The 122,525-nt window shown below is 38.7% G+C and overlaps 4 protein-coding genes across 4 annotated transcripts in view; 1 reads left to right on the top strand and 3 right to left on the bottom strand.

Moving 5' to 3' along the window:
- The window catches only part of vgll4b (vestigial-like family member 4b), a 22,328-nt gene extending 13,117 nt beyond the window's left edge, over nucleotides 1-9,211 (bottom strand). Inside the window, exons 1-2 of the mRNA XM_062415800.1 lie at nucleotides 8,825-9,211; nucleotides 1,608-1,842 (exon numbers count right to left, since the gene is read on the bottom strand). Coding sequence (XP_062271784.1) covers nucleotides 1,608-1,842; nucleotides 8,825-8,906 — 317 coding nt within the window. The 5' untranslated portion in view covers nucleotides 8,907-9,211. The remainder of the gene's footprint in view (nucleotides 1-1,607; nucleotides 1,843-8,824) is intronic.
- A 19,372-nt stretch (nucleotides 9,212-28,583) lies between these two features.
- tamm41 (TAM41 mitochondrial translocator assembly and maintenance homolog) lies at nucleotides 28,584-35,558 on the bottom strand. Its single transcript, XM_062416636.1, has 8 exons — nucleotides 35,187-35,558; nucleotides 33,901-34,083; nucleotides 33,574-33,666; nucleotides 33,202-33,352; nucleotides 32,312-32,457; nucleotides 30,484-30,649; nucleotides 29,823-29,885; nucleotides 28,584-29,567 (listed from the first exon to the last, which is right to left on the bottom strand). Exons 1-8 carry the CDS (start codon nucleotides 35,322-35,324, stop codon nucleotides 29,476-29,478), a joined length of 1,032 nt encoding a protein of 343 aa, XP_062272620.1. The 5' UTR covers nucleotides 35,325-35,558; the 3' UTR covers nucleotides 28,584-29,475.
- Nucleotides 35,559-44,876: 9,318 nt separating this feature from the next.
- Nucleotides 44,877-121,479, top strand: syn2b (synapsin IIb). The gene is made up of 13 exons (XM_062416426.1): nucleotides 44,877-45,331; nucleotides 87,573-87,630; nucleotides 91,407-91,498; nucleotides 96,946-97,102; nucleotides 97,401-97,490; nucleotides 109,879-109,941; nucleotides 111,440-111,582; nucleotides 111,936-112,010; nucleotides 113,073-113,175; nucleotides 116,195-116,371; nucleotides 116,985-117,051; nucleotides 119,909-120,872; nucleotides 121,326-121,479. Exons 1-13 carry the CDS (start codon nucleotides 44,877-44,879, stop codon nucleotides 121,477-121,479), a joined length of 2,598 nt encoding a protein of 865 aa, XP_062272410.1.
- LOC133978083 (metalloproteinase inhibitor 4-like) lies at nucleotides 99,383-108,411 on the bottom strand. The gene is made up of 5 exons (XM_062416432.1): nucleotides 108,273-108,411; nucleotides 101,080-101,177; nucleotides 100,313-100,427; nucleotides 99,817-99,941; nucleotides 99,383-99,580 (listed from the first exon to the last, which is right to left on the bottom strand). The coding sequence occupies exons 1-5, from the start codon at nucleotides 108,409-108,411 to the stop codon at nucleotides 99,383-99,385; spliced, it is 675 nt and encodes a 224-aa protein (XP_062272416.1).
- Nucleotides 121,480-122,525: the final 1,046 nt, after the last annotated feature.

Genomic DNA, 122,525 nt, shown 5'->3' with positions numbered 1-122,525 from the left:
AAAATAAATTAATTTAAAAAAAAGCCCCATTGTACTTTGGCAGAGCGACTGACGAAAGAAAGTCCAACTTGTAAAACAGGAGTAGAATTATTCGCTTATCAATGTATGCAGAAGAAAACCACACGGTGCATGAAAACTGTCTCAGTAAAAAACAAGAACAATACACAGAGTGGGAAGCTGGATTTACTGTCCAGTTTCCCTGAGAAGTATAATGTTAATTCTCCCACCATTGACACATCCATAAGAGAAAACAAGATGACTCTGCACAAATGTCAAGTCGCACAAGCTAATCCTTTGTTATGCGAGCACAGTCACAAGATGAAGGGAGAAAGACCCTTTTCCCTTGTGCCACTGGAACCACTTGATTCAACGGTCACAGAATGCTACCTGTAACACAATCTGCACCGAAATAGCCCGGCCCTGCCACACAGGCAACTCAACATTTGTGCAAATTACTTCTGTCATGTGCAGACTCCCCAAGTAAAAACCATAAATCATTCTGGGGAAATAAAAGAACCTCTCAGATTTATAGGCAATATATTGATCTGAATGCTGCTCTGAATTTTTTACTGGTGTTTAGATACTTGTGTTATTTTTGCTGTGACCGGACTGGAAAACATATATATATATATATATATATATATATATATATATATATATATATATATATATATATATATATATATATATAATTGCTGTGAGTTTAAGCTGAGCTCAGCTAATGTCATCTCCAAATAATCATGCTGCCAACGACCATTAATTGTGAATACTACCTGTATTTTAAGTAGCAGGACATATTACTAAGAACTAGCATGCATGCAATAACTGCACAGCTCTACCCAACACCTCCCTGATGGTCTCTGCAATAAATAGCAATGGCTAAAGTCCCATGACTGACTCAGTCGAACTGAGAGAGAGAGAGAGAAAGAGAGAGAGAGAGAGAGAGAGAGAGAGAGAGAGAGAGAGAGAGAGAGAGAGAGAGAGAGAGAGAGAGAGAGAGAGAGAGAGAGAGAGAGAGAGAGAGAAATAGAGAAAGAGAGCTCTGACTCCACTGCCCCTGGCCCCAGCAGTCCTTCGCCACCAATCAGAGCTCAGGAATCTCTGGAATCTTTGGAAGTGCGAATGTGGGAACGTTGGAGATGTGAGTAATCTTTCTGTTGTGCAGTCCCTGTTTCCAAGCTTACAGAGATCTGTGGCTATAAGGAGAACACTGCGGACACAGCTAAACCTGGTGTAGCACCCTGGAGTCCAAACTGGGACATCTGAGAAAGCCTGCCTGTGCACAACTTCACCAAGAGAGGAGCCCGCAGACACACAGCCAACAGAAACACTTACACAAGTTTCTTTTAAAAACTGAGCTTTGTATGTGTGTATGTGTAGTTTCTAAGAAGAGAGGGGTCTTCTTCACTGGCTGCTGTGTGTTTGTGTGTGAGAGACAGAAGATCAGGGACAGAAAAAAAAGAAAAAGGTGATGCAATACAAAATTGAAGATCCTTAATTTTCACTTGCATTTTAAGGAAATGGACATCTAGAAAAACAACTCAATTGCAAGGTCTCCATAATGGATTTATTAGAATGTGTGTGAGTGTCTCAGTCGGTGTACTCACAGCTGTGCAGCAAACAGTCGGCTAATCTTTGCCACATGCTCGCTGTCGTCCATGTCGCTGTCCCCCTGGTCCCCGCTCAGCTTCCTCTTGGTGGGGCTGATGGGAGGAGGACCTGTCCTGTGGCTGGAGATGGAGGAGGAAGAGGAAGATGATGACGAAGAGGATGACGATGATGAGGAAGACGAGGATAGGGACAGGGACTGGAGTCTGGGGTCCCCCCTCAAAGCTGCTTCACCTGAGAAAAGGAGGGCAGATAGGAAGAAAAGGGAGAGAATGACTATTAGTAATTGTGAATCTTTGAGGAATAATTATGAAGTTCGAGAAAAGAAAAAAAAACCTTTAAAAAAACATTTTAGGATCATGAAACATGACAAACTGAACTGAGAGTTGTGCTGTGGCTGTCAGCTCATGTTCTTACTCTTCTAACAGAGTGCTTACTCATTAATATAAATACAGTAACAAGTTATAATCATGTTGTTTTCAAGCAGAAGGCAACTGTTTTATTGCCACTTTAAACAAGTTTACCACAAAAACTGCTTCATCACAGTGAATTTACTGTACCGGCAGTGTTTCAGCTCAAATTTTTGATTTTGTTGACTTATACGGTTTGCTGAGAGAGGCACAAACCTCTGGCATGAGCAGGGGAGTAGCTGGTTAGGAATGTTTTGGAAGAAATAGTTGTGGATGGGTTCTCCATACGTGTATGTATGTGTGTGTGTGTGTGTGTGTGTGTGTGTGTGTGTGTGTGTGTGTGTGTGTGTTTGTGTGTGTGGTGTGAACTATTTCTCCCTCTCTGTCTCTTGACTCTGCTTTCCTCCAGTCTTGTCCTGGTACAGAAGGCCTACAGAGTCTTCAGTGAGTGGGAGTAAGAGCAAAAGAGAATCAGGAAAACTACCACTGGCTCTGTCTCAGCACGGGGACTTTCCACTGCTCTGGCTTCATGTATCTGTCTGACTTTTCCCAAACAAAACATACAACCTAGACTAAGACTCCCTATTCCAAGTCACAGCTTTCACCATAACTACCGAAACAAATAACAATTACTCACTAATGCTGCAACTCCAATCTGCTGCAATGTAATACCAAGTGATTCTGTATAAAACCATATTAAATTTATCAGTATAAGGATTTATCAGCATTTATTTTGAATATCAAATACCGAGTGATAATCAGATTTTACTCAATTCAATAATATAAAAATCTATGTTAATATTGGATTTCAAATATGATTACCAATGCATTACTGCACTGTACTGTTTATTGTTAACATTTCTGGGTTCTGGTTCCTATGAACCACAGTCGTCTTGGATGAGATAACTTTTGGATGCATAAGGATATCAAACTTGGAGAAGTTTTCCAATTCAAACTGAGCTTAAAATAATATGATTCAACCATTTAGAGGGCAGCAGCATGCAGCCTCACATGGTGTAAGAGCTTTGTAATGTTCTAAAATGTTTGCTCTGTTCCACCAATGTTCCTCTATGTATGTTCAGTCTTAGCATGGCCTCCCAAACACAGCAGCACCCCCGCCCCCTCCCCCTCTCTCTCTCCCCCTCTCTCTGGCATGTTCCTGCTCGCCCCACTGTGTACCATGGCAACAAGGATGACATCATTATTTTTGGCAGGACAGAGGGATGGCAATAAAAGAAGAGCAACTGTGACACCGGACTGTCCAATCAGGATCCAGGGCACATAATAGCTTATCAGAGGTTCAGGAGTGAGGCGCTCAACAAGTGGTGGATCTGCGAGTGTTTCCCCTGCAAACAAGCAAGACATTTGACCGTATGGAGTCAAATACTGTTGACCTAACTGCTGCACCACAGTGAAACTAATTGAACAAACTGATACTCAGTTGACTTTACATTCATGTTGCAATAAGTCCGACATTAATGGAGGTGATAATGTTCTGTTTTTTGTTTGTCGAAACTGGTTTGGATAGGTTTTGATTCGGCTCCAGTTATTTTGGAGATTGTAGTATCATTTGTACATTATGACCTTTTGTGAAAGCTGGATTCATTTCAGGGTTGTTGGATTAGACTGCTTTAGTTTTAGCTACGCATACAAAACTGGCAACTGAGTGTATTTATTTCTTTTAACAGGGTTGTTTCTCAAGTGTTACAAATGTACTTACTTACAGTATTTGTCCAAACCAATAGAATGAAATACAGAAGTCAGCAGAAGGACTGAATAGAAGTGACCAAAAGGGAATCAGCTTTACCTTCAAATCAAGACAGATGGGAAAAAGCAATATTGGCAGGTACTCACACAATTTCTGATAAGACGACTTTCTATGCTACACACAATTAGCTGCTGTTAACGCATAATATAACTCACAATATAGTGGTTTATACATGTATCTACTCTACACACCAGTCTCTGTTCAGGACATACAGATCATTGTAATATTATGATTATTTTTCCCTTTAAACCAACAATGAGAGGAAGAGTTACACAGAAGTAAAACTCCACTCTATCCTTTCCCCTCTCCGCTCTCAGTTCATTAGGTCGACATGATCAAAGCCTATTTCTCTTGACACAACTTCAAACAGTTTGGAATCAGGATGAGATTGGATTACAAACAGAGGTGAACCTCTCTCTCTCTCTCTCTGTACTTCCTAGTCTCTCCCTCTCTCCTTTTCCCCTCCAGATACTTATAAAAGATGAGTCCAAGCTTGTCCTCTTCTCTCTCTGCAAAGCTGCAAAGTGATTATTTTTGGCTGAGTTTCTCAGTAACCTGAACTTGGCCCTCTAGGGTTGCTTTTATTTTTCAAGTCTATGGAGGTTTTTGTTCTTTAAATACTCAAAAGGACATGTTACTGTGAAAAAAAACCCAACTCTTCCACAGAACTTCTTGTCTTTGTGAACTGAACTTTTAAACCGGATGTTAGATTGGTTTGATCTCTGACAGAGAGAGGAAAGGAGAGCAAGACATGCAGACAAAGAGGGAGAGAGGTTGACAAAAGTATGCGGCTTTGAGGAGGTTTTCAACCTTGTTTATTTTCTACTGCTCAGCAGCAAAAAGGGACAGTCAGCATTCCCCTGAACCCCTCACTGCCAGGCGTACAACTGATAGCAGCATGACAGAGAGAGAGAAAGGGAGAACTGGAATGAGAGAAACAGACAGATGAACCAACGGACAGAGAGAGATCTAAAACACTGCTGGACGGTCATAAATATCTTCAAAATGAGTGTGAGCTCAAATCAATCACATAAATTTCCAAAAATATATTCAAAACCACTGTTTAATATTATTGGGAATATAAAATGATTTGAAAATGGGAGAAATCAGATGGTTTGACACTGCAGGAGATTGGAGTCTTTCTTTTCTTTTAAGTTCAACACTACACATGATTGGAGTAGTTGTTAAGTAAATCAATGGACTTCCATTGTCACTAACAGTGATGTTTATGTTATAATGTGATATTTAACTGGTCCCCCAAAGGCACACTGGGAACTCTGAGTTCGCCACAGAGGTGCAAAGTGGGAGAAGCTAATTCAGGCATTCCTGGTTCAAAGTCCCATTCATTTTTCCCACAGATGATGTTACGTGACTCACAGTTGGAGCGTTTCTACCGTTTGGATCGGCATGAAACTCTCCTGGTTGAATAAACAGTCCAAATGATTAGCAACTGCGCTAGAAAAGTACATTAAAGCTTAAATAGAGACTTTCACCACAACTCCTGGGTTGATTTCAGCACGAAACATCCAAACGCAGAGCTTAAAATGATGTTACATGCATCACTAGCGGCAAAAGGAAGCTAAAGGCTACAGTGTTGAGAAAACACAATACAAACTACAACTTAAAGCAATTCACTTTAAAATGATGTGTCAATTTTATATGAATTCAGTAGCTACAGCACCATAACCATTGTGCTTTTTAAGTCCCTACCCCTCTGATTTGCACTTCTAATTGGCTTCTTCTCCATGGCAACAGTGGCCATGCTTCATGAGTTTTGTAGTTTCAAGGCATTACTTTTCAGAGACTAAGTCAAATTTAAACTGATAGACATAAACCTATATGATCATTGTCCTGTGTTTTTATGTTAAGTCACTTTTAGGATATCATTTAAATGGGGATATACACCAGATGTAGGAGGGATACACTTTCATATTCTACACTTCAGCATGAAATAATGGTGTTTGAACACAGTCCTTCAGTCCAGACAGGTCACTGATGTCTTTAAGGCTAGCTATATAGTAAATGACTACTGAAATATGTCACTGATGGATATGGTTAGTTCAGCGTTTTTATACCCAAACCTGTTCACCTGAATTGAGATGAGTTTAGATGAGATGATGCAAACAAAAATATAGAGAAGGTGAATTGAGGAAGAAAGATTTGAAGCAACAGATATCACTTTTCACATGTTACATTAAACAAACTTTGTGAGGCAAATTAAGGACAGAATCAATGTGACCATAACCTGATTAATAGATCAGGAATTACTAACAACCTTTCAATTTACTACAGCACATAAAACACTTAGTTCTGACTCTAATTGTCAGGTAAATTGTCATTCATGCACCAAATAAGTCACAAAAGGAACTGGATCAAGATCTGTGTATTTACATTAAACTGTCAATGGAACCTCTCTATTAATCATCACACATCACTCCAGATATCTGATGACTTAAACAATGTCTTGATAATGCAAACTATTGAAACCCTTGATGTGCAAGATGTAAAAGATCCAGTCATTTTAAACTGGCCACATATTTACACACTTACAACTTGATCAGGGTGCGGGTTTACGTGTACTGCATGAGATACTGGTTAAATGTCCCACCTACATTTACTAGAAAACACTGGTGATAACATCAGTGGAGAAACTTTACTGAACTGAAGCTCTCACGGCAGTGCACCAGTATTAATGAGTATACACATGTGTGTTTGTGGGGGAATGTATTTGAGTATGTGCGTTCATGCAAACAATAACAAGCCAGCACCGACTCACAGTCTCACAAAGCTCCTCCAACCCCTTATTGGCTCAACATGTTGGAGCATGAATAGCTTTTCTTACACTCTTTTTACTTATTCTCCCCCCCCCCCCCCCCCCCTTATCATTCTTATCATGAGGCACATGATGGAGTCAGATTTGAGCTAAGTCAGCTAAAAACACACACACACACACACACACACACACACACACACACACACACACACACACACACACACACACACACACACACACACACACACACAGGTAAGACCAGAAAAACAAATAGATAGGACTAACCCTGCAGAGATGGGCCTCCACAGAGAGAGAAATAAGACATTGTGTTTGAAACATCATGTCAAAGAGGCACCCAGAGGATACAGTACAAGTATAAAAATACCACTAAAGAGTAGTCCCCTCCCCTCTTCACTCCTGTAATTTACTTCACTGAGTTCACTGGGTATGAAACCTGAGGAAGATGACACAGTAAAGCCTTGTGATTGGATTCAATCCCAGGCCAGTGGTACTTTAATCTGCTACACTATCTCTGCACAGAGTGAGCTTTGAGAAAAGTGTCACTGGAACTTTACAATAATGACATGTGTAACCAAACTCTGCAGCAAAACTTGAAAAGTCACATGCCAGAAAGCAATAATCTTACCTGCAGTCTGCCAAACAGAAGTTACAGCAGCACACTCAAAGCATTAGAAACAGACAAAATACAACTAGCACATGCTTTAATCACTACACAGAGTATCTTGTGCTTGTGCTGCTAATAGTACTTTCAGCAAAAGTCAGCCTCAACACAGCAACTCATCCCTGCATTTGTGATGTTTCCCTCTCCTTATTCGATAAATGGTGCTTGGCCATCTGCCAAACTACCTCTCTGACCCTCTCTGCCAATCTGCAAAATGGTTTTCAGTCACCACACACTTTTAATAGGAGTGTTAATACAAGTTCATTATATGCAGTCATGTAGAGAGGAGCTGCTAACTCTGGTACAGTAGCAGTGAAGAAAAGCAGGTTAATGCACAACATAGTGGGACAAAAAGAGATGAGAAGAAAGCCACATGATTCATTTATCACTCAAATGCTTTCCTGTTTTGTTGCTGCCATTATTTTCTATTTTGTGTATGTCAGTCACAACCCTGAACAACTCTTTCCTACTAATAATGTCTTCAGCCACAATCCTAATATTTCTTCTAGGCTATTTGGAGTATTCCTTGCTCATGTAAAAACCTGGATTTCTGCTGTACTGCTACACACTTGCTTGTGAATTAAGTAAAGAAATGGTTTCTTTCAGTGCTGGTGGGGTTATTTCTACATGATCCACAGAGAATCAGGGTAGTACAGAGGGAGAGAGCTTGTTTTTAATCACCAGAAAGACTGGATGGTATTGCACGGCCTGACATGAAAGCACTAACAACAGAGGCAGAAAACAGGCACTACTCCAAAGTCGGCCACTTTGCATAGATATTGAAGCTCCAGCTCTCTGCCTTCATAACATAACTTTAAAATTGTATGCTGCCAATGATAGAAATAGAAAATAACACTTCCACAGTGAAAAGAGTAGAGCTTATCAAACTGACACAGGCAGATATTGAAATGTTTTACAAATCACAGAAATCAGTGTCCTTCAGGGAGAATCTGATTCAACTAAAAAGGCAGACCAGAAAAAACAGAACAATAACCAGAAATATCTCAGTTAGTAATGCAAAAGGCTGATATGAATAATAAGAGAGCAGAAAGTCAAAATAACTGTACAACTAGTTAACTACACAGTATGAGTCAACCATAGGAGAGCTATGAAATTCACACATGGCTTACAGTCTGTTATTCAGCCTTTGATCTCAATCATTAGCCAGGGTCTTCCTTTTTTCAGGGGATCCGTCAATATCACAGACAAATGATAAAGAAAGAATTTTTTTAAATAAACTTCCACTTTTTTCAGATAACGAGCAAAGAGTCCAATGAAATGAGAAAATAAGCTATTTTAACCTTTGAAAAGTTACTAAGTGGTATAGGTTTGTATCAATAAATCGTGTAGACATTCAACATATCAATATGGATTCAAATGTAAAACTTTTCTCTTCTAGGTATGTGTTATATTTTCATAAAAGCTTCGACGGTATCAACAACGTCGCCAGCGTTACTTCACTCACACCGTCAAACGGGTAGGGGCCACTTCCAACTTTTACAAACAGTCGATAACAAACAGCCACAAAAAAGCCCCCCCCCCCCCCCCCCAAAAAAAAAAAAAAAAAAAAACCCTAATTTTACCTTCGTAGCAGAGAATGCCAATGTTGTTGTTCATTTTGTCCAGGTACTGGTAGTTCAACAGGTCCATTTTCGTGAGTAGCATTTATCGAGGTTTTTTTATTTTTTATAACAACAAAAAAAAAGACCAGCTTTTTTTCCCTCTCCTCTCAAGCGACGGTCAAAAGGCTAAAAAAAAAAAAAAAAAAAAAAAAAGGCCCAGCCTCCAACTTTTAGTTTTCTAGAAACCCTCTTTAATGACTAAAAAAACCCGCAGAGATAATCGAAACTCCTCCAGTTGCTCTAATGAGTTTAGTATGTCGTTTTTGTTTTAAAATGCAGGTATAAATGTGTCGCGGTGACAAAGAGCAAAGAAAAAAAAGAGTAGCGTCAGTTCTCCTCACAGCCAGCTGTAAGTCGACTGCACTGACACGCAGGCTATGCTTGGTATGACTCTGCTGCTGCACCACTGCTTTCCTCTCAGGCTCAGAGAGGCGCACTGGGCATGCTCGCTAAATCCCTGGAGCGCCTCAAATATCAAGGATGTTTTACGCGCAAGATCAGCCTCTCCAAACACATCCAGAGAGAGAGAGAGAGAGAGAGAGAGAGAGAGAGAGAGAGAGAGAGAGAGAGAGAGAGAGAGATAGAGAGAGAGAGGAAGGGGGGTATAGAGAGAGGGGGGAGACCACAGAAGCTGCAGAAACCCCGTATTCAATTTAAGTAGAATACACGTTTTAAAAAAGAAAGTATCACAAGTTATTATGAAACCGTTTTGCCAACATGCCCATGATTGTTGACGTAACACAGACGCACAGGGTCCTCTAGGAATATAGAGCGAATGATTAAAAGAGATTAAAAGTGCCATAAATAAATTCCTTATGGTCGCTAGGCTATATCATGGGGTGTGAGTCGCTGCAGGAATATCATAGAGCTATACAGTTTGATAAGCTACCATTGATCTTATGTGGAGTAAAGCAGTGATTGTTTATAGATACAGTATGGAGGTAGGTAAATGAGGCAAAGGAGAAGAGTGAAGGAAAACCTAAAAATTAATGGGAAGGACAAAGACACACAAAAAAAGATAAAGAACTTATTCATATGTTGTTTCTATTTCCCTGCCTGGCATCAATTGTGGTTTCCCATCAGTCTACCTTGTTCTCTATGTGTTAGGGTCCACACAACAGAACAGACATAATACAATATAATACACTTTAGACAATCAGACAAGCCCTCAGGTTTAGAATAGTCTATGTGAAATATGAGAAACAGGCTTGTAAATGCTTGAAGTAGTTTTACAAAAGGGAGGGAAACAAACTTTAGTGTGCTGCTGTTGATGAATATAGAAAATAACCTCTAGTGATGTGTTCTCAGTTTCAGAGTGGTTCTCTCCTGCCCCCTGGTGCACAAGATGGGTAATAAAAGGACTGGTGTGGGAAAAAAAGGCAGGAGGCAAATGAGATGAAAAGGTGGAAATGGGTGTGGATGATTTTGACTGTCATCACATTACATGGTTAGTGTTGACAGACTGGAGAACAGTTTCCTCAGGGTATTTGGCTGAGAACATAATGAGCAGGGTGCGGCTGTGCTTCAGAGGGTAAGTTGACACTCACACATTTGCCATGCGCAAGTGCATGTTTTTGTGTGATACATGCCCACAAACACACAGACCAGGAAATGAGCAACGCCATGAAAAGCTCAGAGACAATTACCTGTTCTCTCATTACAAACTAAAAAGATAAGGCTTGGTTTTTAATATATTTTCAAAGCAATAGAAACAACTGCTCAGAAAGACACAACGTGTGGATTGAATGAAAAACAGCCAAGCGAAAATCTCTGTAATAGTAATAGTAGTATGAAATAGCATTTTTTTAAAAGAAAAATCTTCATCTTTCCATCATAGTATAAGGTCATACTGCGCTGACCTAATACTGTAGAGGCAAGTAGGACAAGAACAAAGAAAAACACCAAGTGAGATGATTAATTGTGAGAAATGTCACGTAGGAGGACGTTTTCAGGCTGGTAGATTTACTTTCCTAGCCTCCATGCAGTTCAAAAGCACTCCAATATAGACGAAATTGCCAGCAGGCTGACCGTGGCTGTTTCAATCCCGAAAAGAGATGACTCTCTGACCTCTGCCTCGCTAAACAGGCCTCTCCCAACCTCTAACACTGTTCAACTGGATTAACAGACTAATACAGAGGGCCTTACCCCCTGTTTCTCTCCCCTTCTCTCACAAACACCCACACTCAGCCACAACCCCAAAACAAACAAACACAGTACGTATACATCTATACAAAAACACTCATACACCTACCCAACCCTGGTTCACAAACACACAACACATCTAAACACCCCCTCCTTTTCTTTTTTTGTACACACAAGCGCACACACAAAAGCCCCCCCCCCCCCCCCCCCCCCCCCCCCGCTCCTCCCCGTAGCCTCCCCCTCTCAAGGCAGCTCAGTTTTTGTCTTATTGGATAGCCATTGTTTCCAGTTTCACACATTGCAGGCCGAGTTCAAACAGAGAGTCCATTCGGTGCTACTGCTGCTGTAGGTTACAACTAACTCAGGCTCATGAGAGCATCTAAAAAGTGAGACACCTGAAGCTTGTTGCCTATTGTATTGTATTGTATTGTGTACATGTGTGTGACAACAAGCAAAAAGTGTTTGCAGGAAGTAAAAGTTAAATTGTTGAAGAATTTACAAATGTATGGACTGTGCATTGTTTCAACTTTTCAAGAAATTCTGCACTGTTGTAAACCACAGAGCTGTAAAAGGAAAGCCCAGCTGGTTCAGATGGAAAACACAGTACATCTATAAAGAAAAATTGTCACACCACAAGAACATTTTCACACATTTTTAGAAGTCATACATTTGAATGGGGAGTACATGACAGATAGTTAAACCCATTTGGTACAGATGATTTATACATTAGATATTCTCAAATGATCAAAAAGACAATGTTGTGTTGGTTTATAATGATGGTAAGTGACACAATTATAAACCAAACAATTATATAACTTCATGACATTATAAATACTGATCTAAGAAAGCCTTTATGTAATCAGGTTAAGTCCCCATTAGGTCACATATTTCATGTGAAACCAGGCCAATACAGCAGTGAAAGTAACAGACAGAATAATGAAGTATACTAGGAAAATTGAGGCATTTATAGCAGGTTCTGTAATAACTAGTCTTATTCCACAGAGTTGTAACTACGTACACAGTCAACAGGGTTTTTTACAAGTATTAGAGAGCAACTTTAAGTCTAGTCTACATTCAACATACAGTAAAAGCTGCAAAACTGCAAAATATCAAAAGTGGACTGTAGTTTACACAGGGCATCTGTGAGAGAAGATATACAAATATTAAAGTAGACCATTTGCATGACAATGAGTATTAATGCATGTGCATTCACATATGAAGTGGAAAAGAAAAGGCAACTAAACACAGAACCTCAGGGCACTCTATGAAGTGAGTAGAGTCTATTAAGTTTCACACAATTAGTCCTACCTCAGAGATAGTTTGGTTCAGACATTACTATTTTAATCAACATTGACTTAAAGCATGGCATGATCAACCCTGAAAGCTTTAAAATTGATCAACAAATAAAACATAAAAAAGTCTTCAATCACCATCAGTGCACCATAGAAGTGCCATGTTGTTCTATATACTTTGACAAAACAGTCTGTGGGCTGATACAGGCCATATAGGAATTTCATTAGAAAATAGGGTAATGCTACAAAAGTGAGGACAAAGTAAAAATGCTGCACCCACTGGCAGTAAGTTTGTGCCAGATTTAAACAGAGAGCTACAGTATACAAAATGTAAATAAATCCACGAAGCAGATCTGTCAGACACAGTAACTGAGACTTTGATAATGCAATGAGGCAGATCATTTAGCTTTTAACATGCAAAAAGAACAAATGGCTTTCCATGACCTTTGTGGACAATTAAGGCTGTAAAATATAGCTCAAATTGACTGCGTTGTGGTGCTTTAATTGTCTTTCCCACTTTAGCCCAGACTTTATATTTCACTTCAGGAAAGATGATCATAACCTTCTACCCTACATTCACAAAGGGCACGTTTATAAAAATACAAATAAAGCCATCATGAATAAAGTGCACCTTTCCCAATGAAAATCAAAACAACCATCTTAGGTTAGATTATTAGATGAATAGTTTGTTTGTGTGTGAGGGCTGTTTTTACCATAACATACACATTTGTCTTCATATTGACAGTAACACCTGACTTAAAATCAACCAATAAAGAGAATCAAGTTCCTTACCACAGTGTCTTTGTTCTCGCTGGGCCTGCTACAAGACTGTGTAAGTATACTAAGGAGATTAATGGTTATACAACAAGTTGGTAAAATTCCACCGCTTTCCTCCATAGGGACAAGTTGTTACACATAACCTATCCTACTGTGGAAATAACCTTTTCTCCTCACTGTTTCCCCAACCCGCCTTCTACACCGTGACTCACAAGTGTCAAAGTTAAGAGCTTCCTGTGGGGACTGATGACTTGCAGTGATGTCAGCTATAAGAAAATACAGGCTGCAACATTGCCTTCGTTGGAAAAACAATCCACTTAATAAATGAAAACATTTATGGAAAAGCATTACCGTCTGTCCACTAAACCTAATTTTACTAATTAATAATTCAACTACTGGAGGCATGAGCTGGATTATAAAGTGTATGTCCTTAAAAAACAAGTTCAACGCAGACCTAAATGACCAGATTTGAACTGCTCTCCGTAATAACTTAACTTAGTTTAATAAATTGATAGATGATCTATTAGTCCACCCTCTCATTTAGTGATGTGGGTACACACAATCACCTTTCAACTTCAGTGAAGCATTCCTGCTTTCCTGTCATTATCCCTTTACTTCCTACCTGTCTATTTATTTATCTAATCCTTAAGGACAAGGCTCTACCAAACCTATTTAATCTCATGCAGTGTTGTGTATCTCTCTGAACAGGTCTGGGCTTCTCCAGGGAGTGGGTGTGTCTGGATAACAACACTGCATAGGCCAGGTGGTGATTCACCTTAATGCTTTATTAACACACTTCAGTGTTGTAACCCAAACACTGGAAGAATAAAAGACTGTAGGATGATAGTAGAGAGTGTAAAAAAAAAGTTTTCCTTGCTTCTGCCGCTCTCACCTTTCTTGCTTCCCTCTTTAATTTCAGCCCTTCCAGTTATTCACTGATCCTACTACATGATCTGTACGTCTTGTTGAAAATGGATAAAGCTATTTGTTAAACCTGAGGGTGACGACAAGAAACACAATCTTTAAGTTTGGGTGTCCGAACAACTTTCACACTGGCAGAGATCAAAGGTCAAATCTTGATGACTTTTATGGCCGCCTCTGTTGAAATACCATCACACCACTGGCTTTGTTTACATGGTGACATAATGGATTGAAGACGTTTATCCTCTCTGAAATTCATTGTCTCAGCTTTTGTTATCAGGGCGGTTACTTAACTGTGACTTTTCTACAACTCCTGAGGCTGTAAAAGGTTAGATTACATGTACAATGTCTACAAACACCATAGCAAGGAACAGACAGACCTGTATTTCAAGTTGATGCTCTACATTTCTTAACCAACTACACATTAAATCTATCCTATATGGATGAATTCTAACTTAGATTACCTCTTTAAAAATCCCTGCCAGAAGTTTTGTTTTCTGTGAAACGTTTACATCATCTCACTAAGCACTGATAAGCAAAATTACACAGCTACAATAAGACACCAACGCAGAAGGTTCCTGCAGTGCTGAGATGAAAGGATCCTCAACATATACTCGCAGAAGAGGAAATATCAGGTTGCGATTCTGAAACAAAGATAACAACAGGTGATTGTGTGGAGGTGAAGCTATTTGTTCTTTTCCCACCTTTGTGATCTCTGTATGTGTGTGTGTGGCAGATGTTGAAAGTTGTAAACTCTGTCGGATGTAAGCAAAGCTTAGATTTAAAATTAAATACAAGTCCTGCATCTCACTTGCTGTGGGTGTGTTTCATTTTCATCATTATGTCATTTGATGTTTTGTTTTCTTCAAGATACAAGGCCAACCACAGTCAACTAGCAATTTTTTTAACCTCTATATACTCAATACTCAAGACTATGCAGGGAAGATGATTCTGGTTATGATACAAACAGTAGCCAGCAGGTAATATACCTTTCCGAATTTTACACCTGCTTTCCTTTTTGTTTTATCTCTTCTCATCATGTTATACTGTTACTATTGTTTTTAGGTTGTACAGATGATTTATATTGAGAGTTTGAGGTTTAAAAGAGGTCTCCATCTTTAAACTAGTTGTACACCATATGAGAGTTTGGTCTGCATTAGTGACACATCAAAACTTCTTTTCATTGCTAATGGCGCAGCTCCAAAATACCATGTATATGAGCATGGCGTGAAAGATGCCATCTATGAGACTTGTTCTGTTCATATCATAATATCATTCTTACATATATATATATACCAATACATGGATCAGCATAAAACAGCTTTCAGCCATGACCATCACATCCACACATGGCAACCAACTGGAATGTGAACCACGTGGACTGTGATGGTTCAGACTAAGAAGGTGCTGTACAACATGCATGGAAGATCATTTCTGAACTCAACTATCACATGGTACAGTAGTATTAGGAGCCCAGATCACCTGTTCACTATGATCATTACAATTTCTCAGTAACGTTATACAAACTGCAGTGACTTAAAACTAGATAATCCAGCTGTGGCTTGTGTAAAATGTTCTCTGAGAGCTAAGACATCCTAGTTGTCTGTGTGATACTCCTTCTTATCGCCAATCTGTCCTGATTCTCCTCTACTGTCTAAGCAAACTGTCTCCCTCTTTTCTAACTAACCTTCTGTCTATATGCTCTTTTTGTTGTCTCCTGTTTGAGTTTTCCCCTCTCATGCTATCTGCACTCCCTGCTCTATTGATCTAACAAAGCTGTTCTCTGATAATGCAATATCAGACCTTGGCAACCTTTGTTTAATGTCCATCTGAAACCTCTTCTTTGCTCCAAATCATTTTTTTTCCCCCTCACTCACTGTCTCTCACCATAAGTGCTTTTCCTCCCTCCCTACTTCTTTTCCTCTCCTTCAGCTTGTCTGCCAAATTTTGTTTATGACAACCAAAGCAGTCCTGAGACAGACAGCAGCAGCACTTCAACATTCTGCCAATGCAAGGTTGGATATTTATGCTATTACAAGTATACAACAGACTGGAACACAACTCAAATCTGATTGGAAGTCAAGTAAATCTTTTGTGAGCAGCAGGTTCAAACTCAGACATCTCAGATGTTGTGGATATCTTTTGCAGAAAAATAAGATCAGTTCACCTTTTTTTTTTTACATTGAACAGAACATTCACTCTTACAAAATGAATTTGGATAAAACATGTATCCATTAAAGTTGGTTACCTGCCGTTGTCTTACACTTGAAAAACACATTTTGAAGCTAGTCGGTATCTGTTCCGTTGCCAATTAAAGGAAGATAAAGCATTTCAAAAACAACACCTGACTGTTCTTTTTCTAGTAATGGAAAATGATCGCAGCTCCCATTAGCCAGTGGGACCTATGAAAAACATTCTTGCCATGCTAACAATTAGCTGGTAACAAACTGACTCCAGGGGCTTATTATTTATTGGCCAAGACTGCTCCTACGTGGGACAGCAGGCTCTGTGCCACAACCACTCATGTTCTGCATCTGTGCCTGGATTACAGCCTCGGCATGCTCAGAAGTCCACAACACAACCTTATCACTAGATGCCGAGGCTCCAAATACAATACATACTTTTCTAAGTGGAGTATGTTATGATATGACTGCTATAACTATCATGATTGCTATGTATCACCCACCCCGTCTATTTCAAACAAATTCATATTCTTGGACCAAATACCCTTGAAAACTGAAAAAAACTCAATTATGGTAAACAGAAACACAATAAATACTTGATTATTATTGTTTCTTTACACATGTTTATGTAAACCCCAAACAATTTTAAATGCAATAAATAGTCTAAATCTGTTGCATTAATATCTTATGGAATTCCCTATCGTGAATACCTGTGCATAATGGATAAATAACACATCAGTGTTTCAGGAGTCATTAATCAAATCAACTCAAAATGTCACTGCAGTAACATTTCTTCTTAGCACTATAAAGGTTAACTTTTTCTTTGTGGAAAACATTGCAATCCTGTTTCATTTCATTCTCAGTAACTATGGCGAGTGCTATCTAAAAGACAGGAATGTTAAGTATGTGTGGTCAGCACAGCTCTGAGAAAAAGTTTCTAAGACAGCAGAGCTGGTATGGGACTAGCGAGCGTGGCATTTACTGAGAGGAAATCTAGGACGTGGGTTCTTAAACATTTTTCAGTCTGGAAGCCAACATTAAGAAAATCAGCTTTGGCCAGGGCCCCAATTTCTAGCACTCACTCTTTTCAGATGAGGACCAATAAACCCGAAACATCAACACAAGTTGAAATTTTGACACACATGTGGGGCGGGAAAGCTCTATCGAGGAAAGGTAGTACCTTTAAAATAGTATGTTAAAAAGTTTGTATAACTTGGCCTTTTCAGTGTGGTGGCTGAAGTTCCTAACTGGCAGGTGAGTGTGTATCGAAGGAGGAGCATGGCTGTTTTTGCCCTCCCCAGCTGGAGCAGTGGAGTTAACAAGGGCCATAATGCAAGGAAACTTTTGTTTTTAAGCAGACCATGATATGTGCACCATGATATGTGCACATTTAAATAGAGTATATATAGACTAAACAAAACAACAATTAGTGAAAGGAAATAACATAATTTCTATCTTGAGTAAACTGTCAAAAATGAAAGTTTATGACCATTTTTTTCAAACAGCAACAGTTTTGATATGATGTGACAAAATCAGTTTATTTTGAATTTTAAATTAATCGCAATTGTTTTAGTTAATGTGCAAATCAGAAATGCTTGAGTGTCAAGAAAAACAAGGGTCAGTTGTATTTAACCTCGTGTCTTGGTAAAGTGACCCCCTGACACTTGACCTTTGACCTTCTGACCATGATGGCCTCTTGCCCCTCTATTCTTAAGGGCTACCCGCTGAACCATGACACTACCAAAGCAATGACGTAAGAGCCTGTGTGCTTGTGTCAACAGACAAGTAAGTTAAACTGCAGAGGGAAGCAGATGTAAAAGGCACAGACATGAATGGACAACAAGAGGTAGACTAAAGGCAACGAGGGAAGCTGTCATTCCCCACAACCAGCGTTTAATATCCGTTGAATGACTCCTGCATGGATTTATTTTACCTAGTGTAAATTTAAACCTCCTCCCTTAGTATGAGGTTTATTAGTGAGTTGCACATATGACCCACCTGAGGAGCAGAGACACTGGGTGACTCCCGCAGTTTTAAAGTTCAAAGCTCAAATCGGCCAGCCTGATGTAGATCTAAGCACCGAAATCTGCAACCAATCATGAACATAAAAACATATATTATGTCTATCTGTCACAGCCTTGGATAATGATTAATTACAGTACAATCCCTGTTAGGTTACACTTTCATTTTACACAATCAAACAATTTAACAGCAGTGACAGGATTCCTAAAACCTCACATGCTGTACAGTCAATGTCTTTTATGATCCAAAAAGGAGGTAAAAAGGAAATAAAAGACCATGCGTGTAACGTAAAGTCAGTGTTAAAGTGAGACGAGCGTTATATCGTCTGATGAAAGCTTTGCTGATAAATAAGATTAATCTACCGCAGACTCCTTGACCCACACGCACACAGCGATAGGAGGCGATAACTCCTGTAGCATTAACAGTTGGTGACATCATATAACCCCATTTATCAACAAGAAAAGTAACAGACACTGACTGTTGAACTGATAGGAAAATGAGCAATAAAACACGGTTGGTGTTTAAGAGAGCATGTAGTATTTAATGTAGAGGTCTCACTTTGAGAACCATGCAAGAGTCTGCTCTGCAACGTCCCTCGCTGTTTTGTTTATGACTGTTTTATTTGCTGCAAACTGCTGCCATAAATGTTTTGATCATAAGTCACTCAGTCAGACTCTTACATCAGTGATTATCCTATCATGCTATCACAAGGCTAATTAGTTCAGTGGATGCATCATGTTGTCTATGGTTTTTCTGAAAGTCAAATTAAAATCAAGTTCATCATTAATATTCCAGTAAAACACAAACACCACACACAGATGTGAGGACACAATACAACGACTATTCATTTGACATAATATTTTTAATTATTACTTTTCATGCTCGTGGACACAACTTAAAATGTGTCATTGCAATGTTAGAATTTTTTTTTTTGCTTGACAAAATGCAAATTCATGTTATACAGCCTAGGAAATCAACAAAAACAAATCATGCAATGGTATGACTGAAAACCTGATATTAAAAGTCATATTAATTCTTGTTTTCCTAATTTTGTCCTGAATGAGAAATAGACACATCTGTGCACATTACACGTGTTATTTCTTGAGAAATTTTGACCATGGAAAAGAGTGATCACACTCCTAAAAGGAGACCACTAGCTGCCTACAGGTGCATTACATCAAAGTCTGCCTTCTTTTTTGAGATGAGCTGCCTCAGAAAAAGTTCCACATTATATGTCAAAGTTTTAGTTCTCTTAACTTCAGAACGCCTTAAAAAGCCACACAGGAAAGATACAAGTTACAGAGACAGATTATGCTTCTCACCATCTGTATACTACCGCTATTCTAGTTGGTTAACACCTATGTCATGTTACACGCGCTGCAGGCTGGAGGGCAAACCCACTCCTTGATGAAGAAGCACCCCATAAACCACACCCTAAAATCCAACCCACCCCACCTACAGACATGAATCCTTGGTCAAATAACCTCCCACTACTGTTTGCCTCCAGCAAGATTTAGACAAAGCGTGGTGATGCAAGGGCTCTGATTTCACTTTCAGTGCTGATCTACAGCATTAAACATGGACAAGCTCTGACTGGTCTTGACTGCTGACTTGCTAGGAGGCCTAACAAGCAGTTTAGAAATGTGCAAACTCTGATTAACCAAATTCGCTGTAATTCTCACATATACAACATTACTGAGGACACCCAAGTCGAGCTGCAACTAACAATTAACAAAAACTATGATTCAAGTTCAGTGTTGACGCTGGTGTTGAATCAACTCTGTGGCGTTTGCAGTTTGTGGTGTCATTGTGTCCGAATGTAACATGCTGTACGGTGTTGCTATTATTTTGTCCACCTCCTGTATCCTTATTCAGCACAGGAATTACACAGAACAGTATGGAGGAGCCTGTTTATTAGGCTGCTTCCCTTAGACCGAACTCTCCCCAAGAGCTCGGAAAAGACTGCCGACATCTGAACAAACCATGGAAACAATAACAATGAAGGGGGGATTCTGTAAGTGTGTGTGTGTGTGTGTGTGTGTGTGTGTGTGTGTGTGTGTGTGTGTGCGTGTGCGTGTGCGTGCGTGTGCGTGTGTGTGTGTGTGTGCGTGTCTAAACAAACAAGCAGGATTTGTGTGTATGTGTATCTACACTATGCTTGTACAGAAGTAGAGCAGAGGACACAGCCAACCACCTTCTCTTGGCACTGGTTCGTCTTTTGTTGTGGTTCCTGTCAAAAACAAAAGGTCCATATTTCATCTCTTTAGCAGGGCCCTAAACCACCGGCCCTGTATGGACATCCAAGACCTGACACGCATAGTCAGAGCCTGCTGAACTCACACTAAAGACAGAAGAAAGAATTTACTCTTTAAAAAAAGTACAAAAATGCTATATTTTAGAGAACCCTGAGCTATAAACAAATATATTTTGAGCTTCCCTTGAAGTTGGGCCTGCAGTGAAATCCAGACGGTTTAAGGTTGATTTCAAATGTCGCTTGCAGGAAGGGTGGAGTACGCAGCAAGACATAGTTCTTCCAAGTATCCACCAAAATTGCTATGGAGGGGTGATGTCAAGTATTAAGTATTTTTCCGCATCCACCATTAAACATAAAGACACAGATTACTTCACTACTGTTTCAGTAAGTGTGTAATTACTGTATATTCAAGGTCGCGAGTGTTTGACTTGAGACCTGGGATTAGTGTTGCTTTCCAGACAGCTCGTCCTGCAGACAAAGGGTGGGAGTTCAAGTCCACTGACAGAGAGGATCTGCTGAAGTGCATATGTGCGTATAACACATGGAAAGAGAACTGACGAATGCTTCCTTCTTATGGGATCATTATAATATCACAACACATCACAGTAGTGGATCTAAATGCATGAACCAACTTGCCAGATATCTTCTCTGATCTTCTCTTATTCATATCCTTCTCTACAAACACTTTTACACTGTAAAACTCTTTAAAGTTGCCACAATCAGCATTTTCCATATGAACAATAAGTCAAATGTGAAAAAAGCCAGCTGACAAAGGTTTTTAGCTACTTTCAGCTCATTGTTTTGGATTTACTTCCTGCAATATTATTCGTTTGGTTCAGTCTTTCTTCTTTGCTTTCACAGTGTTGTTTTTGGCTGCAGCAGGCAGTCCGCCACCTGCCCAGCCCCAAACAGCACGCAGACATATTATATATTTGTATATTACTTCCCTACTCTAATACTGTTATTTTACTAGGTTCACTGGCTGAAATGTTTTACTACTGCTACTTCTGTTTACTTTGTGTAATACTTGTCACATGTCGCTCCGTCCCTCTTCTGTTGTTCTACATGAGGTTTCTCTCTATTTTCCCCATTTAAGTATTTTGGAGGAATTTTTGCTGATTTGAATCCATGTTCAAAGCACAGGAGGTTATATTTTATACAAACTGCAAATGTGTTATCCTGGATTAGAAACTGATTTTACTTGAACCTGTGAAGCAGAGCAGAATTGTAGTTCTAATTGTATTGAACTTAGAACTGTGGGCTGAGGCCTTCTGCTCTGTAGAGATGCAGCTGCTGAAATCAACCCATCACAAGGTTTATGGTTACAGACTGTAAGGACAGTCATTTCACGTTTGCAATCAGTTAAGAAATACTAAAGTGCTCATTCAAGACTAACCACATTGTTTTAAAAAATAATTAACTTTTAGATAATGACTCATATTCTCAGAGCATTAATTAATCTGGACCCTGGCCAACAATTCTTTTTTGGGATTACTTTAATGTATTTTTCCACAGTATTTTAATAACGTACTGTCATTAGGCATTTGTGTAATTACCTGTGTAATTCATTTTCAACAGAGATAGGTTACCTGCAGGGGTGTGGTTTAAAAATAATTTAATAATGCCTCTCATTTCAGGTTCTGAAAGTTGTGAACTGCCCCACCGGCCCTGACAAGTTGCGAATGGCACGCTTGAGCCTCTCCCTGTTCTGTAGAAAGTGCTCTGGTGTCAAGTAGTGCATGGGCGTTGCATACAAAAGCTGGTCATAAATGCAAATAGCAGGCAGAGGTTATTGACTCAACTGCCTGTTAGCCGACTGACAAATACTGAGTTTGTTTGGCAGACTAGCTGGTTGGGTGATTAGTTTAGTAGGCTAGCTAGCTGACTGGTTCTCCTATTTTTTTCTGCACTATTGTAGAAACAGGTCGAGAGCATTGTCTTTGGACAAAGAGGCCTTGCACGACCCACAACAAAAAGTGACATCAGCGCAGAGGAAAAAACAAAAACACTGCAGGGGAGCGAGGGAGCAGGGGAGGAGGGCAGGAGAGCTCCCATGCCATTTTACTCAGAAGTGCAAGGAAGCTGATATTCAGCTCATTTAATCTGTGGTATTATGGGTAACAAGCTGCTGACAAGAGAGATATTACAGTTGAAGCTCTGTCCAAATATTCCCAGTCTCTCAATGCACCAAGAAAACAAGTGATTATCCTATATTATTGTGTATATATTCCATGTTAATCCCAATTATGATGCAACTTTTGGAAAGACAGTCAAGGAATTTGAAGAACTCTCCTCCTTTGAAACCATAGTGGTGCTTTAGGAGCTTCAAATTCCTCCACAACGTAAACACATTCACATGAATGAACAAAACCACTTGCCTGTCACTCCCAGCTTTTTTTAAATGCCTCCTCCACAACAACAACGTTTAAGCGCTGCACAACCACGCAAAGCAATTATCAAATACATAATACATGATCTGTTAAGCTATCGATGAGAAAATAATACACCAAACTGCCTTCTCTAAACAATCCCGATCAACTATCAGTGGTATCCACTGAATTTGAAGTGTCCTTGCAGATTTCCCTCAGCTCAGTGGCCGGCTGGCTGTGGAGAGGCCTGCTGAGAAGAATTGGCCATTTCTCCTTAATCTCGGAAGGAATTTTTTTTCAGCAACGCCAGAAATCCTCAGACACGATTAGGAGAGGAGGAAGGAAAAGACGAGAAGAAGCATGGGAAAGTACAACGGAGTCAGATAGAAGAGAAGGGATGGAAAGAGAGAAGAAGACGGACGAAGAGAAAGAAGACAGTGGCACAAGCAGGAAAGAGACAGAGACACACCCCACCCTGATTCCAGTGAAAGCAGGTTAACACAAGCAAGCAGCGGTTAAAAAGCAGTGCTGATGGCAGTTGAGCGCGGTTGGTCTTATTTGCCTGTGTATCTGCTACTGGAAGCTTACAAAGCACAAAGACGCCTATTGTGTCATGGCAGAACACAGGGCCCGAGGCTTCTAACTGAACATAAAGTTGCACCTTATGGATATGTAACGCACCTCTAACCATACAAATCCTTTCTCCACAGTGACACCTTCCAACAGCCCGACAGTCCACACAGGAACTCAGTCTGACACAAACAAAACACAAGACAAAATAGAAGTCTGTTAAAACTTACTCTCTTCTTCATTCGCATGAACAAATGATGCTGCTCTTGATAGAACATCCAGTGGTGTCTCCATGCTTGGGTGCCTGCGGGACAGAGGGAAAGGCACTGTATTGAAAATGTACATGATAAACTGAAAACTCTTTGGCTTTGTAGTTAGTTAGCACTTTAGACACAAATGTGTGAGAGATTACAAGTCATTACAAGTTCCAGGCGTAAAAAACAAAACATAACACTGTCTTAAGATCTCACAGGCCTCACACATCATTTGAAATAATTAGTGTATTATTTGAGAACCTTTGATGTGAATGCAATAGTTTCTGCACAGACACCCAAATTACACTTTTTTTGAAATTGCATAATGTTGGAGGAATATAAATATGTTTATTAATATTTCACTACAAAACCATTTTCTTCTTGGGTGGGGAAATATATTGATATTATATTGATATCATGATATGAGACTCGATATTGTTAGATTTTGGATTTTGTAATATCGTGATATGGCATAAGTCGGACCGTTTTAACTGTTCTATTATTTGCCTTTACCCACTTAGTCATTATATCCATATTACTAATGATTATTACTATAAAATCTCATTGTGCAAATATTTTCTTAAAGCTTCTACAATATTGTCGCAGTGCCAATATCGAGTTATTGGGTCAAAAATATTGTGATATTTGATTGCGTACATATCGCCCAGCCCTATATTCTTCTTTTGACAATAGTATGCCAAATTTCTCAGTGTTCGATTTTGTTTTAAGCAGCTGCACAACAACTTTCCATAAGTAGAATACAGTCCTCCCTGATTTAGATTCATGATGCAAATGTCAGCTATGACATAACGATAAGTGAATGTGACCAAGCATTCAGCGCCAACTTTCACTACTTGACAGTTTCTGATACTTGATCCTACTGATCATTTCAGTCAGTACATAATAAGTGTTGAGCTCCGATAACAAACCACCTTCTGATATTTTTGCTGTTGAGATGGAGAGCACATTTACTCAATTACTCTGCACTTAAGTAATACACATTGTATTGAAATGTGAGCTTTTACTCCACACTATATTTAACAGCTGTAGTTTACTTTGTAGATAAGGACTTTCTGTACAAAATATGTGATCGGCTTATACAATATGATGCAACTACCCAAAAGTAAATAAAGTAGGGCTTGACAATAAACCAAATTTATTGGATTATGGACATTGTGAATCTCTGTCCAACCTAAATGTAGTCTTGCCACAGCAGTTTGAGTCCCATATAGCAGTTACTCTGAGAACTACCAATGATATGTAACCAAAAGTAAACCAAACAATCAGCCTCAATTGATAAAAAGTAAACCAGAACAAGAAAACAATTGACATGTACCAATGTCTTAAAAAACACTTTTGAATTGAAGTGCTCTCAGTTCACATTCAGTCACAGTTACTGGGTAGATTGCGTTCCTGTGAACAATTTTCTGTTCAGCTAGACAAATCAATAGACATTGCAAGTGTGGCTCAGTTGATTGTTTTGGTTTGCTATCCATGGGAGGAAACATGTTGGAGGACTTTCTGTTCTGCAAGGAGGTGCCTGAGAGGACAATGGGTGAGTATCAATGCTGTCAAGTTGAGTCCACATGCAATTTGCAATCAAATGACCCTCAGTTTAATATAATTATATAGGTATATGAGTGGTATGTACATGATTCAAACTGAAACATGTTTCTGTGTATCACTATAAAACAGGTCTGAAGTGTATTAAGGTTGAAAAGTTTTAAAATACTGATAGTTCAAATGGCATCAAGAGTACAAATTGATAGTAAGCATACTCCTAAACGTTATTACTATTATGACAGAGTCCTTGGAAGTTGAGAAAATAGCTCCACCATGACAAGCTACAGCATTAATATCTAAAAGCATCTGTACCAACAGTCCAATATTATAAATTATATAATACATTTATTTGTTAGGGAACACTCTGCATATGAGTAACTGATGCCAAGAATTGTTTATAATACTTCCTTTCAATGCAAGACTTAGTATTTTACACCATAATGCTATATTTACTTTTGTTGTTGTTGTTGTAAATATTATTTCATCACCGTCTTACTGTTCGTTTGGTTATATCTGACCTTCTTATGATATTTGGACAGAATTATTGGGATTTTTGCTCTTCAGTTTGAGCCTCCAGTCTGCTATGAGTGGTATTTGTGGATAAAGAAAATCTCCAGCGCGCTTCTCTTCCCTCTTTCTACATTCCTAAGATACCTTTCCCTCATTTCTGCAGGAAAATGGCGTTTTGAGCAAGATAGTCATTAAGACCTTTTCCTGCAGCTTCTAACTAATGACCTCCTCATCCTCAACGCTGTCTACGTGATGCGCGCAAAGAAACACGACAAACTTTCTCACGAGAGCGACTCGGGACAAAAACAAAGTTGGTGGCAAGTGCGTCCACGTTTATTCTCAGCAGCTCTGAGTGCTTCCTTATCAGAGCGAGCACACGGACATATCTTTAACCAGCTGGCAATACGAAAGAAATGAATCGCTGCTTGACTTTGTGATTAGGTTTCAAACTTAGAGGACAGGAAAGCATGTATTGCTTTCTTTTTACATGGGAAAGTTTGGGAACCCGCCAGTCAACTCGTTAATGAAATTTCAACTATCACCCTCTTGTAACAACTGTCTGGTAGTGTGTCAGCCCTGTTTGAAGCCCATTCTTCACACACTCTTCTTTACACGCTGAATAATTCACAAAAGCTGACTGAATGTGTCCCGTACGACTCAAACAGAGAGCGCACTTTCATCCCACAACCTCCGAAACAATGTCACAACTTCATGTTTAGCAGCAACATTACGTACCTCCTTCAAGCGCCACTTTGGTATCTTCCAGTATTATAACGTCCGTAAGCAATAAATTTAAAAAAAAACACAACGCGCGCACACATGCACAAAAATAGTATATTCCAGAGATTGAAGACCCCTCAAAAAAGCCGCGGTTAAACGCTCCTGTACGAGGCAAGACAATAGTAGCAGAGCTGTTGGTTGTAAACGAGGAAGAGGAGGAGGAGGAGGGAGGAGGAGGCAGGAATGCCTGGAATGATGGAATTCAGTTCCTAGCAGGTGGTGAAAGTGAAGCGCACTGATTGGTGGAGCCATGAAACAGTGATATCAGCATATATTATTATGATAATGAACCATTGCATCACATCTTCTGAAGGTCAGGCTGCTGTCACTGTGTTATGACTCAGGGACTGTTTAGCAGATAGTGATAACTCCCTCCCGTGACAACGACTGAGTCAGTGCCTTTGAGCAAGGCAATTAACCCTTTAAATGCTCGGTGACCAGCAGTCAGCAGTGGATCAGGACTTTGACTTAAGGAAAAGTAGTAATAGCTCAAGGTACAAATACCTTTAAGTACTGCAGTCAAATTGTACTTGGGTGCAAGAGGTATTTTGAGGTACTTGTCCATTAAGTTCAACTCCACTACATTAACTTTACTTTGCAGATTTAGATTTTAATACATAATATAACCAAGAAATAAATAATGATACATTATTATAGAATAAACCAGAAATAGGAATTGGCTCCACCTTTACCAGGTGTAATAAAAAAAACCCTAATAAAACAATGCATAAACATTGATACATCCATTTACTATCATCATCATCTGGGGGGGTGATCGGGCCTTCTCTGTTGCTGCCCCCACCCTATGGAATTCACTCCCCCCTCACATCAAAATCTCCCCAACCCTCTCCTCTTTCAAATCTGCACTAAAAACACACCTTTTCATACTAGCCTTCAACTCCTAGCTCCCACTGGACTCGTCATGTTTTAACCTTTGTTTTTGTCTTCTTTTGCTTGTTTTTTTTTTTTTTTTAACCTTTTATAACTTATAAACATTTGTTTCATAGTTTTAAATAGGGACATAGGGAAATTGTAAAGCGTCTTTGAGCACCGCATAAAGCGCTATATAAGTCTGATTTATTATTATTATTATTATTATTATTATTATTATTATCAAATAATATAAATATTATTTGCAAATGGGTCATTCTGAGCACTTTTGCCGTTGGTACTTGATACTTTTGAATTTTATGTCAAGTGTACTTTATTGCAGGACTTTTACTTGTAACAGTACAGTGGTATTTGTCCATACTAAAAGTACTCATAATGTAGGCAGAATGAACCCTGTCATTGTTACATGATGCATGACTGTGTGTAGCATTTTATGTTGTAGCTGGCTGAGGCAAATTATTGCTACTTGATGTACTGCTAAGTAGAAAAAACATCCATGCTTTTCCTGCTAGGAGTCATAATGCTTGATATAAAAAGGCCTGCTGTATGATAAGATCATTTTTCACACTATTTTACATGACGTGCTATTTCTTGTATTTTAATTTAAAACAAAATGTTTACCACATATAGTAATACACAAGAATAAACTACTGTCAATAATCAGAATGAGTCTCTCACTTCAATCTGTCACAATAACATTGCACTGTATTGATCCCCTCGGTGGGTTCTTAACTAAGTTTTCAGAGTAGCAGAAATCAAAACATAGAAGGACAGAACCTCATTTTTATTGTGTGATCATAATGTTAGTTATGTTTTGTTATATTTACTGCTTGTTATACCAGTTACACTGGTAAATCTGGCTAATCCTGCTGGACACATACATGGAAATACAAGGAAAACAATTAGAAACCTAAAAATGCAAAGAAAGGTTAACTAAAAGATTCAGACATAAATCAGCATCCTTTTAAGTTCTTCTCAATTTATATAAAAAATAAAAAAAAGATGCAAGTTGCCAAAAAAAGAGCACACATTAGCAAAGGCAGTAATGAATTTCACATGGAAGAAATGCTTGAGTTACACCTCCTGAGCGTCAATATGTCCCGAAATACACTAAAGTAGGATTTTACTTTAATCGTGGACTCATTTTGGATCACATTTTGGGGATTTACATCATGTTAAAAAGATCATAGCACTGAAGACAAGAGTCATTGCTTATACGGTCATATGAAAAAGTTTATTAAACCCATTTCCTGTCACTACATTAGACGTCAAGTGCTTGTGAGGATCCAATAAATAGATTTTTACACTGAAGAGCTGCAGTCATTTGGTCAAATCATCATAATACAAGGTTAGTAGAGAGGTAAACAGATGTTCAATGTTTCTGTTAACAATAAGGACTATTTTTATTTTGATAAGGGATAAGATAAAACCCTCCTAAACACCTTCTCAACTACGTGTGATCCTATTTTAAGTTCATGAATACTGACAGAAACGCATCAAAGCCATCAAAACTCTGCACACTGAGATCTTTGTCAAGGTGATGATAATATGCAACCTCTAATGACTAATGCAACAGAATCATCTTAGCAGTCAATATAATCTGACATTTACGTAGCACCATTCTCAAAGAAACCACACAAGTATGACACATGCATGATCTGTATTACACCTAAGTAATATCATTATTAAACACCCTGATTTTGTGCAGTTTTTACTCCACTGACTCTCAATGTAGCATATTCAGCAGAAACACGCCGGTCACTGTAGTCATCCAGAAAGGTCCAATCTGTAGTACCTTTAAATGTCAGCCATAATTTAATCAGACTCGTGAAATGTCAACCTTTTTATAAAACTTTTTTTTTTTTTTTTAAATTGCATGGGTAAAGGGCAGTTGAACAGATGGATTCATACTATTCAGACATCTGTATGCCTGGTCAGTGATCACATTCACAGGAGTGACACAACCAGAGGTTAGTGTGTGAGTGTTGGAGCTGCAGCTCAGTCAGGATAAAATCAAAGGATGGGCGTCGATTGTCCGGGTAACAGTTACAAAGACAGACAGGATTCTTGATTAACAGACAGTATCACGACATCTGCGACACAGACGGCTTCCTCCTCCAGCCTTTCCACATCTTTATCAGTTTTTTGGAGCTGTATGACACTGTCTTCCACATGCCTGGCAACCAGGACACACAGTGCACAATCATTAACAATAAAAAAGGACACACTTTTCAGTGACAGTTTTAAGAATGAACTTTACAAATGTCCAGCCATTTCTTATAAGGCTTTATAGTATTGTCAATTTTTCTAATCAAAGCTAATAACCATGCAGTGCTTGAGGGCCATACTGAGACACCAAAAACCCAGCATGGCTGGGAATAATATAGGATTTTGTAATAAATAAAATAAAACAAAACAAAGGAATGCTTACCAGCTGTAGCAATGCCTTTGATACTCTGTGTTATACTGGAGTTTTTCACAATAGAAGAGATACCTGAGGAGGAACAAAAACATACTGAAGCATGTAATTATACAGTAATGAATATCTCTTCACTCTGCAATATAATTGTATGAGTGCTCCTTATGGGAAGTGGGTGTATCGTTTCTCAAGAAAAAAATTACCTGACATATTATTGCTTAGTCGCAGTTTAAAAGTAACTAATAATATATATACATCCATCAGTTTGGTATGACTGAATCAGTCTAAATCCAGCAAATTACATAAAACTGGAACACAACCTATCCGTCCTTTCAAATAACACTGATCGGCAAAACAAGGGCGTTAAAGTGTTTTTTCATTCAAATGTGATTCTGTATCAGATAGATTTGGTGGTATGATGCATTTCGGCATTGTGTTCCACTGAATAAAACTTACACTGGCTGGTCTACATCTGAAACCAAGAGGAGATTTTGTTATCGACGATGTATTGGCTTTGTTAGTATTCATAACAAGACTCTACCTGACCTAATATTGGCCACAATATCTGTACATCTAACGTGCACTGTACCTCAGAGATCATATTCTACAGTAGGTTGTCGTTTTTCACCCGCCATCTTTACCTTTTTTCTACACACCTCCACTCATTCTTTACCTTGTTGTACAACAGCTCCACAGTCTGGGTCCTGAGCCACCTGCAGCAGGATCTCCTCCACATCTCGATTCTTTCCCGGAGGGTCAACCAGCTTTGTGATCTTTTGCTGCAAGGTGCGGGGCAGTGCCATCAGCTGGATAAACTGGCCTTCTGGGCTTTTGTCTACCTGCAGGAACACAAACAAGAATAAATGAACAGAGAAACATACAGGAGAGTTTGCAACTGCAGGTAAATACCAGCGGCTGCACCAACTATCACATCCACAGGTCTCATCTGGGCGCTTACATTAGCATGTGCTTGTACTGACCTGAATCTCATCTTCTGACACACGGCATACCATCTATTAATTCAAATCTTTTAAATTATCTGTTGGTGTAGTCCCAGCAGGAATCTCTGCAATATTAACCCATATCCTGTGTCAATGTAGTCTTGCCCTAAGGCCCTAATTAATAAAAACAGACCAATATTCATGTCATGTCATGAAAGCTAATAACCCATTTTGAGTTCACACCCATACTGTATTGAGGAACAGAGCTTTAGAGCACACTAAGAAGTATAAGAACGGATTTTCTTTCTCTTAGTGATATTGTCAAGGAAACTATTCAGTCATAAACAGCCTTTTTTTTCATGATTTTTTCAGTATTTCAAGTCGAATGTTTAACTACAGTTTGTGTTCTGTGGTCATTGCAATAAAAACAAATTAAATCTCAAGTAAGTAGCACTACAAATATCAAGTGTGACAGCAGATCATACATACTCAGAAGGAAGTGATGCGCTTGAGATAGGAGTGGGTAGAGCTATCATGACTTGAAACACCAACAGTCTTGCAATGGTGAGACTGACTGACTAAAATATAATAATGAGCTGTAATGAAAACCAGTAACTCTGGAAATGACTGAATCAACTGCACATCAGTCTGGAACTGGATCATGCTTGTTTGACTTCTCTCAAACTGTCTAATGACGTACAAGTGTATTCCCCTAATGCAGAGCTCATTACACACAATTCCCCAAAGTACTGTTTATTGCAAAAGGTTTGAAACACATAAACATATGTCACCTACAATAGACACACAGTGAATAGCTGCTCTTCCCCAGAACCTACTCAACATGTTATTTCAGGTAAGTGTGACGTCTGAGCAGATAAGGATAGCAGGGAGTGGTGGTGACAGTTAAATAAAAAACAAGAAGAAACCTTACACCAAAGAAAATCAGAGTAATGTTTATTCATGTTATTTTGTGTTTAAATGCACACATACACTGTGCACATATTGTTTCATGTTGTACTAGTGGATGCTGTATGTAAAGCAGGAAACAGGGCACAGTGTGAAGTCAGAAACATGTAAATGGGTTGTGACTATCAAGTCAAGTCTATCTAGTACACTGTACTATTAAGGTCCAAAGACATCACTGTTAGTTTCAAACCTTATTTGCCTTTTTCAAAGGAAAAGGCATGACACATTAATATTAATATGAGCATTTTTAGGCAGTACTGCCGAGACATTTTACCCACAATTATGGAAATCAGCATCTTTCTGGCAATATGCATATTTTGATTGTTATTTAATTTTTTTAAAGGTATTGCATTATAAATTAAACAAAATATTAAATAAAAAAGGCCAATTTAGTTTATATGGATTTAAATGCTGTTTTCTAAAGGTTTTTTTTGTTTTTTTTTGTTTGTTTTTTTAAATCACACTGACTCGTGTACAATTTACTCCACTTTGGTCCATGTATAATGAAACATGAGTGATGTGGCAGAGAATGCAAAATTGTAGGTGAACCACAAAGAGTTAAGCTACCTAGTGTGTTTGCTACCTATATTTTACCTCTAATTTTCCTTGTTGAGGTTTGTAGACCACTTGATGACAGTCCCTTAGGATGTTACTGTACAGAATCCGGAAGTGTTGAATGTTGTCTCTGACGATATTGGTCACCTTGGATTTATCCTCTCCAATCACCATCCTAAAATCGCCTTGGGAGGCACAGACAAATTGTTTTTTTTCCATTAATAGACAACACAGAAGAGTCAATCAGCTAAAAACAAAGCTGCAAAGATGCAGCACATTATTTTATCCACTTCTGCTTCTCTTTATCATATCTGAACAAATCAAACAGTAGTTCTATGCAGCAATGAAAAATAAAATAAATTGCATTATTCTTTTTGATTGATCAGTTAATCATTTAGATTAGAGCCCAGAGCCCAAGACTCCAAAATGCAAAGATATTCAATGAGAGCAGCAGTGAATCATCACAGTTGAGATGCTAGAGCAAGCAAATATTTGCCATTTTTCTTAAAAAACTATTTTTAACAATGACTCAGTTGTCAAAATTGTTGACAAGTTATTCTCTGCTGAATTAATCAAGTGATTTTTCATAACTAAACAAGAACTATTTATACACCAGATGACTAGAACATAACCCTGTTGAGAAATGAAGTAATAATAGTTCAGCACGTTGGAGCCTACTTTACATGCATATCTAAGTACACCTACCTGCAAACTATAAGGTTTTTGAGGCTAAATACAGTTTTATTGCAAAAAATATAATAAAATAAAGGAAAACATTCACTCTGCTGTCACTGAATAACAACACTAAGAACTGTGTTTGTGCACCAATTTGGAGAGATTGCTTGTGTTATGAATAGAGCTGAATGCATCTGATACATGTGAATACAGTATAGCAGTGTGAGTTTTATGTAGTTGTGCAGTTGAGTTACCAGCATAAGAAAGACCAGCTATCTGCAGGAAAAGGTCTTCCTCACTGAAGCTCTCTGGCAGCATGAGGAAGGAGGCCGTCACAGCACTCTTCAGGTTTGCCACCAGAGCAGCGCGCAGCTTTGCGTTCTCATTCTGCACGAGCATTCTCACCTGCATGGGAGCACACACACATGCATACACACACATGAGCATGGTTACGCACGTTTGTGTGTATCATTGAACAGCTATTTCATTTGGTTAAAAGATGAAAACACATTTGAAGGGGTTTAAATGAAGTTTGTCTCATAAATAATTGCACAATAAGTTATCAGTTTTGTACAGCTTTGTTTTTCTGACTGATTCAGCAACAGTCACTCAGATGATATACTGACTGGTTTGTGAAGGCGTCCAGCAACATACAAGGTCTTCCAGTGCATCAGGTCATCAATGAGAGAATCTGTACTTATCACCCCGTATTTGATTACCTAAGGAGAGGAGGAGAAGGCGATAACAGAATATGGTTAACACATTCTCACCATACAAAAACATTCAAACTAGCTTAGATTACGTTTGAAGAGAATGCCATGTTATTTTAGTATTTGAAATTTGATTTTTTTTTTCTCCAACATGTAGTAATTTTAGATTTGTAATCATCACTAGACTACCTCTGGAGTATCTCTTTGTGACATAACTATTCATGTGAGATTCTAGTGATTTACCCTCCCATCCACAGGCACAAGTGTGTTGTAATACACCGCAGCCCCATGTTCATTTTGGATGGAGCTGATCATGGTGGGCCCCAGCAGCTTGAGGATGGAATAGTGTTTGCGGTTCTGCAGCAGATTCATGGTGTGCCACGTCACTGGGTCGTCCACCGCGAACACAAAGTCCAGCATGTTCTTCTAAATATATCAAAGACGAGAACAGCAGAGAAATTCACAGTATATTGTTATGATCATAATGTGTTATCATTTAATAACATTCTGTTTTCCAAATGAATGAAACTGAGCAAATAGAAATGAAAAAATACCAAAATTTGTTAGGAAAAGAGGGAAGGGAAAACAAATAATGATATTTCGTGGTGGATTCTCTGTTTTTTCACCACTTACACTTATGAAAGTGTGTTAGACATTGTAGCCAAAGCCTTAATTTGGTTTAAACCCACTTTCAGATTTGTTAGACTCACCAAATCTGGTCTAGATTAGACTGCCAAGACAGTTTCAAATTTGTAAAGCCTTTATTAAAAAAAACAAAAAAACAAACAGTGGCAATGTCACAACTTTTTCCCCATCCAGACCACATTAGACCAGATCAAAAATCACTCAGACCTATCAAATCTGGACCAGATTATTATCATTGACAGATGTAAATAGTTTTTTTTTTCTGTTTTCACAGGCAAAATAAAACTTTCCCAAAAATGAAAATGGGTTTAAAACAGCTTAAGGCTTTTTTCCATTATGTCTAAGCCTTTATAGTAAATGTAAGTGGTGAAAACATGGAGAATACGATGCTAAATATCATTATTAATGTTTCCCTTAACCACCAATTTAATAACTTCATCATCCGCATCATTATTTAAGTTTACATTAATGTAGAGTTGTGTCAGATGAAATGCATAACAGTGGAGCACACAGTTCACACATATTTGAAACATTTCTGAATACTGAGATGCACAGTATATATGTATTATAATTACATAGGAAAATTCTGAATTTCATAATAATACAGTGATACAGATTTTAACCACATTTCCCCACCCCTGTATGTACTAACACTGATCCTACCTAAGAACACGTTTCACAATATGTGTGCAAGAGAAAAAAAACCCTGTGAATATGTCTGTTACAAGGAAAAGACAAAGTATAACTTAGGACACTGAGGAGGAAAGTCGCTGACTGTTTTTACTCACAGATGTATTATCTATAAAAGTTGAATTATAATGTCCCTGTGAGCAGTGTTAACTTGTGGTGTGAGTTAGAAAGCTGTCGGGACAGGTGTCACTTACGTCCATTTGACCTTGGCTGGTGCCGAGTTGTTTAAAAACACCAGATCCATAAGCAAAAGCTACGCTGATGTCCTGAGGGAACTGCGACAGTATCCTCCTGTAAAGCACGCCGGTGTTGTGCAAAGCTGGCAGAGTCATTTTAAACTAGATACGAGAGCTGTAATAAAACAAGCTAGTTATATCGGCAAGACAGCTAACTAAGTAACGTAGAAAACCAAACTACGGGAGAATAAAGTAGCAGAAACATTTCAGACTGCAGGACGCAATGCTACTATATGCAGCCACATCACTGTTATACATTACAATTATCGTTTTTTTTTTTATCGTTTAACTACATCCATCTGGCCAGATTGGGTCAGATGTGTTATTGTCGGTAAGAGTCGACTAAAATATGCGTCACGCATCCTGCTGCCTGCTGCCCGGTGGTTCATGGGAAATGTAGTCGGACATGAAAGGTAAGCGACACGGCCAAAGCAATGATTTAAGCTGTGATTATTTTGCACTCGACGATATATGTGGTTGAAAGCTGACGTGAAACGTAAACTAGACTGCTGTATTTTAATATTTGAGTAGAAAATGGAGGGAAATCTGAACAGGTTTTTTTCCCCAGCCAGCAGGTGGCAGTGAGGTAAAAGCCTTAGCTAATACAACCATGGTTATCTTGAAACTCATTTGTTTGGATAGTTGTTTGAACACTCAGCTATTTGCAACTGCTGGTGTCGGGTGTATCATGAAGTGCCTAACAAAAACTCCCATCAGCATCCTTTGAGCATGAACTAGTGAAGATATTAAATAAAACCTGTGAAACCAGATGAAAATGAATACTGCATTTAAACCATGGAGAAAAAACACATGCAGGCTGCTAGCTTTAGGCTTAATACTAAGCGTCTGCTCAATTGAAAGCTAATAGTCTACTGGATGATATTCATGTGAAAAGCCAAAAGACTGGAGGCCATCATATGTGTGAAAGTTGTTGTTTTTTTAAACAACGTTTATCGCCGCATATATCAACTCACCTGAGGAATCTTAAAAGCTTTTTCTGTGTGTCAATGATTGAAAAGTCAGGTCTGATCTCTCATTAGATTAGTTTTTTTCTATCCATCTAGTTTCATGCTTTGTGGTTGTTAGATTTAGCATTGTATCACACAAAGATCCATGAGAATTGAATCTTTCTGACATGATGTCGAAGATTGCTCTTGTCAGGGCCCAGACACTCATATTTGCAAAGTTTTGAGCTTGAACTAGTGGAGATATTAGAAACCTGTTAAACCAAATGAAAGTGAATACTGAAAAAAGGGGTGGCTCAAAAACTCTCACCATGCTTAAAACTAAGTGCCTGTTTAAATGAAAGCTAATAGCCTCCTGAATGATATTCATGTGAAAAGCCAAAAGACTGGAGAGGCCATCATCAGTCTTCACCACTACATTAGTTGCTAGTATTATAGGCTGTACTCAATCTTCAAATCTATTTGACTGAATTAATATTGAATGTAGACTCATGACAGTTGGCAATATGTCTGCAGCTCATTATTGGATTGTCAAGGCTAGGACAAATATTATCTTCTTGGTCATTGCTGTGGGCCATCTTTTCAGCCAAATGAATATTGATAAGGTCATTGAATCCTGACTAATAAGCTCACTCACTGTGAATACTGCCTTGTTAATTCAGGGAGAGTGGAGGACCAGTTGGTATAAAAACGTATTTTCTATCTATGTTGAATTAACGCTCGTCATCATGACCCCATGTCATCATGTATTGTCCATGTGTTAATCCATATCTGCCCTTTTTTCCTCCTTGTGTTGTATCATCAGTGTGGCTGCACACTGTGGGAATCTGTAATGTCATCCCCACATAATTCATTTTACTATGTATTTTCATGGTCAAACAGTCCTCATTCAGTAGTAATTTAATGACAGATGAGGTGGTTTTCTTGAATTAAGATGATGTTACACAGAAGTGGCTGATATAGACCTCTGCACAGACTGAAATATAAAAAAATCTGTAATATGTTATTCATGCTCAGTCTTGCTGATACATTAGGAGTCTCGTTGGGAGTCGTGCTTTGGAAGCTGGTCATATTTTCAATAATTAATTAACCACCATCTACAATAGGCCAGCCACACAGGACATGCCTTGCATTTACCTGAGTCAACTGTAACACCCAAAGGCAAGGTGCTTTTTATTGAGAGTAAGAAATACATTTTGAAAGATTACTAATTGAGCAGATTTCCCAATTAGAAGCGATTTTGGGAATGTTTCTATCCCATAGTTTAGTTTGAAAGTGCTCCATGATTTACACCTCACCGTACCTCTCCTTGAGTTTGAGTGGCCGCCTCAGGAACAGTTCATTTGAATATACACAGCTTTGGCAAATGTGGCTTGGTAGAGACTGAAGTTGCAGTTCTGCTTGCTGTCAACTGTTTCTATTAAAACGTCAACATCTGTCACCCCTGGGTTTACAGGAATTTCAGGAGGCATATTGTAATAAAACTACAAGAAGAGGGAATACAGATTTCACTCAATGATGCAAATCCTCCGAGGCAAGCTCACATGATATTAGTACACCAGCCTCCACAAACATATCACATGTGTGTGATACAAACACGCACGCACACATGCACTAACTAGGACTCTTTCAGTTTTTGCACGCCTGTTGCCATGGAGATTGCCATTCCTGCCCATGCCTAGTGATGGAACATCAAAAGCAAATGCACCATTAACCACACACACACTTCTGTGGTTGCACAGCTGCTCCACACCCCTTTTGTGAAAGAGAAAGAGAAGCAGCCACTTTTATCTTACACCGCTGAAGGGTCCCATGTCACTGAGCAGGGAGGAAGCCGATATTATTCACAATATTAGAGTCAGAAGCAAGTGAAAGCCAGACTAAAATGCACATTTAATTAGACATAGGTAAGATGATACATAGTGGAGTACCTTGATTGACATGGTGTCATCAGGCACAGACCAGATGGACTCAAATGCAGAGACAGGGACACAGGGATGAAGAGTTCTCAAGTCGTTTAATCGATGCAAAAGTCAAAAACCGGGAAATTCAATACACAGGGCAGAAGTACAAAATAGGCAAAACTCGGAATCCAAAAGGCAAAACTGGTCGACAACACTAGAAGATATATTGAGGTATGAACGCTGGAACTCTGACAGGAAACTGATCAGAAACTGACAAGACGATCTGGCACAGAAAGGAAAGAGCATACTCTGGATAATAACGAGGCACAGGTGTAAGGTGAAGCTAGACAAGACAAGGGAAAACACACCAAAATAAAACAGGAAGTAGACAAGACAAAAACTAAACCTACAAAATACATAACAACACTACCGGGCCCTGACAGGTGCAAGAAAATAAACAACAAATACTTTTACACCAAATTTGTGTAATTTATGAGGTACATCAAATGTGTAGATATTGTTAACCACACATTTGTCATCGACCTACCGAATTTAATCTTGGTTTGAAATAGTTTCAGTGAAAACTAAGATTCCTAACGGCACAAAATGATGAGTTTAAATGTCAATTATGAATACACATGTTTGTTGGTGGCAAGAGAGCTGATGGAACAATTAAATGAAGGTACTTAATAGAACTTTCCATAAATCAATATGTGATTTCAGGCTGGATTGGTCAAGTTGCATTACCTCATTAATTGCACACGTATCCACCCATCTCTCCAGTTTTCTGAAAAAATTCAACACCTCCTCTAGCAGTCACATGTTTGTTTTCTCATTTAACTGAGTACCCTCTACTCTAACATTCACTGTTAAGATATGTAAATAAATATGTATGTAGATTTTAATACTAATATAGATGTCAGATTAGTGGCTGACAGTCTTAATTTATTTTAATTATAACACATTTCAATGGTATTGTAAATTATATTTCAACCCTGTGGTATAAACAGTAGTAGATCCTCATGGTCAATTCTTCTCAGTTAATTATGTAAATGATTATGTGCCATTTTAGTAAAAAATAATGTGTCAGCTATACTAATTTAAGAATGCTTCTTCCAATACTGCTTAAAAGCTAACAACAAAATACAGGTGTGACTGTAGTGTAAATAATCACAGATGGTGCATCTCTGTGCCATCTTCCAGAATTTTCAGAATGTACCTTGCTTCTACAGACCGGTTTTAAGATGTATTTTAGTAGGTAAATATCTTTCCTTTCTTTCTTCTAAACCAAGCAAGGTCTGGCATATTAAAATAAATCGTTAGTTAAAACACTCCATTCCTTGTAGTGCTTGTAGTTATTGTACTGTTAGATGTAAATATATCTTATAATATGTCTTCAGATATCTCAAAGATGTTCAGTTTACTATCATGTATGACAAAGCATCAAATCTTTCAGAAGCTGAAGCTGAGCCAATTTTGACACTTTTGCTTTAAGAATGACTAAAACAATTATTCGATTATCAAAATAGTTGCCAATTAATTTTTCAGTCGATTAATCAACTAATAGTTGCAGCTTCAGATCATTTATTGATCTCCAAACTGAGCCTTGACTAGCCTGTAAACACTGCTACAGATTTGTCTGTAGGATCAGACTCATTGTTGAACATGCCATTGTTACAGACGTCATGGATATTTTGCATTCGGTTTAATTCTCACTACGACACAATAAACAGCTATAATAATTGGAAATGTATTGCTAGCAACCTAGCCTAGGCTAGGGTACATCTAATGTTCTACTTTCACATGAGTGCAATGTTCCTTTTGCAATATGGCGTTGTACTGTAGCTGTCAGTGCCCTGCTCTTGCCTGTTGCTGCATTGCTCATTTGAAAGCTTTACTGCCGCAATCACTCTCTGCAGCTGCTGATGCTGCTGTTCACACATCATTTCATAAGCTTCACCACCAACCCAGCATCAACCTGTAGGTCTAAGGTACCCTGGGGCAAAGTTATTATTGTTTTTCCCCCAATCCTTTCTGCACTGAGCAGTAACGAGGTCAAATCCCAGACACCTAATATCAACTGTGGACATTCTGCTTTCACATAATTAGTTTAGCTGATTGAAATGTGTTTTTAATGCATGGATGGTTTTGGGAATCTTGTACTTTTACTACTACGTTTAAATAATGGATTGTTGTTTTGCAAACTGCTAATTAGTGTGTTGTTGTATAATTATTATCGTGATTTTATTATGTGTTGTGCTTCTGTTCTACCGGTTGCTATGGCAGTTTTAAATCTTGAATTTTGTGTTGTGCCTAAAAATACTGCAACACACTCTGCAAATTATATTTTGGTGTGTGTGCGTGCGTGCGTGCGTGCGTGCGTGTGTGTGTGTGTGTGAAGGTTAAATGGTGCTTTGGGGGATTTGATGCTGATATCTGAGTTGTATGTGGGTGTTTTAATCTTGTAACTCCATCCAGCCACACAGTACTGTTAAAGTTCATTCAGAGAGCAATCTTTTACAATAGCCTGGCTAAATCTACGATGTTCCCTGAAGTAGTTTCAAAGGCTGGAATGGTTATTTTAATCTGTTTTTAGTTCTTCCCCCCCCCCCCCCCCCCCCCCTGTTTCAACCGAGTCACATCACTGCATCATCACTCATTCTAAAGCGGGAAGCTCACTGAGGTGACATCTGTTAAGGTCTTTGTAAAGACAGGACAAGACAGTAACCTTCTAACTCTAAAGCCGCACAATAATCCTGTTGTTTCCTCACTTGTTTTCCTGTGTTTTAAATTAACCTGCCATCCGATTCTTTTTGTTTTTATGCTTCAGTATTAGCTGCATTGACTCATTAAACAGGGTTAAACAGGGTTCAATTGGACTTGAGTTGAGTTGAAATTGAATTGAATAATTCATTAAAATAGTGGAATTTGCAAACATGTGCATGCTCTTCTGAGGCTGTGGTATGTGTTACACTATGTCATGAGAAATAGCGCCTACTGTTGATGCCAGATGTGCCCAGAACACAAGTGTTTTCGTATTTTTCATGGATAATCTACACTGAGCCAATGAAAATGCAGGAGGTTTCTTCCTTGAATATTTACTCACATACTGTAGATATATAATATCTGATAATTCCCCAAAGCCGCATGTAACCAGACTCATACACACCACACATAGAGCTGCACACACACACACACATATACACACACAACATACACAATCAAGATAGGTGTTAATATCGTACTCGCCACCAAAATAGCATTTTATATTCTAAAATTGTAGTCCTATCTGCACTTGAAGACCGATCACACTAAGCTTTTTAATTACTGAATAAGTACACATTTTAGTATAATTACACATTGTTTGATGCAAGCAATTATTAATGCATTCAATAACCCACATTTTTCACTTCTGTCTGTGTGTGTGTGTGTGTGTGTGTGTGTGTGTGTGTGTGTGTGTGTGTGTGTGTGTGTGTGTGTGTGTGTGTGTGTGTGTGTGTGTGTGTGTGTGTGTGTGTGTGTGTGTGTGTGTTGACAGATGAGTAATGCTTCAGACATTGTGAATCCACTATGTTTGCGTATCCTTGCTGTTTCCTCCAACGCAAAACACAAGACAGATCATATCATACTCTCCTCCCTGAGCTATTGCTGTACGCAACAACGCACACTCAAGTTTAAGAGTGGAACAATAATGGGGCTGTAATGTTTTTTGTATGCTGTTGTCAATGTGCAAATAAAAAGCACTTGAGCCCCTTCTAATGTTCAAACTGCCACAGACTGATCTGGACACTGAAGCCATGTTCCCCTCTAACTCCGTCGTCTGCATAATTTCATGCACACATATATTATATAACGGCAGTTTGGAAATGTGTTATGTGTTTTGTGTGTGTCTCTGTCATGAAACATGTAGGCCAGAATGAGCTTAGGATGTCGCTACAGTTCACACTGCAGCTCTGTGACTCACTCCGGCTCTCTTCTGGTTGACTAAACACTATTATTATTATTATATTTCTCATGTTTGAAAAACTGAAGGCAAACAAATTATGAGAAAAAGAGATGTGGCCATCTGAGTGGTTTAGAGTAAAGAGGAAAAGAAACCATTCAATTGCATAAAGGTCAATGAATACATTTCCATCAATTATATGGGAGAATATCAATGCCAACCAAAAGCTGTGAGCTTCCAGAAATTTCAATGCTTGGCAGTGAATCAGCAATCAAATCTGATGAAGGGTTTATTGAATTTTTCTTAATTAGTGAATTTGTTTTACATCTTTTAAAGAATAATTACTGTACCCCTGGAGAGACAAGAAAGGACAAGAAGGTAGTGTAAGTCTGTACTTTCCTCTTCTGCAGTCGTTCCAATTCCAGGCTGTTCTGTGTGGGATTTTCTTCCCGCTTCACTAATCTTCTTTCTCCCTCTTTGTCCTGTCATCTTCCGGCTGTTTTTTTTATTTATTTTTTTAAGTAAAGCTCATAGCAGCAAACAGTGCACACACAGTCCTCTGCCGACGGCGTTTACGAAGTGTGCTCCTCTCATGCCCTAAATTGTATATTGAAGGGAGACATAGGAAAGATACAGCTGTTTTAGAGTAAGGGCTTAAAAAGACATGGAAACAAATAGTCCAAAGCTTTCAATGAGTCGTGTGGAGAAATAACTATCCTCTATTTAACTGAAAGGAGTGCAGTGTTTGGATATCAGTATGAGGTTGTGTGATTGTTCACCTTGGTCATCCATGTCTTTAAGTGTGCTGCAAGGAAACCAAGGTTTGGCACAACTGGATTTGCGGTCTGTACAGATGTAGTCATTAGAGAAATCTACAATTTTGGTATCCTCTGATAGCTGCTATTTTACACACTAATGTTGCAATTTTTTAAGGGGGACAGATTGTGCTTTTTGCGATTTCTGTTATTCTTATACTGTTATGATGTCGGATGTCTTTGTTAAGCATGGTAAAGCATGTTAAACATCAAAGTCCCAAAACACGAACTGAACGTATGCAAAAATGCACCCTGCAAGTCAAAATCCAAGGCTACAGCCTGCTCTGAACGCTTAGTTTGCATTGTTACTTCTACTTCTTCCTCGTGATGACATCAGTTGTTCGCACATGCCCACAAATGGTTGTCCATTCAGTCACCTTTGTTGCTAAGGTTGTTCACGTTGTCCATACCTGCATGTTTCGGATTATATTCGAACTCCATATACAGATATATTTGAGTTTCCATTAGAAGCAAAGAACGAGAAAAATAAATAAAATCCTACACCTGTTTGTTACCTATGCAGGGTTAGGGTTAGGCTGCTTCCAGGAGCTGGCCAATCAGAACAGGGTGAGCTCCTCAGGAGGGGGTGCCTTAAAGACACAGCAGCTAAAACTCCCTGTTTCAGACAGAGGCTGAACTGAGGCCATTATCAGTTAAATTTTTTGAGTTTTTTGAACTGTTAATCATGCAAGCTAAATTAGAGCTCCAGAATAAAAAGAGAGACCCTGAAGTGTGTATGATACATCCCCTTTAAAGTGTAATCATTAGGAAAATCTTACTGCACTAATTAAAGATCATACTACAGTGATAAAATGATAATGCAAAATACATTTGAAATCATACAGAACCGGATTTCTTCAAGCTCCTCCATGTGCTGCTTTCTCGGGCTGCAGAACAGGACACATATTTACAATGATACCATCCACTGGAGGGAATTATTTGACTGATTAAATCGGTCAAGAGCAGGAGAGATGGATGAATCGCTGTCCTCCTCTTCTGCTTCCTTGATTTCCCTCCTGTCCTGTTCACTACAGCGGTTTCAATTACATATGAGCCCTGCCCTCCATTATGCTACATGCTCTTAACAAAATATTGACCAAGCACATTCTCAGAGGGGGGGATTAATGTGCTAGAAAATGTATCACGCACTCAAACAAATGAGCCCACAGTCGAGGGGGAATAGGAAGGCGAAGGGATCACTGGAAGGTGGGTTGGGAAGAAGGCAGAAAGATGGATGGAAAGATGGATGGAAAGATGGTGGGAGAAGGAGGTGGGGCCTGCAGAGTAGGGTAGATGGTGTTCCCATCTGTGAACTCCACCTTATGCATGCTTGCAGGAAATCCCTTCCACTGGTTGCACACGGCACGCAGCGCTATGAGGCTGCAGCACGACATTCACACGTAGCCTATGATGTAGGAGGAGGAGGATGACAGGAGAGAGGAGGAGGCAAGGGCGGGGGGGAGGGGGAGTCAGTCAGTGAGCGTGCAGAGAAAGAAGGGTAAAGAGAGCGTGAGCGAGAGAACGGTGAGATAAGCAGCATCTCTTGAGCGCATTCAGCTTGCAGCAATTCAGAAGGCGGGCAGGCAGAGTTGAGGGGGGAAAACACCACCACCTCACTGAAGGGGGCAACACCACACCTCTCTCTCTAAAATACACACACTCACACGTCACACACACGCATTTGCAAGGAGGCGTGAAGCTGAGGAGGAGCATCACATACAAGCGTGCCGTTTTGCTGGCTTTGCCGCGCTTTGGAGAGCTGTCTATTGAAGACTGGACCAGAGCTGTATCCATCGCTTCATCCATCCTTCCTTCCTCCAACACAGAAGCAGCTCTCTGTCATCCATCCTTCAATCATTTGGACTGATTTTCTCTCTGTCATTCCTCTAACCTCTGATCAGTGTGTTTCTCTCCCTGCCTCGTGTCTCTGCTCTCACTCCATCCAGAAAGTGAAATCAAGAGGCACCTCTTAGAGAGCGACCGACCGATCGACTGCAAGACCGACCTTTTCCACCGCAATCATGAACTTCCTCCGACGCCGTCTCTCTGACAGCAGCTTCATGTCTAACCTGCCCAACGGCTACATGTCAGACCTCCAGAGGCCTGACCCACCTGCTCCTCCTCCCCCCACCGCCTCCTCCCCTTCCCAACAAGGTGCACCACCTGGCTCGGAGCCTGCCCCTGCCCTATCCCCCACGAAAACTCCAGCACCGTCCCAGGCGCCAGCCAGCTCCCCCACACCTCAGGAGCGGCGTCCGTCCCAGGTGACTCAACAACAGTCTCAACAGGCCCAGTCCTCCTCCTCTAGTGGATCTTCTGGCTTCTTCAGCTCCTTCAGCTCCATCAGCTCCATTACCAATGTGGTCAAACAGACGGCTGCCTCTGCTGCTGGGTTTGTGGAGCAGTCAGCACCCTCTCCATCACTCTCCAAGAAGTTCAAGATCCTGCTGGTCATTGATGAGCCTCAGCATGAGTGGTAAGTGACTGTAATGATGGGTTGAGTATTGTCCAATTGTCGGACTGATGGGAAGTTGACGTAGCCGGTCATTGTGTTGAGCGTTGTTGCTGAATGAAATTGGAATGCTTAGTGATCCTTAAGAAACAGACTCATTGTGTCCGATAAAGCTAATTTAACTGTGGGTACATTGACTTAATGCTGACTGACCCTGATCTGAAATAAGACGTTGATTCATTTGTGCAGTCCTCGATGAGATTAAAGTAATTAGGTGGTTCACATGTTCCAATACAGTAGCTACACAAATAGAATCACGATTAATTTTCATCTTATGGGAATTGTGAAATGAATTCTCACATCTTTTTTTTGTCTTATTTAGTTCGTCTTTATTTGTGCTCTATGTCTTTGTATTAAACAGTTTTCTTTTCTCTGACTGAAGCTACGCCCAAAATAGAAACAGCTCAATTAATCTGAACAGACAAGACAGCTTCTCTCTGGGGTCCAGAATCACACATCCCACCATCCAGCACTGTCACCTGCCTGTGTGTTTGTGTGTGTTTGAGTGTTTATGGCCGCATGTGTGAGTGTGTTTATGGTAATACATATGTGTGTGTGTGCGTCAAAGCGAGTGTCAAAGCTAGGAGTAAATGTTTCATCCCTTGACAGCACAAGTTGGCTAACAGGATATTATCCTTATGCTATCAAATCGTACATCATCCACTGTCATACAAGAGCATGTAGCTCTGAATAAAACATCATCAAGTGAAATGTGACCTCTCAGCTCTGTAATAGCATTGCTATCCCACTCTGCTGCTTTCTGTTTCTGCAAATCACATTTTCAGGCTATAAAGGTTTTGTGTGTGGATGCTGATGATGGATTTTACAGCCGTTCATTGCTGTCATTATGTGGGTGTAGATTTATCTTGTCAGGCTTGTATTGGACGTCTGTGTGGCAGCCACATAAGACACTTGTGACCTTTTCAATTTAATGGACATTTTTGTAGAGTTGTTGTATGGCATTAATGTTTAACACACTGCATCAAACTGGGAGTTTTTACGCTTGCTAACAAAAAATATGTAATGCAGTGAAAAGCACCAGAACAAGCAAGTAAGTGGACCTTGACTTTTGCTGTTGAGTGAACTGACAAACTAAACCTGGTGCTCAGAATCATAAAACATTTGAACTCCTACAGTTCATGACAACTTGAGAGTAAACTCCATCAGCTGATACAGGCCAGATGATAATGTTGAAAGCTCCAGAACAAGCAAATCAGTGGACCTTGAGTTTTGATTGTTTTGTTAGCTCATCCCTGGTTTGTGGATGTTGGTTGTATTAATATATCTTTGAGATGCAGACTCTCCTTAAAATACTGTACATCTTTATATTTTCATAGATGAGTTGGAAACATTTATTTCAGCTCCTAGTTTATTAAATCTTTGATATATGAAGATATCCAAAGGCGCTTTAGTGCCCAGACAGAATGTGAAAATCACTTTTCTGGGATGTTGTCATTGTTGATGTCTGAAACAGCAAGTGTCTGTAAAATCTGAAGGTACTTCCACTGTTGCCAACTTTGGCACAAATAATATTGGCTTTGAAAGGGTATTGCACTGTATTTCAATGCCAAAAGATGACCTGTAGAATTATATAGCTGTTTTGAACTGGTGCCATATACCATTGATTTAGTAATGCCTGCGTCACAGACACTGGAGCTTGAAGATGATCTGACAGATTTCCACCAGTGACTGCAGTGGATATTATTTCAAACACAATCAGCACTGGATTATCTCTCCAAGTGTGTGTATGTGGGTATGGATACATGCAGCAGTATAGAGACAATTGAGCTTCCACTACACTGTACAGACCGAATGGGAATATGCACTAGCAGCTCCACATTATGGTAATCCTGTGTCTCTTGCTGTGAGTGTTTTGGAGGCTTATGATTGGATGGCTGCCACCCATGATGTGGTGATGTCTGAATGTGAGACATTACAGCCTACATTCAGAAAAGAGACCGCTGGATGCAATTCAGCTTTTACAAATTCTGTAATGACCATACATCAAAATCAGAATATATCTTCATTTTTCTGTCATAGATGGTCAAGGCAACTGGTTTTGTTTCCGGTTTGCAACCTTTGCTTCTTCTACTGTTTTTATTACAGTCATGCGTAACGTAACCTGTAACGTCAACTTCTGACTAGTGTATTTACTCCAAACCAGTTGATGGAAATGCTCCTAATTCGCTTTTCTTTCCTTTTTTTTGCTTTTCTGTAATGTTTCAAAACTTCACTTAAAAATCACTTGATATTACATGGAAACAAGGTCAACATCTTTTGACATTTTAAGTGAATTGTAACCATGATTACCAATGTGGTTTTATTCACATGATGATATGAATAGTCTACATTTGTGACGCCTTTATAGTACATACATAGCAATGAATATTGAATGCGGTTTGTGATGACTGCTAATTCCTATTACGATAACTAAAGACTATAACATATTATGTATAAGTGTAGTCAGTCCTTTATTGAATTTAGCAAAATCTCTACCACATATTTGCCCTGGTCTCAACAGGAAAAGTTCTTCATCCTGAAATACAAATTATTTGCAGAGTAAGAGCAACATCAATGATATTTAGTCCTGAAAAGTAATATCATGTAATATTTAAGGAATGTGATGCAACAAATTTACAACTTCACTTCAGCATTATGTCAAGGTGTCCTCCTATTTTGTTGGTAAACAATCTTTCATCCAGAGAGCTCGACATAAATATTAATGGTAATCCTTCAGGGAAGGCGTTTGCAGAGAGAGCTTCCCTTAAAGCATGTGGGCCAGAGAGACATTCAGCTAAATGTTATTGATTTTCCACTCAGCAAAGTGCGAGACTTTAGGCCCTCTGTACCATTACTTGGGAAACAGAACATTATACTGGAAATACATTATTCACATCAAAGGTATATTATAAAAAATCTAAGTAATAAATATGGAAAGGCATTATTTATCTGGTAGAGTTACATTTTACTGATATTACTGATATCTGCACACAAAAATAAATAGTTTCTTGATGGATAACTTAAGCCTAAAGCCAGACTTACACTAAGTGATCCTCTTCATCATCTTTCCTTCATTTCATTTTAAGTGAAATCCCAGAGCTCTGGTGCAAAATGAGCCCACAAGATTTTCTGAAGATGAAAATGCGATCAGTTGAAGGAGAAAGTTATAATTAGCCTCATGTTACATTACATTTAATGAATTTGGCCCTTTTGTCCAAAGCAGCCTACAATAAGTGTCAGTTTCTGGGATGTGAAAGTCTTGGTCTTTAGTTTATAAATGAAAAAAAAGATAAACCTCTCAGTTTGGAAAGCACATTTAGTATAAGAATCTACTAGACACAAGGCCCATTTTACACCCACGCCAATAAATGATGAAAAAGTTTGATGAACAGATTGATAGAATGGCTAAAATGAACGAGCATTGCTATTAGTACTGGTCATTTCCATCTGTCAATTACATTTGACTGAGATTAAATATTCTAATAACATCCAGAATGGATGACGGTAATCATCAGCAAATTAGGCTTTTATTATCTCTTCCTCTGTCTGTCTTCTTTTAGTTATCTGTACCATTATTCTTCTTTTAATAAATTAAGCCTCTATTCCCTAATTTCAGCTTTTTTCATCTTGAAAATGACAAAAACCATCATTAAATCCATATTTCGTGCATTGCAAAGGAGAAACTAGACTGTTACGTGCTATGACGCTTGCATTTCTTTCTAACTACTGGCTGGATGTTAAGCAACCGCAGGCATTATGAGTCTCTGCATTTGACAGCACATTCTCCAAGCTCCTGAATATCAACTGTGCTACAAAGAGACACCACAATGGGACTCCAACAATAAAGCTGCGAGATGAAAGAGTGAGTGTATTTGCAGGAGGTTCAGAATGAGAGTATGTGTGTGTGTGTGTAGCCTACATATAGCCCTTATGTAACGGACCAAGCCCATTGGGATGGAAGAGGGAAGAGACAGTGTCCTCCACGGCTTTTCAAGGTGACATCAGCACAAAGGGGCTGATTAGGATGAGGAGACGGAGAAGCTCTGGGAATCTCCCATCATCACTTTCTCTGGATGTCAGTGTGGTGCTCTTTTCTGTTTATCTCTCCTTCTCCCTGTGTGTTTTTCTCTCTTTTTTCTCACTGCCTCTCTTTTATCATGACGGCCCACTGTGTGTGGCTCCAGAGAAAGTGCTCTGGGTTCATGATGTGATGAAGTAATGAGAAGAGACGTGGTGATTCAGCAGTTTCAGCCCAAAGGCCACATCTGCTCTCTTTCCTTTGCTCATTCTATATCTGTCTGCATCTTTCTCCCTCCCTCTTTTGCTCTTCCTGTCTTTATCTCTCTATTTTCTCTGTTGAATATGTACTCTGCACTTTCTGCTTGAGCACCAGTGAGTGTATTCACCGCCCAAGTATCCAACAGAGGAGATTATTTTGGACTGGTGACTTTTCGATATGACTCATGCAGAGTAATCTAATGATTAGAGGTTGATGATAAATGCTACTCAGATGCCTTGCAGTCAGAGCTTAAGCTGGTCGGTATTTGGAAGTATACTTATAAGCCAATAATTAGCAGCATTTAAGCCACATCTGCTTCACAAAAGTAGAAGCTTTACTACATCAGTTCTTGCAACGTAGATTTTTTCCCCCACAAACTGACTATAAAGAATAAAAACTAAACAATAAGGACGAAAACAACACCACATTTTTTAGGGGTTATTTAGTTTCCGGTGGTTGCTCAGATATTGACTTTCCTTTCTAGTATGATAATAATGACCTGAATTGAATGTAAACAAGCGTATAAGGTTTGTGTGTGCGCTTGCATTCTTGAGTGTGTTAAAAAAAGCCGCTCTATTATCCCTGCTGCCAGTTGAGACACGATTACACAGTGAGAGCAGGTGGGGAGGTGGAGCTTTGAATATCTCCATCATCATTACATACATACGCACACTCGCACGAGCACCTGCATGCTCTGTTTCTATTCATCATCTAGTTATACTTGACAGTACAGTACGTACACTAAACAGCAAACAGGTCAGATCATTTTCAAGGTTGCTTGGGATTTTTTCCTGCATGTACGTTTGAATTCATGGTTCTGATTAGACATGATCAATGGCATTATGTTTCTCGGCTGCTGGTAGCAACACTGAGAACTGACCTTATTCCAGTCGGTAGCAATGTCATGTTGACTTTAAAAGGGTGCTCTTGGTTTGACATTGTGATGTCTTGTACCTCTCAGCTGCTGTCAGACTAGCCCAGTGGCATTTTGAGCCCTGCGGATGACACAGAAACAACTCCAAGGCAAAATGTGTAACCTTGTAACTTAGAAAATAGGATGTGATAGCTGTACAAGTTCAAAATGTGGTTATTGTGTTAAAGTGTGTTTGCCAACATGTTTATAGGTTTAAAGGGGACATATGCCCTTTAATGATTTTCTTTTATTTTTTATGCTTTCATGATGTCAGATGTATATGTTAAACATGGTCAGACTTCCAAAACTTGAGGTCAGTATATGTAAAAATGCTCCCTGCAAGTCAAAAGATCAGTCTTCAACCTGCTCTGAACGCTTTGCTTGCAGTTTTACCTCTACTTCCTCCTTGTGATGATGTCAGATTGTTTGTGCATGCCCACAGATGGCCATCTGTTCTTTAGTCTTTGTTGCTAAGGTTGTTCATGTTGTCCACTTGAATTTTTCAGATTGGATTTGGGCTTGAATATGTGGAGATGTATTTGAGAAGTTTCCATTTATAGTAAAGAAAGATTAAAAAAAAGTGAGATCCTACTGCTATTGTTTGTTTGTGTATCCTCTGGAACTGCCTGAAGCCTGCTGATGAACTGTTTCAAGGAGAACAAAACACAGTGGTCTCATCCAGAGAGAGGCCTTAAAGAGACAGGAGCTAAAACAGGCCATTTAGGACAGACACTGAACTAAGGGCCTGCATAAAGGGTCATTATAAGTTAAATAAGATGTTGTTTAAACTGCAAATCATGCAAAAATGTATCAGTTGAGCCACACAATGTAAATATAGACCTGGAAATGCATATGATATGTCCCCTTTAAACAAGACTGTGAACGAATTAAAGCATTTATTAGACATTTAAATATGACTTACAACTTATGCTTATTTACTTGTCAGGGACCTCAAGTGACTGTGTGAGTTATGACTCATCTGTCAGGAATAAAAGCCAAATTAGGCAGCTGTGGTCCAGGAGGTAGAGGGGGTCATGCATTAACTGCAGGGTTGGGGGTTTGTTTCCCTGCTTCCTGTCCATGTGTCGAACTGTTCTTGTGAAAGACACTGAACCCCAAGTTGCTCTTGAGGGTCAGGCCGGCATTTTTTATGGTTGACCTGTTGCCATTGGGGACACAGTATGTCTCCTACTTCACTGTGAAGATCATTCTCAGTGTTTGTTGACTGGAGGCTTCAAGTTTCAGCATCACACTCGTGTAAATTACATGTTGGACCCGGATTGGCTTCCAAGCTAGTAGTGATGTCACAAATCATGTATGTTGGCCTACCCATAAAAATCAGATTTTAAATGGGCACATAGAAACTTTCCACTTGTCACTTTCAATAGCCACCTCCTTATATTTATAGATGTAGAGGCTAAGTTAGATCTCTTAAAGTAATCAAAACATTTGCTGCTAGTTAACCTCCTTGTTCGTTAGGACAGAAGATCGGTTTAACATTTCTTTTGGCATCATTCATCATTCAGGCTACTGTGTAATGCTGCCTATGGCTTCTTGGATAAATAAACTTTTTTTTTTTTTTTTTTTTTTTTTGGAATAAAGCCCCTCAAGCTGTTTGGCTCTTTTAATTTAACAGCCTGTTGAGGTGTAAATGTATGGGGGCAGTAAGGGCTGTGCTTTTTTAGTTGCCTGTGCAAGATGCCTTTCGCAGCTAAAAGCGTGAAAAAAACAGCAAGTCATGAAAACATGTAATACACAGAGGGGATATTTTCTTTCTTGTCACATTCAAATAAGCTAAAAAGCTAACTTCTTTTCTGTAGTAAATGTGATGAGTGACCTTAGGGATAAAAGGCCTTAGGGATGAAAGCTCTTCTTAATGCTGGTTAGTCAATCGGTATTGATATAGCCAGAGCATTCACTAATAGTCTGGTCTCCTGGGAGCAAGCACAAGCCTTCTGTTATTTACCGTAGGTATTCCTCATAGACACAGTATGGAAACATTACTGTATTAGAAAACACAATTCACAGTAGCTATGTAATCAGTAATGTATTCTCTGTATTTACCATGTTTATTTAAATATTCGAACTATTAAAGACTACAGTGATTCGGTCAACTAAGTCTTATTTTTTTCATGTTTTTGTCATTATTTGACAGACAGAACAGAGACAGGGGATGTGGGGAGAGAGGGGGGTATGACATGCAGCATGGGTCCCCCAGCTGGGAGTTGAGCTGTGGACGTTACGGTTGATTGATATGTATCTTAACCTTTAGGCCACCAGGGCAGCCAATAGGTCTTATTTTATGATGCCAATAAGTAACAGAGTAGAGCTTTTTTCTTTATATGTTGATATTTAGCGATGCCCCTCAATGAAGTAGCCAAAAAATATATAGGCCAACAACTCCTCAAAAACTAAATGACAAAATCTGAAATTTTTCATGACGTTTCAAAACAATCATATGAGCGTTTGTTTAATAAGATAATACCAATTGTGTTTGATTCATTTTTATATAATTATACTTAAACGTTTTTATATTTTAAAAGCGGTTTCCTGTATATTTGCCACAGTCATAACTAGCAAAGACTTTAACAAGCTGTATATTTCTCTTCATTTATAACGTGGGGAAGGTGAACGTAACTATTTTTGTTAACATAAGCATCACTACAAATCTGCAGTGATGTGCTTGCTTCTTGTGAGAAAACATTACAAACAATAGAAGCCTTTGAAAGCCGCTGACAGATGGATGGTGGGAGCAACACTAAGGTTTGCTACTAGCTGACTGAGCTAGCTGAAAAACATTTCTGTCAGTTGAAAAGACTAAGAGTTATGTGTTAGTTGGGATGTGAAGTCATCCTAGTGAAAGAGGGGAGTGGATTGACTCTCGCACACTTACTGTATAAGCCAGATATTGTTATCTTGACATACTCATACTAATGTGGATTTTATCATTTTGTTATATTGTTTGCCAGCATTTTTTTTTTAACAGGGATTGAATACCTCATTTATATTTTAGACATACTGGTTATATTTGTAATAGTCTATATAGAGGTTTATTTAAGCTGAAAAGGAGATAACCTGTTTCAGAGTATCCTTTTAAAGACATGAAAATAGAAATATCGGATATAGCCGAACATATCTAATTTCTATACATTACAGGTCCAGTCAAGTACATAAAAACTTAAACCACAAAAAGTAAACACAGGGACTACTTAACATGTTTGCAATCAAAATATGCATGTCTTTAAATTATTTAAGACAGCGGCCAGCCAAAATATTTCACTCGAAGATATGAAACTGACCTCTTAATACATTGCACAGTAAATCCACGTGCAGCACTTCGAAATCCATTTTGTGCACATTAGTGATCACTATTAAAAAAATGAATTTCCAGTTATCAAGGCATTAAGTGAAAGATCGATGCCCCAGTAGACATGGCAGATATTTTCATTATTTAATCGTTGTGCATTCTGACCTTTAGTCTGATTGTGACATGTGCATATTGTATAAGCAGACCTCTTCAATCCTCTTCTATTTAAAAGAGCCACTCCAGCACAATGAGGAGGCTCTACCAACAAGCAAATAACACAGGCAGTTCTGCATCTATTGGAGCTACTACACAAAAGCTGTGACTCTCTTTAAAGAGGTTTGCATTGTTTTGTACTGGAAATACAAGTTAAGTAAAATCTGGGAGAATGTCTATCATAGGAAACCTCTGCTTTACCAGACTCATATAAACTTGGGGTGATGAGTTAGTCTGTCTCATGGCTCATTGAGTCTTCTTATGCTGCAGTGAACTGATCAACAGAGTGCCCCTTTGCTATCTACACTTTGCAGCTAAAAACACACAGAAGAGGGCAACTAAGAAGGGCTAATTGTACAATAATACAAAGAGACAGCAGTTTGTTGTTACTATCATTGATTGCATTTCTGTTGGATGCTACTCTGCCACTGGTTTAGTCCTCTGCAGTGTTCCAGAGATAAACCTGTTACTATGCATGAGGCTTACAGATACCTAAGAGGGCCATAAACGAGACCAATCAGCATCACAACCTTGGGTGAAATAGTCCACTGTTGCTATGGCAACAGATAATCCTCTTCGATAATCTTGAAAATGTATGGTTGCAAAGAGGCATTAATGTGATATTACCACAAAGAACGGTTCACAGTTTCCATTTAGTGTCCCTGCATTGTTGCACAGATAAATGGAACAACTGAGACATTGCAAACAAAAATGTAAGATACTTCATCTCACAATTTACCCTCCCTCTCACATGGGGTTGCTATACCAAACTCTACAACAGCTCTAGGTTGTGTGCACAGATGTATTAAGACAACTGGATATCATGTACCAGGATGGCACTCCATTATTTACAGCTGACCACAGCTGAAAGCTGTCCACTGGGCAAATACACAGGAACTGTTTTTGGGCCAATTGAGCATGCTCATTAGAGTTCTTCATAAGCTGGATGACATCCTACTGGCTCCAAGTGTCAACAACTAGTCAAACAACGAGAAAATAATATACTGATACAGCTGTTTATTACGTTTTAACTTTTATTGGACCAAATAGCTCAAATTGTTAATACACACAGAGTCACTTCAGAAAGATAAAATCATAAAAAAGGAGTTTTGAGATTTGTGATTTTGGTGTAAAGTTGCCACAATCAGAATATCAAGTCACATGACACACATTGGCAATGACTGTTTTCCCTAAGCAATCAATACAAAACAATAAGATTTCTGCTATGTTCTACCACAATTTGAGCTATTAGTTCCAATAGACATGAGAAAATCCAACATCTCTTTCAGTATATCATTTTCATGGCAGTCATGTTTGAGGGGTGTCAACAGTAATGGCGCTTTTCCACTACACAGTTCCAGCACGACTCGCCTCGACTTGGCTCGCCTCGACTCGGTACGGTTCCAGAGCAGACCTTTTCCATTACAAAAAAATACCTACTCAACGTGGGCGGGTTCGTCATAGCACGGCTCCGCGAAACTGCCGTGACTTTGTTGTATACACGACACAAAACACATAAAACCATGGAGGACATAGAGGCAGTGGTGTACTTGCTGCTGTATGAGGCTTTTTGTCTCACACAAAACAAAAAAATTGAGCCGTATGGCTGTAACTATGGTTGTAACGCTGCTGCCGGTATTTAAAAATGCCGGGTTTGATTCTTGTGTGGGACGGCTCATGACGCGTCCAGCGACAACTACCAATCAGCGGCCAGCAGTGTGTCGACGTCACATTTTAGTACCGGCTTGGCTCGCTTGGAACCTCACCAGAGCAGGTACTAAAAAAGTATCAGGTACCAGGTACTTTCCCTAGTGGAAACGCAAAAAGAACCGAGGCGAGTCGAGGCGAGTCGTGCTGGAACTGTGTAGTGGAAAAGCACCATAAGTGCCCTGGTGCATGGCCAAAGAACAACTCTCTGGGCCCAAATGTAGAAATATGCAGAATACAATGTTTTGGGTGTATATGCTTGGACTGGGTTGCACCAGCTGCTTGTAAATCAAAATAATTTACCAAATCAGGCTGCACTGTTAAAACCTAAGACATTTCTTAAAAAAGTAAACACTTTAGTAATGTGTAAACTGGTTTCTATAAACATCTGTGGTGCAGGAAGATAAAATAAAGTTAACTGACAATCCTTTGTGAATGTATATATTTATATCTTCATACTTAGAGAAATTAGTAGTATTCATGCAGTTAACAGTGGAAATATCCAATTATGCTTAGCACCTCCACTAGGCAGTTAGCAGGTTTAAATATTTAGTAACAACTCTAAATAACAACTCTACATAAGTCTGGTTTTAATTTAGTGATGCAGAAATCTCCACTTAGTAAACACTACATGTTATACATAGGCTAAGTTTGTACTTACAAAGAGCTGCTGCCACCGGCTCCTGGTGAACACCTTTAATCTGAATGAATGAGGCTCCCCGTTCTGTTCATACATTCCGGAGTGGAACTCGTCTAATGTGACTAACTGTGATCTCATGAGTGGAACATGACGACTGGATTCTTTCATTCAGTAACATCAGTGTGTAAGATTCGATGGGATTTATCCTTTCAGATGTTGCAGCATTTACTTTTAAATTCGAATTGTAACGTTTCCCAAAATGTCTATGGTTTTGGGATACAGAGAGAGGAATTTTTGTTGTTAGGAGAAATGTATTTTAAGTCAACAGATTAGTAGTAGTAGTAGTTATTTGTTTAAAACATAGACTAAGTGTTTATAGCGTTTTATAAGTGTTTGCTGCTGCTGATTCTCCACAAGGTTGAGCTGTAAACTGTCAAATAGCCTTTCTCTTCATGACTACTGAGGACATTGTTGTGAATCAGTTTCTGTTACAAATTATGTACACATAAAAGTACATAGTTTCTTCTGCCAAAATTGTAATACTTGTTCAACATGAAGAGAACACCAGCTCAATTCGTTTATACAGAATTGGACCAGCTAACTATTGTGCCAGCATCATGAAGCATTAAAGCCAATTACATTTCCAACTGGAGTGCAATTAGCATGATAGATGACTTGTGGTTAAAAATCTTGAGAACGCACTTCCCACATTTACTTTTCTATTTGCGCTTTTTTTCCATTTAGTGTGTAATCTGTTGTCTCATGATAACAGTCCAGAGCAACATTTTTCTAGTTTTCTGTTTGTTTAGGAAGCATTTTGCACGTGTGTGCGTGTGTGTTTTTCTAAAAGGGAGATACAAGAGAGCAGGTTTGGCACTTGATCTGATTACATCTGAGCAGTGTAGCCAGCAGTACAATACAGTTTTTAACCATATATGTGGACCACTTGTGTAGGTGTTTGATGTAACAGAACAGTGCCTATCATAAGTCACATTGTATGTCCTTGTTAAAGCCTTTGAACATTTCCAACAAAAAAGTAAGAGCTCTTCTTAGAAAGTCGTAAATAGAAATTCAACTGAGGACAGTGAAAACAAGAGCTGTATATATTTTAATATTTTTGCTCTCAGTATGAAACCTGTTTGAGCTGAGACTGCAGCCTCGTCTCACTCCACAACACTCCACTTTACATGCATGAAGCACACACAGTCAGCACACGGACACATAATACACATACGAGCAGCCACATAATATACTGTACACTACTGGATCATTCCAGTATTGACATGTGGTGATTTTTCATTTTTACTGAATTGGATTAATAGGACTGAGGATTTGCTATAAAACTGACCTTGAACTTATGCACATTTCTATCATTTGATTAATCACACGTTTCTTACAAAATTAACGGAGGCATTATTGATATCACAGGCAGGGCATGGCATTATTATTCTCCATATTCACAAATATCTAATTCAATCCCTTCTAAATAGTGAGGAGACACAATAATTACCCTCTTTATTATTGATCTGCTAATATCACCTGTCTGTGCAAAGATCACGATGGAGTGCATGTGCAGGGAACAGCAGCTGAGGTACAGAAACCACTCAATGTTATTTTCTCCTCACTTACTAGGAAAAACAAAAAACAAGAACTCTTAAAAATGTGACTTGACAACAATGGTCTTATGCTGGTAACTTCTCTGCATTGTCAAATGTCTGTTCATCTCAGATCTAAGAGCAACACAAAGACACTTGGTGTTGTTTCTCTGTTTTCCTAGTTGCTATGGAAACATACTAATTACATTGGTTTGTATTTCAGAGACTATTGTACAGTTGCTGCCTTTTAAAGTACTCAGTGTAACAAATTTTCACTGGGCCTTGCAGAAGTCAGTTGATGGCTGTTCTCACAGGACTAGCAGGGAAATGTATTCAACTATTACTGATGAATCATTCCCCATAATACCTGCCCATTTACTGCAGCTGCTTGTCCTCATTTTGTATGAGGACTTGTAGTTTCTACTAGACTCAATGTTCTTTGTGTCTAACTGTTTAAGCAGTTAAGTTATACTCTAATTGTACTGAAAGTACACGTAATTCGATCTGCTCAGTAGTAGTGCAGTGCAGTGCAGTAAGCTGACTGGGCGAGGGATTTTTCCCTTGAGACAGCCCTGTATATACTCAGAGCACTGCACAGTACTACCTAATGGCATATAAGTCTGCTGTGTGATTAAACACAGAGCTGAGAGCTTCCCAAAATGAATTCTCAGTGTCTATGAATTCCCTCTGGCAGAATGAAAATGGAGAGTCATGTCTGCTTGGTACATCCCTTTTGTCTGCGAGCTGTGTGGAGAGAAGGTTCAGTTTGCCTTTGTTTGTCTCCCATTAAGATGCGGTCGATGTGAAGATCTGTTAGTTTTGGAGTCAGCAGGAAAACAGGTATCTGACAGACAGAGGAAGTAAGGAGTAATAGATATAAAAAGAGAAGTCAGATGGGAGAACAGAGGGAATGACAGAAAGCTGGTTAGGAAGCAGGAGACAGACATGGCAGAGAAGGAGATGGAACTCAGCAGAATCAAAGATTCACAGTCCCTGTTCTTCATCCATAACCATTTGCTACATATGGTGTTTATCAAGGAGCTGTATCAAATAAGCCTCTGGGCTTTTCCTCCTCGCCCTCTGTAACTACTGTATGTGGTAGTGTATGTTGCTCTTTTCCTAATCTGCTTTCTCAGTTCAATCCATATAATGAGAGGCCCCTGATCCATCAGAGGATCAGATAGGCATAAAGCCAGTCTGAGCCTCTGGCTGCTCCACTCACTACTGACTCTTGGTGTTGCCCACACATGTTTTGCAACAGTGGGATACAGTACAAGACATTAAATATTCCTAGATTGTAGCCCAGGATTGTTTTTTTCATATTAGCTATTCTGTCTGGTTGCATCTTCGGCTTTTAAAAACGGTGATTGACATTTTTCAACATTTTCTAACATTTTAAAAGATGCAATTCCTAAAGATATCCTGTGGAGGTTTCTTGTAATCAAAACAAAAGTTACTTATCAATTGATTGCATCTCTCCAAAGCTGTATATTTTCAAAAACGATTTTTTTTAAAGTATTTTAAATCCTGCACCGTTTACATCCAAGTTAGCTTGCTTGCAGTCTTTACTGCCTTTTGTGGGTACATTACTGCATTACAGCCACCTGTAGATCACTGGAATAATGTGAAACCATTAGCAGGAACATGCATGTGTGTGTCACTAGCACGCATTAGCACATGCATGCACCAGACAAAAGCAACAGAGTACACAAAAAAAAGTGCTCCATAGCACTGTCAGAAACTCTACAGCAGTGGTCTCCAACCCTGCTCCTGGAGAGCTACTGCCCTGCATGTTTTAGGTATCTCCTCACTCTAACACACCTGATTCTAATAATCAACTCGTTATCAAGCCCTTTGACGAGCCTCAGCTGCTTGATAACGAGTTAGAGTGAGGAGATACCTAAAACATGCAGGGCAGTAGCTCTCCAGGAGCAGGGTTGGAGACCACTGCTCTACAGGCAGGAGAAGAGAAAAAAAAACATACATTTATAAATAAAATAATTGTTTGTAAAAGCTTTAGACACATGATCAACACAAGGTTTAACACATTTTTTTTCTTATAAAATAGTCCAGGATCTGTGTCCGTAGTATGCAGTTTTTCCTAGTTCAAAGACGACTTTGGACATTAGCGATTATCAATCCAGATGATCCAGCACGATGTCAGCTAGAAACAGTAGAAAAACATACTTTAATTGTTGATATTAGGGGTGGAAATATGTAGTATATTTAGCTTTATATTATGATAGAGATACAGTATACTGTATATTTTTCCAGAAAACTGAATTATCGTATAATACAAGAATCAGTGAATCCATTCCGTGTCATAAAATATCCTCAGTTTGACTCATAGTACCGCCATATCACCCAAACTTGGCTGACATTGGTAGCATGAAATGTTAAGCTTTTACAGTGTTGAATAGAGAGGTGGGCTACTGATGTACTGTACTATTAATCAGATCAAGTGTTTTGTGAAAGATGAAGTGGTTTAGATAATGAGGTAGCTCTGACCTTGGTTTACAGTGTTTTGTCATCATTTTCTGTGGCAGAATACACGCTGTCAACAGAGAGGACATTAAGTACCACAGAGCAGCAGGGAAATTGTATATAATACGGATGCTGTCTCACATCCTGCATCTAACATTTGCTCTGCAGTGTCGACCAAATCTAGTGTACTGAAGCCTGTTCTCTCAGTTGTTATAATAGCCAGACTGAAATACATCGTTGTGACAAAGCAGTCTCTCTTAAAAGGGTAGTTCTTGTAGGTTAGAAAATACAGGAATTGTTATTTCTCTAGTATATATATTGGGTTTTTTTTCTTACAATAATCAGTCAGTAGAGCAGCAGCAATGAAAAAAGCAAGTGGACAGGGGACTAGCTGAATCTAGCTGCGGTTGTAAACTCGGTGAGAACTGATTCGCTACACAAGCTTTAATCCAACTGCAACGCAGCACCAAGTAATAATTCTCTGAGGTCTTAAATGGTTCAGCTAACCATATGGCGTAAAGGTGCAGTGGTGCATTTTGGCAGGAAATACAGCATAGTTAACACACACACACACACATCTGGCGTCTTTTTACTTACAGCATGCATGCCCTAGCACCTAACAATAATCTGAACTATTAAGACAACATGCCATACTCAACATTAAATTCAACTTAATCCTAACATTTATCCTAAAACCAAGTCTTACTGCCTCGTCGCACCAGAAAAAACAAAATAAATTTGGGATAAAATGTTTTGAAATAATCGATGCTGCAAGCTTGGACTGATGTACCGACTACTTCACTTGCACCATTAACTCAATGTACCATCCCCTTCTGTCTCATGATTGACTGCAAACTGTCCAACATCTCTTTTGTGGAGTATTTGTACTTTGGCAGAGCAGGGATTGACTCCATTTTGGCCTCTTCAGTTCTCTTTACCAGAGCATCAGTCAGACAGACAGCATAAGTCGTTTCAGCAATTGGCCAAAAAAAGACATATGTTTATGTTAAAATGACAAAGCCCTACACCAGCCACAGAAGTTATTAGGAAAGGAGTAAGTGGGAAGACATTGTTGTGAACGCACAAAGTCCACAGAGTGAGGGTTGCTTGAATGGGTCAACAAAACAGACTTTGACGCAGTGGAGACCATTGTCCATCTCCCATTCCCTGCCATCAGTCAACATTGGTTTCTTTTAACCACAAACATGATTGTTTCCCAAATTTAACCATCAGGCAGTTATTTTATCAATGATTGTCAAGGTTCCTCCAAAATTAATAGCTTAGTAATTTTAACCAAAACCAACTTCCTAACCAAGCTGCTTTAGGGCTTAAAGCTTAACCTCAGAAAAATGCTTTTGTTTTTGTAACAATGAAGTGAAGTGCTTTTATAAGGCATTTACAAATTATGTTGTCCTACAGATAAGAGTGCCAGATCAGGAAACACTTAGGCTGTGTTGTTCTAGACAGCATTTACATGTATTTTGCTGTTTATCTTCAAGGACTTTTTGGATAATCACACAAAATTGTGTCTAAATTCACCAGAGTTGAACCATAAGTGAAATCACCACGCAATTTACTTTGCTTTCACTAGTCTGCTGATCGATGTGATTCTAATTGAAATTTTATGAACTGCTGGTGTGACCGAGCCATGAACCTTTCAACAAGAAGATTACATACCGAAACGTCCTCACCTTCTCAAAAGCTTGTGACTCTACCTTGACACAAAACATGCAGAATAATTCTCTCATATTCGCCGTTTCTTCTCCTCCTCTGTGTCTCTCTCTCCCTTATGCCGCATAGCTCATCCGAGATATGCAGCTCTGCAGCAGGTGTAAGTGTCAAACTGTCAATATGGAGGCACTATAAACTGCAAAGGCCAAGTTGGAGATCGATTACTCTCCACTCTCCATATAAGCAGACACAGACACAAATGAGCACGATACATGATGTTGTACTGGCTGTGTCGCACAAAACTGCACTCAGAGGAAACAAAAGGCACTCCAGCCTTGTGTTCTCAATTATTTCCAATTGTATACAAGGACAAGTAATGAGGCTAGTGGGCATCAAGGTTGGTTTACGCCACCAGGGGCTAAAAGCACCAGGAAAACTGAATAAAGATTGACACGGGTTCCCAGCAAATAGTGGTAACAAAATACAATAAATGTGGATTTATTCATGTAACATGATAAAAGCACAACAGTCTTAAAAAGAAAGAAACACAATATTAATGCTAACACTAGAGAAAAAGATTAAATCTGTAAATAATAAAAATGCCTCAGAATCTGTAGTAGGCAGACATGTAGGGGGTGACATGAATGCTACCAGGATGCCTCCATACCACCATTCACCATGTCACCTAAACACAACAAGACCACACAATAGTGACCAAACACTAGCAGTTAACACCAACATGGCCCATTCACCTATCAGCTGGATCTAGTTCAAATCAATGTACAGAATCAAGGCACAGATAGCAGCACAGTACATTGTTTCTATTCATTCTGAGGTAAAATTTCACATCATTATACTACTGGGCTACTAATGATTTTCACTCATACACTATGCAGGCACGATCAACCCTCTTCTTGAACATCTACATGAATGGTACTGTTATAATAGTAGCATAGCTCCATTTAGGAATAGGGCAGTGCATAATGTGTGTGCGTAGTGAGTGTGTGGTTAAGCGACTGGCAGTAGTGACAGTGAATGCGAGCAGAGTAGCGAAAAAGGTTCAGTCAATTTGGCAGTAAATGTGAAGTATAAGCTGCAGTGTGTTGGTTAATACATGCTGCAGCTTCTCAAGACCAAAAGAAGTCTCATCTGTTGTTTCCCTGACTTCTGGAAAAGTGAGGGGGGGTTAGCGACAATGGATTAGCCTTACCTGACCAGGCTTACTTAAGGTGGACTGAGCTTTAAGGTGGGCCAGCTATTCTAAATCTCAGTGTCAGTCTCAGCCGCTGTTAAACAGAGTAGAGATAAATATGTGGCTGCTGAGTCCCCCTCCACCACCGCAGGCCCAAATTAGTCATCCCAGGGGAAACACTGCAGTAGCATACAGCCAAAAAGCCGTGTCCATGGCAATCTTAAAATTAAATTTAAAAAAGCTCACTAAATGACATACAGTTTAGATTGTTTACGTCAAACAATGCTGTATCTGGTAACTCAGATCTGGCTCCACAGTCAATGCTACCTCAAGAAACCACAGGACATTCAAGTCAACTGTAGTATTATGTAAACCAATATTATACATAAAAGACACACGTACAACTAAATGACCATACTACAAGGTGACTTTTACCTGGGACTTTACCTTTATCAGCTTCCAATGCCCTCCTTTCAGTGAGCACCAGCACTAGAGCTACCTCTATACTGTGGGCATTTATAAAAAATGTGAGACATGTTAAAACCACATAATGCCATGCTTGTTTGTTTGTTTGTTTGTTTGTTTGTTTGTTTTTTGCATTAAGACTAGCCACTAACTCTACCTTCAAACAGATTATCTAGCCGACCAAGCCTGCTTAAAGTGCCTGTCAGGAGGTAAAACTTATCAATAAAAGTGTTCATAATTAAAACAAGGTCAGCTTTTAAAACGTACCTTCCACGAATCTAGACTTTTTACCAGCTACACTGGACAACATGCATCAAGAGTGAGATCCTGAGTGCAGCCGCTCCATCAGCTCTTAATGAGACAATAATAGTCTTCAGGTGTGTGCCTGCCAGTGAGAGGGGCAGTAGGCGGAGCTTCCATGGAGAGGGAAAACTGAGATGGTAGGTTTACTAGGCTGAAAGCCTACTTATCACACAATCATGACTCATTTTTTCTTGACTGGCTAAGCCACAGGTCTCTATGTAAACAAGTCAATATTCATTGACTCCCTTTTTTAATTATTTTGGAAATATTCACCAATTCAAGACTTTGCTTACGTCTTTTGGCCTCCTGCTTCTTTTCAGGCATTTTTTAATTGACAGCTATTGTTTCAGCATCTCCCTGTAGCTCACAGTTATTCATCCTGTCAGGAAACAGAAGTCTTATAAATCAATGGGTAAGTAATTGAACTACTGTATGTGATAGCTGGGAGCGGATGTCACTACACCTAAACTACCCTCTAAAGGAATAATTAGCGCTTCACTAAAGAGATTAGGATAGACGAAGGAGCGAGCCAAATATGCTTTTTTTTAGACCTGAAAACTAATTGCGGGGGCTGTTTTCTGTCTTCTGTAGATAAGTGTATATGTGTGTGTGTGTGTTTCCATATGTGCTTGCACTGTAGGTGTGGGCTTGCGTGGGTAGATTTGCAGTGAGTGCCTGTGAATGCCGTTGTGCTGCCTTCTGCATATATATTCTTTACACACACACACACACACGCTGTGCATTTCACACACCCCAGGGGAAGTCACATGACACATCTCAGCAAGCAGTTTTACAAAATGCCAAAAAGAATTATGGCTTGAATATGTCAACATTGAGCTGAACATGTTCTTCCTTTGAGTCGTGACCAGAAAATATCCTCTCCCCTGAGCTCATCTCAAACACCCACATTTGGGTTTTGCTGCTGCTTATAGGAAGCTGCAGTGCTGTGCATGTATGTAGTAGTAGTGTAAGTTGTTAAGGGCAAAGAGGAAACTCTAGTGAGATAGTGGCTAAGTCTCTCCAACACTGCAGGAACCTTTAAAACATCGACTTCGAGCTGTCAGAACTCTTAAGGAAGCAGTGATGAGGCTTGATTGGCTGATTGCACCCTCCTCTTCTCAGTTGGTGCAGCTTGTCTTTGATCAGGTCCTGTCCGATCAAAGAGCCCAAAGGTCAATTCATTGTCACAGGACAAGACTTGGAAACTGTTCACTACAGGTTATCTTGCATGTTTGCTTCTATGTCCAATCTTTGGTTTCTGCTTTTAATATCCTTTTCTTTCTTAAAATGTAGCTCTCTGTTTTATAAATCAAACACTTCTTTTTATTATACTTTATGTCATTCTCAACCTTTTGGCTATAGAGTGTCTCCCACTGTCACAGCATGTATTCACCTGTAACAAAAGCTTTTTGCCAGAGGGGAGAATTATATTCTGGTTAAATATATCTTGTCAACTGCGGGACACTTTTTTCAGTGCTGTGGAGGATTTGTGAGAATGGCAAGTCATTTTTTGTAAACCACTAAACCAGTTAGTACTCATTCATCTCATAAATACACATCATCTGATGTTTGTAAGGAGTAATCTGTCAACACAATCTTAACCATTTATTTTTCTTTATTTTGCTGCTGTATCAGGCAGGAGTTTTATATATATTTGATATTTATTTATATATAATGTGAATATTGTAATGTAAAGAAAGAAACATTGAATGAATGAAAAAGCCTCCTCTTCCTCATTGAGTTACATCATTCCTAAAACCCTTTTCTGGTTATGAGACACTGGTGATTAACAAGACAATTTAAAAAAACACTACAAGTCCCACAGCTAGCAGAGGTCAGGGAAAATTAATATTGTGTCATCTCTTGGGACACCATGAGATTGTACTGTATTAGTGCTAATGTAGCTGAGCCTGGTGGCAACATATCACGCTATTAGATATTCTTCTCTCAAAGGGCCAAAACTGTCATATTGACTGGATGGCTACACAGTAGTGTAATCTGTGTATAATCTTCAATTTATTAATTGTAGATCTTACCTCAATAGTAAAATCCACATTTATATGTCTTACAGCAAACCGCTATATCAGAAAGTAACCAGAATGTGTTGCAAATTAAACTAGACTCTATATCTAAATATAAATATATCTAGTTTAAGTTTCATTAACTTCAGAAACAAAATGTTGTTGATGAGTCAAAGTTGTAGAATAAAATATCAAACATGATACCAGTATTCTGTGGTGTACAAGGGCTCAAATAAATGTGTGCTTGCTGATCTGTTTGGAAGCTATCAAATCTTATCATTATATAATATATATATAATACTTTTTTTATAAAGGCTAATGTATATCAAAGTAGTTGTAAGCTTAATGTTTTAGAACGTTGTTAGCTGAATAAATTGTGCTGTCAAAAGCTTGAGACACTTGTTATGTGTATTGTGAAAGGCATCAGCACAAAGGGAAATACTTTTTTTTTTTTTTTATAAATGGTGTGAGCTTTGATTAAAATGTATTTTTATTATGTGCACTGTTGCAAAGAAAGAAGATTAGACATAATTCTGTGCTTTGTTATTGTAAACTCAGAGGAAATAGATGCCAGAATGAGAAAATACAACTTATTTGTTGAAACCGCTGGCTTCTAAACATAAGTGAACATAGAATATTTAGCATCAATGTGTGGCCTCGTCTTGCGGCCAATAAGTATGGCGGAGGAATAATTACATTTGAGCCTACAGGAGAGACAGGAGAAGGGAGGGTCGGCACAGGAGAAAATAAACAGTGTGCAAAAGCTGGGATTTGAGAGGGGGAAAAAAGACATGGAGAGAGGAGGGTTTCTCCTCCTTTGTGTAATGTCACTAGGGGTTAGTAACATGGGACTAAAGGATGAGTGAAAGTGAAAGGAGGACAAAATAACTGCAAGGTTATGTTTTTATTTGCCAAAGTGAGAAAGAGGATTGGTGTGGAGAATTGATGTGTGTGCAGGAGGAAAAATGTGTTTAGAGGTGGACACGATGAGCTGTGGCAGACGGATGAAAGAAGGTAAAAAAAATGATGAGAGAACATCAAAGAGCGAGAAAACGTCTCAGAAGGATATAAAGGATACATGAATGGAGGGAAAGTGTTTGTGTGTTTGTGTGTTTGTGTGTGTGTGTGTGTGTGTGTGTGTGTGTGTGTGTGTGTGTGTGTGTGTGTGTGTGTGTGTGTGTGTGTGTGTGTGTGTGTGTGTGTGTGTGTGTGTGTGTGTGTGTGTGTGTGTGTGTGTGTGTGTGTGTGTGAGACGGAAGGGTAAAGAGAGAGAGAGAGGTTAGCGCCGAATGGTAACTGGAAAGATCTGCGACACGTGTCTCCATCGTCTCCGTCGACTGAGCACCATGGCGCATGACTGCCCCAGGGGTGCTGCACTCGGCCATGTCATGGCTCAACGCTCTCACACACACGCACAGCATGAGAGGGCGACAGGAGGATGAGAGGGTGAAAGAGCGAGGGAAAAGAGAGAGAGAGGGAGAGGTTGTAGTCAGAGGAGACAGAGATTGAGGTGTGCAGAGATGTCAAGTGAAGGAGTCAGATGAGATGAAGGAGGAGGGGCAGCAAATGAAAATGACAATGCCAGGCCAGCAAGGCTGAGACATTTTAAAATCCATATACATGCGTACAAATGGAGCAGGAACACCAGAGAGGAAAATATTTCCAGAGTACTGTATGTCTGTACCAGCTGTGTTAAGCTATTCCCCTGATTCATGTATTATTTGTGCACAGGTGAGCCTGAAAATCCAAAGCAATTAAAGCTCAAATTCATTTAATGTAATGTGACTTGGTCAACTGCGTGTTGGTTTAATAATGAGAATACAGTGGTTTTCTGATGGGAAGCTACAGTAAAGCCACTGAGTCTGAGTGCAGCTGCAGTCGCCCGTGGCCTGTTGAGATACAGAAGCTCAACGATTATTACCCCATATGTGTTTGAAGCCTTTTGTACACTGATTTCAAAAAAGCCTGAGGTACCGTAGAGCATTGAATGTCAGTCTAACAAACTGTTTTTGCTCATATGGAAATATTTTGACCCTGCAGTCAACATGACTATGCTCTAGTTGTGTATTACATTTTTGTGTTTTATGAGTTTTTACTGTAGCACCAATTACCAATATTCTCATTTTATTAATACTAGTAGCAATGTTATAAAAGAACACAACATGCACATTCCCAGGTAAATATTTTTCTTCTGGGACTCTCTACTTGTATATCTTTGCATGATTTACAGTTAAAAAAAACTCCCAATGTATATGGTACTGGACCTTTATGCAGCCCATCAGTTCAGCCTCTGTCTGAAGCAGACTTGTTTAGCTCCTGTCTCTGTAAGGTCTCCCTTTCAATGAGCCCACTCTTTTCTGATTGGTTTGATTAAGCTGCCCCTCACCAGCTCTGGAGGCTGCAAAAACAAACAATAGTAGTGGGATTTCACTGCTGGACCTGTTGTTGGGACAGCTTGATTAGATCTGAGTTTTCTGCACATGGTTAGTCATGTCTTGTCTAATATTTTGCATAAAGGGAAGATATAATGGTCAAATAAGAAACTTGTATTATGTATGCAAGAAATAAATTCTTGTGAGCTAGTAATTGGATTAGGCCTACCCATGATAATTAAAATGTTAAATAATGCCATCAGACCTCAGGATTATACTCCTGGAGTCATGAGATAATCAACTAATGTTTGAACAGCTAATTTTGCATTCAGAAAGTAAAGCTTCAATGAGATTGACAGTGCTTTCAACTGTAGTTTTTTTCTGTCGTTTGCTTAATTTAAGAAAGATCAATCAAAATAGCCTATATGCAAAATACATTGTAGAATAAAGGTCAAAGGAACAAGTTGGGCTAGTTTCTGTGGGACAGGAGGACCTCTGCTGTCTATCATCACCTCCTCTCTAGCACACATTGATGTGTAACTTAATGTTAAGTGCACTGCGTATATATACTATGTGATCCTATGTGTCAATCATAATGACCAAAAAAACTCTTTAATCAAACATTACAAGTCCTACATTTTACATTTAGTTAGGGCTTGTGTAGTAAATTTTATGAGCACATTTTCAGAGTGAGAAGGCACACAAACAACATCTCATTGACATTCTGTACGTTTGGTGTGGAACTCTGTCTCAATTTAAACTCTTTATCTCTGACACACACACACACCAACAATAATGAGTTGCTCTGAAGGAAAAAGAAGCAGAGGTCCTTGCTTTTGCCACTATGTGACAAGCCATTATGTACAACAATGAAAGAGGGAAACCACATTAAAGGATTTTGTGAGTCTGCGCCTGCGCCGTGTGTGTATGCAGAGCAGAAAAAGCTCATGGATAAAATAACACATTTTCTTTTTAGTAGATCTTTTTCTTTCATTTTTTCATTCGAATTTACCTTATTGATCCATTTTCATTCAATTTTTCCTCGATGCTGGAATATCTCATTTCCCTTTGAATGCCAGTCTTTGTCACTGCCAAATCTCTCTGCTGGTCAGGAGCAAAAAATAATTAACCGACACAGTATGTTTGTCATTGACTGAAAATGATGATTAGTTCTTCTTGAAGGGTTTTCTGATGTCACGCCCAACAACCCATCACACCTATAACAGTGGCCCCAAAGGTCCTCAGAATTGTTAAATAAACAGTCTTTATAATTGTCTAGGTTGTACCTTTCTAATCCCCTTCAGAGTACTCTCACTGAAATGCGATACACTTAACATGCATAGCTCCCATTCCTGGAAACATTTCATGTGAATGTAAAAATACAGTGTTTGATCAACCAATCGATATGGATGATTTTCTGACGTTGCTTGTAGAAGGTGCAAACTGTAACTTTCTCCTCTGATATACACATTACCCGCCTCTTCTTTAGCCATATGTAGTTTCATCAGCACATGTACAGAGGTTTACACTATACAGTACTCCCACCCCATCAACAAGCAGGTGTTACTACTTCAGACTCCAGAGACTTCCCACCTACAAACACTGCATTCGATCGAGCCAAACAAGATGAATTGATAAATCATTTATCCTACTGTAGTGCAGAGTTTTGTAATGCCACTGACCGGTACATTTATCATGACGTTCTTTGTGCTCTGTGTGTAGAGCTGTAGATGATACCACCTCCTGGTTGCATCTGCAGCTCAGTGTGTGTGTGTGTAAATTTTCAGATTTGTGACCAATTTCAGTTTGAGTTTTATAGATGAAGAATCTGACAATATTTTATGTACTTATCCTTGGATTGTGAATTGTCTAGCGGGGATATAAGCAATAATACACACCACCTCCTTATAATTAATGTGCCTACTTGTGTTTGTGGATGTGCACGGGTGTTTTGATTATATTGCAGTGATAAATGGTTACTTGCAGTTTGGGTTACATCTCTATTAACCTCAATGCAAGCTGCTTCCACCTCTCACAGACTGAACTGATTAATCCATTAGAAACTAAGTGAGCTGTTCATGGATCTTTTTCATCTGACTCTTTTTCCCTCTTGCTATTAATGCCTCCCTGTGTGTCATCGCTGTCTTCCACTCACACTCTCTATTAGACAATTCAGAAGTTAAAACGAACCAGTTGAGCGAACCAGAAATCTCTGTTCAGTTACTAAATTATCAACTTGGAGGCTTTGTCAGCTATAAAACACTGATTTATACGATGAATCGCTACAGAAACCCTGTGTGCTGTTTTACAAATAATGTCATTGCAGTGCAATAAATAGCAGCTATCATACACTGCTGACCTGCTATGAATTTACGTACAAACAATAAATAAAAGGCCCATTTCTGTTATGCTGAACCAATATCTCTCTGACTTCTACTATATGATAATATAAAATGACAATTTACTACTAATTCTTTGACACGTAAGTTAATTTTTCTAAGAAATGTACACTGATTAAAATGTTTGTTTCCTCGTAAATAGAATTGCAGTTATAGATCTAAACCAAATTAATGATATTACCAAGTTGTACCTTTGTACTTGACATTGTACTTTTTTGTGTGTTGTATGATTTAGGAATAGATTAGAGATATTAAGTAATTATAATAACAGACTCAGATGAAAGAGCACTACTCCACTCCACTCATCTGCATTATGAAGCCAGTAAATGTCTGAACTCAAGATCAGATGGTGTTCTCTGCAGACATAAATATTAAAGAGTCAAGCAAGAATTATTTTCAGGAATCATTTAATCTACAAATGGGTCACAGTCTTTTTTTTATACATTTTTCTATCATTCTAGACAGGATTATCTTGCCATTATGACATTGATGAAATACCTGTTGCCTGAGGGAACAATCTATGAGTACATTTTATTCTGGCATATACAGGACAGACTGCTTAGCCAGGCAAATTGCATTTGGGAGATGACATTAACTAAGCTCAATCACAAGCAGCGCCCCAGCAGATTTATACTGTGGACAAAACTGAACAGCAAATACGGTGCTGTGTACAGAGTAAGTACAGCAATAGTCAACGGTATATTTTGTATCCTGTGCTTTGTATACAGAAACAGCATGAGCTTCTGCCTTGGGGATTACTGATAATATTATGATTAACTTAATTACCTCTGAAATTACTTTGTTGTGAGCACCCTATTGCTAATGTAAATCTCACCACCAAATCTCTTATAATACCCATATTTTAGTGTGTATTTAATTGCATGTAATTTAAGTTTTCCATGGACTCATAGGTAGAAATGAAGCAGCCTAATAGTGTTCATACTAAAAATATCCAAACAAATATGTTTTGTTCAAACTAGTGGTTGTGGTATAATTCGAAAGGGGTCACAAGTTGATTAACAGGGGAGGATAGGAGAAAAACATATTTCTGCCATACAAACTTTTACTAATTTTTTCACACTTTCCTTTCAGCTTTGTTAGTCTTTTGTTTTTTAATAACTGGCAGATTTTTCTTCTTTAAAACAAGGAAAAAGGGCCCTCTAGCTGAACTAATCTCAACTGGTAGATATCAACTGGTAGACATAGTGTGTAACTGGTGATGAGACACTGACATGGAGGCATTGCTTTGTTTTGTCACAAGCCAAAACATTTGGGGAGAACTGACTTGCAGCTGCCTTGTGCTCCAGTGTTAACATGCAAATATTTAAAAAATGTTCAAGTCTATTTAAAAAAAAAAAAAAAAAAACCCAAATGAACATATAAACAGGTTTTTCTCGCCATCATTATTCCTCCTGTTCTTACTGGCCATTAGAAGATCTGTTCATAATGCACTTCAACGGTAAGTGAAAGGGGCTAAAATCCAAATATCTCCTTCCATGCAATAATACATTTTTTTATTTGAAGATAATATGAAGCTTCAGCCATCTAAATGGGTCAAATCTAGTAGATGTCTTTCACTGTTACAGTGTATTTGAAGGGGATCTTTTAGCAGTTATGAACAGGAGGAATGATTACATTGAGGAAAACCTATGGACACCTTACTGTTGTTTTAAGACAGATTTCAAGAGAGAACTCCTTGTCAGGCTTAACTGCATACAGAAAGTCAGAATCCAAACAGCCTGCACTTCATTGTTTTTGAATTATCTAATTAATTATCTAATTCCTGAACTCTATTACAATGTGGGAATCTGGATATAACACGTCAAACACTAACTCTGCTGTTACTCATGGCTGCCACAGGTCAGCAACATATGGACTGATTTCCTGACAATTTTTAACTTTTCTCAAGCTGTTAGTTTCCTGCCTATAATATTTTAGTTATGTTAAACTATTTGCCTGCAGCTTATTCACAACAAAAGCCTTTTAATACTAACTACACTTACTACTGTGCATATACACTTTTTAGTTAGCTATATTTTCCATGAAATAAATGTAGTTCTGTCTCCTTTGTCTAGATAAACAGTAATTAGTGTGACCCCTCTGGTGGGTTTACTGTGGTGGGGGAGGTTTTCATTAACTGTCTATTGTGTTGTTACCTCTGGACAACTGTCACTCAGGAATAGACTGAAAAAATGAACAGGCTAGTTAAAGCTGCTAATGCCCAGTAGCATAGGACTGATAGCTTTCTATGCAATAGAGCAGTAAATTACCAAAGCTTTCATCATTATATTTTCTTTTAGTACATGGTGTGAGTGCCATCAAATACTTTAACTGTGCAGCATACTGCTGGACTCAGCAGCACAGGATATTCAAGTTTTTTGTTTTTGTTTTAAATGTAGTAATGAGTCTGTATGACACAGTGAGAGAGGAAAACAGGACATGAAGATAACACAGGTAATTACTTTAAATTGCAACACCAAGCACACAGCTGGCGCTGTTGTTTTTGTGCAGGTGCAAATCTGGTGATGCAAATGAATGAGCAATGGCACTTTCATTTTGGTTATTTTCTGCTGGTTTTCCAAACACACTTGCTCGTGCCAGGTTTGATGTAGTCATACAACTGAATATTTGTGTAGATTTGGTGGTGGTCTAATAAGGTACCATCTTTGATATCAAATGTGATTTCCCACTGCCTCTTCCACCTGTTACAACGGTGCGTCTGTATTGCTTTAAAGAAACAGGTGGTTTTTGCCCCTGATGCCAGTTTGTTCAATCTTGTGGACAGTTAAAACAAGCTATCTTTTCACATTTGCAACTCTGTATCATTATCACATATCACATCACACATTTAATTGTGCAACAGGTTACTGCTGTGAGCTAACTGCTTATGGTGGCAGGGATTTCAGCTTTTTTTTTTACCCTGAAACACTTCACATTTCACTTAAAAGACAAAACATCATCTGTCCATACAAACATATCTGTATGTTTATACTTTCATGCTGTTTTCTCTGAAGCAAATGAGATAACTGCTGCTTTTAAAACAGAGAACTGATGTCATCAGCTATTGTTGATGCCTGTCCCAGTTACTCCAGCTGATGATGTATTCCCTCCTACAGCAATGTGAGACATTCATCTTGTTTAAGCCACTTTTTAGATTGGAACAAACTGTGCCAGGAATGTTCTTCTGCCCCTAATCAGTAAAATTGTAAAAGTAATAAGGCAGAAGTACATCTGTGCCATATGCATGCAGATGTGTTTTGCTTAATATAATTGGGAAAAAAATAGCTCACAATATTTCGTATTCTGCTACCCACAACTCACTGTTATCCATGGAGGAGAAAAATTCTCAGAAATTTAAAGTTACATGAATTCGATTTTTTGGCCACTAGGCAGCAGAACTGGCTAGAGTATTAACTACAGTATTAAGAATAGAGTAAGTTAAGATGGCTAACATTTCAGCAAGCAGTTGCTTATAGTATTTTACACATCTAGCAGACAGTGACCGACATTAGCATTCATTTGTAGTTTTACCTCTGCTTGTAGTCTCTAACAATTCCTAAGAACTATAATTAGCTTTTTTTTTTGCTAAATGCTCCATTATATTCATCAGCTAGTCACTAATTTTGTCAATCTGAGACGGTAACGTACGGTGGAATAACTGTCTTCTGCAGCTGAAAGGTGTTGAAAGCCGCAAGAGTGGACCAAAGCACTTAAGCTGGGCCTGTAAAACCAACAAACTGAAACACATTAAAAACCTCAATAGTGCTGAAGAAGACTGCAGAGTTCAGTTATAATAATCTGTTGGTTCATAACTGCAAGCTCAGGTGTAAGAATATTGATTGAAATATGCTTTCAAACATTATCTTTAAAAACATTTCACTGTTTAAAAATGACACAGAAAGCTGTTAAGTAAAGTGGTACTTCATCAAACATAACTGACTATTTAACTATGATAATCAGCTACAAGTTACAATCAAACAGTCTACACACAACTACAACCCACACTTGTATTTCAACACACTGCAGAAAGCACTCATTGTAATGCTTTAAATGGAGTCATGGCTACATCTGCAAATGCACCATTTACTATCTCCCCTGCTGGCTGTGGTAACCTGTTCGTTTTGTAACTCCTCATCCTTTATCAGACGCAGTACTGATGGGTGGATCAGCAGTTTTTGTGTCCTTCTTTCTCTCTCTCTCTCTCTCTCGGTCTGTCTCTTTGTCTTTGTCTGTCTCTCTCTTTCCCTCTAAAATTAAACACTACGCCCCAAGCACTGTCACGACTACCAGCCGGTGTGGGCGATGGACACACACACATGCAACCACACACAGCGTGCACCATACAAAGCAGAACAATAAGTGAAGTGATGATGACTTTGCAAACATTAATGACAGTGAAATAGTGATAAGAGTGCGGGGAGTTGTTTGTAGGTGTAAACTCTATTAATTTGCATGTGCTGATGTGTATGAGAGAGAAAGTAGGGTGTGAACGCTGCTTCTTGAAAGGCTGTAGTTGAATAATCTTTAATGAAACTCATTTTTATGATATGAAATGAGCACAGATAACTCTTTTAATGTCCACCAGGTGAATATGTCTTCAATTCTTCAGTTTTTTGTTTTAAATGTTTAGTTTCAAAGTACTGGTGTATTTGCTGCAACCTTGCTGTGCAGCAGCCTGTCATCACCTGATGTGGTCTGAATACGGCCTAAAGGTCACTTCACCATACTTCCCCCACATACTGCAAATGGATTCTGCTATACAGATAGCTTTTGATTTAGCATTTTCTACTAATGCATAACCACCGATAATATCTGTCTCTCTGTTCTCCTCCTACACCCCGTGAGTGCTTCCATAGAGGGCCATTTTAATCTCATCACCAAACTGAGAAACTACATTAAATATGAAAGCTGAAGTGAGACTGAAGTCTCGTTTTTATTCAAGTGACAGGAAATGCACGACAACGAGCTGAAGAGCGGATATGAGTCTGAACTTGTCGTCGAGTGTCAAACTTAAGCGCTGCTTCACTGGCACAATTTTGCAGCTGACTTCTTGAGAACGTCACTCAATCCAGAAATAAGCGTCTTGCTTATTTCTGTGACTTGAAAGATGAGTAAGTGTGTTCCTGTCATTCCAAGACTAGTCATCTCCTTGCAAAGATCAGAGGCAGCAATTGTGTGCTGTGGGATGGTCTGCTCAAACTCCCTCCCTCTTAGAAGTTACATTTCTCTTCTGCAGTTCGATCAAAATTCCCCATTCAGTACAATGAAGGAATATAAAGATGTCTGGTACATGTGAGACACTGTTGCACTGTTGTTCCATCACAACAGGACCTGATGAGATGTATTCACTGCTTTTGCAACACAAATGAGTTGTGGAGGTTTCTCTTAATTTAAACCACAGTTGGTTTCCCCTGCATCTGTATCCATCTCAGTCTGTCAGTAAATAAAACATTCAGCCTGAGTAGAAAGCCCAGTCTTTTAAACCCAAAATGACTCAAGGGCATGTATCCTGGCAGGACATATATCTTTTTGGAGGGAAACGAATGAAAAACCAACTCTGTGTTGGATTTAAGTTTAGCCTGTGAACCTCTCATCTGTCATAGTCAAGTTTTCTCGGGAGTCTGTTCTGCTGTATGTGTGCACCTTTGTCAAATCCTTTATTCCTCTTATTCCTCTGATGTTAAAACCAAACACAGCCAAGCCTATAACATAACTTTCATTAATCCTGGAATTGACACAAATAGCAGTCATGTATTCTCAACTGAGACAAGTAAAGTAGCTAAGTAGAGTTGAGATTGAAGTCAAATGCCAGGTGAAGAAACAATACATGTGATGCAAGCTGTTGTGAAACTGACAAGCAGAAATAAGCTTTGAACGACATGTTAGCACCTGGTGGAGTCGTTGTTGAATCATTTGCGTAAATCTGACAACACTCTTAGCCCTTCGAACCTAATACATTTTGTTCTGTTAGCCAGTTCTGCACCATCATCAGTGCAGCACCTTCATCTGCTGTGTGTGAATTAGTAAATTAATCAATCAGTGCACAGAAAATTGATCTGCAACAATTTTGATAATCGATTAATAATTTCAGTAATTGTTATGGCCTGAAATATCACAACAATTATTGGATGAATTGTGATAAAATTATTATTACAGACATTCATTGAATCCTACTGACTTTGGTGATCCCTCTGATGACACCTTGAGTTGACATTTGTGATTTTGAGTGAAATGTCAACTGGATGGATTGGTATGAAATTTGGTGCAGGCATTCATGTCCCCCTCAGGATGAATTGTAGCTTCTGTAATACCTGAATTTGTTTTATATCTAGCACCATCATTGGGTCAAATTTTCAATTTGTCCAGTAATTCATTTTATCTAAAATGATCTAAAAACTGCAACAACAAAAAAGGACATCAGCCTCAGCTTTACTTTATGTTCAATGTTGATTAAGAACACTTTAGCAAGACAGTCAAAAAGGTGAACATTATATCTGCCAAACATCAGGATGTTTGAATTGTTTTTGTGAGGATGTTAGCATGATGACGTTAGCACTGAGCTCAAAGCCCCACTGTGTCTATTTACAGCCTCACAGAGCTTCTCGCATGGCTGTAGATGTCTATGTTGTTCTTGTTTGAACAAAGACACCCAAAAAAAGAGTCTGTTTTCAGCTTCTTACGGCTGCTCTTCTTTATTATATATAATACTAAGCAAAGAGTGATGGTTGGATAAAACAAGGAATTTCTCAATTAGCACCACGTGCTCTGGAAATTGATCATTAATTATAGGTAAGCTATTTAAAATATTTTACTGACAAAACAATTAATCAATTAATCACAAATGTAATTGGTGTACAATTATTCTAAGTAGCATTTTATTATTGTTGTTTTTTCTTGTTTCCACTGTAGGATAGAAATACAACAGTCCTGATCAGACTGTTTTATTACCATCATAGAAGCTTTTCTGACACAGCCTACAATTTGTGTAATGAGGAGGTTAGTTTTCTTCTGTGAGGAGAATCTCAATTTAAAATGAGCAATCGTGTCCCTTATTTGCAAATAATTGTTTAGCTTTGTCACTCTGATACTGATCCAGAAACCAAATAGCGCTGCATTCAATCTGAATAAAAACAATACTGGCTAATTGTTGATACAAGTCATGCTCTGACATCTGAGAGGGTGGCATAATGTTGATACTGATTACTGGACAAACCTGATACCAACCTGATATATGCTATTAATGATCACTTTAACAGACTTTAAAAAAACAGCATCATCTTAAATATATCTCCATATAGTTTGACTGTACATTTTTATTTCTTCTTCTTTCTTGTTATGTCATATAAAAGCATCAATAAATGTCTCATCCCTACTCTCAGTGAATTGCTCACTTTGTCACTCTCGGTGTTCATTTATGTATTGATTTTAATATTAATGACTAAAGGCCATGCTGAGCTGACACTGCTGATCAATCTCACAATCCCTCCCTCCTTACCTCCCCCGCTTGCCTTGTGAACAAACTTTTAATGTAGCCATCATAATTTCAAATCAGTTACACTTCAGCAAATGCATGGCTCTATTGCAGACTATTTAATATGAAAATAGGGATTGATTCTGCCCACGCTGTCATGCTTTGGTAGTTACATGAAGATGTTCTGGTTGCTGCTGTCAACTGCAATTTAGAAGTTGATGCATAACAAAACAACGCAAAAAATCCAAAACCAGGAGGAACATTTCTCTGTCTTGTTGTAAACATATGAAGGAAACCAAAAAAAACTAAGATCTTACTAAACTAATAGTTTGAGTGTGACTGTAAATGCTGCATAATTTCACTTGAGTCACATTGTTGCAGAATTAAAAGCTTTAAAAGGGACTTATCATTTCCAGGTCTATATTTATATTCTCTGTCTCTACTGGAATAGCTTTGCCCGATTTACAGTCCAAAGATCCTTATTTATCTTATACTGACTCTTCATGCTGCCCTCCCTGTTCAGCCTCCATCTGAAACATTTAGGTAAAGTGGAGACCCCACTTCAGCTGAGCCTACTGTTGTGATTGGCCAGCTCATGGAAGGCTCCCAGGGCTACATTTTCATGGTAGATTGACTCAAACTTGTAAAACCCAAGTCAATGTTTATTTCTCAGTCAACAAATATGCCCCTCTTACATCCCAGATATGAGATACAGGTATGATATGAGTTTATCAGGTTAGATTAACTACAGGGGACCATGATGGAGAAAGTGCACGGTAGAGGAGGGTGGGCTAGTAACAAGAGAAGCTACAAGAAGAAGTCAAAGAAATCTTCTGCAGCAAAGTCAAAATAAAGCTGTCAAATTACAGGGACAAAATAAAAAAAATAAAAAAACAAATACTGCCATTCCAAACTGCTTTCCAAGGACAAGAAGCACAAAAAACAACCCACACATAGCACACACACTTCAGAGTAACCAATCTCTCAGAATCTACAGGAGGGATTTAGTGAAACCTCAAGAAAGCAATCAACACCGCTGTTAGTCTGAAGATGTTCCCCAGGCAAGCGTTTTTTCAACAAGGCAGATGTGCTGTCATTTGGTGCTCTAACACACAGTAACACTTACCTACACACACTTCTAAGCGTGTATGTGTGACTGCATGAGAGCACAGCCTGTCCCACTGGTCATCATTTATCACAGTAATGTTGTAATGCCACACACACTAATCCCTTCACCACCACATACACATAAACATACAAACACACACTTCCAGCTCTAACACTCATTTGTTAAACAACACAGCAAAACTACAGGGGAGGTAAAGGTTTCTATTAATGGTTGTATCAGTGGTTAATACACCTAATAATATACTGTAGTAATGCTTTATATATCAGTTAGAATCCATTAATAAGACAAACTTTTGGGTTGCCAGGTTGTGAAAAATCCCTCTGGCTGGTGTTTAGCCTCCTTCAGCATGACACTTGCTATGTCTTTTTAGAGGGATGTTCAACTCATCTACAACGCAATGTATTGTTTTACCAATTAACTCCTGGAAAAGAGATGCATTCAAATGAAAGTCTATTAATAAACAATGTATTGATACTCACCAATCTATAGAGCACAGTAAAGCCTGTAGTTATTGACTTGCTAACCAGATTTTTAAACTAATATTTAGCTAATTTCCTCATCTGGAATTCATATTGTATAACTGATGTCAAAGAAGATTACACAATTCATTTTTAAGCCCTTGTAGTGTTCTACAGTACTTCAGTTTTTGCCAGACACACTGACATGATATATTTACATTGAAAGACAGTGGGATACCTACATTCCTGCAGGCCTGAGAAGAAAGATAGTGTCAGAAGGAGGTGTTACAGCCTCCTGTGCTGCAGCTGAATAATACAAGTGACTTATTCACCTCAGGGGAGAAAACATGAGCCAGTCCTACTGATTAGAGGCTTTATATGCTGCCCATATTCAGCCAGTACAGCCAATCAGAGCTCTAGGATTTTTTTCCCCACTCATAATGTGCATAGAGGCACACTCAAACACTCACAGACACCGAAGGACAAATGTCAGACTGAACACTGATTCTCCTGGAGTGAACAGAAAGAGGAAGAACAAGAACAAGTAGAAGATAGAAAATGCTGTGCATGTTAATTTGTGTCTGTACAGTCTCTGATGGGTCTCTGTACTCTGTGTCTCATTATATGATCGGCTTGTCTTGACTCAGCATGTCAAAACAAGATTGGAAACCTACATTATGAGATTTTAACAAACATTAACCTGAACAGTTTAGACTGGACCAATAAAGTCAAATCAAGTAAGGGTTGTGATAGTAAAGATAATTCCTAGATTATTCTAGAAGACAAATATTTATTGATATATGTTTATCTCTCATTTCCTAATTTTGTTCAAAACTGTTACCTTTACACCAGTCAGCGTTTAATCTTAACATCCTTTTTATTTGCTGCAGAACTTCTGTTGCTCACATTTTATCTTCTCAGCCTTTTCCTCTTTCATCCTGCATGAAAGAAGAATTTGCGAGCTTGTGGTGCAATGTTAGTGTTCCTTTGTGAATTCCAGCCAGTTTCCTTCAAGGCCAGGCAAGTTCATTTGTGTAGCACCTTTCACTGACAATGCAATACAAAGTGCTTTATATGAAACAAAGAAGGCAAGGTGTAAAAGAAACAAGAGACACTATGAAAAGGGCACATTTAAATAGAGTTAAATAAAATCTGAGATAAAAAAGAGCAAAATTCGAATAAAATAGATACATTGAGAAATTACAGTGCAGCCAGAGTGTCAGATATGAATAAATAGTCCCAAATTCACTTGGCAGTGGCCAACAGGATGTTGTTCAGTCTTGATTTTAAAGAACTGACAATTTGAGCGGACCTTAAGTCTTCTGGCAGTTAGTTCCAGATCTCCTCTGTCTGGAGTGGTATTTTAAAGTCATTTTTGTAATCTAGTAAATAACATACTGTAGCGCTTCCCAACTAGTGATGTCAGGGCAGGTGTTTGTCATCAGCTAAACTGAGTAAATTAACTGCCTTTATACCACTGATCAAGATGAGCGATTGCTGGAAAATAATGAGTAGTGCAGTGACATTTTTCTACTCATTTCAGTCAGTTACAACAATGTTTTGAAAATCTTAAAAGCTAGCATGTAGTCAGAAAGTTTCCATGGAGATTAAAAATGTATGCTTGTTCTGCAGCAAAAACAGTTCACAGGCTGCAGTGTTGTTCCTTGCACTATATTTCAATATCCCTGCCCCTATATTGTATACAGTATCTTTGTGCACCTGCAATATCAGCATGCCCACTAGCCATATAATTACACACCAGTTATCTCCCACCACAGTACAGCTTACTAGGCTGCCCTAACACTTTTTGTGGCCTTTCAACCCCAACAGTCATGTCTTGTTTTACAGAATCACTTGTGGAAATTAACTTTCATTGCTAGAGTGATACTGCTGTGCCAGGAAGGGAGGATATTTCTGGTAGAGCCCATTTTCATTTTTATATGGGTTTTTGGGGGAAAAAAACAAAAACATTCTGGTGTATGTGAATTTCTTAAAGGGTAGAGCTCTATATTTTTTTTATTGCCAACAAATCTGATGTGCAGAGCCAATCCAACAATAGACCCATCCTACTTACAAGTATTGTGTGTAATCAATGCCAGACATATCTTATTCCACTCCACAAACACTGTTGTTGTCCAAAAGCTAATAAAAAACATGTCAATGAACCACATCGCTGCTGGGTGACATGCTCTTTCACCATGATGAGTTTGTGTTGGTTTGTTTAGAAACGGCTCCAAAGATAACAGTGAACATATAATGAAACGTCAACACAAAGTCAAGAGGTTGTGATTTGCAGCTCTGTAAACAGAAATGCCTTCCTACGCATATGCAGTGACGTCTGTCTTACACAGAACTAATCTCCAGAGGCTGAAAACGTGATTTCTGTCATTCGTTTTTGGAGCCGCTTCTGAACAAACTTACGTGACTGTAATCTTTGTGGTGGAAGAACATGTCACATGTCATGTAGGGAATGGACAATAACCAAAACAATTATATACAGGCTCTGTATTTTCATATCAAGTCTGGTTGAGATGATGTGCAAGCGCTGCTTTGCTTCTTTAATTTTGACATTTGGATTCTCTCCATTGGTAAACCATTATGTCAATCAACTGTTCCCAGAGATTGCACTTTCTACTTATTAAAACACCATAGCAACACAGCTTATCTTGCACAATCACTCTTGTCTCACTAAACCCATAATAATGCATATTTCCCATTCATGTGTCTTTGCATTGAATCAATCACAATAACCACAGTGAGGACAAAAAGACGAATGTGTAATTTATGTGTTTAAAGGGGAAGTGAGAAAGCTATAGTTAATATGACAAGAGAGAATAAAAACAAAGGAGAGTGGGAGAGAGTGACAGAAGAACGTCACCTGTGAAATAGTGATATTTTCCATGATTTAATGGGCTGTAGACACTCATCACACCCTGATTATGGTGTTTATTCCTGTCACATGATATGATACAGGACTTGGACTTACATTTGTGTAAATCATAGCTTGAGAGGAATATTTTCATCTTGCATCTATTTCATCTAAATGTATTTTAGGATATATATTTTTTTTTACTATAAATGGGAACAAAGATAATACTGAAACCAAGTAAACAAACATGAAAACCATTCTCAAACATGATGCACAAAATCTTAATCTCATTAATACCAATCTACTTTACTAATATCTTAATAATTGCATTGAAAATGTAAATAGGCAAAGGCTGCCTACACTTATGTTTAACATAATTTGTGCTTTGTGTTATCTCCATGATTTGCAATATGTACTCCACTCATTCCTTCTCTGTATTTGTCTCATTATTCTCGTTATCTCTTTCTCTGTGTCCCTCTCTTCATTACCACACATTGATTTTAAAGGTTTAGTTTCTACACAGCTTCATGTCTGCCTCAGACTCTCAGACTCCATAGATCAATAATGAAAAGTGGGATCGTATCAAATGACCCTGAAAAAATGGAGTCAACAAAGCTCAGCTGTTGAATTTAGCCCAACACAGAGCCATGTTGTTTTAGTGGGGTTCCCTCTCAGCTCCACAAATCTGAATCAAGTTATTGTCAAGAGGCCTCACCACCATTTGTCCATGTCATCATGATAATGTGAAATCATAATAGCAGATTTGCAGGCAAAACATGTAATGTTTACATGTTCTCGGCCGTATGTCCACTTTAACCAGATCCTTTACTAATGACTGTATGTGCTACTTATTTTCTTAGATAACAGCTATCTTGCAAACATTACATATTCTAATATATATACAGAGTTAGTATTTGTTAACCTCAAATCTCCAACCTTCTCCATTTCTCAGATGTATCTACTTGAGCATCTAACCTCATGAATTAAAGCGTGCACGTAGGGATTGTAATTCACCTTTATTTCAGTCTCTCAGAGATTTCCAACATGCCCTCTGAGTTACATTATTCTCAGCAGCAGTTGGATAATAGCTAACCTGAAGCGCCAGATGGTTTGTAACACAGAACCACCTGACAAGTCACCCTTCAAAGCTGTTTGGAAAAGGACAGACACTTTCAAAAATTACTTGGCAGGTGATTGGAGGAACCATCTGTCTATCACCGTCTATCACCATCTTACCTTGTTAGACAGCTGGATTTGTGAGATCACACAAGAATCCTTATGTGACGCTGAATGATCTGAACAACTGTTGGTTTGGACACAAGTGCATACCTTGAAGCCTGACAAAATGGATTCTCGTATGATCTTGTGATATCATAATCTCACAAATCCAGCTGCCTCACAAGGAAAGCTAAGATAATAGTAAGAGTGAGATCTAAAACCCATATTAAATGAACAGATCTACTCTGCAGTTACTATCTAAATTTAGATGGTTTACACTTTGTACCAGAAAGTATTGGCAATTTGGGATTACTAAAAGATTATATTGCTTCCAGCCTCCTTTTTAAAAGAAGAATTAATTGCATGGTTCAGGGGTGCCAACAAAATTCAATTTGCTTGATCTTAAAATCCATCTGACTCACAATTTAATTTATGTTTGCATCTATAGTCTATTTGTATACAGTGTATGTGTATTTGTGACTGCTTTTTAGACTCTGTTGCAGCAATACCAGTCATTTAAACATGTTAGAAGAATTACACAGTTCTTAAAGAAGCTGATCTGAGTTGGAGTGTATCTCAACATGGTGTGCTTGTTTATTTATTATTTATTAAATAACATATTATGAGTATTTTCCCAAATGTGACTGAGGATAGGAGATGCATGTTTAGCGTAATGAAACAGCATCTGGATCTCTTTCTCTGAGAATGTGTCAACGCACTTGTTATACAGGTAATTGTGTGCTGGCATCATTTCCTGTTTTTTTGTCTAAGTGAAATTCTAAAATCTAATTAAATCCAATTTGTGCTCAAGCTTGTTGGTCTCATCCTAATCAGATAATGTGTCAACACCGACCTAAATGAGGAAAACATTGCTGACTTGCATTCCTTTAAAGTCTTATAATGAGACACTAGTGGGTGCTAGAAATTGAATACAGGATGCTATAGGGATGACCTGCCAGGGATGATAAATTACTTCATAATGTCTGGTATCCTTTAGCCTAATAGGACATAAGTCTATAGCCATAGGATATAGCTTTAGTCTATAAGTATAGCTTAACTAGTGAGGCACACCAGAAAATAAATTGTTGGATGGATGAAAACATCAACTTTTCTTTTGTCTTTTTAAAAAAAATCTTTCTTCTTTAGTACAATGTGCACTGAAAGTTTGGACCGAAAGTGTTTAGGAAAAGTTGGAATTTTGTTTTGGCACTTGACAAAGCTTTTTGCAATAGTGTGGCCTTTTCTACACGACAGTCTTCCAAACTCAAATATTGCTCCTCAATAAAATTAATTCTACAGATCAAACAAGATTGTGTTTCACATTATTTAACTCCAAACTGGATGGTGGAGGGAACAGACCATTGGGTACCACTTTTCATCTTACTTAATCTTTTTTTTCTCCTTTTTTTTTATTTAACAGGTGGTCAGATGATTATTTGTAGAGTGAAAGTCAGCTCTACTCTCTAGGATGTGTAGCATCTTTTAGCTCATTGTTCTGGTTTTATTGCCCTTAAACTCCACTTTCATCAACCTTGTTTCCAGCAGCTCTGGATAGCTGAAACCAGCCCAAGACCAAACAGCAGACAGACAAAGTCAGTTAAGAACTACAGTAGATATTTAGCAGATATCTCAGGAGTTGTTCAGGACCAGAATAAACTAAAGGGAGAGAAGATTATGGGACTTACATTCATACATAGTGGCCACAAACATGACTATTGAGACACAGCAACTTCATAATGACAATATATGTAAGTGTTATGTTCTCAACTTGTTCTGTTCCCTCAAAAATGAAATATGACAGTTGTTATTCTTTCCTCTTTGTGACAAGCAGCTGTTTCCTGTTAAATCTGCGTCATGTACTTAAAGTTCTTTACGAGTGATTCACATTTGCACATCATTTTGCTTTTATTCCATTAAACCGCTACATTATGCGGTTTGATGAAGTAAAAGGAGGAAGCTAGCCTTTCAGTAGATCACTATAATTGTCCATTACTGTGTTGGCCTAACATCCCATGTCTTTGTGTGTGGTTTTGCATTGTTCGCCGCAGATACTGAATGCACGGTGAATGGGCAGCCTAATTTGTTCTGTAATGAATTCTTCAGAGAAATTGTTAGGCAAATGTCAAAGTGAAGTTTCAGGGAGTGCTGACATCTTTCTGTCAAACACGTGATGTTTTTAATGATGTTAGTGAGCTTTGATTTACATGCATCATCATAGCAACCTTGCAGAGTGTTCAAAACTGTTTTGAACCAAAAGGGGAAAAAAACCTTAACAGAATTGAACCCTCTAGTAGTTATAAAAAAGATATATTGTTTTAATTCTGGGGTCACCAGTTTTGCTGCATGGTTATTGATTGTTGGAAGAGGCAGAATCAAACCCTCAGAGTGTTTCTCTCACAGATGGTCTGAACCTAATGAATTAGACTAACCAGATGCTTCTGCGCTGCACTACACATGGTCCTATGAGGTTATACGGAAGAAATCTTATATACATTTTTAATTGACAGCATGTAGTGGAACCATCAGTGCAAATTCAATTTGATTTAATGTCATATTGTGCTACACAGACTAGCATACTGTGATATTTAGCAAGGATAAATCATTTTATTAGATGATTCAAGTAGGTTCAAAGATCTGTAGATATGAACAAGGCTCACTTTGGACTGCAGCAGTGTTATATTTGGACACTTTTTACTGTTTGCAGATTATTTCTTGTTTCCTTACAAATCTATTGTGTGCTGTAGCAAGTGCATCAACAAACACACTAAAACAAGGATTTCTTGTAGGTTAAACACTATAAAGGTATATGGTCTTATTGTCAGCCAGGACTTCAGTGACATGTAAGGTCTTTGTGGGCTATGTTCATGGTTGGTCTGAAGCCTCAGTGTATGGGCTCATGATGGGCACAGTGTAAACCATCTGTGATCCATTTATAGTGTTGTGCAAAATGAAACATCCTGAGCATTTTGTCTGTCTGTCTAATGGCTGGCAGCCTGTGCCTCTCTGCTTGTCTCTCTGTGCATCTGTCTGTCTGTCTATAAGTGTCTATCTGCTCTCCATCTGCCTGCCTTTGTGTTTACTCATAATCTGTATCTGCATCATTCTTGAGCAAATGGCAGCCAAGATATTAAGAAGTCAAAATCAAACCACAATGTTATTGGATACATTCATCATTCAAACTGCAGGATGACACTTAATACTGCAGCAGAATTTCAACCCTAATCAGAATATTATGTTAGCACCAATGAAAATGACACTAATTGCGGTTTTAGGTATGGCCACACTGATCTCCTGTGTCAGATTGATCTATTCTAAAGCTCATTAAAAGAAATATTCCCTTACAGCTGAGAGAGTTTGGCCTTAAAATGCACAAGTGGGCATCCATTTTCTTTCTCTAATCTGTTGAACAGGAAATGTGATGTCCAGTAGAGGGCAGCATAGACAACTGAGAGCTTCTGAATGTACTGATGGTAAACTCTTCTCTTCTCTTCTCTTCCAGGGCCAAAGTGTTTCGGGGAAAGAAGGTCATCGGGGAGTACGACATCAAAGTGGAGCAGGTATAACATCAATTTTTATAGACCTATGACACTGCTGAATCATTTATAAAAGTGTGGAGGGGGATCTGAACAGAGATGAAAGTGAGTTTGATATGGAAATGCTTTCAGTGACAATCAGAGACACTGGTACACCACATTTTTAATAAAACAAAAAAATCTTTCAGATAAGGTCTTTTTTTTGTTGCTTTACAGAACATGTTAAACTATCCTGGAAAGAAGCTAAGTGTGTGTCAAAGAAGCTTATTTTACCTTTATTTAAGCAGGAAAAAATTCACTTAGATTAGAAATGTTTTTATTACAAAAGTGTTCTGGCCAAGACAGGCAGTAGCACAGTTAACATAGTTGCAGGCATAAAAAACATATAACAATCCCCAATGAAAATAAAAAATCATGAAATATCAAATATATCCATCAATATTCTTCACAAGTCATCAACATCAGGGATCAAACAGGGGCATTATGAATCAGTCAAATCATCTAAAGTTAGATCAGCCTGCCCTCAAGTCATTTATATTTTAAATGCATCCAGTCAGACCAGCTCCCAAAGATTCAAGTAATTTTGCAACTGATTCCAAGCAGAAGGAGCAGCATACTTGGACACAATTTTTCCTTATCCAGTACAGGCTTTTGGGACAGATAGTAGAAATTAGTCCTGGGTGCAAAAACAGTAACTTCCCATACTTTTCTGATGAATGTGGATCCATAGGTAAGAGAGAAGCAGACCAAGAATAACTTATAAATAAGACTATGTCGGTGGTTAAGTCTATGGTTGGACAAGGCAATAATATATTTGCAGTAAACCTCTGTGCTCCATGCTAGACAGTATCCAGTGCATGTAGGAATTGTGAGGATGCATGCATGTAAATAACATCTCTATAGTCTAACACATACAGCATAGGCATAAAGGTGGCAGCAATAAGTCTCCATGAAGGAAAAGCAACACTTGTTTCTATAATTTAAAAAAAACAATTTCATCTTTAGTTTTTTCACCAAATGCTGAATGTGAGGCTTAAAGGAGATATAATTATAACAATTCATGGATATTTGTGTTGAGATACAGACTCAGTCTCAGAGCCCTGAAAAGTGGTGATAGATGGAAGGTTCATTGGCTGTGATTTTGCATTTGAGTTTTGTCAGCATTCAAATCACATTCTAAGCCACACAAAGTACATTATGCAGTATTAAAAGCAAGTTGTAGCTGACAAAGTGGCTGGTTTGGTGTAGAAGCAGAGCAGTATGTCATGGTATCATCAGCAGAAACATGGACATTTGCATTGTTCCCTGGGTCACACCCTTGGATGAACTAAGGGATCTAGAAGAGATACCTTCTGCCTGCATGCACTAAGATCTGCCTGACAGATAATGTTCAAACCAACAGACAACAGTTTGCTCTGACAGTCATACACTGATACAGTAAGTCTTTGCCTTAATATCGCACCATGAAACTGTAACCACTAAAGGAATGACTTACTGTAACATGAGCATCAGAACAAACAGTAGAGGAATTCTCATGAGTAATGTTGAGAGAGTCAAACACGGAAACTGAGACAATGAGATTTAAACAGCCAAGCATTTCAAAAATCTCCAAAAATTTTATGTGAGTCTTTATCAATGCATGGAGGAAGCTTTATCCCATTTTTATTTCAAATTAAGGATTTAAAAGTCTTCCAAACTTTCAAGGGATTGTTTAGATTGGGGATGGAGGAAATAATCAGCTTTTGCTTTTCTAATTGCAATTGTACATGCATTGCGCAGTTTCCTGAATAGCAGCCAGTCTGAATCAAGACTTGTTCACCTAGCTTTTGCCAATGCCACATTGCACTCATGAAGTAAATCAGGAATGAACCATGCATTGTTTCGGCCTTTTACTCTGTACTTTGTGAGGTGAGCATGCTTGTCCACACATTTCGTAGATACTAGAATAGTAGAATTTGCTGGTACAACTCAAAAGAACAGCTCAGAACTCTGTCAATCATTGCAAGCCGTTCTGGTTCAGAGGCAGCAAAGCAGGCCCAAACCACAATCCTGTCACCACCATGTTTCACAGATGGGATTAGGTTCTTATGCTGGAATGAAGCGTTTGCTCTGCATCAAACATAATGCTTTTCAATCGAGCCAAAACTTTGATTTTGGTTTCATCTCTCCCCAGAACGTTTTTCCAATAGCCCTCTGGCTTATCCACATGTCCTGAGCAAACCGTAGATGAGTAGCAATGTTCTTTTTGGAGAGTAGTGGCTTTCTACTTGCAACTCTGCCATGCACACCATTGATGATGTTCAATATTCTCCTGATGGTGGACTCATGAACATGGACTGTAGCTGCTGCATGAAAAACTTTTAGTTTCCGAGACATTACCCTAGGTCTGCTACCTTGTGATCTTCCAGACTACTACCTTCCTTGCTCTGGGTGTGATCCTTGTTGGTCTACCACTCCTTAGGAGTGGTAGACCAAACTCCTTAGGAGTGGTAGACCAACAGTGTCCTCCAACAGTCCTCCAACAGTGACCAATGGAGTGTCCTCCATTTGTACATGATCTGCCTGACAGTCAACAGATGGAGTCCAAACTCTTTAGAAAATGTTTAGTAACCCTTTCCAGCCTGGTGAACAACAACTCTTCTCCTTTTGTTCGTGCCATGACACACTTCCACAAATCTGTGTTGATAAGCTCACTTTGATAGTGAAGACTCAGATTTCCATCCTTTAAATAAGGCAGGTCCTCCCAGACTCACCCCTGATAGTCATTTTATTGATTGAAACACCTGAATGTAATTCCCCCCTCAAATTAATCCAAATTTCTTAGAGGTTTACATACTTTTACTACACACATGCAACATTGGATCATTTTCCTCAATGAAGAAGTTTAAGTTTTTTGTTTCATTTGTTTAATTAATGTCTCATCTAGTTTTAGGACTTGCATGATAAACTCATTATTTTAGGTCATATTTATGCAGAAATAGAGCAAATTATAAATGATTCACTTTCAAGCATCACAGTATGACACTCTGGTTTCATATTGGTTGAACCACCTAACCAGCGAACCATTTTACAATACTTGATGACTACATTTGGAATGACTATATTGTTTGGGTTTTCTCACCAAAGAGTTTCACACCTAATAGATGCTGACAGTTAAATTACAACCTCAAGTCTTACCACAGAAACAAAAATAGACACCAGAGGAGACATGAGTTGTTTGCAGCTATGAGTCAGAGAAATCTTCACTATATTTGCAACCACACCAAAGTGAGGCATACATCCATTATTTTACTAAAACAACCACATTGTTTATGTAAACAATATTATGGATTTATTTGTATCCTAATTATAGTTACAAATATTCAAATAAACTTCTAAAGTGTAACAATACTTAAGCATATTGTCCTACCTCTTTTATTCTCACTGCCTCTGCAAAAAAAATAGTTATTAAAAAAAAAAGTAATTCAGTATGTATTTGCTGTGTTTTTATCCAAGTACAATTTATTGATTAAAATAAAAAAACAAGAATGATGTGTATGATATGAAAATGACTGTAATTATGGAGTAGAGTTAAAATATTGCATCTTTTCCTGTGCAATGACCACGAACACTGAGAATACACTACTTTGTTATTCTGCTTCTTTGGAGTTGTTTATTTAAAGCACAAGAAACCATTTATAACCGACATGTTTAGCCAGCAATTACCCTATAATGGGATTCCTGTGTATTTCATCACTGTCTATATCAAGACTTAATGTTTGTAACTGATTCAACTGTCCTGTATCTTTCCGTCCTCGTAGGCTGAGTTCTCAGAGATCAACCTTGTCTCGCACTCAAATGGAACCTGTAATGTGGACATGCAGGTCATCAGGGGCGGGACCAAAGTGGTCAGGTCAGCACCCCACACACACACACACACACACACACACACACACGCGCATGCATGCACGCACGCGCCCCCCCCCCCCCCCCCCCCCCCCCCCCCCCACATACACACACACACACACACACACACACACACACACACAAACGCTGGTTCCTCTGTGTTCTTTGAGAAAAACTAAACTGTAATTTTGGATTCAAATCTAACTTCTCAAACCTAAAAGTTGACCCTGCGTTTCTGTGAATTTGACTTTTGTTGCAAGGATGTTTGATGTTATGATGTTATGTTCTTCCGGAGAAGTATAAGAAACACATTGTTTTTTGAGGCCCGGCATTGTGATCTTAATTGCGCATGACAATAATTATTCTTTCCTCTAAGATTAATTCCTCTGAACTACAAAATGCAAGCAAAAACTCAGCACTTTCCGACTGACTTACTGTTTCCATTTTTAAAAGTTTCCTTTTTACCACTGTGTTTGTGCATTGATGATGTTTCAAAGATTTTTCTGTGAGATTAGACATAATGCTACTGGAAATAATGAGTAGACTTGTTTACTGCATACTCTGATCAGTGGAAAAATGGCAGAGGCGTATGGCCACAACCATTTCCCACAGACTAGTGCTGAAGCTTTACAGTACGTTCAAACATGTGAGGGTACTGTAAACCAGACAATCAAACAGACACACTCACACACACACACCACAAACCACACTGACACAAACACCAGTGTCCCAGCTGAAAACTGCCAGTAATTAAGCAAGACTGTAACTCCCACTTCTCACCAACCAACAAAAGCAACAGGAAATGAAGACGGCAGCCATAGTCTGATAATCTCTGTCCTGTAATTACGCTTTATGAGGGGTTGGTCTGCATACGCTCACACACAAACACACAGTCAACAGTGACCACTGCCTGAGATAGTTGAGATTCAGGGAAATTTGGATTCTTAGACAGAATGATTCACATCCACCTGTTTTGACAATTTCATGTCTGCAAAAGAGTTTACAACATGATCGTCAGTCTGTCTTGTCTGCCTGTCTGAATTCAATACAGGCTCTTTAAACCTGACCGATTTTAACAATCTACATTTGTCTCCTTAATTGCAGTGTGTCCATCGATTTCAAGTGAAAGTAGTGATTTTGCTAACTCCTCTGAGTCTGCGTGTTGCTAAGTAACACTCAACCCGAAGATGTTATCTTGTACACAATCTGAGCTTGTCACTACATGATTTACAGCTCCTCTCATTTATTTTCTTATGTCTTTATCTTGCTTTGTTTTGTTGACTGATGGCAACTGAAAGAACAGAGTAATAACATCAAAAGCTAAAACCATAGCCTACAATTTATGATATTTACAAGTTAAAACATAAAGACACTCATGATTTGTAACATATCATTTGCAAAGTCAAAAAGTCAAAGTTTTGGTAAAAAAAAGAAGGCAGTGTTTATCATACTGGAAAATACAACATCAGGACACAGCATGGATAAAGACACTTAAATATCTACATTTTGAGTTATACTGCGTGACAGCAGATGGACTCTGGTCATTTTTGGCTGGAACTTTTGCTAATCCTTTTGGTGCATGCATGCATGGTTAACTTCCATATGCTCAGCCACACACATGCAGGTCAAATGAGAAAAAGAATGCACACTTCACTAAATGGATAATGATGTTACAGACATCAAGAGGCCTTTAAAAATCATTCACAACACAGAGTATGCAGAGAAAAAGTTTGGAATTTTCTCCTCTTTGACATTGAAAAATGTACTTTGAAAAAAGACTTATTACTACAGTATTATTCTACATTTGTCTTAATGTCAGCAAATCCCATGTAAAGACACAAATTAACGTTGTGTTAGTCTGTCTCTCAAAATATTTTAATCATATAGCTTATTAGCCTATGTGTTCCCACATAAATAGATCTATAAAAACTAAATATATAGTATATTTTCTTCTTTTTAAGCAACATAATGTCCTGGGCACTGTTGTGCACTCTAGTGTTTCATACAAACATTACTCAGACAAGAGTAAATAGTGTATTTTTTTAGGGGTTATTTTCAGTAGTGCATTAACACACATTTGGTGCTCCAATGAATATTTACTCAGTGGGATTGACTCCAAATAAACTACAGCAGCCATGGTTATGGTAATGAGGGAACATTTCACCCAGTGTAATGCTTTGACTCACTTTTTTTAACAGTTTTTGGACAACAGTGGAAGTGCACCATGTGTTGGCTGCATGTGCAATACTTGTTAGCAGCAATTATGTTTGTTGTTGTCTTTTCATTAGTTTTGTTGACAATAAGAAAGTTACAGAGTATCACCAGGCTTATCCTTTAGATATGTTCATTTTAAAATGTGTGAGTGCAGATGGACTTTTGTCTTGCCAGTACCCATTGGACATCTAATCTCTTGCTAATCTCATTGGTGCATGCTTGGTTAACTTCCACATGCTCAGCCACACACAGGTACATCCAGGTCAAATGAGATTAAGAAATGTACACTGTTCCTAAAAGGGATGAATAGAGTGCAAGAGATATTACATATTTCCCCTTTTTGTTTTTCTCTCTTGCTTTTTAATTCTTCATCGGGAAATGTAGCCAACAGAACTAAATTATGTTAGCTCAGATCTTTTAGTGAGTTGTTTCAACTTTGTTCTTCCTGGAAATGTTTAACATTTGGTTTAGTGCATCGGGTTAGAAATGAAAACCCACAGTGAAAAATGTAAACGCTGAAAGCTAGTTAGGACGACCATGGTTTTGCCTACAACACTGATCCAGGGCATAAAATCGAGCGCCATGGCCATGTTGATCTATACTTCTTACTGTCACGAATAAAGAGATTACAGTCACATTAATTGTGCCGTCCTCTCCTCCAGACTCTTTCAGTTCCTCAGAGTGTCTGATTAGTATTCCCAATGCATGAAAAGCTGGTGGTGGTCACACTGAGCCAGAGTTTTCTCTCTCTCTGCCTTGTTCTCTCACTCCTCTCTACATTTCTTTTACACCATATTTTTTTCTCTCTGTCTTTACTCGTAACTCTCCACTCTCTCTCTCTCTCTTTCTGCCTTCTGTCACATGCTCTGTCTCTCTTACACACATGCAGAGACAAAAGGGAAAAATAACAGGAGTCATGCCCTATCACCGTCACCCTTCCACTTAGCTGAACCGCAATGAAAATTGTCTTTGCCCTTAACCTGCTGGTCACAAATTACTTTTCTTAGCTCCAGAGCTGTGGTTTTTATTGCTTTTCTTTTGAGACCCACATATTTATAAAGTAAAACATAAACAATATTACAAAACCATACACGATCATAAAACCCCAAACTTGAAACTCATGTTTAGGTGACTGTTTGTCATTTAGCATTCTGAATTATATTTATATGTTTAGATTTGGCTCTGTTTAGTATCTACTTTTGGATGCCAGATTTTCTCTGCACTGCAGTCATCGTTACTTCTAACTCTATAGGGTTGGCCTGCGGAGGGCTTCAGACAGCCATGTGCAAACTTCTTGACTGACACAACATCAGCTGCTTTACTTCTGCCAGCGATGACTCACCAGGAGATCTATCTATACTATCATGTGATATTCAATGTGTCAATGCTTTTTAATGGATTTGAGGAGGTTTGCGCTTCAGCAACCCCAGCAGACGGTACCCAAAATAGTGTTGCACTGGCAAAATTCTTATCCTACAAGCTCTTCTAAAGTTAAAAAATGACAAGATACTGTGTGAAAATACAAACAAGTACGCTAAAGACTAACCACCTGTACACTGGAATTAATTAATAATGCTCCTTTATTTCCATGTCATCGACTGGTGAGGATTTCTTTTTTCCTGGTACATACAGCTTCCTCAGTCTTTCTAACACAATATCAGGGTATATCAGGTTTCTCATTTTAATAGAAGTCTATTGGAAGCATTAAAATGTCAGCCATGACAGCTTTTTCAACCAACTCATGGAATTTACATTAGTTTAATCAACTAGCTGGCTACAGCTTAAACCGCCACGGGCAGTTGTCATTTTAAATGGCAAAATCAATTGTTGTTGTCTGGAAGCCTGCTTTTGTCTACCTCTATTTGAAATTAAGGACCCATTATTTAAAAAGTTATAAGTGCCTTTTCAGTGGTCAATCTGTCACTGTTATCGTTGTTAACTATATATTAGCTGTTTGAGAACAGAAAACTTGACAGGTGCAGCAACTGTAACAAAAGAGGCAGGGTTTAGCCAACCAACCTACAAACGAAGCAAGTAGGAGGGACTGAATCTCAGGTGCTGTTGTGGTTGACAGACATAGATGTAATTTGAAAGGACTTTTGGAGCGGTTAATAACCAGTTCTCCAAAAATCTGTCACAGACTAGTTTTAATACAACACAATGAGCAGTGTCTGTGAGTTACATTAATTATCACTACTGCCACCCCTAGTTATCTGCTTGTTTCCTTATTCAGTAATGCATTAAAACATGGCAGGTCATCAATCATTTCGCTCGTATTCACTGCTCAATCTTGTTAAAGCACTCCCAGATCTCAACTGTTTGAAGCACAAGTGTGCTCCAAAAAGCACCCAGCTACCAACACTGAATTCAATTTAGAAATGTCTGGCATCATCCAAGGTGAAGATCCAACTGAAGCAAAAGTCATCTCTTGCTAAACTGGTTGCAGAAGAGGGAACATGACCAGCTCCTCTAGTGCAGGAGGGGTGCCCAGTTTTATTACATTTTAGAAAAAAACAACATGTGAAAACAGGAGATGAAACAGTGACCTGCGGTAGAATCAGGTTAGAGAAGGGACATACCCAATTTAAAACATGTAGGTTACTTTTTTTTTTTTTTAGATATCATTAGTGACAATAGGTTTTTACGCCTCTGATTCAGTGATACATGTAAAATGATGTATTGAAAGGTCATTTTATTTAAATAGTCATATAATAGTAATAATAGTTTAAATAGTAACATTAATTACTCACTTCAGGCTTCATTTACCATCACATGTCATGATTGTCCCAAATCCTTCACAGAGGATGTTTTTGGCAGTCAAATGTTAGTAGTTTAGGCTGCCAGACTTGTGTATCTGTTCTGTCACTGCCACATCATCCTGGTAGCTCAATATAGCACCTTTCACCGGTGGTTTTGTGTGTTTTTAATCTGAACCATGATCTGCGTTTAATGTCATCTCGTCTTTTTCCTTTATGCAAAAATGCAGGTCAGTGACATCTGCCATCTAAAAATGTCTGGTGTTATCAAATGACACTGCTGCCAGACACTGATAAGTAACTGCAGCTGGGCTTTTTTGTGACTCTGTTATGATTCAGACTGCTCAGGAAGATAATGACATTTGTGGTGTGGTTCAGAAAATGTATAAATATAAATTCATCACATCTTCATCACAACAAATATATAATATACTTTTCAAATGTATCTTTGTTTCTTTATTTCCCTGTTCTGTTTCCATATCAGGTCTTTCAAGCCTGACTTTGTCTTGGTGCGCCAGCATGCCTTCAGCATGGCCCAGAATGAGGACTTCAGGAACTTAATCATTGGTCTTCAGTATGCAGGCGTCCCCTCTGTCAACTCTCTGGACTCCATCTACAACCTTTGTGACAAACCTTGGGCTGTAAGCAGACTCAGCAGAACTATTTAACAACTGCAACATCTGCACAGTATTTTATTTATTGTAGATTGCCCTTAATCATATACATTTATTTTTTAATCAATATCATTTTAAACATTTATTGACAATCTCATGTGACGTTTGTAGAATAGTAGGCATTGAGTACTACTATATAAATAACAAGTAAACTTATATAGTGCTGCATTGAATGTTATAAATGACTCAACTGTCCAATGTCTTCTAGTTGCAGTTTACTCTTTTTCTCAATGTTTTATCCTTTTGTTCTCCATTTTTTCTCCAGTTTTCCCAGCTGGTCAGTAATCAGAAGAGGCTGGGATCAGATAAGTTCCCTCTTGTTGATCAGACGTTCTACCCCAACTATAGAGACATGGTGAGAGTTTGTTTTTATTTTATGTCATTTACCCATTATATGTTTTCAGTAACCCAACAAACTTGTTTTAATTTACTATATTTCTAGTGTAAATACTGACACTACTTATATGTTTCTGTAAATGTCTCATACTGTCTATTGAGCTACTTCTAAAGCCTCAGTTGCCTAAATTGAATTAATTGTGGTTGTCTCAAATATTCTAAGGGAAGCATCATTGTTTTATGAGATATATTTTCTAACCTTATGGCAAGTTCAGCAGAATAAAAGTTTTTTAAAAAAGAGTCAGTAACACAATATTCCATTGAGACATTTTATATACAATCTTTTTTGGTACATGGAAATAGAAAACTCTATATAGACAGAAACAGAGACATAAATACACACCCAAACAATTCTCTCAGTATAAAACAAACATGAAATTGTTTGATAATACTTCACTAAAGCCGTACAGTATGATGCATTATTATCATTATCGGTTATCTTAATTATTAACACATTCAAAAATATATCATGCAAATCACTGCATTGTGCAGGTTGAATGAAACAGTTAAATTGTTGAATAAGACTCAAATATGATCTTTAAATAATGGTGCATGCATGATGATAACAAGCCATCATGCATTTTAATCTGTATGGCTTCAGTGAAGTAATCCAGTAACAAGACAGGGGTCAATTCTGATTTGGGTCTTTCGATTCATGTTGAGTCATTATATTAAATAATGCCTATAAAAGCAACACTTTAATCACTAATTATAGCTCAGTCATGGATATCAGTTTTTTTTTTCTTGTGCCAAAGATTTTACTATCCTTTCTTGTATTTTAACATTGAGGAGAATCCACTTCCTGCGTTTAAGGAGTTAAAAAAGGTGAATTGAACCTTGTCCTGTTACTTATGTCCTCTAAAGAGGAGGTGGCTTGGCGTCTACAGGTGGCAGTGCTGTTGTTAAAGCGCTGGATTAGATTTTTGGCACAGGAAATGGTACAGAGTTCAACCGAGGAAGCTAAAACACACTAAAACCACGAGATAAGAACCTCTATGCTAAGACAAGATCTGGTTAGGCTGTAAAATGTTAATTCTCAATGAAGTACAATATTTACAATCTCAAGAATTATTGTCATATATAATTCCTGTGTCAGAGTTTGTCAAAATATATTTAATCAGGGGATGTGTGGTTGCTTTGCCCTATATTTACGGTATATACAGTGCATTTATTTGTATGGGGCAGTTACTTGAGAATATATAATGCTAAATTGTTTAATACCAGAATGTGTAAGGGAGAGGTGGCAGTGCTGTTGCAGTGTATCACCAATGTTAAGTGCACAAAAGATTGATTTAAAAGTATGTGAAGCACACTTTACACATTTTGTGGCATTAAATGGGGGTAAATTTGGCATTTAACTGCCTTTATTAGAATGCATTTATCGGCAGTAAATGCATAACCGATGTTACTGCTGTAAGTTATGCTTAAACAAATTTGAGGTCTACAGTATTTGTCAGTGTTATGCATTTACTGCCAGGCCCTCAGAAAGGATTGTAGAGAGTGGATGGTCTGCTGCTGTTCTCATTCTGTGGAAAACAGAAAGTGAAGTGGAGTGTGTAAGAGCGAGAAAATGACTCGTTGAGGAATGTTGAAAGCCCCTGCAGTTTATGAAAAAATGTTCCTAGCATCGCTGTAACAACCACCTGAACTCTGCTAAAACAGAAGCTCAGCATCGGGTTATGCTCCTTAAGATATAAAATCAGCCAATTTTTCAGTGAGATCAGTCGCTACATAACACATTAGCATCGGCAGCCAAATTTGAGCTACATACTGTAAGCCAAAGCAGGAAATGTTTCTGACTTGAGGCATTGAAGGAGTCAAATGGAGTGACGTGAATTTCAGGATTACAGGTCAGGGGTCAGTCATGTCCAGGAAGTCTTTCTCAGGAGGGGGCCCACCGCGGTACCAGCTGCAGGTTGTGTCAGAGCGACGGATGCAGGCGTACTGCCGAGCCTGCTCCCCATTTAGGCTGTTATCCAGCAGCCAGTCAGTCCACAAGCACTCGTTTTCCCCTGTAGACGCACACGGCACTGTGTAACAGGTGTTGATCTGAGGAGAGAGGAGTATTTGTTTTGATGGGGTGAAAGTTGGAAGAAAACTGGAAGATATGAACAGAGTGCCTCTATAGACACATGATGCAATCAAAAAGTGTTGATAAGAAAAAAAATAACAAGACAGATGATTTTGTTCCCAAGTGGAAAAGCAGTTTAAGACAAAGAAAAATGAGAGGTAACTTTTTCTGGAGTTGAAGCTTCATTGCGACAAAGATAAGAGTCTTGACTCACTCTGCACTCACAGCCCATCTGGTATTTGTAGTTGAGATTCTTCTTTTGCGAGAGCGATAAGTTGTCCCAGGACTCTACCAGGTCACATTGGCCAATAGAAATCCTCCCATCACTCCACATACTTCCTGTTTAGTAACATCACAACACTGGCATTGAAAATGTAATCCTGCATTCAGCAAATAAATTGATGTTGCCATGTTTAACAGCCTCAGACCTTGTAATGAAATGAAAATTTTAAAATGTTATAAAAATTAATTCAAACTTTAATAGTAACACTGGATCACAGCTGTGCTATTGCTTCATCCTATTAAGTTTAACAGCTAAGACAGTTTTGTTTTATTAATTTAACTAAGCATGCTGTAAATATGTCAAACATTTTTTACCAGTGTTTAGAACACATCTGCTTGGTAAAAGAAAAGCCATTTTGGCTTAACTGTAAAGTAGACTGACTTGTTTCCTGCCAAACAAGGCATTTAAAAAGCAAATATTACTGTACCTGAGAGCAGATATCCTGCTTTATTGTTTGAGTCTAGTTTGACTCCACACAGCGAGGAGAAGACCGGAGTGTAAACATACTGGATATCCTTGGCCTTGTCAAAACCTTTGAACATCTGGACACAGAGACATTCAGGGATAAGAGAGCAGAAATTTTCAAGTTTTAAAAGTAAAGTACATGAACCACAAGGACTAATTGATTAGTTCCCATCTATTACATTAATCGCCAATCAATTCATCATTTTGAGTAGTTTTCTAAGAACATTTCCAAATTCTCTGATTGTAACTTCTCAAATTTTAATATTTCTGATTTCTTTAGTCCTCTATGATAATAAGCTAAATGTCTTTGGGTTGTGGATTGTTGGTTGAGACAAAACAAGACATTTTAGGACATCACCTTGTGCTGTGGGAAACAGTAACTGACATTTTTCACCATATTCTGATATTTTAAAGACCAAACAACTAATCAATTAATCAAGAAAATAATAGATGAATCAATAGTGCAAATCATGGGTAGTTGCAGCCCTACATGAAATACAGCATATGTAGCAGCAAAAACATGCTGTCAAAGTGAAGTGTGGATTTGATCTCTACATTTTGTTGTCTTCATTAGGCCTGAACTGTTTGTTGGTGCAGCAAGTTAGAACTATTTACGTTTCCTGACATGTTATACGCAGACAAAACACACATAAACAATACAGCTATACACACCAGCATGAACAGTAAAAATGCTGCAAGTCCACATCAGCAGCTGTCCAGATATCTTACCTTGATCATTTTGATTTCATATTGGATCATCTTCATGTAAGGTGAGGAGCTGTTGCTAGGCGACACAATCTTCTCTCCAGAGATCTTTGCCCTTATCACTATCGGGGAGGAAAAAACAGGAAACAAAGGATTTAGATTGATTGAAATAGCAAATAAATGCAAGATGCAAGATTGGGGCATGATTTACATGCTAGAGAAAATGGAAAACACTTTTCCTGATAAATATGCATGTTTATGGTCAATTGGTTAGAAGTTTTTTTCTAACCATTTTTCCCTCTTAATTCTTAAACTGTTATCAGAAAAGATGGATAGATATATAAACAAAGATCTTCCTGACCACCCACCACCGAAACAACACTCCCTCCTTTTCCATCGTTTATTCTGTCATTTGTCTTTCTCCCCACATAGACAGTGCAGCAGTCCCTCTCAGTAGTGATACAGGATGTGTCCCTCCTCTCCTCTGGGAGGGATATCAAAACCCTCATGGAATAACAAGTAGCTCTCTGCTTCCCCAACTCCACTCACACATTTATGTATACAGTATATACTTCACCAAACACACACGGCATGCATACTTACTCAAGCCAAACCATGTCTGGCACAGTAGTGACTCCACATTATTTTATAAATCAAGTACAGAGGTACAGCGGCAGGATAATTGGTCTGTGGTTTTCAACAGGGAGGTAAAAGTGAAGTTTTTTTTACAACCTCTCATTTAGAGATAAAGCATAAATTATATTCAAAATATAATTTATATTGTATTTTTTACCAAGCCAAGCCACAACATGTCATCCACACTGTGCCAAATCAAACCGTATTATTATAGGCTTCCACCAAACTCATGAAATCTGCACTTGTATACATCTGCATTACTCATAATGCCATTTCCTTTACACTAATAACACTCCTGTAGCCCAGTCAGTCAAACATAATTAAGTTTGTTGTTAGAGCTTTCTCTCTGACTAACTCAAATATTCCTACACAGTGGCTTTGAAAATGTTAGACAACTGCATTAATTATGCAGCTACCTGCAAAGTAATGTAGAATAATATACTGACCATTTACTAAATCCTTCCCATGAAGAATTGTCTAGTTATAACTCAGCAACCCTAACTAAGCAGCGCTGACCATCAAGCTTTAGATTTCTCCATGTTAAGCCATGTATATTGCATGATAGGAAGAAGGATACTCTGTAAACAAAGAGGGTTTTTTGCCTATTTGCTTTTCCAAAATTAAAAGTAGAGCAGCAAAAGTGTGGGGAATGGATTAAACAGTGTGTTTGTGTGCTGTAACTTAAACTGTGGACATTAGCATGTTTGGCTAACTAGCTTTCTACTGACAGAAGTTAGTTAACGTAATGTTATGTGCCAAGTTAGGGACATTTCATACTATATTATTTTGTGTGGCTACAGCTTTATTAAATCTCCATTCACAACCAGTGCATCCACAGTTCCCCATCCAACTATAGTACAAATTTTAACAGAAATTTCAGGAAACCGATATAAGAAATTGCGAATTAATGTGTGATTCCATTCACGGCTGTTCTGTGAATATTAATCGTTAAGGGGCATCAAAGTATTGTCATAATTAATAGAGCAGCATTCAAAGCTGAAGCAATGGAGGTGATACAAATCATGGTGATGGAGAGTATAATGGACAGTGAAAATGGAGAGAACAGCTACCATCACACCTGCTTGCATTTGGAAGCATTTCGATAACAGCCCTATGTCAGTTATACATATACGTAGGCTATTCAATGCTGCCCAGATACAAAAAAGAGCTTAGGGACACTAGTCACATGCTTCCTGTATGTCAATTATTCGCTAAATCTATTTCCGTTGCACTGTTGTCGCAGTTTGCTTTTATCCATACATCAACTTGTCCACCTCATCCAAAAACTTTTTTTTTTGCAATATTTTGACTTTTTTATTTTAAATTTTCAGCATTTCCACTCTAGTTGTTTTTGTTGGGTTTTTTTTAAGTTGAAGTTGATAGATAAAAAGGCTAGATGTGATCCTATCTAATGTAAAAGCCAATCCTGGATGCTATTATATCAGAATGTAGGCTAACATTAGCAGCTTTGTTCATCCCAGCACCATCACATTACCTCATTATTTAATAGCGTTAATATTAAAATTCAATATACAAACTATAAAGCATCTAATCTCTGTCTGGCTTGCCAAGTATTTATTTAAGCAGTCAAACAAGGTTATTTTAGAATAATAGAACAGTCCTATCTTACATTTTTCCTTATCATACTTATAGTACTAGGGCTAACTATCTCCACATTGCAGTGTAAGAAGAATTCTGTGCCTTTATGTCCATGTCTTCTTCATCATCACCTGTTAAGGATGCAAATTTTTGCCTCAGCTTTAACTTCAGTCTTTTTTTTAGCAAAATATCATACATGTTTCCAACAAGTGCATATTTAAGATACATTTTCTCATTTTAAAATAAATTATGAAATCTGTGTCAATTGTCATTTCAGTCAACATGATTATGGTTGCTGGCTATAATTTGTCCTCCTCTGCCTGAAATCAAGGACGGCTTGTTTTTGAAGTTACTAATAATTTCAAGTGTTAAATGTTTAGCAAACATAAATGCAAGGTACTAAAATGTCTATTCTTTGACCTAGTAAGCAGTCAATTTTCTTTTGCAAGTGCTTGTAATTCCCATTAACACTGCAACATAATTGTCATTCCTTTTCTTCCACCCTGCTCTCTCTAGATGAGAGAGAATGGTTCCGTGTAGTTGCACCAGAGTGAGATGGAGGCAGAGAGACAGACAAACAGAAAGGCAGAGGGAGTGAGTGACCTTGGTAAAACCATGAAAGAAAGAGAGAGACGCTACAGTATAAGAGAGGGGGAGAAAGTGTGACCCGGCACCCCCCCTTAATCCTCACCCTCTCACACAGCTAAGCAAACCTCCCCCTTGTTTTTGCTTCTCGCTCATCACATAACTACACCACGGTTTTGTGTGCTGGTAAGGGGAGGAGGAGCTCAGCGTGTACTGTGAAATCGGTTCAGGAGAAGATTTTTTTCTTCATTCGACGAACACACAAGGAGATTGAAAGGCAGGCAGACAAACAAACGCATGGACTGAAATTAATGCAAACTGTGTTTTACAGTTCACGGTGCTCATTTGAAACACGTTGCATCGTTTGTGGCAAGATAGCTGCTCCAGGGGTGTTCACTTTATAGAAAATGTCAGAGGGCACTGTCCTAGATGCTTGTTCAGTATAACTTTGATATACTTTATTCTGAATAATTCATAGCCAGAGGCCCAAACAGAAAATGTCAATACCAACGAAAAGCATTAGACCTGCATCCATTAGTAGATTAATGCAGTGCTGTTGCAGCTGAGGTTATTCAAAAATGAAGTGGGGTGAAGAAAAACATCAACAAAGGGAAAGTGACCTAAAACATCTTAGAAAGTACAAGAGAAAATATAATTAGTAAGCACACAGATGTTTTGTAATACATTTTATCTGACCTCACAAAGACACACCTGCCTAAAAGCTCACATATGCATGTAGTTGTGGCCTGAAAAATAGTATTTCTATTTTTGCGTAACTTCATACTTCTGCGAATTACTTAACGTCTCTCAACATTTGAAAGGGTTTTTGTTTTTTTAGTCCAGTTCATTTAGTTGACAGAAACTGTTTGTAGTTACTTTGCTGATCAATTTTAGTGCATAGCTCTAGGAATGGAAATGTCTTCTGGTCAAGGCCACCACTTTGGTCCAGACTGAATACTGTAACAACATTGCATGGATCTCTATGAAATGTAGTACAGACTTTCTTTGGCCACAGAAGATGGGACCCATGAAAGCCTTATGACTTTTGTGATCCCCTGACTTTTCCTCTTTCACAACCATGATGTTGAAATGTGTGATTTTGTGTGAAATATCTCACCAAAATCATAACATTTGGTAAAGAAATGTATACTCATGCTCAGTAATACACAACTGTTTAAGAAACTTGTCCAGTACTTTTGTTTTATATATATATATATATATAGATAGCATATATATATATATACACACATATATAGCTATATATAATATCTGCAACACTAACAACCTTCTGATCAGCTTCAGCTACACTTTGTGTGAAACTTAGCAAATGTTAGCATGCTAACATGCAAGACAAAGGTAACTGGATAACATCTGAGCCACTTATAATAGTATAATAGTTTCATGTAGTGCCACCTAAACCAGCTACATTATTAAAATGGTCCATAAAGGCCTGTGTATGATTACTTTAACTTTCAGTCCTAATGTTAAAGTGCTACAAGTACTTGTGTACTTAAGAGTATCTAAATACTTCTTCCCCCTTAAAGATATTCGGGAAAATTGTAAATAATACTGAACACTAAAACATGAGTACACCTACTTTTTCATTATTTCATTGAAAAGGGCTACCATATTCATTGCACAGAAATATGTTTTTCCAACAATGGCTATCAAATTACTGCCTTCTAATATGCATATCTTAAAGTAGATGAGGTGCTTTGGCAAACTAGCTGCCCCACTAAAATTGTCCCATCTGAGCAGAATAATTCATCTATGTGGCTTATTAATGGTAAATAATACCATGGCATAACAGTGCTGTGTGTAAGGATCCAACAGTTGACAGCCTATGCTTTGGCTATATATCAGTGCAACATGGAAGAGGTAGAATTTGCTACAGCCAATAAGCGGACAATTGTACAGTCATTGGTCATTACATTAGATTAGTTGATTTAATAATTTATTGAGAAAATGTATTTCCATACCAGATAAAACTGACAAATCTGACTTGGATCACCTTCAAGACTAAATAGTTTCTGGGCAATTATAGAACAATTAATGACCCTTTTTTGCAGAGATTACATGTAATTACTTAACAGCAAAACTAATTTTATTCGAACTTTGTTGTCTCTCTTAAAAAAATGATTCTCTAGGCCCAGATTCTCTGAAATGTTTACCCCCTACCTAGACATCTTTGAACTGTGCAGGGGGAGTTAGCTGCTCACTTCAGTTGCTGCAGCTGTGCAGAATTGTGGCGGTGTATCTTCCTCATAGCTACATATCCAAAGAGAAATATTGCAAACTTGTACCATGAGAACTAATGTAGTAAGTAAATTCCCCCCTCCTAGATGAATCGGCGCCCTTGTCATGCTCACAAAGCTGGACTGTCAGCCGGCTTTCACACTGATATTGTTAGTATGCAGAACATTAGACCAAGCCTATAGACATGGAAATGAAGTGGGGAGAGAGAGGGGAAAGAAAGAGAGAGAGATGGAGTAGACTGTGTTGGCATGGCTTGGAGTCTGTCCAAACACACACAAACACACACACACACACACACACACACACTCACTCACTCACACACACATACACACTGAAATACACAAACATGGCCAGGGAATCATCCAAGGTTCGCACAGATGGGATATTACTCAGATGTACAGCTTTATTCAAAGGGCTCATCGACTCTGACAAAACTGTTAGGTCAACTGAAGGCCACCACCGGCCGACGCTTAGAAAAACAACCAAGACAGTATAACCACAGATGCCACCAGATACACGCACTTAAGTGGAGGATTTTCATCAATTTTTATTCATGGGTCTAAAAAAGTTGGAAACCCAGAATAGACCACTCACTCCTCTACCCAAATCTGAGATGAACATTTCAAACTAAACAAAGTCCTGAGCCCAGCCTGACTCAAAGGAAATGGGACCCAATTGCATAAAAGCTTGTAGTCAATTGGAACCAATTTTGTTTGGGTCCAGTGGTTCTAATGGACACAAGTTGGGTAAAGTGGTTCAACATGCAGCCTTTAACTTAATGTCATATGGAAATTTATGAACATTGGCTACATGATTAACATGAGTATAAAATGCAACTGTTTTTGAGGCTCTTGTGCACACCAACCAAAACATCTATCATAAAAATGGACTCAATGCCAAACCGATTACTAGAAAGTATAGACTGAGACCTGGTCTAACTTTGCATGGCAGGTCTGTCTGAAAACCTCAAATTGTTCAGTTGGAGAAAACAGGATAATCACACATACAGGACCACCATCTCAATCATGGATGACACATTTCATATGTCCTAAAAGCACTGTCCCAAATACTCTCATTGTGTTCTCATAACCCAGATCTAATTTGAGGTTATGGAGGCTTTGAAAACTGGTCTCAGCTTCCATTTCTTACCAACTATTATTTTCGACACATTTCCGCAGTTTCGAAGGAGCTGACTATCTCTAAACCTGAAGGGAGATATAGACCAATTAGAAAACATGACTAAAATAAAAGCAATTTCCTCTTCTACTTTCTCTTTCCCTGTCTCTCTCTCTCTCTCTCTCTCCTCTGCTGGAGTGTAACCTTTGACAGAAGCACATACTCCAGCTTTCCACAGTCTGGAGCCAAGTACTCAGAGTCAAAGCAGAGTGTTGGTTTTGGCCTGTGCTTAGACAAGAAAGAATGGGATGATGGGGGGCGTCAGACAGACAGACAGACAGACAGACAACCCGACAGACAGACCGACAGATAGAAAGTAGGCGGAACAATTCAACGCTGACAGTTTTTTTAGGGTTTCTTTTTATGTGACTAACTGCAAGAATACTCAAATATATAACTCAGATGGCATATTAACATAAAGAAATGTCACAGAAACAGAACAAGTGTGCATGTGTTTCTATGAGTATCAATATCAAAAACTGAATGTTTTATCAGATTTTAATCTACAAAGTAATAATCAATCAACTAACAGACTAGATATTGAAATGCTGTTCACAGCATTTCAATATTGAGCTTTAATAACTTGGACAGTCTACTTTCTCTGCATAAAACTGCTCATTTCTATAAATAAACTTGAAAAAACTGCAATCATAACTCAAAGTCATTTCAATTAACCACCATGTAAATCTTAACCTTGGAGCTCTATTGATTAGTTCTTGTCACATTAGGTTTATTAGTGTGGATTGGATTTCTCCCTTGCTGAAAAAACAAAATCTAATTAAGTTGATCAGAAAGCCAAATCGTCAATCGGTTTGTTAAGAATGTGGCCTGTTCTTCCCTTTCTGGGTTATTACATTCAAAGTGTTCAAAACTTTTCTTCTGAGGTTTTCTACTATTATTAAATTCAACAGCTTTTATATTTTTGTATCCAAGTGAACAGAAACTAACAGCAGTTAATAACTTACCAATCTCAGCACTGCAAAAGAGCTGCTGTGGGTGTGCTGGGTGGCAGCTACATCCCTCCACACGTTCTTCCATTCCTGCACCTAGCAAAAGGAGCACCCAGAGCCCCAGACTCACACTCCGCTCCTGGGACTTGGCCATGATGACTCTGGCTGGCTCTGACTGCTCCACTGCTGAATGAACACTCTGATCCTATTAAGTTTCCCCGGGAAGCAAATCAGGCCGGCCGTGAGCAAAGGAAGGCAGATAAGACTGTAGAGTTGAAGTAGTAAGTTGAGCTCTGCTGAGCTGAAAGGCAGCTGTGGATAGAAATATTTTCATAAGTTTAAAGTACACCTCTGAATTCAAGCTGGAGCAAAGAACTTGACTGAGTTGGAGGGTAGGTGGCTGCTGCTGCTGCCACTGTTCTCTCTCTCTCTCTCTCTCTCTCTCTCTCTCTCTCTCTCTCTCTCTCTCTCTCTCTCTATCTCTCTCTCGCTCGCTCGCTCGCTCTCTCGCTCTCTCCCTCTCTGTAGACAACACACAGAGAAACTTACAATAGTTGGATCCCCTCACACTGGTCTTGAATGCTGAGAGGGTCGCACACAGGGAGCCTCTTATGTACTCAACAACTTAGGGACAGCCTCCTCAAATGCAGGAAAAAACTGCCATCCTTTGCCTCTTCTTCTACCCTCTTTTGATGTCCTTCCTCTCTTTTCATAGGCGGCTGTAGGCGTATTCATAATTGTGAAAGTTCTGACTGATTGTTTGAGCTAAAATGGTTTTGTGCAGTTTCTCTTTAGAAAGGTCAAGATTAGTTTTTGAAGTGTTTCTCAGAATCAAGCTTGAGTGATCATCAGTTGAGCATCTGAGTCATAAATGCAAATGGTTAATATGAAACGTTAGTCAGACATTTGCAGAGCAAGTATTGTATTGCATGTCAAGACATGTCTGTACATCTGAAAAGAAACAACAGTAAACAGCATAATGAAAACTTGACAAACAGGAAGATAATTGAATGATTGAATGTAGCTCTGACATCTTGTTTATGTTGTGTTTTAATTTAAACTACAAAAGTGAAACAAAACCCTGGCATTGACCTTAAATGCTGGATTTGGCAATATTACTGTATATCAATAGATACCCTTCATATATGTGCCTTCATTAGTTTCCTTGTTTGAACTTCATATTTGTTCAAATAGACCGGAGTTAATGACTTTCATAGTTTGGTATCACAGTCTTTAAATCCTATCTTTGATTAAAGTAGTAAAGTTATTTTTTTTCTAGAAACACATTTTTTGAGACAGAGCAAAATATGGCAGATGATTTCAATGCGATCAACTGCAGATAAGTTGCTTAATAATATAATTGAACTCAAAGAGTAATATTAGAATGATATTACATTAAAATATTCGATTAATATAATATCATGAGACACTAAAAGACACTGGTGGACTGGTGGAGGGACACAGAGCTAGACTGTGACAGAACCATGACAATTAAGTTAATTGTATAATTTAAAATGATTGTTTATTGCAGTGCTAGGTCATAAAGGTTTGCTTATCTCTAAACAGCTGTAGTCAATCTGCATTGTTTATATTGTTCATCCTTTAACCTGTTCCTTTACAGATTACAACACCGAGTTTCCCAGTAGTGGTGAAGATCGGACATGCCCACTCTGGAATGGGAAAGGTAATGTTGATTCCTTTCATTCAACTATTTTACCATCAATTAACTTCTATCTTGACTGTATAAATGCAGAATTATTTATTGAAGCATCCCCATAATGTAGATTAAAATTTGTTTCAGTTTAAGCACTGTTTGTTAAAGAACCAGTGTGTATGTTTTACAAGGATTTATTGAAATGTAATATAATATTCATAACTACATTTTCATTAGTGTATATTCACCTGAAAGTAAGAATGGTTGTGTTTTAGTTACCTTAAAATGAGCCATGAGGGCCTTTCACGTTTTCGTGTCCATGATAGGTTGGTTGCACCTCACTGCTAGATGCCACTAAATCGAAGACACTTGTCCTTTAATTACATAATACAAACATTGTGTTTACACCATTAGGGTGTCTATTCAAATTGTGCTTTAAAATATGCTTATATAGCTAAATGGTTACACTAAGCACCATCACATATGGATCCATATTGTTAAATTGTGCTGTGTAATGCTTTTTATGTCTGATAATGTCACCATCATGCTGACATAAACTACCACTTAATATTCATTCTCCATCCACTGCTTCCTGTCATGACTGCAGCACACCTCTTTATATTCTCTGTCAGTCTTCCTTCTCTCCTCTCTGATATTGACAACTGTGTTAATATTTTTTGGAGTCAAGTGTTTATCCACTCCGTATCAATCCATCTCACATTGTTCCCCTGAACTGCTCAATCTGATATTGTGTTATTGTTCTCTCTCTGGGCCTTTTATCAGCCTGTACCTTTTTGCCTTTGTTTATCCTGCCATCTAATCTCTACATACCTGTAACTTGCCACAGATGTATTTTTTGTAGAATCACCAACTTTTTTTGTCTGTTTCACTGCTGTTGTTTCTTCTCTGCATGAGGAATAGTTTGAAAAAGATACAGTAATTCATAATAAATACTGAGTGAGAGAACGTCTGTGATAGTTTGCTCCATGCTTTTTGATGACAGTGAATCTTGGATCATGTTGAAAATATGCAAAATGCCAGGGAAATGTCACACTCAGGCACTGCAACACGTGTTTAGATTGTTCCGATTGTTGGCTTATATAAATGGTTCTACACCTTAGGAAATATGCTTATTTGCTTTTTTGCTGAGAGATGAGAGGATCAATATCATTCTCATGTATGCCAAATTTGAAGCTCGATCTGGCAGGGGGTTAGCATAATTTCTTATAGACTGGAAGCAGGGAAGCACAACTTGCCTGGTTCTGTTCGATAGTTTTTGAAAAATGTTGGGGTTTTTTCAACCTTTGGTTGGGGCCATGCTGTTTCCCTGTTTCAAGCGTGTGTGTGTTACCATCTCCTTACAATAATAATAATAATCAAAAGTTGTATTGATCTTCTTATCTAACCTTTAGCAAGAAAACATTCCCCAGAATGTTGAAGTCTCACTTTGAATTAACACAGCTTAAAAATGAACACAAAAGCGTTACAAGTAAAATATGGATAGTAAAACATGTTTATTCGTCTGTAGGTCAAAGTGGACAATGTGAGTGACTTCCAGGATATTGCAAGTGTGGTGGCCATCACTCAGACCTACTGTACTACAGAGCCATTTGTAGATGCCAAGTACGACATCAGAGTCCAGAAAATCGGTGCTGACTACAAGGCATACATGTAAGTGGGAATTTCTTTCATATATTGGGTGTGTTCATATGTATTCTATACGACATGCATATTTTGGGTCTGTGATGCAGGGCTCAGGACATGCCAATGCTGTATGTCCTTCATTCTTTGTTGTTGTATAAAGGTGCGCTCAGTGTAAAACAAAGACACTTTACTCATACTCATACTATAACTGGCCTATTTAACAAGCTCCTAATCAGCTTGATAACCCACAGCTATGCTTCCTGCCTGACTACACCGGCTATTTTGTGGTTGTCTAAATCTGTCCATCATTATTTAAAAGTTCTACAAGTGAAGGTTTGTATCTGTAGTAATTTAATTTACGATTTCCTCTTGCTCTACAGGCGGACATCCATCTCTGGTAATTGGAAGAGCAACACTGGATCTGCCATGTTAGAACAAGTAGCCATGACTGACAAGTGAGTGCTGCTTCTACATTAGTGATGCTCAGGCTGCACTTTTGTCACACATGTCGCTCTTGTGTTATGTCACAGTTAGTCACATTGTACTCACACAGCAGATTCATTCAGCTAAGACTAATTCACACAGGTAAACACACAGATGTTTGGATATCCGTTGATATTTTCAGTGGGCTGATACAACATTGAGCAGTTATTATACCAGAGCCATTATGAATGTTATAAGTGTGATTTTTCTGCCATAACAAGCCCAAATATCAGCAAAGAAAAAGGTTTGTTGTCAGATAATAGGGAATTAGAGTGTCTGTATGGAGTGCCACCAACTTGCTATCTAATAAAATTATGCACTTTGATCAAATTAGCTAAAAAAAATGATGCATAAATACTAACTTGAAGTATATGAAAAAATGACAGAGTAGATATGACCCATTTACATAAAGTATTTGATTCATTAAACTACCTTTGGCTCAAAAGTTTGTTCCAATTCACAATTCCACCACAGGATGAGCAAGAATGTGCCAGTTTGCCACAAGTAAAACAATGAAATACCAAGTTGTGTGTTTTTATTTGTAAATCATTGAACTATATCATGACCAAAATGCAGAAAAAAGAAAAAAATGAATTTCTGACAGATTGTGACCACATATTATAGACTTTACTTCTTGCAAATTTGAGCTAAAATCTCTTTGGACTGTTGTGGTAAAAAATTATGTTTATGTTTACAATATTGAAATGTTCGTTTGTTGCTTTAGTTCAATTGTGTGCAGTTTTCCAGACAGAAAGTCCATTGGATTGAACAAATCCTTGTGCCCAAGTCAGCAACAGCACCTTCATGGGATTTAGCCGATCCAGCCGGGAGCTAAAGGGTGTGAAGTGTCTAGTTAACAGATATATAAGTCAATATTATTGATAAAATAGTCTGCAAGAAATACAACGTGCAATAGTTCCTACTCTTCTTGATCTGTCTCAGATCCTAACAGTCGTTGTACAAACTGTGATCAGATTACAACAACCATTATGAGACTAAATTTGGTTGTCATGCATTCTTCTCTCTGTGAACAGGTATAAGCTGTGGGTTGATACCTGCTCAGATATCTTTGGAGGGCTGGATATCTGTGCCGTCAAAGCCATCTGTGGGAAGGATGGTAATGACTACATTACTGAGGTGAGAAAAACACACAAAGGAGGGAGAGATTGATGCATGGATGAATGGATCTGTCAAACATTTGATTAATCCATAAATCAACAGTAGCTCTTTTTTGTGACTGTATTTATTGACTTGCCTCTTATCTAAAATCTTGCACCATTTTGACATCAGCCCGTCAGAGTTGTGTTTCGAAAGTGTACTAATAAGGTCTTAAATTTAGCATATCTGGCCTAATTTACACTGCTGGGGCCATAGATTGTCTGCCTGGGAATAAACTGATTCAACCTAACCTGAATACACATTATGAGTTTGATAACTGAGGTCTCCTTTCCAAGAAACTACTCCGTCTAGGGTTTTTTCAGCTACTTTTCCCCCACTCCTTGTCAATTTTTAAGCATATTGGTTTCATATTTTATAGTCTTAGGCTCTGAATAACACATTACAGTATGAATGTTGCTCTGCTGTAATAATACCTTTTCTGAAAATCAAATGCCACAGTGGTAATGTCTCAGTATGGAAAATGTCTAAATACTGTGATCCCAGCCATCAACTTTGGAAATTTTACAAGTGAGCTTTCAAAGTGGAAGATTACATACAATGACACAGAATGCAACTTTGATATTGGGAATGTGTTTTGTAAAGCAGCATCTACCCACCTGTTTAATTTCTAGCTGTAGGCAACAGGACTCATATACAGACACTGACACAGCTGGTGGAGTCAAATCTGAGGAGGCAGGTCAAGGGTGGACAGCTAATCTCATTGTTTGGATGTCAGGTTGTTAACATGGAGCTTGGTTGCAGCGACAGTAGCCAGGAGGAGTGTCTGGGAACAGGAGAAGCAGAAGGGGACAGTTCAGGTGGGCAGGACTGCGTAGGGGTCACACAGGGAGAGTGGAGTGAAAGGCTGTTGGACACAGGGTGAGAAGCAGAAACAAGCTCTGGTGGAGAGACAGTTTCAGGTTAAGACAAGGAGAAATGTGCAAGTTCAGTGTCAAATGGAAAGACAGGTTCAGGTTCTGGTAGATAGACAGACTTACGTCGAAATTCAAAAAGGCCCAAATAGAGAGTCAGATTCAGGCTCAGACAAGGATGGGTTCAATAAACAGATTACGGCTGAGACAGACAGGCACAGTTACAAACACAGGCTCATGCACTAGACAGATTCAGGAACAGACATGGAAACAGTTTCGGCATCAGATTATGTTCAGGCCCAGATAGAAAGACATATTTAGTTTCAGATAGAGTCAGGCTCAACCAGAGAGGAAGTCAGACAAAAAGATACAGAGGTTTTGCGAGAGGAACAGGGATTCTAGACTGGATGACTTCTGAGGTGACTGGCAGTGGAGTCTCAGGAGTGCTGGACACTGAATGAGCCATGGGAACCAAGGCAAACACATTTGCACTGACGTTTCCCGAGTTGACATAAACCCAAAATATGATGAGCCTACAAATGATTCTTTCTGGGACTCAGGCTGCCTCTCTGCCAAAACACCAGGGAACCAGACTGCGAGGACATAGACAGAAAGTTGGCTTGCAGAGGGGAGAAGACTAGACTACAAGAAATAACACATACGATAGTCAAGCTTTGAAGTAACCGGGAAGGAACTGGAAGGAAATGGGAGACAGAGGATCTGGAGCAGGGACTAATTTGGCCACAGGATTGAGCTGTTGAGTGGCCAAGATTTCTGCCAGCTCAGAGAGCAACTCAACAAGCCACAGTTTGTAGGACACAAGCTGGAGTGCTATAGAGAAAACTGCTTCTCTCTGCTCTTTACTGGATGCATTTTGGCAGTAAGCGCCGAGCCACTCATTGGTGTAGATCAACTCAGCCCCCTCATCCACCGAAAAAGCTGGGTCAGTTTTTGTCAATACTCTGCTGACTAGCAATTTTTAACTGGACCAAAGCGGAGACAGTGATACAGTACATATGGTTTAAACAGTCCGGTATGTTTTAAAGTTAATAAACAAGCTTTTGGCTGTACAGTTGGTCATGGACTGGCAGTTAAAACTAGTAAACAAATCCAATAGTGCTGAGGCAGTATGGCAGGCATTTGGACAGATAGAGGTTTATATAGAGCAAACAGGTATAACGGGTACCAGAGGAGATCAGGCAACTGGCTGGCAGGAGCAGGAAATTAAATGAGGCATGGCAAGGTCTGGAAAATCTCCATATAATGACACACTTCAGTGAAAGAGATTGAGGCTGAAAAGGGAGAAAAGTGATGATATAGGAGCCACAATGACACCTAACAGCAGTCACTGACACAAACAATGTTTCTCACTTACAGTTTGAAGTAGTTTGATTGTCAGAATGAAATATGCAGTAGTTATGTTGATGGTAGGTTAGACACCATCGTGAGAAACATGTAAAAACAACTCACTACCCATGACTCATCTCAACAGGAAAGGTGTTAAAGGTGTTGTGGTCTCCACAGTGAAGCAGCAAAATTATCGAGTAGATGATGCACACAGTTGCACGACTTTTGAATGCTACTGAAAAGTCATAATGTGTCCCGTCTTGTTTAGTGATGGCCTGGCTGCCACAATGATGAAGCATTTAGGTTACTGAAAATAAAGATTATTTTATGCAGAAACATGCTGCTGTACACTCTGTGTGTGTGTGTGTGTGTGTGTGTGTGTGTGTGTGTGTGTGTGTGTGTGTGTGTGTGTGTGTGTGTGTGTGTGTGTGTGTGTGTGTGTGTGTGTGTGTGTGTGTGTGTGTGTGTGTGTGTGTGTGTGTGTGTGCGTTAACTATATTTGTTTCTTCTTAATCAGTTATCATGCTTGTTGTAATAGATTGCATGCTGTATTCTATGAGATGGGAGAAAATAGAAGCAGAAGCTAGCAGTGCTCAAACTAATTCTACACAAATGTTCTACTTTGAAAGAAAAAAAATTCATAGCACACCTTATTGTTGTTAGCCACACCTGTTGTACGCTCCATTTAACCTCATCATTTGACCTTTCAGTTACGTAACATTTTCAGAGGTAAAGCACACATTGCCTAATACATTAATAAATCTGTCCTGTCTGTCCAGGTTGTGGGTTCATCTATGCAGTTAATCGGTGATCACCAGGCAGAAGACCGCCAGCTCATCTCAGAGGTGGTGCTAGCTAAGATGAACCAAGCACTGGCTGCCAAGACATCAGGGGCTTCCCGCTCACCTGCTCGATCCCCTCAAGGCCAGAAGCCAACTACTGTGCAGCCCCAGCAGGTAGAGGTTTAGTTAAAGGTGCAGTGTGCAGAATTTAGTGGCATCTAGCATAACTGACCTAACAGAAATGGAATATAATATTAATATATAACATAAGTATGTTTTAAGTAGTGTATAATCACCTGAAAATAAGAATCATGATGTTTTCGTTACCTGAGAATGAGCCCTTTATATATCTATATAGCGAGCATGTTGCACTGCCATGTTTCTACAGTAGCCCAAAATGGACAAACCAAACACTGACTCTAGAGAGGGTTTTTTGCATTTTTTGCAAGTTTCGTGGACAGCATATGTTCTACGACACAAGGGATTGGGAAGGTGGAGTGGTATTCCACACACTGGTCCTTTTAAACTAAATGCACACAAAACTTATTTGTAATGTATGACCTAAAGTAAATATCTACAATAACACATGCAACATTTGCTTCAATTTTCCTTGTGAGTATAATGCAAGGCAGGTTTTTCTGCCTGCAGTAAAATCATTTAGTTGTAGCAGCACTTCACAGTTCACTGCTGATTCTTTACCAAAACCTCTTACCCATGTTTTTCTCCCCTCCCTCCTCTCTCTCTCTTTGTTTCTCTTTCTTTCTCCCACCCCCTCACTCTCTTCCAGAGTGCTGCCCTTAAGGAAGGACTGGCAGATCCCAACATGACCAATAGCCAGCGCCCTCAACCTCAAGGTTGTCTGAACACTGTTCTCCATTGTAATACAAGTGCTGCCGCTGGAGGGCCAAAGCATGTCTAGGAAGCACTCCGAATCACTCGGGATAGTCCACTCTCAAACACCTTAAGGAAAATTTTCAGAAAAAAGTATCTAATATTTGAAAAAAAGAAATAATGCCTTCTCAGTCGAAAGCAAGTACTGCCATCACAGGGAAAAGCTCAGTAGGAATAGGTTTTTAATGGTAGTTAGAAAAAAATAAAATAAAATAAAAATTATGTTTACGAGAGGAATTAATATTGCAGTTATTGGAGCATCTGACAACTGTAAATGCACCACGATATCCCAGATTACCACTACAGGTGTCACAACCATGAAGTAAGAAGTAGTTATGAATAAGAGCTGTCATGTTAATGTCAGAAATCCCCTCCTCAACTCTGTTCGTCGAAGGTAGCAAAAGTCAAACTGCCTCAATCTGATGCATCGGTTGTAATCTGGGTCCGAGAACATAAAAATGCCATTGCTGTCTGTTTCAAACTATGGACTCGTCTCTGTTTAACTTGTGACTTTCAAATGAATAAATAAGCAAATGTACAGCATAGTGCACTTAGCCAGCATGTTGAGTTTAATTGCAGCCAAAGCTTCTGCGTGAGTGTGGTGATGTTTGTGCTCAGGGCCAACATGTTAAATCTAAATGTGCCTGATAAAAGCAGTGGTAAAACAGCATTAGAACTGTAAATTAACAAAGCCATTAGTATTTGTGTTACACTTTTTGTCAGGGAGTGTGTGTGTGTGTGTGTGTGTGTGTGCATCTTATTTTGTATTCAATTTTTTTCTTTTTGCATGGATGTGGCAAAAGCCTCTGTTATTTGTGCCGGATGTTTTAGGATTGCTGGCTTTTTATGCTTTACAGGATAAACATGTGCCTACAGCACTAAGACGTTAAGATGTGCAAATTACAATGCTGTATAATTTATTTGAATCCTATATTAATATTTCCTTACTGAGATATTAATCTAACACTGTGAAAAAATGATTGAATAGTGGAAGTCAAAAGCTTATTTATAGATGATAGATAATCTGTTCATTTTTATGTATTCTTACATATTTTAAACATCTTTATGTATTCTTAAGTGTGCTTGTGATCACTGTGAATTAAGTTCTGCTCACTCAGGCTTCTATTTTAATGATTAACGTTTGGCTTTTGAATCTTTCATATCATCTTTAAATCAATATATTGTTATAGTGCAAATCAGTTTATGGTAAACAAACTTATTTCCCTGTGTCAAGCACCAAAGGGCCCTTTGCAAGATCTGAATGTTTTGTTAATAACTGCTTGTTTCTCTCTTTGATTGTAAATTAACCTTCATCGTTCTGTATTATAATATCTGAGACAAGACAAAGTGGCATTATATGGTACAAGAAAACAAGCATCTTTTTTCCCTGCATGATCATTCCTGATTTTCCTGGATCCAGACCTCTGAATTACTGGTATTTGTTCTTCATACATCTTCTGGCTAGAGGTATATTTTAAAGTCTGTATTCCTGAAAGGATTTTAAGACTAGTGCAAACTCAGATTAAATTCTTTACCTGATTGTTCACCTCTGTAGCTGAGGTGATCACCCAAGTGAAAAATCTCATCTGATAGCAGTCAGCAACTGCTATTGTTTTATTTATGCGCCTGATGTAGTATTGTCCCATCTGCAACTTTTTATGCTATTCTGGCCAGGTCTACCTTTCAAACCTCAATGGGACTTACCTGGTTAAATGAAAAAGAAATAACTAATATTATTATTAAAAATAATTATAGATAGACAGAAGCATAAATAACCACATTTCTAAGAAAACTAAAAGCTGAGTAATTCAGCGGTTGTATCCAAGCAAATTGTTATTGTGTCATTCTTTATAAATTGTGTTTGTAAATGGTATTTCCTTTGGTTTTTATGTGTCGTGAGTTCCAAGCAACCATTGGGATGCTTAATGACAAACTGATAAAACGTAAGCCTGGCCATTTGGCCGCCTGACAGCAATAACCTTGAGAATGTGTGGGATGAATTTTCATGAAGGTTTTGTAGTGGTTAAATCATGTAAAGATAATAACATATTATTAAAATGGACAAATACATAGATATAAATATATTTTACAACTCTTCAAAGAGGCTTTAACATATACTTTACATACTTAATCATAATCCTTCATCCGGGTAATCTTTGTGCAGTAATTGGAAACTCATCCCTGCCTAGTCCTTTACTACTTAGCATGTTTATGCTTCTTGACTGGTTGCTTTGCTGCCTTTGTTTGAATCATTGAGTCATTTAATGCTACAATTCTTTTTTTGGTTGTATCATCTTTTCTTTTGCTGTTTACTTCCTTTCATTCTCCTGCTCTTTCCTTCCTCTCATTCTCTCTATTCATCACCGCACTCCTTCTTGTAGTTAAATGAGATGGTATGCATAAAAGCAACTAACACTTGGCATGACTGATGAGTCACCACTCCTTCTCCTCTCTCTGTTGATCTGCTGCCCCCTGCTGGTCATTACAGTCCAAACATTCAGAGTCTGCTTTGCCTCAGTCTGTCCTAGATAGACAAGTTCTGATGGTCAGGATTTCTATAAATGTGAGAGGTCATTTTGTGAATGAGCATGTTAACAGTCAAGCTCATTATCTGTATCATGTTCTATTTAGTCTCTTGATGAGTGTTACAGACACCTGGTTTTCTATCAGCTGCACTAAAACAACGTGCTAGATTAAAAAATAATTATCATGCTTTAAAATTTCCCTTAAATATTTGTATTCTCTTTTTGCATTTTTGCCATTGTGTGCTATATAACAGTGGAACTACAATCTAATGACTATTTTATCTCAATCTCTTAGGTGCACCAGTGAAATCACAGAGTGTTGACCCATCATCACAGTCAGCTAGGAGAGTGTCTGAACCAGCACCAAAGCCCATCCAGAAACCTGGTCCAGGTCAAGCTCAGAAACCAGTTCAAAGTCAGAAGCCAAGCCCGGTCCAGAAGTCTGCCTCAGTCACAAAGCCTCCCGTGCCAAGGCCTCCCCCGATGACGAGAGCCCCATCCGTTGCAAAGTCAGCCCCAGATTCTGCTTCCAGCCCAACCCCAGCCAGAGCTTCACCATCATCCCCAGCTAAATCAGCAGCAGCCACAGCTCCGAGCTCTCCCAAAACCAAAGCAGCAGCCCCAGCCCCAGCCCCAAGCCCAGCCAAAGCCCAAGTCCCTGCCGCAGCCCCAGCCCCAAGCCCAGCCAAAGCCCAAGTCCCAGCCGCAGCTGCAGCCCCAGCCCCATCTCCAACCCCAGTTCCAGCCAAAGCCCCAGCCTCAGCCCCAGCTCCAGTCCCGGCCTCTCCCCCAACCTCAGCTCCCACCACAGAGCAGCCCAAGCCCCAGCCTCAGGGCTCCCCATCCCCAGCTCCAGGCAAACCAAAAGAGCTGCCCCCCAAACCCACACCACCTGCAAAGCCCATCCCTCCTGTGCGCAGGAATTCCAGGCCGCAGCTTCAGCCAAAGCCGCAAACCTCGCCGCCTCTCAAAATTTCACCTAAACCCCAGCCCACTACCCAAACCCCAGCACCCACTCAAGTCTCAGATACTGCCTCGGCCCCTGCCCCAGCACAGGTTCAGTCCCCAGTCAAAGCCAGTCAGTCCCCACCTAGTGTCCAGTCTCCAGCTAAGGCTCAGCCCCAGACCAAGCCACCCTCTCCTTCCCCAAACCCTGAGCCCGTCCCAGCTGAAGCAGCCGCAGCCGCAGCGCCCGATGAGGCCCAAGCCCCTGTGGAAGAACAGCCAGGATCGCAGCAAAAGACCCATCCTCTGCTGAAGTAAGCGCCATATTATCAACACACTGTTGATAATGCAAAGACGTACATTTCAATGGGTCATACTTTGTGTTAACAAAAAACCCTGCTGTAGTAAGATACTGTATGTAATTGTATTCCATGTTTTGATGCCATTATTATTTCTCACCACATAATTATTCAGTATTATACACTAGACTAAAATTTAGATAGAATTTCTGCTTTCAGTCCTGTGGAAATTAATCATCATTTGTAACATTTCTCATGGATCATCATACAAATATTGTAGGTGACATTCTGGCCCTCTCACACATTTCCCTGTTTGCTTTCTTTCCTTACGGCCTGTCTCACTTACTCTATTCAAACATTCACATTATCCTCCCCCATCCTTCACCCCCCCTTGCATTCTATTTTTCCTTCCCTCCCTCCTCACCCCCTTGTCCTCCTCCTCTCTTTATCCTTATTCCCATTTCCCAGTAAGTCTCAGTCCCTGACCAATGCCTTCAGCGCCTTCAGCGACTCTTCTTTCTTCCGCGGCGTCTCAAGCTCTGGAGGCGACGGCCAAGAAGAGGCCAAGGCTGAGACCATTCGCAACCTCCGAAAGTCCTTCGCCAGCATTTTCTCTGACTAGACACAACCTAACCGTGGTCAACCCCTTATTGATTCTGGCCACCCCCACCCCCCTTTTACCATTGGCCAGTGATGACTTGATTGACATTAAATGTGAACCAGTCTGAGATTAAACTTTGTGTGTTAACTGTACTGTATTCCCTCTGTCCTGGTCCCTCCTCTCCTCCACTTTCAGCCTCTCTGTGTGAGTAACAGTGAGGCCTGCTGGGTAGGATGTTCAGTGAATGATGATGTGCCAGAATAATTGAACTGAAGGAGTTACGTCATTGATATAGAATAGATTAGCATAGAATAGAATAGAATAGTAGAGAAAATAGAAGAGAAAAAGAATAGAAAAAGAATTTAAATGAAAAAATTAACTTTATTTTCATATATGTATGGATCACTTTCGGAAGTATATGAAAAGTATGATATTCAAGGCTACAGATGGAATGTACATACAGTATATATATATATATATATATATATATATATATATATATATATATATATATATACAGTATATAAACATAAACATATATTACAGTAAAGGGAGATAAGCCAATAATATTTAAAAAAAAATATCCTTTTCAATTAGCTTTTGTCAGTGACATAACTCTTTCATTCAGTGGCTGGATTTATACTCATTTTAGATTATAATCAGATATTTGACATTTGATGGTTTCCCCCGTAGTTACAGTATTTCTCAGTGAATCCGTTTTGATCAATAAGTCAGTGAAAGTGTGTGAGTAAAAGAAAATTAAAAAATGATTTCTTTGAAGAGTTTGTTCCTGTGTAAATCCAGCCGTTGAGTCTCTGGTCCTTGGACTACTGGGCTTGTCATTGGAGCACAGTAGCACCCCCCCTTTTTTGTCTAAAAGCCTTGAAGTTCATCGTCGTGTGAGGGAGTTTGAAATATGTGTATGTTCATCTGTGTTCAATTGTTATGCATGGCTCCTCCAAGTGGCTCAGTGTGACTTCTGGAGCAGAAGGGAGCTCCATCAGTGTTGAGCTTTACCCTCCGTTGCCTCTCTCTCGCTCTCTAGATGTTGTAGCCTTATTGTGGAC

Source organism: Scomber scombrus, chromosome 3 (assembly GCF_963691925.1).
Source record: "Scomber scombrus chromosome 3, fScoSco1.1, whole genome shotgun sequence".
Classification (NCBI taxonomy): Eukaryota; Metazoa; Chordata; class Actinopteri; order Scombriformes; family Scombridae; genus Scomber; species Scomber scombrus.
The sequence above is the reverse complement of the archived record's forward strand: the minus strand, read 5'-3'. Positions and strand labels throughout refer to the sequence as shown.

Coding starts and splice junctions, on each gene's coding strand:
- tamm41 (XM_062416636.1), bottom strand. CDS start 35,324: ATGACTCTGCCAGCTTTGCACAACACCGGCGTGCTTTACAGGAGGATA. Junction 34,084..35,186: donor CCAGCCAAGGTCAAATGGAC/GTAAGTGACACC, acceptor TGATATATTTAG/AAGAACATGCTGGACTTTGT. Junction 32,458..33,201: donor AGCTGGTCTTTCTTATGCTG/GTAACTCAACTG, acceptor GTGCCTCCCAAG/GCGATTTTAGGATGGTGATT.
- syn2b (XM_062416426.1), top strand. CDS start 44,877: ATGAACTTCCTCCGACGCCGTCTCTCTGACAGCAGCTTCATGTCTAAC. Junction 116,372..116,984: donor CTACTGTGCAGCCCCAGCAG/GTAGAGGTTTAG, acceptor ACTCTCTTCCAG/AGTGCTGCCCTTAAGGAAGG. Junction 120,873..121,325: donor AAGACCCATCCTCTGCTGAA/GTAAGCGCCATA, acceptor CCCATTTCCCAG/TAAGTCTCAGTCCCTGACCA.
- LOC133978083 (XM_062416432.1), bottom strand. CDS start 108,411: ATGGCCAAGTCCCAGGAGCGGAGTGTGAGTCTGGGGCTCTGGGTGCTC. Junction 100,428..101,079: donor ATGAAATCAAAATGATCAAG/GTAAGATATCTG, acceptor CTCTGTGTCCAG/ATGTTCAAAGGTTTTGACAA. Junction 99,942..100,312: donor AGCAGGATATCTGCTCTCAG/GTACAGTAATAT, acceptor GTTACTAAACAG/GAAGTATGTGGAGTGATGGG.